This window comes from Pistacia vera, unplaced genomic scaffold (genome assembly GCF_008641045.1).
Source record: "Pistacia vera cultivar Batoury unplaced genomic scaffold, PisVer_v2 Contig866, whole genome shotgun sequence".
Classification (NCBI taxonomy): Eukaryota; Viridiplantae; Streptophyta; class Magnoliopsida; order Sapindales; family Anacardiaceae; genus Pistacia; species Pistacia vera.
The window spans coordinates 70,338-192,233 of NW_022196741.1; the positions used below are offsets into that span (position 1 = coordinate 70,338).

At 36.3% G+C, this 121,896-nt stretch overlaps 12 protein-coding genes, 1 long non-coding RNA gene, 3 other non-coding genes and 1 pseudogene across 19 annotated transcripts; 7 read left to right on the forward strand and 10 right to left on the reverse strand.

Moving 5' to 3' along the window:
- Window positions 1-5,895: 5,895 nt before the first annotated feature.
- LOC116118971 (abscisic acid 8'-hydroxylase 3-like) lies at window positions 5,896-9,371 on the reverse strand. Of its 2 annotated transcripts, none has more exons than XM_031404932.1 (9): window positions 9,105-9,371; window positions 7,873-8,197; window positions 7,570-7,719; window positions 7,242-7,493; window positions 6,920-7,009; window positions 6,702-6,780; window positions 6,470-6,576; window positions 6,276-6,385; window positions 5,896-6,195 (listed from the first exon to the last, which is right to left on the reverse strand). In XM_031404932.1, exons 1-9 carry the CDS (start codon window positions 9,350-9,352, stop codon window positions 6,096-6,098), a joined length of 1,461 nt encoding a protein of 486 aa, XP_031260792.1. In that variant the 5' UTR covers window positions 9,353-9,371; the 3' UTR covers window positions 5,896-6,095. The 2 variants fall into 2 exon arrangements, with proteins under 2 accessions (XP_031260792.1, XP_031260791.1); XM_031404931.1 differs by having other exon boundaries at window positions 6,276-6,394.
- A 4,232-nt stretch (window positions 9,372-13,603) lies between these two features.
- Window positions 13,604-14,260, forward strand: LOC116118919 (AAA-ATPase At3g50940-like). Its single transcript, XM_031404872.1, has one exon. The coding sequence runs from the start codon at window positions 13,604-13,606 to the stop codon at window positions 14,258-14,260; it is 657 nt and encodes a 218-aa protein (XP_031260732.1).
- Window positions 14,261-22,901: 8,641 nt separating this feature from the next.
- On the forward strand, window positions 22,902-24,492 carry LOC116118967 (salicylate carboxymethyltransferase-like). Its single transcript, XM_031404925.1, has 4 exons — window positions 22,902-23,011; window positions 23,243-23,647; window positions 23,730-23,984; window positions 24,071-24,492. Exons 1-4 carry the CDS (start codon window positions 22,937-22,939, stop codon window positions 24,440-24,442), a joined length of 1,107 nt encoding a protein of 368 aa, XP_031260785.1. The 5' UTR covers window positions 22,902-22,936; the 3' UTR covers window positions 24,443-24,492.
- Window positions 24,493-25,442: 950 nt separating this feature from the next.
- On the forward strand, window positions 25,443-28,235 carry LOC116118960 (AAA-ATPase At3g50940-like). The gene is made up of 2 exons (XM_031404917.1): window positions 25,443-26,543; window positions 27,766-28,235. Exons 1-2 carry the CDS (start codon window positions 25,509-25,511, stop codon window positions 28,141-28,143), a joined length of 1,413 nt encoding a protein of 470 aa, XP_031260777.1. The 5' UTR covers window positions 25,443-25,508; the 3' UTR covers window positions 28,144-28,235.
- A 3,461-nt stretch (window positions 28,236-31,696) lies between these two features.
- TRNAG-GCC lies at window positions 31,697-31,767 on the reverse strand. Its single transcript has one exon. It is a non-coding gene; the product is annotated as a tRNA-Gly (tRNA).
- A 1,098-nt stretch (window positions 31,768-32,865) lies between these two features.
- On the reverse strand, window positions 32,866-34,776 carry LOC116118920 (probable leucine-rich repeat receptor-like protein kinase At1g35710). Its single transcript, XM_031404873.1, has one exon. The coding sequence runs from the start codon at window positions 34,774-34,776 to the stop codon at window positions 32,869-32,871; it is 1,908 nt and encodes a 635-aa protein (XP_031260733.1). The 3' UTR covers window positions 32,866-32,868.
- Window positions 34,777-51,273: 16,497 nt separating this feature from the next.
- LOC116118966 lies at window positions 51,274-52,834 on the reverse strand (annotated as a pseudogene).
- A 3,504-nt stretch (window positions 52,835-56,338) lies between these two features.
- LOC116118962 lies at window positions 56,339-59,766 on the reverse strand. 2 transcript variants are annotated; one of them, XM_031404921.1, is made up of 4 exons: window positions 59,375-59,766; window positions 56,903-58,666; window positions 56,740-56,794; window positions 56,339-56,474 (listed from the first exon to the last, which is right to left on the reverse strand). In XM_031404921.1, exons 1-4 carry the CDS (start codon window positions 59,444-59,446, stop codon window positions 56,362-56,364), a joined length of 2,004 nt encoding a protein of 667 aa, XP_031260781.1. In that variant the 5' UTR covers window positions 59,447-59,766; the 3' UTR covers window positions 56,339-56,361. The 2 variants fall into 2 exon arrangements, with proteins under 2 accessions (XP_031260781.1, XP_031260782.1); XM_031404922.1 differs by having other exon boundaries at window positions 56,903-58,662; window positions 59,375-59,417.
- A 3,844-nt stretch (window positions 59,767-63,610) lies between these two features.
- Window positions 63,611-64,975, reverse strand: LOC116118921 (agamous-like MADS-box protein TM6). Its single transcript, XM_031404874.1, has 7 exons — window positions 64,718-64,975; window positions 64,568-64,634; window positions 64,397-64,458; window positions 64,187-64,286; window positions 64,031-64,072; window positions 63,897-63,941; window positions 63,611-63,793 (listed from the first exon to the last, which is right to left on the reverse strand). Exons 1-7 carry the CDS (start codon window positions 64,903-64,905, stop codon window positions 63,611-63,613), a joined length of 687 nt encoding a protein of 228 aa, XP_031260734.1. The 5' UTR covers window positions 64,906-64,975.
- Window positions 64,976-75,266: 10,291 nt separating this feature from the next.
- LOC116118973 lies at window positions 75,267-75,372 on the reverse strand. Its single transcript, XR_004126253.1, has one exon. It is a non-coding gene; the product is annotated as a small nucleolar RNA R71 (small nucleolar RNA).
- An 8,774-nt stretch (window positions 75,373-84,146) lies between these two features.
- LOC116118975 lies at window positions 84,147-84,252 on the reverse strand. Its single transcript, XR_004126254.1, has one exon. It is a non-coding gene; the product is annotated as a small nucleolar RNA R71 (small nucleolar RNA).
- Window positions 84,253-84,741: 489 nt separating this feature from the next.
- Window positions 84,742-85,341, forward strand: LOC116118922. The gene has a single exon (XM_031404875.1). The coding sequence runs from the start codon at window positions 84,742-84,744 to the stop codon at window positions 85,339-85,341; it is 600 nt and encodes a 199-aa protein (XP_031260735.1).
- A 14,357-nt stretch (window positions 85,342-99,698) lies between these two features.
- LOC116118956 (aldehyde dehydrogenase family 3 member F1-like) lies at window positions 99,699-102,622 on the forward strand. Its single transcript, XM_031404913.1, has 10 exons — window positions 99,699-99,896; window positions 100,000-100,068; window positions 100,148-100,244; window positions 100,695-100,901; window positions 101,110-101,234; window positions 101,370-101,474; window positions 101,561-101,733; window positions 101,949-102,039; window positions 102,125-102,274; window positions 102,386-102,622. The coding sequence occupies exons 1-10, from the start codon at window positions 99,699-99,701 to the stop codon at window positions 102,620-102,622; spliced, it is 1,452 nt and encodes a 483-aa protein (XP_031260773.1).
- A 2,933-nt stretch (window positions 102,623-105,555) lies between these two features.
- Window positions 105,556-108,680, forward strand: LOC116118935 (glutaredoxin-C3). Of its 2 annotated transcripts, none has more exons than XM_031404885.1 (4): window positions 105,556-106,016; window positions 107,893-107,966; window positions 108,066-108,148; window positions 108,288-108,680. In XM_031404885.1, exons 1-4 carry the CDS (start codon window positions 105,844-105,846, stop codon window positions 108,306-108,308), a joined length of 351 nt encoding a protein of 116 aa, XP_031260745.1. In that variant the 5' UTR covers window positions 105,556-105,843; the 3' UTR covers window positions 108,309-108,680. The 2 variants fall into 2 exon arrangements, with proteins under 2 accessions (XP_031260745.1, XP_031260744.1); XM_031404884.1 differs by having other exon boundaries at window positions 105,561-106,016; window positions 108,066-108,164.
- Window positions 106,777-107,531, forward strand: LOC116118936. The gene is made up of 3 exons (XR_004126248.1): window positions 106,777-106,818; window positions 106,918-107,000; window positions 107,139-107,531. It is a non-coding gene; the product is annotated as an uncharacterized LOC116118936 (long non-coding RNA).
- Window positions 108,681-110,199: 1,519 nt separating the features above from the next.
- LOC116118923 (probable methyltransferase PMT27) lies at window positions 110,200-113,375 on the reverse strand. The gene is made up of 8 exons (XM_031404876.1): window positions 112,245-113,375; window positions 112,026-112,175; window positions 111,622-111,892; window positions 111,418-111,528; window positions 111,162-111,336; window positions 110,800-111,072; window positions 110,532-110,726; window positions 110,200-110,422 (listed from the first exon to the last, which is right to left on the reverse strand). Exons 1-8 carry the CDS (start codon window positions 113,373-113,375, stop codon window positions 110,200-110,202), a joined length of 2,529 nt encoding a protein of 842 aa, XP_031260736.1.
- Window positions 113,376-119,350: 5,975 nt separating this feature from the next.
- Window positions 119,351-121,395, reverse strand: LOC116118950 (protein SHI RELATED SEQUENCE 1). The gene is made up of 3 exons (XM_031404905.1): window positions 121,005-121,395; window positions 120,282-120,901; window positions 119,351-119,829 (listed from the first exon to the last, which is right to left on the reverse strand). Exons 2-3 carry the CDS (start codon window positions 120,883-120,885, stop codon window positions 119,414-119,416), a joined length of 1,020 nt encoding a protein of 339 aa, XP_031260765.1. The 5' UTR covers window positions 120,886-120,901; window positions 121,005-121,395; the 3' UTR covers window positions 119,351-119,413.
- Between the last annotated feature and the right edge of the window lie 501 nt (window positions 121,396-121,896).

A 121,896-nucleotide genomic window follows, 5' to 3' on the forward strand; every position in this document is an offset into this window, starting at 1 on the left:
TTCACTTGCAAAAGGTCACAAAAGGTGGAGTTAGACTGTTGCGTTAAACCTAGTTTAACTTAATTTGTAGAGAGTCTAACTCATAAAGAAGACAATTCACACAATAAATTTAAGTGTAGATCCAATCGAAATTTGGTTAAAGTCTTGGACTGTAATCAATTTATCTTATCGCTCAACTTGATTTTTGATCTATACAGAGGTTAGTTCTATGAACTTAGCCGCATAATGGTGTGTAATTAAAAGTATGCATGTGTTCCTCAAGGGATTGAAAGAATGGGAACCGAGTGAACTGACCACGGGTATTTAATGGTTAATAATTTGTATACGTAATGAAACTGATTTGTGTACAGAAAACAAAAGTTTTGGTTAATCATGTGTGATATATATTAGCACATGAAAAGATAAAGAGCAATTGAGGCTGACAGGATTAGTACTAGTGGAATAATGTAGGTGTGGAGTTATGTCATATCATGTACTGAGCGTCAGTTGTGTAAATGGGCAAAAATGTACATTTTCGGCTGCTCAATATGAATTATTGAATTATACCCTAAAGCTGAAAATTGTGGTCATATTTCCCGCTTCTCGTATCCTAGACATACGTACAGTGCTCTATCTCTATCAATAGACAATAATTTACCAACATGAGGACATGGAGCTCAATTTTACAACAATTGGACTGTTAAGCTATATTCATCATCAGTAAGAATAATCTAGTAATAATGAGAGAGAATAATTAGAAATAACCCCATCGGTGGGCTTGGCTGTTAACAAATTTGCTCCATCATTGACTTCTTGGGATTAAATCACTTTGAGATACCTATCACATTGTGTGAATTATTTTAAAATATTGAATTAGAACATTAGGTTTATAAAGTATTTAATGGCCACGAAGATTAGTCGAAAGATGTGAGGAAGCTGATGGACACTTTGAAGAAATAATTAGAAATTTAATTGGATAATTCTATTTAAGGACTTTCAAATGTAAACGTACATGGATTTAATGACGTAACGGGGGGTTATGTAACATAGGTGCCCACACCAGTGTGATGATAGCATACTCATCACTTTCGCTATTCGGTTTTCTATATTTTGTAGACAACACGACATATTATTTCTTTACTTTACTAAGTATGTGAGCTTGGGTCCCTATCTTTCCTCTCATTTCTCACTTGACTCATTTCTCGCTTTCTTCGTATGTGTTTTTCGTTTTGGTTGTTGCGATATAATTTATTATTAGATCATCGTACAATGCTAACCCCAAAATTCAGATAAATAATTAAACCCTTCTAACATTACAATCTTTTTTTTAAGGTAATTGAGGTATTCAAGCTCGTATAAAAGTTTGTCTACTCCTCAGAGTCACGAGATACCTTACAAGTCAATGAACTAAGTAATTACACAAATGTAATAGGTACCTCTCCTACGACTCGAACTAGACCCTCTGGATATAACTAACCTTAGTAACTAAAGGTTTGCCATCCGACTAAAAGGGGAGAGGTTTCAAACATTACATTTTGACCCCTATCTTTTGTGAAATAAATTTGTTACCCTTTGTTGATGCAGAATTACACCCATTAGAGTGATCGATTAATCTTGGTGGAATAGGAACGGATGTACGCGTGATTAAAGATAATCAGCAAAGTAATGAATGTAAATGCATAAAAGTAAAGAACGCAATCGATTTTAAAGTGGTTCGGCAAGTTTAATCTTAAGCCTACATCCACTGTATCTCGTATTGCTTAGAGAGCTTACAAGAAACGATAATAATGAAGAGGTGGAGGAAATGAAGATTGAAAGCATGAAAGGTTGGATGCATAGGACTCAAAAAAATTTCAAACAAAGTGTGAGAAACTTATACCTACTCCTTTTAAGGTTGATGAAGCCAAGACTCAAGAGATGAGTCCTCACACTTTAACACCACCTTGAGAGAGTAAGAGAGTGGCCGAGCCCTTGAGAGAGAGATTTTGATTTCCTTTTTAGTGAACAAAGTGAATGAATGACCTAAAATGCAACCATTTGCATTTATATATACATGGGCTATTTGCGATTAGTTGTTTTTCACTTCCAAGCCCCAATAAAATCTTATTTAAAAGGAGCCCAAGTATTTATCATTTTACCCTTTGAATAATCAATATTATTTAAGGGCCCAGTAAACTAAACTGTTTACATTAACAAACTATAAGTTTCCCTTTTGCCCTTTAACTATTAAAAGGTTATTTTAGTCATCTCATTTATCTTAACGCTTTAAGATATAATAATTAATACATTAATTATTACTTGACCATTTAACCCCTAAAATGTTAAACAATTTTTCTATAAACTATACCATAGAAATCCAGTCACTACCTCGGAAAGTGCTAACCCTCTTCAGATAATCATTTCTCTCCTTATCCTTCTCTAATTTCTCAAGGCTATTGGTGTGACCATGTAGGTCCACCATGGATTAGCCGTGAGCTTATTCTTGATGAATTTGGAAACCTGTCCGGAGGCCCAACGACTATGGAACATCTAACAATGTGCCATAGTCCCTAAACCACGATGAAGAATACTTCATCGAACCCATTTTAGATCATATGTACCATGCGTAAAATCATTCCATTGATATATCCTGATTGAGTACGGATTCATGGAACTCAAAAACCTAAACTCGATTTTCTACCGAATCGTCGATCATATGTCCGAACTCGTCATCACGAACTTGGTTTCGTATGACTAATAAAGACTCTGGCTAGAGATTCTGATTCTGACATTATCGACGTTCGTCCAGGAACTCGAATCCGGATGGAGTCAGCGGTACTCCTGATCCTATATTTCCAGTCAGGATCTCTTCTTGACCATCGCTCTTTCAACGTAATCAACAATAAGATGACATGCTTCGTGGTTGGAGAAGACGATGAAAGCACCCAGAAGATGAAGGGGCACATCTTGCCAGAAACGTTAGTGTTTAGCGGTGGTTCCGCGAGAGTGGTGGCAGAATGGAGATCCAGGGTATGGGAGAAAGCTCTGAGCTGCGAGTGAGGATTGGTAACTGGGAGGTGCAACGTCGTTGGAAAGGATGAAAAAGCATGGGAAGTTGAAGAGGCTGGTGGAGGCACTGATTCCTACGAGTTTAGCGGCAACTGAAGCTTGGAAAGATAGATCAGACCTTGTGAAGGTGGATCGCTCTTGGGTAGATGAACGTCATCGGAAAAGCGTGGAAACTGGAGGAGATGATGAGGAAGGTGAAGCACCACTCTTGGGAGGTGAACCGTAGTTGGAACTCATTGGAAAATGGTGGAGAGTGGCCAGAATAGGTGGAGGGTTGGCTGGTTCGTTGTGGAAATACTCATGGGCTGTTTGCCAAGCCGCCTCTCGGGGTTAATTTGCTAGCAAGAATCACGCTCTTGAGCGAGGGCAACCTGTGATGTTGAGGTTTTGGTCGTTCCTCGATGCTGATGAGCCTGACTAGTCTCGGCAGAGTCATTCCCTCCGGGGGAGTAACTTCCATGAAATGTGGCTGATCGAGTTTACGGTGGGCTGGCTGCTCGTTTTTTATCTTAGCCATGTTTTGTTGCACGCATGTGCAACCATCGCCCTTATTTCCATTCAGCTAGCCATTCTCGGATTAGATATTCCTACCCCTAGCTGATTTGCAACCTACTACGCCGGTGATATTTATGGCCGACGTGCAGTAGCGTCTTGATGCACCTCCTAGTGGGTGGCCTCCACATTATCGTGGTTTCCGATGGTGGTTTTGGATCTGGTACGAACCATTGTAAATTTTGGGAGATCAGTTCACTGAGGTTGTTTGCTAGAAATTTTGAAGTAAGGGGGGCCATCATTCTAGCGCAAATATTGATGCAAGATTACACTAGCTAGAGTGATCATTGACCTTGGTGGAATCGGAACGGATGTACGTGTGATTAGAGATAATCAGCAAAGTAATGAATGTAAATGTAGAAAAGTAAAGAACACAATTGATTTTAAAGTGGTTCGGCAAGTTTATCTTAAGCCACGTCCACTATATCTTGTATTGCTTAGAGAGCTTACAAGAAATTTAATAATGCCTAGAAACATTTGCTAACCCTTCTTCCATCACGGGAAAAGGGTTTATGTACAGGTTTTTTCCAAAGGTAAGAGCAAATTAAAGGAATTACAATCAAGATGAAAGTGCAACTCCGATATTCTCACGATTGAGCACTAAGATCGCGCTATCATTGCTATTGATTTGATCTCTTCTGAAATATCTAGGATATGAGCTTATCTGTAAGCTGTCAAATAACTATTAGGATTTGTCGTGACTAGCTTATGCTGGGTCGGACAAGTCTTGAGTCAATTGATCTCACTGCTCGAGCTATAACCGAGAAATCTAACTTCTCCGAGCTTATGGAAAAATCACACACAACACCCCTTGATTTCCAAAATTAAACATAACCACTCAATTTTAAAAAATCAAACAGTGAACTTAGTTGCAACAAGATTTAATGTTATGATTTTACCTTCAATATAGATTATTAACCTAACCAAAATAAAACCTAATATATAAGTAGTTAAGCACCAAAACTACAAAAAGTTCTAAAAAAAGGCCTAGTTTGATTTTTTTAAGTTGGGAATGAATTTGGTTTTTGATTAATTTGAGAGTTGAGATTAGATTTATGTATTTTTATTAATTGAGATGTTGAGATATAGATTTTTGTATTTTTATAATTTGAGATGATGGATGGCACACTGTTAGTATGGACAAAGACTAAACATCGTGGCACAATGTAGTGTTTCAATTTTCAAATCAAGGATTGCAATTTGCAAATGTTGTTTGACGAAACATAGGGGGTCAATTTTATCTGGCCTAAAGCTCATTTAGTGGGAAAAGTCCGTCGAGCTGGTCGTCACGGCTGCAAAATTAATCCTAATTATCGTAGTTGCAGTAAGCAGGGTCGAATCCATAGAGAAAAAGACTAACAACACTAATGCATATTTGGAAACTAAATGAGAGGGCAAATGAATGATTAAACTAGGAAAACTTATTGCTAATATTGAAGAACTTAATTAAAACTAAACAAACTAAATAAAAATATAAAAAGCTTGAAATTAAAATGATTAAGACTTTATAATAAAAACGTTGCCGCTACGGTTTTGGTTCGACACAAGACCAACTCACACAATTCCCTCATACTCTACGATCCCCTAAACCTATGAAGCAAGGTAAACCAATGAAATAGGTTCCCATACTCTAGGTATAATTTTCATGTCTACCTGATTACTCAAGTTTGATTGGTTAAAGACTATCATTGATACCGACAAACATTACAAGACAATACCACTAGTTGGTACATCACTAACACATACAACATGGTAATGTGCAACATCCAATCAACCGACTTCACAATAAACGTAACAACAGTAGAAATGACATTAATCCGAACACAACTCAATTAAAATCGTTGCGAAGTAATGAAAAGCAATATTCATCATTTAATTATCTTAAACCAATGTTTATCATTCAGTAAATTCTATGAAAACATTTAATCACAATGGACAACTATATTCATCACAAATTATGCTCAAACTACATTAAAGTATCGAAATCAAACATGAAACAAAAACAAATATAGTTTGACACAATACTATCAAATGTCCTATGATGAGCTCATCCAACTAGTCGAGAGCTGATGGGATAGTAGTGGACTCAATCTCGATCTCGTCTACACCGTAATAGCCAACCAAAAGCTCAGCGCTACATGGTGGTTCGACAAAGGCTAAAAAGTCAGAAATGGGGCGGTCGTGGGTAAGAGGACGTTCACCAAAAGATGACATGCTTCGGTTGTGCTTAATTTATTTTTCTTGAAATTGTAGAAAGTAATAAGCAAACATTGCTACTCACAAGAGTAACACCTTGTACTTTCAACAATTTACACCAAATCTCTTCATTGTCATTCCAAAATTAAGTACTCTCAAGCATACATCTGAACCCATGATAGAATTACTACAGTGGGGACCTGATTGTATCTTCATTTCGATTTTCTTTTCTTCAGTTGTTAAAAAAGCCATTACAAATGTCCCCGGCCAACAGCAGCACTACACAGAGATCTTAACCATCCCTTCTTATTTTATATTGTTTAACTGTTCCAGGGCTTTAAGGTAATGGGACAGCCGCTCCTGAGTCGAGGTATATGTGCCTTCTTCTCTAGACGAAGATCTGGATCATCAACGGTCCACCTACAGATACAGGGGATTGAAGCAATTGAGATACCATCATAGATTTAGGATGAATTTTGGTTTAGTAGGAAGTTACTCACGTATATCCACTAGTCAGCCGATGTAAAAACACCAACATTGTTACTTTGGCCATATTCATTCCCAAGCACGTCCTAGCTCCTGACCCAAATGGTATAAAGCTGTAGGGCTTCTGAATTTCCTGGAAACAATAATCGTGAATGGATAATATGAATACCACAGAGAAACAAACAGAGTGAGTTAGTAAGCTAGTTACTTCAAATCTTGAGGGGTTGAATTGCATAGGGTCCTTGTACAAAGTTGGGTCATAATGTATACAAGTTGCGTCAATGTTAACATGCCATCCCTTCCTTATGTTGAAACCTGTAATTACCACATAAGCAGAACAGAACAAACAATAGGCCTTTGCGTTAGAAGAAAATTACACAGTGCTTTATCATGTTTAGGTTATCTTGAAGAGAGGAAGAATTTCAATTAGAGAGACTTGCCTTCAATAGTGCAGTCATTAAGTGCAACACGAGGAAACCACAACAAGACATTTGACATTCTTAGAGTTTCTTTGACAACCTGGACATTGCAGAAGGTGAGAATATATTATAATCTCATTCAAAATAAGCATACATTTATATATTAATTTGTCTTTGAGCAAGTAAAATTGAAAGATTATTCTTACATAAAAACTAGTCAGTTTAGACTTTAGATTTACCTTCAAGCCGTATGACATGCTGCTATTAACATCTTCAATGGTGAGGGAGGCTCCATCTGACTTGCTTTTGCTTATTGACAGTTGTTCTTCCTGTAAGTTCATATTATTCAAATGAATAATTGACTAAGCAGTACTTTCTTCTACTAAGATATTTACCAAATAAGCAACTAATTTGGTTTTATCATTTTACTGTGTTAAAATTAAGAATTTACGTTAACTATTATTTCCTCTATATTAATAATCGAAAAGCTTTTGTCGAGTTTCCTATAAGATGGAAGAAGCAACGTCCCTTAACTGTGAACTATTGTGGGAGAAATCTCACCCTTAGCCTGTCCTGGACTTCTCTGTTATCGTCGAGATATTTGACACTCCACATCATAGCAGCTGCAGTGGTGGTCTGCCCAGCAATTATCAATGTTAATAAGTTATCCAGGATTTCTTGGTCGCTCAACTTTTCATCTGATGGATAAGATTCTCTCTCCAACATTTTCTGTAGAAAATCCTGAGGACACTCCACTCCTTTCCGTCTTCTGCCAATCATCTCTGTAAAGGTTTTCATGAGCCTTTTTCGTGCCTGTTTTAACCATTATTCACTTAAGTATATGAAAGACACACAAAAGTAAAATAAAAATAAAACTATTCAGCCTTACCTTTAGGCCCCTGTAGTACCGGGTGCCAGGGATCATGATGGGAAATGATAGCATGGCATCGGAAACTGCAGTGCAATCTTTTTCAATTTGTTGAAGCAAAGACTCATCGGTCACGCTCATCAACATGTTGCACATTGCATCAAAGGTTATCTGCATGTCACCACATTTTCAAAGAGATTAGTCATTGTTATGTGCATCTTATTTCCTGGACTGTGCTCGTACATTGTGGCAAATATATGGTATTATCATCGATCCTAAACCAAAAAAAAAAACGACAAATTCTCAAGTGAGAATTGTGTTAACCTTCATGCCAAATTTAAGTACGGAAAAGCTTTTCCCGGATTTTTCTAATGTCTTTAATCTCTCAGAGAGCATTTTGTCGAAATTCTTAACAAATTTGGATAAAGAATTCATGGAGAAAGGATCAGATAGTAGACGCCTCATTCTCTTGTGGCTTTCATGCGTTACACATAGCAAACTCTTCTCTCCAACAGCATCCGCCATTGACTTCACGTATCCCTTGTTGAATTTCACAAAATCATTTGCAAAAATGGTTCTTGCCCCCTCTGTACTAGGAGCAAACACATGAATCTTGCCCAACAATCTTGTCTTGAACCAGTTACCATGCCTGATTTCATCACAATCATCAATTTGTAATCTTCTTATATTAGATGAATACCAAACGAATTTATATTATCCATAAATACTATAAGAAAAATATATGATCGTATCCAAATTCATGCGATGAGATGAACATCAGTCATATAGTCTAATGATTGCTGTGCCATACGGTTAGAACTTAAGTCCAAGGGAGAGCTCAACCCAAAAAACCTGTTTGATAGGTGAGAGAGCCCCCAAGCTTAAGTACCATACTTGGAAGTTGTGACATCCCGATGTGAGATTCTAACATTGCATCCCAACAAGCTTTTATTCTATCGACACTGGCCCAACAGTAGCCCTTTCCCCATTTGGTCAGTTTCACTTACCTATCAGTTATTCGATACAACACTCCCTCACAAGGAGAGGACACTGCACCTTAATCTAACCTATAAGTTGACATTTCCACAATCTAACTTTCAACGAGAGCACCAATGTTAGAATTCAAGTCTAAGAGAGAGTCCAACCCAAAAGACCATCATAATAAGTGGGAGAGCCCCTAAGCTTAAGTATCAAACTCGAAGGGTGTGAGATCCCCATGTGAGATCCTAACACACACATCATGTTTCAGTCAAAATAATAGAAGTCAAATAATGGAATTAAGTTGAATATGATAAAAAAGAACAGGGGATTTTAGTTGAGTTATTGTTTCGATAGTGAATTAATAAACTACAAATCAATCATTCTCATGGTGCACAGGTGCATGCCTTGCTAACCCATGGAAGAAACAGGCACAAATTTGACAGTTTTTTATGAACTCCGATATGCTTTTTCAAGAAGGAAGGTATTGAAACATAAATCATCAAGGAAGCATAGTTGAATTTTTTTTATGATAGATACTGTAAGTTAATGTGATACAAGTAAAGAGAATCACTAACCGTAGTCGTCTAAGTCTGACAAAGTCGTAACATCCTTTTGAGCTGTTAGTAGCTGAGAAAAAAGAAAACGTTTCGCCAATAAAAGGCAAACCCAGGCGTCCAGGGATGTAACTGTTCTCAGTCCTTGTGACCCTTCTCCAAGCTATTGACAAACAAAGTGTTATAGTTATAGAAAACACTGCAACTATGATAACATCATAATAGTTATGTACGAGGAAGAGCAGTTCTTCCATTGATAGATTCATCATCTTTAAGTTTCTTCAAACTATCCACTACCTGAAGGGTGAGATTATGGTTAAGTTGGTACATCTTTATAATATAGGTAGAAGACGAGGTTTGAATGAGACAAAATTCTTCTTATGGAACATTGATAATTAAATAGGGAGCATCTTTTTGGCGAATGCCTAGGCTTATATAAACAAAGATCCCTTGTAGTAACAGACAGCCTATTAAGTTAATGTTTAATGTGGTGCATTGTTTCAAAATTTGATAGAGTAATGATAGGTATACTATCTAATCACATAATTTTCTCTCACAATTTCTAATATGATCAGGCATGTAGCCACGTAGTAGCTTGTGGGTTCAATTAAACCTATTGAATTTGTCAAAAATTTCAAAAAAGTATTAATAATTTATAGATTTTACAATTTTAACCCCACTTAACTTTACATTGACCCTACAAAATAAATTATTAATTAATATTTTTTTAAATTTTCTCTTTTCTTTATTTCCTCTCTTTTGCTCTCATATTATATTTTTTCTTTGGTTAGATAATCAAGAAAGGTTACTCCTTTGAATTACAAGATAAGACGATACTAATTTTATTTTTATTTTTTTACTTAAAATTAATTCTTTTCTTTTAGCTTTCTTAATTGATGAAAGATCATGAGTTATAAGTTTAATAAATGAGTTTGAAATAATTCATAGATTTTGATGTGAGTTTTGATTTAATCTTGTTTATGTTGAGGTATGAGTTAATTAATTGCTGTTTTAAGTTGAGTTTGATAAATTATGGTTAGTTATTGAGTTAATTTTGAATATGATTTAAAGAATTGATGAAATCCTAAGTTGTAAAGATTTGAAAATTTGGTTTAATTTCGATATATTGGTTATTTGCTTGATATTTACAGTTAGATTTGATGAGTTTTCATATGTTTATAAGTTGAATTTTATTGGGGTAGTAGAAATTATTTGAAAAACCTAAGTTCTGAGTTGAATTTTGATAAATTTGTGTTGTTTTTTAATTTTAATTGCAAATAAATTATATTTCTCATAATAAAAATTATTTTATTTTTTTTAGTTATGGATAAGTTTTTGATCAAAAGAAAGTTTTCTAATGAGGAACCATCAATTGAACAAAACATAAGGCGTCACGATAGTGTTCACAATGAGCTTATGAAATCTAATTCAAAACAAACATATGTTAAGCTTAACTTGAGTAGTCTTCCTGCAGATCTTGGATTGAGGATTAAAATTTTAAAATATCATCCTAATGATAGAGACAAAGTGAGAAAGACATATTTGCAAAAAGGACCTTGCCAACCACACAATCATAATTTTAAAAAGCGAGCAATTGAGAATTTAATGCGTCGTTTTAATCCCATTTGGTTTAGAGAATATACAAATTGGTTGGAGTATAGTATAGAAAAGGAGGGTGTTTTTGTTTGTGTTGTTATCTTTTTATACATGAAATTAACATTGATATTACATGTCGCAATGACAAGTGTTAAAAGAGCATTTTTTGCGATGAAGATTGTGAAAAATCGACTACGGAATCGAATGGGAGATCAATTGTTAAATAATTGTCTTATTACATATATTGAGAGAGAGATATTTGATGGAATTATCAATGAAGCAATTATGCAACGTTTTTAGAATATGAAAAATCATCAAGGACAATTGTAGAATTGATAATTTGGTATATATAACTTTTAAAAGTATATTTTTTATGTTTATTACTTCAGTATATATTTTATTGTAAATTTATCAACTTTGATATTTTGAACCCACTGACTCAGAATCCTGGTTACGTCCTTGGATGTAGTAGTTCGTCATTAGTCAATTCATAAAATGGGTCCCGTCTATTTGTATGGGTTCCGTTTACCTATTTACGAACTGACTAATGACGAACTGTCATGTCGGAATTATGAAATTGGGTCATGGACTAGCATTATTGAAATAGTGAGATATAATCTGATATGATGTTTCAATCTTAATAACAATAATGGTGATGCAGGTCGACTAGATATTCAAAAATATATTGGCCAAGCTGGATGCCTCGATTTGTGAATTTAAGAACAAGTTGTCTAAATGCTTTGTTTCTAAACGCATGCATGTGGAAGGAAGAACCCACTTTAAAAGTAAAAGGTAATTGAGATAATGTGGTCTATGTTGTATTTCCATCATTGGAAAAGAATGAGTGATCAATTAAGATATACACTAACTGTTGAAATAGTATTTAGTTACAGGAGAGCTCACTGAACTCAAGATGATTCATTTTAGTGTAAATGAAGGCTAAAAAGGCATATATGTTGGGGTGGTCTGGCCAGTCATGATTATTGCAGATGCATGCTGTGCTCAAACTGTGCATTATTGCGAAAAGGAGGCCCGTTTCTTATGCAATGCATGTGTTTTGTTGCAGAATGAGATATTTAGGTGATTCATAGTGAGGTCAAACAGTTACGGCTCATTATGTTTCATGCTTGGGTCATTGTGTGATATTTTCACATGCCTAGTTGCAAATTAAAGCGATGGGAAAGGACACAAACTGAGGGCTTTCCATGAGAGGAAATCGATGAAATATGAAGTTTGTCCATGAGAGTACTAATTAATCACCATTGAGATTGTTAGTGGGCAGTCATGCAGTGTTACTAACATCACAGTTAAAGTTCACAACATTTGGCTGCAGTGAACCCAAAAAGTTTCAACCAAACTTTTCTGGCTTAATGCGACATAACGCCTCCGTTGTCAACCTACTAACATCACAGATTTTACATGATATTGCATTGCTTTCAACCGAGGAAATGTGAAAGGGTTTCTGAGATTATAACAGTTTCATCTTTAAGGGCCTATGAAGTTACAAGTTTTTGTTTGAGCTGGGTGTTTTGCGGGCCTGATGAGTTGTCCATAAAGAGGTGTGGATCCAGTCCCGTCTGAGGCCATGGCACACAGGTACATGAGTTTACTGAACGACTTCTGCCAAGTGCTTGATTAATAGATGATTAGGAGTTATGTCTTTGGATAAAAATATTCAAAACTGTAATAATCTAGAAATATTCTGGAGAAGCTACCATATTTCACAATCCAGAGCCTAACTTAAAGAAGCCAAATTTGACGTTAACGGTTGCCCCTGCACCTTTCTATTACTCCACTTGGTCCTGTTTATTTTTCTACAGATCAATAAAAGAAGGGCTTAAGGGATAACAGACCATGGACTTACTGTTCATTGTAATGTATTTTATTATTATTTTTCCTTTTAGACTTTACTCTTTCAGATGTTTGGGACCATATGCTATGGTCCCAAAGGGAGGCTCTTTTAATAGGAAATTTACAAGACAAACACATATTCGTGAACAAATGTTCAAGGTCTATGCAATCTCTTTATTTTTTAAGAACCAAATAGGGAAAAAAATGGATCCAATTGCAATGAACTTGTGTGGTGAGAAGTAGATGAATATACCCTTTTGCTTTTGGTCCACTTCATGCCTAAACCCTAAAATTAAGGTTGATCTGAGCATCCACGTCTCCCTCGTTTTTTTTTGCCTTTTTATTTTTTTATTTTTTATTCGTTTGGTTTCGTTTTGTAATTGGTGATGCTCTGTGGACTCGGATGCTAATGGTAGATGACGCTGACTCGAATTTGACCTAGGTTGCTTTTGTTCGGACTAGGATTCCTTTATAATCTACAGAATGACCAAAAAAACCTTTACAGAGTTTAATTGCTACTAACAGCAGTTCATTTTTGTGGAAACCCATAATGGGTTTTTAGTAATTCTTCTTGTCCAATTTATGTTAAATATCACGAGTTCCCTTTTGCGAAAAAACATTCATAATTTACATCTTCTTCCACAAAGAGTGAAAAACAAAAAGCATTCTTGAAACACTATCAATTATCAAATTATCTCAAGTTCTCAAACACAAAACCCAACACCACAAATGGCGACACCTTCATTTGAGAATAAACTGGCCAAAGCAAAGACAATCTTAACTACTGCAGCTTCTGTTGCTGGTACAGTCATGCTAGCTCGATCACTGTTCCAAGATTTCTTGCCCAATGATATCCAACACTACTTCTTTTCTCGCTTTTGCAAAATGTTCAACACTCGCTTCTCCCATATCACCATAATCATTGACGAACTGGATGGGTTAGCTAAAAACCAAATCTACGAGGCTGCCAGTATATACTTGGGCTCCAAACTCGCTCCTTCAGCTAGCAGACTAAACTGAGCAAGCCTGAGAAAGAACACAATATTAAACTGACCACGGAAAGCCATGAAGAAATGGTCGATATGTTTAATGGAGTTAAACTGAAGTGGGTTTTAGTTTGTAGAGAATTTGATCCCTGGAGGTTGAATAACTCTCGTGATATGACCCCCGGTACTCGATCAGAGGCAAGGACTTTGGAGCTTACTTTCCGTAAGAAAGAGAAAGACGTCGTCTTTGACTCATACTTGCCTTATATTGAGAGAGAAGCAGAGAGAATACTACAAGAGACAAAGAAAATAAAAATCTTTACTGTTGATCACAAAAATCTTTATGGGTACTGGGCTGATGCATGGGTGTCAGTGAACCTCGACCATCCTGCAACATTTGATACAATTGCCATGGACCCAGTGGAGAAGGACAACATGTTGAAGGATCTTCAAAGGTTTGTGGAGAGGAAAGATTACTATAGAAAAGTAGGCAAAGTTTGGAAAAGAGGGTATTTGTTACATGGACCACCGGGTACAGGCAAATCCAGCTTGATCGCAGCAATGACCAAGTTTCTTAACTTTGATGTTTATGATTTAGAGTTGGGTACGTTGAGGTGCAACGCGGAGCTTAAAACATTGCTTCTTTCAACTGGGAATCGATCCATGATCGTGGTGGAGGACATAGATTGTACAATTCACTTGCAAAATCGGTCACAAATAGGTGGAGTTAGACTGTTGCGTTAAACCTAGTTTAACTTAATTTGTAGGATAGTCTAACTCATAAAGAAGACAATTCACACAATAAATTTAAGTGTAGATCCAATCGAAATTTGGTTAAAGTCTTGGACTGTAATCAATTTATCTTATCGCTCAACTTGATTTTTGATCTATACAGAGGTTAAGTTCTATGAACTTAGCCGCATAATGGTGTGTAATTAAAAGTATGCATGTGTTCCTCAAAGGGATTGAAAGAATGGGAACCGAGTGAACTGACCACGGGTATTTAATGGTTAATAATTTGTATACGTAATGAAACTGATTTGTGTACAGAAAAACAAAAGTTTTGGTTAATCATGTGTGATAATATATTAGCACATGAAAAAGATAAAGAGCAATTGAGGCTGACAGGATTCAGTACTAGTGGAATAATGTAGGTGTGGAGTTATGTCATATCATGTACTGAGCGTCAGTTGTGTAAATGGGCAAAAAATGTACATTTTCCGGCTGCTCAATATGAATTATTGAATTATACCCTAAAGCTGAAAATTGTGGTCAATATTTCCCGCTTCTCGTATCCTAGACATACGTACAGTGCTCTATCTCTATCAATAGACAATAATTTACCAACATGAGGACATGGAGCTCAATTTTACAACAATTGGACTGTTAAGCTATATTCATCATCATGTAAGAATAATCTAGTAATAATGGAGAGAGAAATAATTAGAAATAACCCCATCGGGTGGGCTTGGCTGTTAACAAAATTTGCTCCATCATTGACTTCTTGGGATTAAATCACTTTGAGATTACCTATCACATTTGTGAATTATTTTAAAATATTGAATTAGAACATTAGGTTTATAAAGTATTTAATGGGCCACGAAGATTAGTCGAAAGATGTGAGGAAGCTGACTGGACACTTTGGAAGAAATAATTAGAAATTTAATTGGATAATTCTATTTAAGGACTTTCAAATGTAAACGTACATGGATTTAATGACGTAACGGGGGTTATGTAACATAGTGTGCCCACACCAGTGTGATGATAGCATACTCATCACTTTCGCTATTCGGTTTTCTATATTTTGTAGACAACACGTACATATTATTTCTTTACTTTACTAAGTATGTGAGCTTGGGTCCCTATCTTTCCTCTCATTTCTCACTTGACTCATTTCTCGCTTTCTTCGTATGTGTTTTTCGTTTTGGTTGTTGCGATTATAATTTATTATTAGATCATCGTACAATGCTAACCCCAAAATTCAGATAAATAATTAAACCCTTCTAACATTACAATCTTTTTTTTAAGGTAATTGAGGTATTCAAGCTCGTATAAAAGTTTGTCTACTCCTCAGAGTCACGAGATACCTTACAAGTCTAATGAACTAAGATAATTACACAAATGTAATAGGTACCTCTCCTACGACTCGAACACTAGACCCTCTGGATATAACTAACCTTAGTAACTAAAGGGTTTGCCATCCGACTAAAAGGGGAGAGGTTTCAAACATTACATTTTGACCCCTATCTTTTGTGAAATAAATTTGTTACCCTTTGTTGATGCAAGAATTACACCCATTAGAGTGATCCGATTAATCTTGGTGGAATAGGAACGGATGTACGCGTGATTAAAGATAATCAGCAAAGTAATGAATGTAAATGCATAAAAAGTAAAGAACGCAATCGATTTTAAAGTGGTTCGGCAAGTTTAATCTTAAGCCTACATCCACTGTATCTCGTATTGCTTAGAGAGCTTACAAGAAACGATAATAATGAAGAGGTGGAGGAAATGAAGATTGAAAGCATGAAAGGTTGGATGCATAGGACTCAAAAAAATTTCAAACAAAGTGTGAGAAACTTATACCTACTCCTTTGCTTAAGGTTGATGAAGCCAAGACTCAAAGAGATGAGTCCTCCACACTTTAACACCACCTTGAGAGAGTAAGAGAGTGGCCGAGCCCTTGAGAGAGAGATTTTGATTTCCTTTTTAGTGAACAAAGTGAATGAATGACCTAAAATGCAACCATTTGCATTTATATATACATGGGCTATTTTGCGATTAGTTGTTTTTCACTTCCAAGCCCCAATAAAATCTTATTTTAAAAAGGAGCCCAAGTATTTATCATTTTACCCTTTGAATAATCAATATTATTTAAGGGCCCATGTAAACTAAACTAGTTTACATTAACAAACTATAAGTTTACCCTTTTGCCCTTTAACTATTAAAAGGTTATTTTAGTTCATCTCATTTATCTTAACGCTTTAAGATATAATAATTAAATACAATTAATTATTACTTGACCATTTTAACCCCTAAAATGTTACAAACAATTTTCTATATAACTATTACCATAGAAATCCAGTCACTACCCTCGGAAAGTGCTAACCCTCTTCAGATAATCATTTCTCTCCCTTATCCTTCTCTAATTTCTCAAGGCTATTGGTGTGACCATGTAGGTCCACCATGGATTAGCCGTGAGCTTATTCTTGATGAATTTGGAAACCTGTCCGGAGGCCCAACGACTATGGTAAACATCTAACAATGTGCCATAGTCCCTAAACCACGATGAAGAAATACTTCATCGAACCCATTTTAGATCATATGTACCATGCAGGTAAAATCATTCCATTGATATATCCTGATTGAGTACGGATTCATGGAACGTCAAAAACCTAAACTCGATTTTCTACCGAATCGTCGATCAATATGTCCAGAACTCGTCATCACGAACTTGGTTTCGTATGACTAATAATAGACTCTGGCTAGAGATTCTGATTTCTGACATTTATCGACGTTCGTCCAGGAACTCGAATCCGGATGGAGTCAGCGGTACTCCTGATCCTATATTTCCGAGTCAATGGATCTCTTCTTGACCATCGCTCATTTCAACGTAATCAACAATAAGATGACATGCTTCGTGGTTGGAGAAGACGATGAAAGCACCCAGAAGATGAAGGGGCACATCTTGCCAGAAAACGTTAGTGTTTAGCGGTGGTTCCTGGCGAGTGGTGGCAGAATGGAGATCCAAGGGTATCGGGAGAAAGCTCTTGAGCTGCGGAGTGAGGATTGGTAACTGGGGAGGTGCAACGTCGTTGGAAAGGGAGTGAAAACGCATTGGGAAGTTGAAGAGGCATGGTGGAGGCAACATGATTCCTACGAGTTTAGCGGCAACGAAGCTTGGAAAGGATAGATCAGACCTTGGTGAAGGTGGATCGGCTCTTGGGTAGATGAACAGTCATCGGAAAAGCGTGGAAACATGGAGGAGATGATGAGGGAAGGTGAAGCACCACTCTTGGGAGGTGAACCGTAGTTGGAACTCATTGGAAAATGGTGGAGAGTGGCCAGAATGAGGGTGGAGGGTTGGCTGGTTCGTTGTGGAACTACTCATGGGCTGTTTGCCAAGCCGCCTCTCGGGGTTAATTTGCTAGCAAGAATCACGCTCTTGAGCGGAGGGCAACCTGTGATGTTGAGGGTTTTGGTCGTTCCTCGATGCTGATGAGCCTGACTAGTCATCGGCAGAGTCATTCCCTCCCGGGGGAGTAACTTCCATGAAATGTGGCTGATCGAGTTTACGGTTGGCTGGCTGCTCGTTTTTTATCTTAGCCATGTTTTGTTGCACGCATGTGCAACCATCGCCCTTATCTTCTCCATCAGCTAGCCATTCTCGGGATTAGATATTCCTACCCCTAGCTGATTTGCAACCTACTACGCCGGTGATATTTATGGCCGACGTGCAGTAGCGTCTTGATGCACCTCCTAGTGGGTGGCCTCCACATTATCGTGGTTTCCGATGGTGGTTTTGGATCTGGTACGAACCATTGTAAATTTTGGGAGATCAGTTCACTGAGGTTGTTTGCTAGAAATTTTGAAAGTAAGCGGGGGCCATCATTCTAGCGCCAAAATATTGATGCAAGAATTACACTAGCTAGAGTGATCCGATTGACCTTGGTGGAATCGGAACGGATGTACGTGTGATTAGAGATAATCAGCAAAGTAATGAATGTAAATGTAGAAAAAGTAAAGAACACAATTGATTTTAAAGTGGTTCGGCAAGTTTAATCTTAAGCCTACGTCCACTATATCTTGTATTGCTTAGAGAGCTTACAAGAAATTATAATAATGCCTAGAACAATTTGCTAACCCTTCTTCCATCACGGGAAAAGGGTTTATGTACAGGTTTTTTTCCAAAGGTAAGAGCAAAATTAAAGGAATTACAATCAAGATGAAAGTGCAACTCCGATATTCTCACGATTGAGCACTAAGATCGCGCTATCATTGCTATTGATTTGATCTCTTCTGAAATATCTAGGATATGAGCTTATCTGTAAGCTGTCAAATAACTATTAGGATTTGTCGTGACTAGCTTATGCTGGGTCGGACAAGTCTTGAGTCGAATTGATCCTAGCTCGAGCTATAACCTCGCAGAAATCTAACTTCTCCGAGCTTAATGGAAAAATCACACACAACACCCTTGATTTCCAAAATTAACAACATACCACTCAATTTTAAAAAATCAAACAGTGAACTTAGTTGCAACAAGATATTAATGTTATATGATTTTACCTTCAATATAGATTATTAACCTAACCAAAATAAAACCTAATATATAAGTAGTTAAGCACCAAAAACTACAAAAAAGTTCTAAAAAAAAGGCCTAGTTTGATTTTTTTTAAGTTGGGAATGAATTTGGTTTTTGATTAATTTGAGATGTTGAGATATAGATTTATGTATTTTTATTAATTTGAGATGTTGAGATATAGATTTTTGTATTTTTATTAATTTGAGATGATGGATGGCAAGTATGGACAAAGACTAAACATTGGTGGCACAATGTTAGTGTTTCAATTTTCAAATCAATTTTTATTAATTTGAGATGATGGATGGCACACTGTTAGTATGGACAAAGACTAAACATCGGTGGCACAATGTTAGTGTTTCAATTTTCAAATCAAGGATTGCAATTTGCAAATGTTGTTTGACGAAACATAGGGGGTCAATTTTATCTGGCCTAAAGCTCATTTAGTGGGAAAAGTCCGTCGAGCTGGTCGTCACGGCTGCAAAATTAATCCTAATTATCGTAGTTAGCAGTAAGCAGGGTCGAATCCATAGAGAACAAAGACTAACAACCTAATGCATATTTGAGTAAACTAAATGAAGAGGGCAAATGAATGATTAAACTAGGAAAACTTATTGCTAATATTGAAGAACTTAATTAAAACTAAACAAACTAAATACAAATAATAAAAGCTTGAAATTAAAATGAATTAAGACTTTATAATAAAAACGTTGCCGCTACGGTTTTGGTTCGACACAAGACCAACTCACACAATTCCCCTCTATACTCTACGATCCCCTAAACCTATGAAGCAAGGTAAACCAATGAAATAGGTTTCCCATACTCTAGGTATAATTTATCATGTCTCACCTGATTACTCAAGTTTGATTGGTTAAAGACTATCATTGAATACCGACAAACATTACAAGACAATACCACTAGTTGGTACATCACTAACACATACAACATGGTAATGTGCAACATCCAATCAACCGACTTCACAATAAACGTAACAACAGTAGAAATGACATTAAATCCGAACACAACTCAATTAAAATCGTTGCGAAGTAATGAAAAGCAATATTCATCATTTAATTATCTTAAACCAATGTTTATCATTCAGTAAATTCTATGAAAACATTTAATCACAATGGACAACTATATTCATCACAAATTATGCTCAAACTACATTAAAGTATCGAAATCAAACATGAAACAAAAACAAATATAGTTTGGAACACAATACTATCAAATGTCCTATGATGGAGCTCATCCAACTAGTCGAGAGCTGATGAGGATAGTAGTGGACTCAATCTCGATCTCGTCTACACCGTAATAGACAACCAAAAGCTCAGCCGCTCATGGTGGTGTCGACAAAGGCTAAAAAGTCAGAAATGGGGCTGGTCGTGGTGAAGAGGACGTAATCAACAATAAGATGACATGCTTCGTGGTTGGAGAAGACGATGAAAGCACCCAGAAGATGAAGGGGCACAACTCGCTAGAAAACGTTAGTGTTTAGCGGTGGTTCCTGGTGAGTGGTGGCGGAATGGAGATCCAAGGGTATAGGGAGAAAGCTCTTGAGCTGCGGAGTGAGGATTGGTAATTGGGGAGGTGCAACGTCTTTGGAAAGGGAGTGAAAACGCATTGGGAAGTTGAAGAGGCATGGTGGAGGCAACGTGATTCCTACTAGTTTAGCGACAACCAAAGCTTGGAAAGGATAGATCAGACCTTGGTGAAGGTGGATCGGCTCTTGGGTAGATGAACAGTCATCGGAAAAGCGTGGAAACATGGAGGAGATGATGAGGGAAGGTGAAGCACCACTCTTGGGAGGTGAACTGTAGTTGAAACTCACTGGAAAATGGTGGAGAGTGGCCAGAATGAGGGTGGAGGGTTGGCTAGTTCGTTGTGGAACTATTCATCTTCTTTTATACAAAATCTGGCAAATTTAGTGCAGTCCCTACATGAATGAAAACTTACAAAATCAACCCCAAAAAATATGACAATTTACCACCTGAACAGAGTAAATGAGACAAATTCAAACCTAATAAATAAATCACACCCTAACATCGACTCAAAAATCATTCCAAACATGCACAAATTGTAAGGAAAAATTAAAATGTGATTTTCCATTAATAATTCCAAAATTTCTTCAATTGTCTCAGTAGAAATTTGATTTAATCACAACAAAGGTATTTTAATCATCTTACTAGAGTCATTTTCATGTCTCTAACAAAGTCCCTCAATGGTTGTGAATCACATGGAGTTGTTGGCTTGAAGGATCCTAGTGGGCTCAATCTATAGTTGCATTATAATTTATCAATTTAATAATGTATATGGTAAAATATTCCACCGACATGTTTTCATATGGCCGGGTAGTGGTAGATTTCGTAACGATATTTTTAAGGGGGAACGACTTACACTTACCCAGAGTTTGCTGTAAAGACAAATTGATACCCAAAAAGTTTTGAAATGACAAATATCCACTTTCCGTCCAATTCTGTTAGTAAATCTGTTAACTAAAATGGTATTATCGATATTCTATCATTTTGTAAGGTAATTTTGACTTTTTATGTTTTAGGATTTGTGCATAAAAAAATAAAAAAAAAGTTAAAAGAAAATTGCATTAAAAAAATCCATCCAAATCTCTTATCTTTCTTCTTCTTCTCCCCCTTCTGTTTCTCTTATTCTGTCCCTTCTCTTTCTTTCCTTTCTTCTCCCTCTTTTTCCTCCGGTCACTAGGCAAAGAACCCGGCATCGGAATATGGACTAGAAGTTGGCCAGATTGAAAGCCTCTCTCCTCTCTCTCTTCCTGTCTTCATCTTTTTCATCTCTCTTATAAAAGGGAAAAATAAAAAAGGGGGGTCTTTTGCAAAGCTGTCGTACTTCCGCACCCATTTTTTGGAAGCTCAGTCATCGAAAACCTTACCTCTCCCTGCCAATCGTTTTTTCGGTGTGCACTCTCCAAAAACCCCACTTTTACCATCACTGTTTGCTGACATTTCACCGCCGATTGAATTCTTAGGGTTTTTGTTGTTTGTTGAATTGGGATTGATTGGTGTTTTTTAGAGTTTTTGATAGAAAATTGATGGTTGGAGATTAATTGGGAGTGTTTTTTTGTGTGTTTTTGTTTTATTTTTGGGGATTTCTGATCAGTTTTGGCATTGATGATTGATTTTCCAAGTTTTGGCACACCACTTGTTTGAGGTTTTGCCCCAACCCTTCTGTGCCTTGCGTGTTTTGGCTCTTTTGAGTTTTTGAGAGTGGTTCTTTGGGATTTTTTACATTGAATCTTTTGGTGATTTGAGTGAGGTTTTTTTGGGGCTCTGGTCGTTTTTGCTGGTTGTTGTCTTGGTTCTAGCGATTGTGATTCTAGCGAGAGATGAAGATGGAATTTTAATTAAAATTAGTTATAAAAATAAAATAATTAAAATTGAGAAGGAAGATTTTTATAAAATTAATATTAAAGAGAGAAAATGGACACGTAACCAATGCAGAATGTTATTTTTTTTGTTCGATAAAAATTACCATATTGTCCTTCTTTAAACGAACTTTACTAACATATTTGGACAGAAGGTAGGTAATTGACGTTTTCATACTTTTTGGGTATCAAATTGTCTTTATAGCAATCTATGGGTGGGTGCATGTTGTTTGGCCTATTTTTAACTTTCAAAATCTTCCCATAGAGAAAGTTATCGGTGGGTGTCAATTGCGCACATCAACATGAAGATGGAAAGGACAAAAGTAATTAGCTTTTATTTTTCAAAATGCAATTTAATTCAGTACGTGACGGCAGCATGATATATGAGTTCAATGAATCTTTGACAATGTTCAAGAATTATAGGAGTTCGCTGATATTTTAGTTTGAGATATTTTTAGCTCGGATAAAAGTAAAACCGAAGAAATGTAGGGGTAACTGTACTTTGATTAGATGATTTCCCAAAAAAAAAAAAGAATAGGCACAGTAATACTAATACAATAATAGCATTTGGAGAGAGCAGCAACTGCCTATAAATACGGTAACTGGTATTGAATTTATACAAGCGAAAGTAGAAGAAACAAAGAGAGAGAGAGAGAGAGAGAGAGAGAGAGAGAGAGAGAGAGAGAGAGAGAGGAGAGAGTGAAAGTGGAAGAGATATACAGAAATCATGGAAGTGGTTCAAGTGCTTCACATGAACGGAGGAGTGGGAGAAGCAAGTTACGCCAACAATTCTTTAGTTCAGGTATATTTATAATATAATACTTTACATTTTTATTATTTGATCAGAAGATGTATAACTGAAGAACAGGTCTCTAACTTCATGCATATTTACCACAAAATTAAGTCAATCAGTTTTATTATGCAAATCCTAGAGGCTGAACAAAAGAGTGCTCATTCACTCAAAATATATGTCACATGCATCGATATAACTAGTTTTTCACAAAATATAACGTTGATCTTCTTCTTGGAACAGAAAAAAGTAATATCTATGACAAAACCCATCAGAGAGGAAGCCATAACAAAACTCTACTCCACAAGTTTCCCAACCAAACTAGTTATTGCAGACTTGGGTTGTTCTTCAGGACCAAACACTATGCTCGTGGTATCTGAGTTTATCGAAATAGTGAGCAATATCTGCAAAAAGCAGGGCAATCAATCACCGGAATTTCAAGTGTTCTTCAATGACCTTCCGGGAAATGATTTTAACACCATCTTCAGGTCTTTGCCAAGAGTTCAAGAAAAACTCAGAAAACAGATGGGCGGTGGTGGTGGTCCCTGTTTCTTCACAGGGGTTCCTGGTTCTTTCTATGGCAGGCTTTTCCCTAGCAAGAGTGTCAATATTTTCCACTCTTCATATAGTCTTCAATGGCTGTCTCAGGTGATATTGTGGTTTTCAGTAACATTATGTTCATAATTATTAATTAATAGTGATGAATTTACTGATGAAATTATGTTAACAGGTCCCAGAAGGGATAGAGAGTAACAAAGGAAACATTTACATGGCTAGTACAAGTCCACCATGTGTGCTTAAAGCTTATTATCAGCAGTTCCAAACAGATTTTTCAGTGTTTTTAAAGTGTCGTTCAGAAGAATTGGTAGCAGGAGGGCGTATGGTTTTAACATTTCTGGGAAGAAGGAGCGACGATCCCTCAAGCAAAGAATGTTGTTACATATGGGAACTTTTGGCTATGGCTCTCAATGAAATGGCATCAGAGGTAAGTACAGAAACAGAAACACGTACCCTTCTTCAAAATCACAAGTTTTTCAAGCAATAATATAGGAGATTTAACTATATATGCAGGGAATTATAGAAGAAAAGAAAGTGGATTCCTTCAACATTCCGCAATATACACCATCACCAAGTGAAATAAAATGTGAAGTTATGAAAGAAGGATCATTCGGGATTGATCGGATTGAGGTTACGGAAGTAAACTGGAATGCATACAGCGACGAGTTTAACGGAGGTGATGCATTACAGTTACAGTTACAGGATGGAGGATACAATGTGGCACAATGTATGAGAGCTGTGGCTGAACCTTTGCTTGTTAGTCACTTTGGTGAAGCAATAATTGATGAAGTTTTCAACAAGTACAGTAAAATAGTTGCGGATCGCATGGCTAAAGAGAAGACTGAATTTGTCAATGTCACAATTTCCCTCGCAAAAACTGGATGATTTATGACAAAATCCTTTACTATGTTTTAATTAATTGAAAGTAAGCATCATGAAGGATGCTATCAGTGTGTCCAGTCCCATGTGTCTCGGTGTGCAACTACATTTACATGTGTTGTTACGTTGTTGGTTCCCATTTATGTGTTGTACCGTTTAAGGTTCGTAATTAATTAAGAGTCAGTTAATCTACCATATTTCACAATCCAGAGCCTAACTTAAAGTTGCACCTGCACCTTTCTATTACTCCACTTGATCCTGTTTATTTTATACATATCAATAAAAGAAGGGCTTAAGTCTTAACCCAAGAATAATGGATAAAAGACCATGGACATACTCTTCATTATAGTGTATTTTATTATTATTTTTCCTTTTAGACTTTACTTTTTCACATGTTTGGAACCATATCCTATGGTCCGAAGTCGAAAAACTGACAAAGGAGGCTCTTTTAACAGGAAACTTACAAGACAAACACATATTCGTGAACAAATTTTCAAGGTCTATGCAATCTCTTTATTTTTTAAGAACCAAATAGGGGAAAAAATAGATCCAGTTGCAATGAACTTGTGTGGTGAGAAGTAGATGAATATACCCTTATGCAGTTTTGCTTTTGGTCCACTTCATGCCCAAACCCTAAAATTAAGGTTGATCTGGCCATCCACGTCTCCACCCATTTTTTTTTTAAAATTTTTTATTCGTTTGGTTTCGTTTTGTAATTGGTGATGCTCTGTGGACTCTGATGCTAATCAGCTAATGGTAGATGATGCTGACTCGAATTTTACCTGGGTTTCTTTTGTTCGGACTAGGATTCCTTTATTATTTATAAAATGACCAAAAAGCCCTTTACACAGTTTAATTGCTACTAACAGCAATTCATTTTTTTGGAAGTCCATTATGGGTTTTTAGCAATTCTCCCTGTCAAATTTGAGTTAAAAATCACGAGTATCCTTTTGCAAAAAAACATTCATGATTTTCATCTATCTTCACAAAGAGAGATAAACAAAAGCATTCTTGAAACACTATCAATTATCAAAATATCTCAAGTTCTCAAACACAAAACCCAACACCACTAATGGCGACGCCTTCATTTGAAAATAAACTGGCCACAGCAAAGACAATCTTAACCACTGCAGCTTCTGTTGCTGGTACGGTCATGCTAGCTCGATCAGTGTTCCAAGATTTCTTGCCCAGTGATATCCAACACTACTTCCTTTCTCGCTTTTGCAAAATCTTCAACACTCGCTCCTCCCATGTCACCATAGTCATTGACGAACTGGATGGGCTAGCTAAAAACCAAATCTACGAGGCTGCCAATAGATACGTGGGCTCCAAACTCGCTTCTTCAGCTAGCAGACTCAAACTGAGCAAGCCTGAGAAAGAATACAATATTAAACTGACCATGGAAAGCCATGAAGAAATGGTCGATATGTTTAATGGAGTTAAACTGAAGTGGGTTTTAATTTGTAGAGAATTTGAACCCTGGAGGTTGAATAACTCTCGTGATATGACCCCCGGTACTCGATCAGAGGCAAGGGCTTTGGAGCTTAGTTTCCGTAAGAAAGACAAAGACGTCGTCTTTGACTCATACTTGCCTTATATTGAGAGAGAAGCGGTGAGAATACTACAAGAGACAAAGAAACTAAAGATCTTTACTGTTGATCACAAAAATCTTTATGGGAACTGGGCTGATGCATTGGTGTCAGCGAACCTCGACCATCCTGCAACATTTGATACAATTGCCATGGACCCAGTGGAGAAGGAAAACATGTTGAATGATCTTCAAAGGTTTGTGGAGAGGAAAGATTACTATAGAAAAGTAGGTAAAGTTTGGAAAAGAGGGTATTTGTTACATGGACCACCGGGTACAGGCAAATCCAGCTTGATCGCAGCAATGGCCAATTTTCTCAACTGTGATGTTTATGATTTAGAGTTGGGTACGTTGAGGTGCAATGCGGAGCTTAAAACATTGCTTCTTTCAACTGGGAATCGATCCATAATCGTGGTGGAGGACATAGATTGTACAATTCACTTGCAAAATCGGTCACAAAGAGGTGGAGTTGGAGCTGAACTTGCAGGCTATGGAGATGATTATCTTCAACAAAGACAGGTTAGTTTCTATTTTTTGCGTATTAATTGCTCAATATTGCTTGTAAGTAACGTCTATACTAATTAAGAAGGATGCATACATTCTTAAAGTGTTATTAATTAATCCAATAATATTCTCTGCATGTAGGTTTTATTTTTGTTTGATTCAAACATTAATATGCTGATATATACTTATTGCATAAGATCTAGTTTCTGAACTACCCATTGTGTAAAGTGATTAAGAATCTAATTGTTAATGGATATAAACGTGGAAAGCATGTTACTGATGTTTTTATATTTAATATTAAGTTTACTTTGAAAATAAATGTACTTGTATCATTCTTTTTACTCTTGTCTAGAATAATATCTCTTTAGATTCCAAATGTAAATCTGAATAGTACCCGAAGAAAGAAAAACATGAAAGTAACATTGTGTAAATGTATATTCAAAATGCTTATAACCATTAAAAATAAGAATCCAGCGAAAACATTTCCCAAATTATGTGTATAGTCTTCCTTGACTCGTATTATTTTTTTGTATAATATGATAAAAAAAGTAGGTTAGAGTAGCATGAAATACAGGAAGCAACAATTGCTGAGATAGAGTTAGCCTGAATAAAATAAAATAAAGTGGGAGTCTAATAAATTTGAGATAATTTTGTCGTATAGATTATGAAAGAAGAAGAGTTGTTGTCAGGGAAGGAAACAGTAGCAAAGAGTAAACGACAATTGACAATGGAGGAAAAGAACAGTGAAGAGGACCACTTAATGGAGACTGAAGTAAGTCTAGATGTTGACACGTTTCAGTAAAGTTGATGGGATAGGTGGAACCAGGGATGGGAAAATCATTTCTTTGTGGACTGTTAGATTGCTTTTTTCTCAAACCTTGCGTGTAATGGAATCCACCTTTGAAGTATAACCACACAGCTTTGTTCAGGAATCAGAATAGTAAGGACTGAGGACACTGCAATCACATGGCAATGGTCTTATCTTGTTGAATTTTACCATCCTTTATAATATTTTCATATCCATGCCTCCATCATCTTCCTGACAAAATATATTCTCTGTTTTGATTACGACGCATGCTTTCTTGTTTGATATGACTCCATTAACTCTATGCTCCATCTCCACTCCTACTTTGTAATGATACATATTTTGTGTTTATATACTATTTTCTTTCATAGAATCATTAATGTTTGTTACTTTTATTTGTTGTGGTGGATCATGCTTATTATCTTTGTATAGGTAACCCTATCTGGGTTTCTCAATTTCATTGATGGAATTTGGTCGAGTTGTGGAGATGCAAGGATAATTGTCTTCACTACAAATCAACCGGAGAAGCTGGACGCAGCGTTGTTGCGTCCTGGACGTATGGACGTTCATGTTAACATGACGTATATCAAACCATATGGGTTTAAGGTTCTTGCTGGTAACTATCTTGGAATTCAAGATCACGTAATGTTTGATGAGATTAACGAATTAATTGAAACAACACAAGTAACCCCAGCTGAAGTGGCGGAGCAACTGATGAGACATGGTGACAATGATATTGTACTCAATGGCCTCGTTGAATTTATCAAGCTTAAGAAGAAAGAACTCATTAGAAAACAAAATTCAGATTAATTCAACAAGGATCATCTTCAGGAGTGAAAGATGTTAACACTGATCGTCAGTATTGAAAGATGATCAAGTTGAAATATAACTAATTTATTATATCGGAGACTTTAATTATTGATGTATTTGGGATGGTATATTTGCTTTAAGTCGAATGTATGAACTTATTTAAATAGGCGTTAATTTTCTTCTTTATTTCTAAATTTAGAGAGGCACGCAGGTGATAATATGATCTTTTTTCATTGCATAGACAAATTCAGGGCTAACCAGTATAAACCCATTTAAAATAAAATAAAAAAGAGTAAAGAAGAATCTAATATAATCTTTTAAGTGCGAATCTCTTGAATGGTCAAAGAGTAGGAAAAAGATTTATCAAGTTTTCTAGAGTTCGAGTTTCTTTATGATAAAAGATTAGAGCTCTTAGTCGGACTACCCAAGTTGAAAGCAGAATGGTCGTGTAGGCGCGTATTGAAGGAATTATAGCTAATTTGGGTTGAGTATTGTTGCGAGCCTACTTAAATCTTACATGAACCCAAGTAAAACCTTTTGGACACACCTAGTGTTTTTTTTATGGGTATTGTTATTTAGCCGTCACATAATTTAGATTGGTGTTATTTGAGCCCTACTAAAACTATTTCTAATTCCTTTTTTTAAATTAAGCTTTATTAAATAAGATTTTATTCCATACACACCAATATCGTTTTCCACTATTATTCTTCTCCTCTCTTGTTCTTCTAAGAGATTCTAAATAAACAAAATATTGTCCCAAATTAATATATATAATGGAGAAGACACTACAATATCATTAATTACTTAATTAATTGAATTGCTATTTAATCAAATTGTATTATATGAGTTGCCAATATAATTATTGTTTGTGCAAGAAATAAACATAAAGACACGTTCACAAGTTTTCTGAAAAGAGAGAGAGAGAGAGAGAGAGAGAGAGAGAGAGAGAAAACTACTACTTTTAAAATGATTATGAGTTATATGAACAAAAAAATTGATTGTTCTTTAAAATTAATTAAAAAGAAAATACACGAGATTGATTGATTGATTTTTTTTTTTTTTTTTTTTTGTATTTTGAAAATTACTGTATAAAAAACTGAAAAGAGTCTCAACAAAATAACGTGATCATACTATTAACAAGTTTATACTTTTTGGGTTAAACATTTATTTATTATTGCATTCGATTTTATTTAGGATTTCATAGACTTGTATAACCTTATTGGTTGTTGGCACTCCAGCAGAGCTCAATTGGGTGTGTTCTTTGTTACAAGTTCTTGGTGTCCAACTCTCTACTAGTCATGTGATCTATTGTGATAAAATTGGGACTATTCAACTCTGTTTCAATCCCCTTTTTCATTTACAAATGAAACATGTTGCAATTGATTTTCTTTTCGTTCGTGATCAAGTTCATAATGGATCTCTTTGGGTTGCTCGCATGTTTCCTTTACCGATCAAGTCGGTTATGCTCTCAAGGACAAGATTGATCTCTCTTCCCGAGCTCCATCTTGAAAGGGCATAACAGATCAAGGAACTCCATCTTTGTTGCTGCTTGTGCAATTAATTACATCAATGAAATAAGAATTGTGGAATAATATTCTCTCGACTCTCAACTTCTACTCTTATAAACTATTCTAAGTTTAAATTTTTATAACTTAAAAACATGAGGAAGCCCTTCCAGTTCCAGGTGTTAACTGTAATCAATTTCAATGGTGGAAAGTCAAACAATTAAATATTATAGCTGCTTTAGGCTGAACTAGGAGATCTACTAACCAAATCTAATTTTATACCTTCAACTCATACTAGAAGCAACATCCATATATATTAATTCCAAATTAGCAGAAGAAGATTTTCTTGTTTAGTTTGATTGACGTTAAGTTACAGTCAAGATTAAAAATATACAAACATTTTCACTGAAGAATGACTTATGCACATCACACTGCACTGGCCCGTCGCATGTGTTTATTCTTTTTCACCAAAGACAAAAACCCAAATTTATGGGATATTCAAGTACAAAAAGCTTATAATATAGCTAAAGATAAAGCCTGAGCCATGGCCATGGTTCCACTTTAGTGAAACTATACATCAATTATTAATGTTACTGTACAAGAATTTCCTAAATAAGAAAAAAAAGGCAAAAGTAAGTATAGTATTATTGATGTAAATAAATTCATTATATCTTGTCGTCTTTTACAGGGAGTTTGACATAAAGTAATCAATTAATTACTACCTATAGTACATAACATAATACAGTAGCTTCACACCTCCACAGCTCCACTTGCTATCAATCTCCATTGCAAACATGTTTAAACTCAAGGATTTTCCTTCTCTTTCAGAGTAAGTTTAATTTTTATTAACTTGAAAGATGCAATCGATTTTGAAATTTTAATCATGAAACTCAGAATATATGTAGTTGTTTTTTTTACCATACTGTCAAGCTGTTCTGCTTTTACATGATCATATGCCACAACCTTTCGTACAAAAAGTTTTGCTTTTACAGTTGAAGGGCTCTTGCATGTGAATATGATATATCAAAGGGACAATCGCAGTTAAATATGTGAATAAGTAATACAAATCTTGGTTGGTTTTGTTTGTTTTTACTATAAATATATGAATTTAGTGGCATCCATGTGTGCTTAATCCATATATTTTGAAGGAATGAAATTATGGAGGTAAACCAACAATGGATTGGTCGAGTGATAAAGGTTTGGGGTTAAGGGGTTTGCTCCCTCTGTGATCTCAGGTTCGAATTACAAGAACGGTTGCTAATATTATTGGCCATGAACTATAAGACTTCCCCTGTTTTGGAAGTCTTGTTCAGCGTCGGAGGACTAATCGAGATGAGCTTAACTACATAAACTAGCCCGAACACCTCTGGTAACAAAAAAAAAAAAAAAATTCTGGAGGTACAACACGTGTTCAAAACAATTTGTATCTTCTTGTTTTTGTACAGTTATTGAATGGTTAGATGATGGAGGCAAGCCCAGACAAACCTGGTAACAAAAAAAAAAAAAAAAAAGTCTGAAGGTACAACATGTGTTCAAATCAATTTTTATCTTCTGTTTTTATATAGTTATTGAATGGTTAGATGGTGGCGGCTGGGCATAAAATTATATTTACTCTTACTTTTCTTTTCTGAAAATGTATTTGTCAAAGGTTCTTTTTTTTTTTTTTTTTTTTTTTTTTATCTGTATAAGATCAATTCAATGAAGTTTTGTACGTTATGTTTTAATTTTTTTTTCTTGAAATTTGTTTTCATTTTTTTCCTTGAAATTGGTTCATTGGGACACTTTTAAAGATCATAATATTGACTGGGGTAGAAGACGATGACTTGGTTTAATTATAGAGAAATATTAGAATAAAAATATAATATATTTATAAGTTAATTTTTTAAATAAATTTAATGAGACTTAAATAACCCACTCTGAAAAGAAAACTGTGATTATGGTAATTAGGACTGGATGAAAGCCCTTAACAAGAGCAGAGAGCCTACTTTCAAAAAAGTTGGATGAAAGCCCTAACAAAAAGCCCAGTTTCCAAAAGAGTTGAAAAACCATGCACCAGCCGGGAATCGAACCCGGGTCTGTACCGTGGCAGGGTACTATTCTACCACTAGACCACTAGTGCTTTACTGTCAAGGGAAACTTTAATTAGTTTATAAATTACTAAACACTTTTAATTATTGTTAGTAAATCGATAGTTTAGAAATTGCTTAATTGGCATTAAAAATAACTAATTCTAACTTCTCATTCAAGTCCATTGGATTACGTTGAAACAAGGCCTGAAATTTATGTAAAACTTAATTTCATAATTTAAGTATTTTATATTTGCATCAAATACGGTAGATTTTGTGTTATGCATTGAAATATTCAATAATAATGATTTGTATTGGTTGAAATATTATTTATGATAGAAAAATGCTTGAAAATAAGAATTTCTTCATGTGGATTTGGTTTGATGAGTTGTGTTGATAATTGTTGAAATTTTCTAGAATTTCATAGTATAAAAACCAAAGTTTTCCTTCCAATTCAACAACTTTTGGGTCTTAAAACATGTAATCTATCATAGAAATAAGCATTCCTCTGATTCGGATGCAACTGTAGTTATCCTCACATAAGCATATTCCAAGGTGCCTTTGTCAGATTTTTTTAAGTGTTATAGCCGTTAAAAAGGCAACTCTCTTAAATTCTTAGTATGAGAAACAAGCAGAAAATACAAATTAACCGAAATTCAATGATATAAAAATTCAGAACCCATGTCTATAAACAACAGGATTGTAAGTATGAACAGAAAACAATGGCATGTGGTAGCTAGGTGGAAATGAGGAGAAAAAAGAACTAATCCCATAACCATAATGGGTGTTCATGTATGAAATGGGGGCTTTTTCGAGGCTTAATCCAAGTTTTATATAATTTGTGTGATCTTATGTTACAAGCTACCTCACATGTTGCTGTGATCTTATGTTACAAGCTACCTCACATGTTGCTGCAAGTCAATAGGTGCTTGCTTACGCTCCAGTATTGGAACTGAGGTGCGGGGTGTACAAATTTTCAACCATAAATCTTCGCAATTATTGAGCATTTTCTAACGTAAATGAGGAACTTGAGACTTTCATGAAAGTTGAGAAAAATCGAACAATTGAAACATTAAAATATTTATGAAAACCATAAAGTTTCTTTTAATTTTCAAGATCGAAAACCATAAAGGTTTGAACAAACAATGGACATGCTATTTACAAGGGGGAAGCGGAGATCCACAGAGACCGGGATTATTTTTGAATGCAGATACAGGAATATTAGCTTTATGAGGAGGAATCCTGCCACTCAGTCTATTGCTAGACATGTCAAAATTTTGAAGTTTTTTCAGATTCATCATATTCTCCGGGTTAGTTCCACTTAGCTTGTTCTTTGAAAGCAAAATAGTTGTCAATTCCTTAGCATCACCAAGCTCAATTGGTATCTTCCCGGAAAGACTATTGCCTTCTAGCTCCAATACTTGCAATGAACTCAGTTTTCCAAATGACTTTGGTATTGGTCCCCCAAGTGGATTGTGGGATAAAACCAAAGATTTGATATCAGTCATTGTAGGGATCTCACCAACATTATCATCAATTGGACCAATGAACATATTGTTAGAAAGATCAATGGAATTAAAATGGCCTAGTGGGTCCTGGGTTTTTTTTGAGAAAATTGTCTTCATGTGACCAGTAAACTTGTTGGAATGAAGATCGAGGTCCATTAGAAGTGAAAGGTTTTTGAATTCAATGGGGATTGATGAGTAAAAGCCATTGTTTGAAATATTCAAAAATGAAAGGTTGGTCATGTTCCCAATCCAATGAGGCAATTTACCTATCAAACCATTGCTTGATAAGTCCAGCATGGATATGGATGATGAAGATAGCCAACTTGGAAGCTTCCCTTCAATCCCAGTCTTTGCCAACATTAGCCGAAATAATTTCATTTTTGCAAACCACTTTGGTATGCTAACAAGTCCTAGAGGATTGAATGACAAATCCAAATACTGTAACCTTTGCACTTTAGCTAGCTGAGGAGGAATTGGCCCGGAGAGTTGGTTTCTTGACAAATCCAATGTTTGAAGGTTTTGTAAATTGCCAAAACTTGAAGGAATCTTGCCTGAGAAATGGTTGTTTGAAAAGAATATATCAGTGAGTGTAGCTAGACGGCCAATGGTTGCTGGTAACTCTCCAGTGAGCCTATTGTTCTCAAGAATTAGTCTTTGGATATTCGAGAGCATGCCGATTGATGCAGGTAAACTTCCCGTTAGCTTGTTTTCTGATAACCGGCAGAACTGAAGTGAAATAAGCCCAGAAATTGAAGAAGGAATGCTTCCGGAAATCTGGTTTTGATTCAAATATAAAAGTACTAATGAAGAAAGTTTACCAATGGAATGTGGAATGCTTCCTGTTAATTTATTCGCAGACAAATCAAGATAATTCAGGTTACTGAGTTCACCAATTCCAGCTGGAATACTTCCAGAGAATTTGTTCCCATGAACATCAAGTTTAGTCAACATTTCCAGCTTGCCAATAGTATTTGGAATGGAGGCAGATAATTGATTCCCAGATAGACCCAACTCAGAGAGTGATGTCAGAGTTCCAATAAGAGAAGCAGGAACACCGCCGGATAAATAATTATCATCAAGATAGAGCTTCTCCAGTCGAAGAAGGTACTTGAAGGTCATTGGTATTGAACCTTTAAGTTTGTTGGAATTAAGAAAGAGATGCGTAAGATGAGATAACTTGCCAAATTCTGGTGGTATTAGACCCTTCAACTCCTTGAGATCGCTCAAGTCTAGCAATTGAAGATTGGATAAATTTCCCAGAAAAGGAGATAGAGTTCCCGTCATGTAAGTGTCCACAATGAAGTCGCTCTCAGAAAGAAGGCCTGGACGCGAGACATTAACGACTCTTTTTGAGGAATCACAGGATACACCTTCCCAATCAGTGCAACAATCGGAGGAAATATTCCATGACAGCAATAGATTAGACGGATCAGAAATGATTTGATGTTTGAAATGGAGTAATGCTTCTTTCTCAACTGCATTACAGGCTTCAGATGAAAGTAACAAGAAGAAGGGCGAGAAGAAAAGGATAACGACTGTTAAAGATAAATCCATTGATGTTTTGAGAGTTGAGACCATAAAAATGGGTGTTGAAGAAAGATAAGTTTGTCTGTAAGTGAGGTTTCTGTTTATAAGTGGAGTCGGAGCGCCAGCGGGCTAACACATGTAATGTAAATAAGTAGACGTTACGGTCAAAAGGCAAACGTTGATGACAGCAATGTATTGGGCAATTCCACCTGTTCAAGGGCATGGCAACTGAGGCAATTGCCTTCGGCCTCCCCTTAAGGCTTTTAAAATATATATTTAGTAATTTTTAAATTTAATTTAATCTTCTTCATGAATTAAGGCAAATAAGTCCATATTGTATCATTGAAATTAAATTAAATTAATATTATTCATTAAAACGGTCACCTTGAATTTCATATAATATGTTAGACATGTTTGTGGCAATTAAGCAACCTCATGTAACGTGGGAACCATCGACCAACTTGTTCATTCATTATGTATGGGATTTTACTAATACTTCAATTTATATTTTAAGATATTATTATGTAATATTTGTCGTAAAAGTAGTTGTAGTATCTCAAAGTCAAGATTTGGATAGTAATATACAAGAGTTTACTTGTGTTGTGTGTGATTTTTCCATCAAGCTCGGAGAAGTTAGAGATCAGCGAGGTTGTAGCCCGATTCAGAATTAGCTCGACTCAATCGATTGTCCAATCCAACATAAGATCGTCGAGATGTAGCTCGACCCCAACATAAGTTAATCGCGACCAATCTTGACAGTTGTTCAACTAGTTCACAGATAACCTCAGATCTCGGATATCTTGGAAGGGATCAAATCGACATTAATTTTGGCATAATCTCAACGCTCAACCGCAAGAATATCAGAGTTGTATTTCAATCTTAATTGTAATCCCTTTATTTTTCGCTCTTTTCTTTGTACAAAATCTGTGTATAAACCGCTTCCAATGATGAGAAAAGGGTTAGCAAATTGTTCTAAGATTATTATTCTAAGCTTCACAGCAAATACAAAAACAGTGGACGTAGGCTCAAGAGTATTAACTTGCCAAACCACTTTAAAAACTCTTTGTGTCATTTACTTTACTACTTTTGATTCATTACATTGCTGGTTACCTGTAATCACGCACACATCGGTTCCGATTCCTTCAAGGTCAATCAGATCGCTCTAGTTGGTGCAAAATCTTGTATCAACATTTTGGCACTAGAAGGAGGGCCTCTGCCAAATTTCAGAACTTCCGACAAAAAATCTCAGTGACCCGATTACTCAAGGCCTACAATGGTTCGTACAAGATCAAAAATCACTATCGAAAACCACGATAACATGGAAACCACCCACTAGAAGGTGCATCAAGATGTCGTTGGGTGTTGACCACCAGTGTCACTGATGTAGCAGGTTGCAAACCAGCAAGGGGCAGGGATGTCGAATCCCAAGAATGGTCAACTGGTGGAGATGATCAGAACAATGGTTGCACAGGCAGTGTAACAAAACGTGGTTGCGTTGAGAAACTAGCAACCGGCCCCCCAAGACCTTGACCGACCGTACTTCACCGATGTCGCCCCAACAAGTCAGAATTCAGTTAGTGACCAATTTGGTTCATCGACACTGAGGAACGATCGACGATCCTGGCACCGCCAGGCACATTCCATCCATGAACGAGAGTCCCGCGGGCAAACTAACCTTAGGCGATGACCGGGCAAACAACCCATAAGGGAGGATGAAGATAATGGTCGCTAGAGGGATACTCGACCTGCTCGACGAGATCCCTAACCTCAGTGTGCCAGTTTTAACCCATGCTAAAGGCAGACTAAGACCTCGCAAGCTCGCGAGATGAGTCATGTGCGTCAATCTGGCAATGATCGACGTTTCGATTTTAACTAACATATCGAGCAATACACTAATGAGTATGATAACACCTACTAGCCCAGCCATCATGACTCAACCTCGCGCATCAATGCGTTCAATGGAGGGGGCTCTCAAGCAACAGATCTGCAAACTTACCTACTCAAGGTAAGGTTGAATAGGGCCAACCAGGGCAATCCCCATAATGAAGACTTAGATCGGGTGCAATGAATGCTCGACGATCTAAGAGCCCGCCAGAACAATGCGGTGGAAGAAATAGTGAGCTCTCCATTCATGGACGAAGTTCGTCAGGCCTTGCATCCCAGGGGTTCAGGGCGACAGAAAGCAAGTTCGACGGGAAATGAGATCATAGAGACCACTTTGACTCTTTCAACGACTTGATGGAGCTACACCAGGTCTGTGACCTAGCAAAATGCTGCTGTTTTATAGTCACATTGGTAGGAGATGCCAAGAAGTGGTACAAGAGGCTCAAGGCGAACTCAATTAGTTATTGGCAATAGTTCTCCTTGCTGTACCTACAGTAATTCCAAGCAAGGAGACAATTCGCAATGCCGCTCAGCTATCTGAGCAATATTCGTTAGGAAAGGACAAAACACTGACCTCGTATTTGACAAGATTCCAAAATGAGCAAGCAAAGGTCGCAGATGCACCTGAAGAGTCAATCCGGACTTTGCTAATTGCAGGTATCAGGCCATAAACAAACCTATGGAAAGAGCTCCAAAGTGAAGACCATGTGAGCTTGACGAAACTCTATCAAATGGTTGTTAAACATCAGCAAGTAGAAAGGTTGCTAGCGGCCCTAGCTAGAATCTTGCCACGAAGAGCCCTAGACAGGCAACAAGATTACCTAGCAGATAAACGGAGGGACCAAGACCATAACGACAAGGACTAGAACCAGTTCCAAAAGAGGTAGAAAACAGAGAATCGCTGGGAAATGCAACCTTTTCCATGATATACAGAGTACACCCTCTTCACTCAAGACATAGCTCATATATATGAAGTTTCCAGTGAAGCTAAGAGACTGCCCGCTCCAAAAAGGATGAGGGGGCTTTGGGCATAAGAGATCATCAGAAATATTGTCGATATCACTAGGACATTGGGCACAACACCAATAAGTACCGAGCTTTAAAGGATGTCACGAAGATCTGATCTGAAGGGGCCACCTAAAAGAATTTGTCAAGGAGGCACCAGCTCGCAAAAGTACAGGCGAGCAGAATAATCAAATTCAGCAAGCCTTGGCCAACAACGAAGCCCTAGTAGGCATGATCTATAGGGGTCTCGACATTGCAAAGAGCTCAAGGCACTCTCGTGAGCAATATGCAAGCGAGGCCAGGATAGACTCGATCCCTCGAGTAATGAGTTATGAATAGAAGTTGCCAAAACGGCCCAGGCAAGAGAGCAAGGTGATAAGATTCATCGTGGAACAGTATGAAGAATCTCTTCACCACAATCATGATGCGATCGTAATCGCAACTAGGATCGACAATGTCCGAGTACTCAGGGTGATGGTCAATTATGGCAGTACAACAAACATCATTTTTTTAGGAGTTTTTCGAGAAATAAGGTTCACAGAGCGACACCTAAAGGCGTGTCCATCGCCGCTCCATGGATTTACCAGGGGTAGCCTAGTCCCCAAGGGAACAATCGACCTGCTCGTGACCGTAGAGGCAGAACCCAAGATCAGGATGGTGATGGTAGAATTCTTAGTGAGAGATTGCCTGACTACTTACAATGTCATTCTTGGAAGACCAATCCTGGATGATCTGAGTGCAATCTCCTCAATACATTGCCAAGCAATGAGATTCCTAACTCCAGATAGGGTCGCAACAATCAGGAGCTATAGGAAAGAATCTCGAGAATGTTACAACCGTGCCATTCATGTTGCATTAAAGTGGTTGCTCCCAAGAACTGGTCATCGCTGAGTCCAAACCAAACCCTGGGCCTCTAAAAGACACTGTAGATCCTTGCATCCACAAAGAAGAGCCCACAGCGAGGCCAACAGAAGAGCTATGAGAAGTATCTGTCAGCGGGTGCTGAAAATTGGCAGCTGTTTGAGCGACGAACTAGCAAACAATTTGGTAGGGTTTCTAAAGAAAAACCTTGACGTGTTCGCTTGGGTACATGCGGATATGGAGGGGTCAACCTCAAGGTAATGTGTCATAAATTAAATGTTGACCTGACAGCTCAACCAATTAGATAGAAAAGAAGATCTATGGATGCAGAGCGGTCCAAAGCACTCAAAGATGAAGTTGACAAGCTTCTTGTTAGACCGTTCGTCACGGTTACAAAATTAAACCTAAGTACCGTAGCTAGCGGTAAGCAGGGTCAAATCCACAGAGAGCAAGACTAACGACCTAATGTATATTTGAGTTAATGAAAGAGAAATTGGTAGAATGATTGATTAAAACTAAGGAAACTAATTACTTGCAGGAAATTAAAAAGCATCAAATAAATTGCTAACTAAAACACAATATTAAAAGCGTTGTCGCTACGGGTTCGGTTTGACTCAAGACCAACTCTAACAATTCCTCTCCTCGCTCTTCAATTTCCTAATCTTACAAGGCTAGGCAAATCAATAGAAATATCTCCCGGCAATCTAGGCATAATCTATCCTGTCTCCCCATCGTCTTAGTTACAGATTGATTGGTTAAAGACTATCATTGACAAACCGAAAAATGCTAAACCCTTAAACACCACTAGTTGGTACAACGTTAACAAGTACAGCCTATCAACCTGTATCATCCAATCAACTAATTACACAATAAATGCATTCCTAGTAGAAATGATATTAAACGTTATTACAACTTGATTGCAATTAGTACCGAAGCAATTTAAAGTCATAATCAACATTCAATAATCTCAAACCGACATTCAATTATGCGAAAAGTTATATATCAATAAACGTTCTCAATGGACATTATCAATTCAACACGTCGAGCATCAGAATAATATTAAAGCATCGCAAACAAACTGAAACAAAAACAAATATAATCTGAATAAAAGAAACTTAACCAAATATCCAACATTCGGGCTCATCCAACTAGTCGAGAGCTGATGAAGAGATTAATTGAGTCAATCTCGATCTCGCCTACACCGTAACAGACAACCGGGAACTCAGCTGCTCATGGTGGTGATGACGGAGGCTGAAACAATGGAAACGGAGCTGATCATGGTGGAGAGGAGGTAACTGAGAGCGATATGATGCGAAGAAGGGGCGAAAATGACCAACGGACAGCCCGAAATACGAACAGCTGCACTCGTCAGAAAACGTTAATTTTTCAATAGGTCTTTCGAAAAACGGTGGTGAAAATGGGATCCGAAGGTACCGATAGAAAGCTCTGGTGATGGGGAGTTTAGATCAGGTCCTGGGGAGGTGAGAAGTCGCCGGAAATGAGCAAGATCTGGGCTGGAAGATGAAGAGGCGCGGTGGCAAAGTAGCGGATTCCGGCGGTTTTCGCGGCGGCTGAAGCTTGGAAATGCTAGATCCAACCGTGGGGAATGAAGATCAAGTCTTGGGGAGCTAAAACATCGCTGGAAAACGGCAAAATCTGGCCTGGAAGGCGAAAGGTCGCGGTGGTGGAAGACGAAACGTCGCGACATTTCCGTGATTTTCGGTGGCAATTTGCGGTGGCTGATGAAAATCGGTGCATGGGGAGATGGATCGTCGCCGAAGGGAGACGAAGGGTCACTGGAGCTCGTCGAAAAACTGGGTGAACAGCCTCCACATTAACGCGACTTTTCATCTTCTTTTATAGAATAAAATGCAAAATATCACTTTGGTCCCTGCATGATTGAAACGTGACAAAATCAGCCCTTATAAATGTGACAATTTACCCCCTAAACAGCATAAATGAGACAAAATCACCCCTAATCCATAAACCACAACCTAATATCAACTCATATCCTTTCCAAAATCATTCCAAACACGTTAAATTCATAAGAAAAATATTAGGAAGCGATTTTCGTGAATAAATTCATAAATTCTTTAATTATCTCAATATACTTCAATTAATCACACATGGGGTATTTTTATCAACAAAATAGAGTCACTTTCTTGACTCTAACACTTCTGAACATCAACTTCATTAGGGAAGTGAAATACTTAGATTGGCTCGTCAACCTGGTCTTGGTGAAAAAGTCAAATAACAAGTGGCGAACTTGTATCAACTTCACAGATCTGAACAAAGCATGTCCTAAAGACAGCTTTCCGCTACCCCGGATCGACCAATCAGTAGATGCAATAGTCAGGAACACAGCACTAAGCTTCATGGATGTATACTTGGGATACAACCAAATCCTGATGTATCAGCCCAATGAAGAACACACCTTATTTATTACTGACCGGGGTATTTACTGTTATAAGGTAATGTCATTTAGCTTGAAGAACACTAGAGCAACCTATCAGCATTTGGTGAACAAAATATTCCCCGAGGAAATTGGGACAATAAAGGTGTACATCGATGACATGCTCGTCAAATCAAAGATCGTCGAAAGTCACATTAAGCACCTAGGGGAAATGTTAGACATCCTTAGAAAATACAGAATGAGACTCAACCATCTGAAGTGTGCTTTCAGAGTAGCTCGAGAGAAAATTTATGGGTTTCTTTGCTAATTAACAAGGTGTTGAAGCCAACACATACAAGATTCAAGCTTTCTTGAACATGAAGAGCTCGACCAGCATAAAGCAAGTTCAAAGCTTGATAAGGCGTGTGGCCACACTTAGTAGGTTCATCTCCCAAGCTACAAACAGGTGTCTACACTTATTCAAAACCCTGAAGGGAAATAAATGATTCAAATAGACAGAAGAGTGCGAGAAAGCATTCCAAGAACTAAAGAAGTACTTGGGGCAACTCCCTCTACTGTCAAAGCCCATCTAGGGTGAGCCTTTGCTTATGTGTTCATCGGTATCTAAGTTCGTGATTAGTGCGACTTTGATATACGAAGAGGGAGGAGTACAATGGCCGGTGTATTATGTGAGCAAGAGGTTGCTCAACGCTGAGACAAGATACCCCGAGATGGAGAAGCTCACATATGTACTGGTCATCGCTGCTCGGAAGCTGCAGCCCAATTTTTAAGCGCACTCCATACATATGTTGACGAATTTTTCACTGAGAAAGATAATGTAGAAACACGAGTGTTAGACCAGTCGTCACGGTCATAAAATTAAACCTAAATACCATAGTTGCGATAAGCAGGGTCGAATCCACAGAGAGCAAGACTAACAACCTAATATATATTTGAGTTAACGAAAGAGAAATTGGCAAAATGATTGATTAAAACTAAGGAAACTAATTACTTGTAGGAAATTAAAAGCATTAAATAAATTGCTAACTAAAACACAATATTAAAAGCGTTGTTGCTACGGGTTTGGTTTGACTCAAGACCAACTCTCACAATTCCTCTCCTCGCTCTTCAATTTCCTAATCTTAAGGGGATAGGCAAATCAACAGAATGGCTTCCGGCAAGCTAGGTATAATCTATCATGTCTCCCCGTCGTCTTAGTTACAAATTGATTGGTTAAAGACTATCATCGACTAACCGAAAAACGCTAAATCCTTAAACACCATTAGTTGGTACAACGTTAACAAGTACAACCTATCAACCTGTATCATCCAATCAACTAATTACACGACAAATGCATTCCTAGTAGAAATGATATTAAACGCTACTACAACTTGATTGCAATCAGTACCGAAGTAATTTAAAGTCATAATCAACATTCAATAATCTCAAACCGACATTCAATTATGCGAAAAGTTATATATCAACAAACGTTCTCAATGGACATTATCAATTCAACACGTCGAGCATCAGAATAATATCAAAGCATCGCAAACAAACTGAAACGAAAACAAATATAATCTGAATACAAGAAACTTAACCAAATATCCAACATTCGGGCTCATCCAACTAGTCGAGAGCTGATGAAGAGATCAATGAAGTCAATCTCGATCTCGCCTACACTGTAACAGACAACCGGGAACTCAGCCGCTCATGGTGGTGATGACGGAGGCTGAAACGGTGGAAACGGAGTTGATCATGGCGGAGATGAGGTAACCGACAGCGATATGATGTGAAGAAGGGGCGAAAACGACCAACGGACAGCCCGAAATACGAATAGCTGCACTCGCCAAAAAACATTAATTTTTCGACGGGTCTTCCGAAAAACGGTGGCAGAAATGGGATCCGAAGTTACCGATGGAAAGCTCTGGTGATGGGGAGTTTAGATCAGGTCCTAGGAAGGTGAGAAGTCGTCAGAAATAAGCAGGATCTGGGCTGGAAGATGAAGAGTCGAGGCAGCAAAGTAGCGGATTCAGGCGGTTTTCGCGGCGGCTGAAGCTTGGGAAGTGTAGATCCGACCGTGGGAAGGGAGATCAGGTCCTAGGGAGCCAAATCATCGCCAGAAAATGGCGAAATCTCGCCTGGAAGACGAAAAGTCGCGACGGCGGGAAGATGAAATGTCACGGCATTTTCGTGATTCGCGGTGGTGGCTTGCGGTGGCTGATGAAGATCGATGCATGGGGAGATAAATCATCATCGGAGGGAGACGAATGGTCATCGAAGCTCACTGAAAAACTGGGTGAACAACCTCCCCTGTACACGACTTTTCATCTTCTTTTTATAGACAAACTAAAACAATATCACTTTGGTCCCTACACAATTGAAAAGTGACAAAATCAACCCTTATAAATATGACAGTTTACCCCCTAAACAGCATAAATGAGACAAAATCACTCCTAATCCATAAACCACAACCTAATATCAACTCACACCATTTCCAAATTCATCCCAAATATGCTAAATTAGTAAGAAAATCTCAAAATATGGTTTTTGTACATAAATTCATAATTTCTCTTAATTGTCTCAATATAACTTCAATTCAATTACATATGGGATCTTTTTATCAACGAAATAGAGTCACTTTCATGACTCTAACACCGAGGCATCAGGTAGATTGATTCAGTGGACCATGCAGATAAGTCAGCATAATATCAAGTACATCTCGAGAACAACAAGAAAGGGGCAAGCTTTGGAAAACTTTATTTCGAAGTTCTCCTATTAGCCCGAAGGTGAACTAAGCTCGCCAGAAGCAGACACTTCAGAAGCAAGCGAACTAGAGAAACCAAAGCTTGACAATCTATAGCAGTGGACTTTGTATGTAGATAGGTCATCAAATGAGAAGAGAGCAGGAGTTGGGCTCTTGCTCGAAAGTCTTGAAGGAAACCTTATCCGAGCTGCAGTCATATTCGGGTTCGTTGCCTCGAACAACGAGGCAGAGTATGAAGCAATGCTCACGGAGATCCGCCTTACCAGAGAAATGGGGATAGAGTTGATAAAATCTACAATGACTCTCAGCTCGTGATCCGCTAGATTTTTGGGGAATATCAAGCTAAGGAGGACAGAATAGTATCCTATCTCCGGCAGGTAAAATCTAAGCTCAAGCAGTTCAAATCTTTCACTGTTCTTCAGATCTCGAGAGAGAAGAATTCAGTAGCCGACACTCTAGCCTGCCTAGCTTCGGCAATGAGTCAAGAAAAGACTGATACAATACCTATCAAATTTCTCCCAAGTCCCAACATCCTCGCTTCACAAGAATCAATCTTAGTAACAGGGCAGAGATACAACTGGATGGATGCGATAATTGCTTACCTAAAAGATGGAACAGTGCCCGAAGGTAGAATACACTCCGAGCAAAGTCAGCTCGATACACGTTCATCAATGAGAAACTATATAAGCATGGGTATAATTCGCTGCTCTTGCGGTGTGTTGATCACAGGGATGCAGAATATGTCTTGAGAAAGATCCATGAAGGCATTTGTGGAAACCATGCGAGGGTAGATCTCTAGACTACAAGGTGCTTCGCCAGGGTTATTACTAGTCAATAGTCTTTGAAGAGGCAGCAAACTATGTGCGCAGGTGCAACAAATGCCCGAGATTTGCAAATGTTCTGCGAGTTCCACTCTAGGAGTTAACAACTCTGACAAGCCCATGGTCATTTGCAATTTGGGGAATCGATTTGATAGACCCTTTGCCTCAAGAAAAAAAGGGTGTTAAGTTCGCAATAGATGCAGTAGACTACTTCACCAAGTGGGTAGAAGCTGAGCCTTTGGCTACCATCATATCAAACAAACTGAAGGATTTTGTCTACAAAAATATAATTTATAGATTCGAAATTCCTCATACTATAATGACTGATAATGGGAAGCGGTTCAATTGTAAGGACTTCAAATCTTTCTACGAAAGGCTTGATATCAAGAAAAGCTTTGCCGCTATTTACCGGCCTCAAGTCAACAACCAAGTAAAGGCTGTAAACAAAGTAATCAAGCAAACCACAAAAAAGAAGTCTGATGCCCTTAAAGGCAGATGGGCTAAGGAATTGCCTGAGGCCTTATGATCTTATAGAACAACAGCCAGAAGTTAGACAGGATAAACCCCATTTTCACTTTCAAAATGGTGTGAAGTAATGGCCCTAGTTGAAGTGGTGATCAGTTCGTTTAAGAGAGAAGTCCTTAATGAAGAAACAAACGAAGATCTTCTCCGCTTGAGGGCAGATCTAATCGAAAAACATCAAGCCAAGTATCAGCTAAGGCTCCTATCATCAGCGAGCCAGGTGATACTTCAACTCCAAGGTCAAAAACAGGGACTTTGGAGTGGGCGACCAAGTCCTCAGAAAGGTCATTCAAGGTATACAAAACCCGAACTTGGACACACTTGGCTCAAATGGGAAGGTCCTTTCAGGATCTTTGAAAAGCTCGCATTAGAAACTTTTCACCTGGAACACTTCAATGGTGAAGTTATACTGTGAGCATGGAACATCGAGCATTTGTGAAGGTATTAACAATAAGTAGCTCAAGTTTCAATCATATTTTGTTTCTTATTATTCGATGTAAGGTCTTTTATAGACAAATTTCTTTCAATAAAAGAGAGGTATTATTCATGAACTCTATTTTGTTCGTCACTTTTTATCTATTGTTATTTTGTTCATCATTTATCATCCGTTGATTCAAAATCGCGACCTATGCGATCACATCCAAAACTCAAAGTCAAGAGTTCGAAAAAGACAGCTTAGCTTTATAAGCCACGCCAAAATTCAACTCGTGATGGGAGAAATCCCTCGAATCGACAAAGTTAAACCAAAAAAAACTCGAGTAAAACACGTCAAAAGAAAATCGGTCATAAACCGGCGACCAAAACTCGAAACGGATAACAAGTCTAAACTCAGAGTTGTCGCACATAAGATTTTCTTATATGTTTGAAAAGTTCCTCAAGAAGTGAGCTACGCATAACTTGGAGCAAATTCGAATTTTCTATGATTAAGTTTGATTAAGACGATTGAAACGACTCTGCAGAAATAAAAACATTGCTCGACAGAAATAGGCAAAACAATTTTTTTCATCAATTGTATTTAGTTTAGTTACAAGCTAAACTCAAAAAAAAAAAAAAAAAAAAAAAAAAAAAAAAAAAAAAAAAAAAAAAAAAAGAGAGAAAAAATCTAAACAGTAAGAGCAGGGGCATCATTGCCAGCAAGACCAGGGAGATCATCACCGATAGGGCAGGAGGATAGTCCGCAGCGGGAGTCTTGGTAGCCTCTTTAGGGGTAGGAGTCGACATATCTTTTAGAGGCTCAACCGGAGGAAGGTCAACATCAATAGGCAGGAGTGTAGCTAGAGGAGGCAGATCTTCATCCTCTTGCTTAACATCAGCATTCTCCTCTCTCTCCTCTCTCTCCTCCTCACCTTCGCCTTCAGAATCGAAGTCGTTTGAATAAACGTACTTCATGCCCTAGGCCTCAATCTTCATCTTGTCGACTTCCTTCTAATAAGCCCTTGGAAGGAAGGAAAAGTCGAGCGAGGGATGAGCTTCCCACAGCTTCTGCACAAGGAAGATTGAAGTTTCCTACGCACAACTCGTCATGGCCGAGTTCAGCTCCTGGACATCGAGCTTAAGTTGTCCAACCTTAGCCTCGACCCTTTTGCGACCTTCCACCTTCTTGGTAAGCTTAAGAGAGACCTTCTTATACTTGACCTCCCAGTCCGAGATAGCCTTTTGAGCCGAGGTAAGCTTAGAATTAAGCTTGTTGTTGGCACCCCGCTGTTGTGCTAAGCTCTTCTCAGCCTCGACTATTTTGGTCTCAACCTTTGCTCAAGCGGTCTTGCTCACCTTGATTTTGTCAAGGAACTTTATTTCCTTGACCTTTTCCTTGAGCCACTCAAGCTTGGCCTACTTTAAGTCTTTCTCTCTCTGCCACCTTGACCCTAGCCAAGGCATCCTCCTTCAGCTTCTTCGCCTCTTGTCACCCCAAGTGAATACCCTCCAATGTGAGGTAACTCTCATCGAAGAGAAGCTTGGTCACCACGCAAGCTTGAAAAGAAAGGAAAGTCGGCAGAAAAGAAGGAGAAGCATATAAAAAAGCAAAGAAGGCAAACTGTTAATACCTTAGTCACATAGCTACATGCTAGAGCAAGCTGCTAGTGAGGAGACGGGTCTCTAAGACCCGCAAAATTCTGCGGGATGACAGCATCCCTAACCGCTGAGGCCCCAAAGCCGATTGGCTCGGGGAGCTCATTGATTATTGTACTGAGTGTAGCCCGAGCTGCCTCGTCCACCTTTTTGTCTCCTTGTTGAGATCAGCTTGAATTACTTCCTACGGGAATGACAGCTTCACCCATAGGAACATACTTCTTGCCAAGTCCTTGGTCATAACTCTCTTCGGTCCACCATCTTGCCCTATAACCTCTTTGCCTTAGCCACCTTGTTGCTCAGCATCTTTCTGCTTTCTTGAGCCCCCTTTCGGCTTGATCGTTTTCTTCTTTCCAGAGTCATCATGTTTTTTTGGCATCTTTTGCTTCCCTAAGCCTTCAGCAGACTTAGGGGTTTTCTTCGTCAGGCTTTCTTGGAGCTCAAGGGTAAACTTTTCCCCAATTGCCTTAAAGGCAGTCGAAGGCTTCTTGACACTTGGGTCTTCCCCAAGCTCGCCACCGTTGCACTTGAAGACCGGGTGCAAGGCACCCTACCCAAGCTTCCTGACAATATCAACGAGCTACTTCTTCGTCAGAGCGACTAGAAGTTTCTTGGCAGTCCTAGGTGCTATCGTCTTCTTCTTTGGGTCCTTGGGTTTTTCGACCCACATATCTGTGAAAGGAGAAGCAAATAGTCGACGACCTAATAGAGCCAAAAAAACAAAAAAAAATGAGCAAGTGACTACTTACCTTTCTCAAAAATGGTGTTGAATTTGGCGTCGCCAGCACAAAAGTCATACTCTCTCAACTGAGGAGGCGTGATAAGCTAGACAACGTTGCGCCTGTCATAAGAGAGATTGCTAAAACGCTGAAACCGCTCTAAACTCGCTTCAAGAAGAAAGTTTTGCTTGACGTTAACTGCAAAGCAAAAGGACTTGGTTAATTCGACGGTCGAGCTTCGAAACATTCTTTGCACACCTAAGGGTCAGAACCTTATTAGCTTCTAGAGCAAAGATGTCGATGTCCCCGACCTCGTAAAAAAATTATTGAGAGTCCTAGTATGAAACTTCCTTTGGGACGTCGACCAAATCGTTAAAATGTACTTTTCTTGCCTTTGAGAGATAGTATTTTTGGTCTTGACTCTTTTTCAATCTATACAAATGGATGAGCTCCTCTATAGATAGGTCGCCCAAGTTAGCTACTTGGTACGTTATATACATGCCTACTATAATTATGTACGAGCTCGTCGACAGTTGAAGGGCAACGATACCAAACTGTTCCAAAACATTGGCGATGAATTAATAAGGGGGAATGGACATCCCACACCTCAAGATAGTATCAGGGACCGCCACACGACCGACAGGAGGATTTTTCTGAGAGAAGTCTCCTGGAGCCCTTAGGGAAAGTTGAGGCACATAAACTTTAGTTACGCGCTCAATATCCTTCGCCCCAATCGAGGAATGTGGTTCCTTCTAGGGCCTATGGGCTGGAGATTTCTTCAACTGAGAAATCTCCATGGAAGCATGATTAGAAAAGCATGTCGTATCGGAGTCCAATCTCTGCACAACGACATCCTTGGAAACCTTAGGGATTACATCCCCGAGAACTATTGAGCTTGCCAGAGAGTCAAACATGCGGTCAATGTTGTGGTAACTCAATGAAGACATGGTGAAAGCTCGCCTCTGGGTACCTGAAATAGAAGCGAACAAGTGTCAAAGCTAAAAAATTTGGTGACTTATCCACACTTTTCTTTTAGTTCAGGCACCCAGGGTAGCTCGTGTCGAACAACAGACACAAGCGAACTACCAAGAATCCAATAGCTACCTCCTTAAACCCTCCTTAAACCCAGAACCGACGGAAGCACACTAAAAAAAGCCCTAAAAAGCTTAATGTAACCACGGCAATGACTACCCTCAACCGCCAAAGGTGTAAAAATAAGTAAATGAGGGAAAATAAGCCTTATCAAAGTGTAAAGATGGAAGAAACTTACCGAAAAAGCACCGTAAAATCGAAAGAGTAGCGACAAAGTAAGCAAAGAAATCTGGAAACTTTGCAAAGTGTGTAGGATTTCTAACGAAGTTGCCCGCTTTTATAGTGGTTTTCATGGGAGATGAAGGGACAAGATTTGGACCATAGGCCTCGATCTATAGCGAATCTCAACCCTCCATTCGTCGAGCAATCCTGACTATTGGACGTGGCCATGTGTCAATCATCCGCGAGGGTCGATCAACCGACAGACTGCCACAATCATAACCGTCATCGGACATCGCCTCGACTTCGCGCATGGGCAGCTATAGTCACCCATGCACGACGAAAAGTAACTGCCAAAGGCTGCTGTATTTAATGCGACATGACCGCATGGAAGTTACACATATGCCTTTCATTTCAAATTTCGAGTTTGTCAAGAATATCACAGTAGAGGAAAAGCCAAGTGTTGAGTATGTTGATCGGAGATGAGTCCGACTCATGAAAGTTGATCAGATCTGCATTCAGCGCACAACCAATGAAGCTTGAGCTTGATATCAAATCGAGCAACAGTCTTCGAAGCTCGAAACGAACACCGAACACTAAGGGCAGATGTTGTGTGTGATTTTTCCATCAAACTTAGAAAAGTCAAAGGTTAGAGAGGTTATAGCCCGATTCAGAATCAGCTTGACTCAATCGATTGTCTGACCCAGCATAAGCTCGTCGAGATGTAGCTCGACTCCAGCATAAGCTAGTCATGACCAATCTCGACAATTATTCAACCAGCTCATAGATAACCTTATATCCCCGATATCTTGGAATGGATCATATCGACAACAATCTTGACGCAATCTCAACACTCAACCGCGAGAATATTAGAGTTACATTTCAATCTTAATTGTAATCCCTTTATTTTCGCTCTTTCCTTTATACAAAATCTGTATATAAACCCCTTCCAACGATGAGAAAATGGTTAGCAAATTGTTCTAAGATTATTATTGTAAGCTCTCACAGCAAATATAAAAACAGTGGACATAGGCTCAAGAGTATAACTCGCCGAACCACTTTAAAAACTCTTTGTGTCATTTACTTTATTACTTTTAATTCATTACATTGTTGGTTACCCGTAATCACACACACATCGGTTCCGATTCCGTCAAGGTCAATCAGATCGCTCTAGTTGGTGCAAAATCTTGTATCAAGAATTTCGATTGTGTTTCTTTTTATTTATTTTCTACTTTTTAATATCCAATAATATGAATATTCTTTTTAAAATCCTTTTGGAAAACACTTGAAAAATATTTCAATAATGGCCTGAACTGAATCTTTATCTGAACAAGGCCCAGCCCAATTACTGATGGACCCAGTAGGGACCTCTTCATATTTATTGGAAGCTTTGTGACCTGGAATCCAGAAAAATTGTGAGCCATGATGCTGGATATTTGCAGGGAACAACTACTCAAACCGCATAATCGCCTCACAATGTCACAAACATATACTGCCAACCTCAAGGGCAAGGCTGCCAAAATTTTCCTGGAAATAAGAAAACATAGCTCATTACCATTATCATATTTAAATTGTCTTTTTCCCTAGAAATAGAGTAGTGTATAAAATTTTGGCTTCATTTTACGGCAAATTAAAAGCGAAAGCGGAAATAAAATCAGCCTGCGGATAAATATCATCTTAACAAGTAATCATAATGGATTAATTTTTTTATACAATTTTTATTATGTTATGGTGTGATATATGTCATAATTAAATAAATTTTTAATTATTTTTAATTTTTAATATTATAATAAAATTTATATAATTATAACATATATTATATCATGATATTATAAAATAGTGTAAATATAATATTATACATTCTATTTAATTTATTAAACGTATAAATATATTTTTCTAAAAGATGCGTCGAAGGTGGAGGGAAATGCGTATAATTACGTGTCAGCATCACGTTCGTCATCATAACCCAAAATGGGAAAATGAAGGGTCCTAGATTTGGGCATGTTGAAGCGCGTTTACCACACGTTCCATTAACTCACGTCATCTACATCTAGTAGTAGTATCCTCGATGGCCTTTGGTCAGGTCCTTTTCATCATTGCTTACAATACCAGTTCTCAATGCCATTCTTATTTAATTCCAAAGATTTTCATTTTTCAATAATAAACGCCATTTCTATTTTAGAACAACACAAAAATACAACATAATATAACATAATTAATTAATTACATTTTCTTTTAAGGAATTCCAGGGATAAATCGTTTACACTCCGACTAGGACTTCTGATCACCACCTTGACAAAAGAAGAAAGAAAATGAACACCGGTACAAGCAATTATCGGCCAACCTGATATTAGCAGAACCCGGTTGGAGCCCCATTAACAGACCGGGTATGGGTCCAAACAAGTAGTTTCCTCCAAGCAATAGCCTCTCAAATGGAGCCACTCCAGATCCGGGTATAACTACCTTTATCGCGTACTGGCTTGGTATCATACCGGTGAACTGGTTGTTTTCTAGAGATAATGCAGAAAGAGTTGGCATTAAACCCAAGAACAAAGGAAGTAAACCTTGAAGCTCGTTGTTGCTTAAGTCGACGGCTATGAGCTGGCTTTGAACGGTGGTTAAGATACTGGGTGATTGTAGGGAGGTGAAATGGTTAAATGAGAGAGTGAGTTGTTGAAGAGAAGGATGGTTAAAAATAAATAAAGGCACTGAGCCACTGAGTTTGTTGTTACTTAGATCCATCACCTGCAAAGAAGTCAAATATTTGAAACTTTCTGGTATTGTTCCTTCTAACTTGTTGTTTCTCATTGAGATTTGAACCAGAGAACTTGGTAGTGTTGCTGGTACTTGTCCAGATATTGCATTGTCGCTCGCGTCTAAAAAATAAAGGTTTTTGAGAGAACCCAGCTCAGGAAACTCACCGGTGAACTTGTTTGATTGTATTTCGAGCCTTTTCAAGCTAGACAAACCATTGAAACTCGCAGGAATTCTGCCTTCAATGTTGTTGTTATCAAGGTAAAGCTCTTCTAAGCTAGAGAGTGACCCAATCGAGGCGGGTATTGCACCAGAAAACACGTTTCTTGACAGGCCGAGTCGAATCAGCCGAGTCAGATTGGATAACGAGTCAGGAATAAACCCTGAGAAATAGTTGTTTGAGAGGTCGAGTGTTTCTAAACAAGGAAGGTTCCAAGAAACCGAAGACAATGAACCAGAGTAACCCGCTTGGTCAAGACTGAGCTCAGTGACCCGGCTCAACTTGGAAACTACAAGGTCGCACCTGAACCCACAAGTGAATTTCTCACTGAAAAGGTTGTCGCATGGATCAACAGAGAAGTCCCACGAGCTCAAGCATGAACCAGGAGTCACTGATTTGGGGTCGAGCGAGTTCTTTAGCTCTTTCAGAACCTCAACGTCTGCCCAGTAGGTCTTTGACTCAACAATGACCAACGGCCATGCAACTGAGGCTATTAACAGAAGTAGAGAAGACACAGAGAAACTTAGAGAAGCCATTAGATTATTTCCACACGGAAAATAAAATTGAATGGAATTTTGTCAGTGACTGTGAGAGTGTTTGAGATAAGGAAACTAGTTGCAGAAAAAGAGAGAATCAGGACCATCCGTTTATGGGGGTGAGAGGATCTAGTACAAGTGGGGAAGACAAAGAGAAATGGGTTGTGTTGCCACTTCAACTCAGTTTGGGTCAGAGATCTTTTTGTGAGTGGTTTCACGGGCAAGTGTCAGAACCTTATATAATGCTCCGAATTTAAATTTGAACGTACGTATATGCTTCAAGAGTGAGAGAGAGAGAGATGAAGTTGCATATATTAGCGACACCTTGAATTATTGAGCTAGTACGTCTGTTGTATTGGCTCAGGTGTCAGGTCAATTGCTTTCTGTTGAGGTGTCATCGTTGTTTATCATCCACCATAGACCCATAAAACAGAGTGAAAATGGAGCTAATTAATCGCTCCAAGCACTTGGGAAACAAGAGCTTTATTTTATTACTTTGAAATTGGAATATCGACTCTAGGGCTCAACATTTCAATCATCATATATAGCAGGCTATTTGAGATCCATCAATGAAGAAAAAGAGAAGTGTTGAGTATTTACTGAAACAATATCTAGCTTATTAAAAAGTAGAGCAATAATATCAGTCGTCTTATTGGTCAAAAAATTGTAGCTTTACATTAATTTCACATGGGAATTAGTTGGGGTCTATGTACGATGTCGCAGAGCGTAGGGAAATATGTGATAAAAACTTCAAAACACTTGTCCCAATGGATGGAGCAAACTGTATATGAAAGTTTTGGCCTTTAATTTTGATATGCAAATCCTGAAATAGTAATTAACAGCAGACCCAATTAAAAGTTTCATGAGGCGGCAAAGGGAAATGAAGGTGGCCATTAGAATCAAATGCCAGCATATATTACACCTTCTACAGATACAGTCGTTACAACATCTTCAAAGTTGATGAATAATGGCATCTGGTTCTTATGTAAAAGTTGGTGGTTGTATTATATTTTTTTACATATATTATTGCTAATTGCTAACAAAACTTTCGAAAGTCTCATCATTTCCAGCATGTAGATTCTCATAATTAGGTACACCCAAAAAAAATCGATTAAGTTGTTCATTTTTGGGCTCAGTTTTTCTTTGTTTTGGGTCCCCTGGTGGTTTGTTGGGTTGTTTAATGGTTAGAGCCATTATTCTATTAATCTAAAAACATAAGAAAGTTTAACAACAATATTCTATATGCATTAACATTAAATTACTATAAATTATTCATCTTTCTTACAACAAAAGGCAACTGTAAAGGCGTAGAAATGGAAACATTTTTTATAGGAACTAGATGCAGAGGTTGGGTGAATTAGTATCAAATCCATACTTTAACAAATTTCCTCCTTTTCATCCTTTAAACTTAAGAGTTTAGAATGCACTTGATATACACCACTTATATGATGTGGCCATACACAAATACATTACCCACTAATTGGACAAGTGGAGCAAAGAAAATGAGAATTGAACTAGTAAGGTAGTATAATTGTAAAGAGTAATGTTAGGTCCACAACTCAATCTCACAATTCTCTTTCATAACTCTCGATAACAATTTGCAATTGGTCAATTAGCAAAATGGGTCTTGTCTGCTTGTTATGAGTCCTACTTGACCAATTGCAAGCTTAATCGAGGGTTGTGAGAGATGATTGTGAGATTGAGTGATGGTCGCAACAAACTAGCATTATTGTTGTGTAAGACTTGACCACCTTCTAGAAGTAGTATAGTATAATTGAGATCCAGTAGCAACGGCTATTAACAGCAGAAACAGTTTGAAACGTTAGGTATCTGACGAGCCAGCTCTACAAAAATCTGACACATTAAAGTTTCTAAATTTGTTTATGCCCAAGCGGCAACAAAACTGAATATCCTAGCAAGAACAAGATTAAAATTAAACCTCTTTCTCATGGGTAGGCCACAATTACAAACATCTGAATTAGTAAATTAAAATAGTGGATATATATTATAAAAAAATAAATATAAAAGAAAAAACGATTCATAATAAGCTATAAGCTATATATTATCTCCCTCACTATTCTTTTCTATATTTTTTAAGGGGAGCCATAAACCTGCACAATAGATACAAACATCTTTACATTCCTTCTTTAATATTATAGCATCAAGTGCCTTCTACAATTCTATACACCAATTGACCTACACACAGATGCCATGTCCCTACCATATCTGTTAATTCTACCAAGAGTCCAATTAGTATTTTAGAGAAACTACTACTAAGAAATGCAACCCACTAATTCTGCCTTTCACAAATCATGGAACCCTATCTTTAGACCATTCAAAATTGGCATTCTTTTCTTGGTTTCTTCTCGTGACGGCAGCCAGATATCGCCTTACATTTTCTTGATTTATTTCAAACATGAATGACAATTCTGTGATCTGCAAATACACCCTTTGCCATTTATATATTGCATTGTCAAGGCATTAAAAGATGTACACTTATAGTAATCATAAACTGGAATAAACAGCATATATATAATCTGTGAGATACATGGGCAGCATAATGACACAATCTATGAAGATGGAATCAACATACCTGAATCAAAGTACTTGGACTTAGACCGAAACCCTGGCCAGTAGTAATTTCTTTGCCATTCAAAAATATAGAACTCCGACCAAGATTTCTCAAAATGAAGGAGCCATCTTCTTCCATCTTTATCAGTGCCTAGCAGAAACCGATTCAACAGTATAGAGTGAACATAGGATATCCAAGAAGCTAAAGCAAGTATTTAGTAACCATCTAAGCAGCATTTTGTCCCCAAAATCTATTGAAATATGTTGATCAGATAATATAGTGGTCTCTTACAAATAGAACCATATCCATGTGCATCATGTCCATTAAATTAATTAAAAATTGCTATGCTTCTCTAAGTACCAATCAACAATATCGCTCAAGTCTTTGCAACCAATAAAAATTGAAATTTGGCATATAATCAAATTAAAAGAACTACAACCTGTCGTCTAGATATTTTGTTGGCACGTCCTTCTCTTCCCAAGTCAATATCTACATCAACATCATCTGTTGCCCTGCCAAGTATGACCTACAGAGTTGAAAAGAGGTTGCACTTTAAGAAGGAAAATTTTGCTTTAATATTGCTATTAAATGCAGGAATAGAAAAATACAGAAGTGTATGTAACAGATAACATGCCAATGTTGCCAATGTCATGGTGTTAAATTTTGACTAGTCAACTTTTTTTATTTACAACTTGAATTTAAAGACTCCTACATTACTAAAAATGTTAATCGATTGGCAAACTAAGCAGAATTCAATTTTAAAATGCAAAATAACAAATAGAAAAGAGTAAACAGGCTTAAACTTTACTCTAGTCAGTAGGAAGTAAAAACATGAAATTGTATAGGCAGATCATTCAGTAAATATAACCTAGACTGCTTCCATCTTGCTCCTTGCAAGACTAGTATTGAAGTTCCTATCTTCTTGTGGTTCTAGTACAGTCACTGCTGGAACTGTTGAGGCATATTCAAAAACACATCATAATCAAATCAATTAAATGTTCAATCTAGATCATCATGTCACTAACCTCCTAACTAATGAATTTCCACTTGCAATCTCAAGAATCATTTATTGCCAAATGATTAAACTACAAAGAGATATAAAGAACAAGATATAACTATATCTAAAACAAATGTTTTATTCCTAAGTTAGACCATCCTTGAATTATACAATTGAGCAAGAAAAGGTGAAAATTAGAAGAATTTACCTCAGTTTCCTTAATATACTGCTTCAAATGGCGTCCTTACAGGAGGGCAAGTGCCCCTTGGTATCCAATTGCTCTTTGCACACAAGATTGAGCACATTGCTCCAATCTAATGATTGTCCTCTTAGTATCGTCATGTTGATACCTTGACACTGGAAATTTGAAGGAAAGAAAATCAACTCAAAATTACTATGTTTGCAGCCACAATGTCACATGTATTACACTGTCATTCTCTGCATTGAAGAACATGACCATTTGGAAATAAAAACCACAATAAGGCCATATATTATAATCAAGTGTGTGAGTGTTAAAACTGTGGAGTTCATAACAATATATTACTGCATATTGAAAAAGGTTAGGCAGAAGCAGAATAATATATCATAAATTGATAATAGAACTGAACTCTAGATGAGTCACCTTCTGTACTAAAACATGTATCAAGATTTTCTGGACACAAATCCAAATCCAGTATCTGAGAGGAAACATAAAACATTACAAAATGTCAAAACTGACAAAAATAAATAAATAAATAAATAAAGGAGGAAAAAATATTAATCCCCCCAATAATTGTAAGATTTACCATTGATTCAATATCGGAAAAGTCTGGAATGTGATCATCACTCTCATATTCTTCTTCATCCAGCCTGGCTTCTGGATCTAAGGTTGAGGGGTTTGCTTCTGGTTCAGGAATTTTGTTTCTACTGGAACTAGATTTTGCATGTAACAATACATCTGAAGCAGAACTTGCATGTTGCGACTTTTCCTTCAGTCTTGCACGGGTAAGAGATGTTTGGGCTGAAAGTGCTGATCTGTAGTGGATAATATCTTCATGAGCATTGTTAGCCTGTTTGGAGATACTATTAAGACTGTCAACATCAGTAGACTTGGATTTGACTCCTGTACTACAAAGTCGAGGGTTGTGCTTGGGTCCTGGAAACATGTCTGATACTCTTGTGCGGGAAGCAGTAAAATATTGTGTAGAACTGTTGTGTTTCTTCATTCTTCCTAGCTTTTGTTCACGATCCTTATGAGCATCAAAGGAAGAAGCCAGTTCAATTGCCCCTTTATAACTTGTTTGCGAAGCCAAAGAAGCAACTACTTTACTTGGGATAAAATCATCATTGCAAGGAATTTCTGTGTCCTCACTGTTCAATGTGCAGAATATCTCCCCATCCAGCAGGTCATGAGATGGAGGATTGGGTATTGACATAGATGATGGTACATTAACTTCTGAACAAAAAATATTATGTTGATTGCCATGACTCATACTTGATTGTTCAGCAATAACCCCCAGTTCTGCAAGATTTGAACCATCAGGCATCGCAAGGCATGTATGAGGTTCTTTAACATCAGGTACATCATCTCTATGGATGTCATGAGGAGAACTCAATACTATTGGATTAAAGTTATCATGGCAAGACTTGTCAATTGAGTTTTTCTCGTCTGCATCAATGAAATGAAGCTCCTCTTCATTCCCAAAGTTTAAAAGAGAGTCTGAAAGATCCACTAAATCAAATTCTGGGTTGGTAGGTAAAACTATTCTCCTCTCATTCATGTCATCTGGAAGTATATATGTCTCTACTGAACTCTGACCTTCACCTCCATGGCTCATATTGATAGGCATTGCAGGTGGTGGAATAAACTCCATTGTTTTCCAGAGAGGTGTCCTAGTCTGTGGAGATGAATATCCCAATACATGAAAAGGAGCATCATTTTCTATCAATGCCTCTGAGGGTTTCATTCCCTCAACAACTGGGCAATTTTCAAAGCCAATCAATCTCTCTCCCAGATTATGTGCTGAATCTTCATGCACATTTTCCTGCTCATAAATGGGATGCCCTACTGAATCTTTAATGAAATTATTATCTTGTGGTCTGTGATGCAAGTAATCTATATCCATTTCCTGTAACTCAAAACAGTTCTGGACAGAATCTCCAAGCATGGAACTTTCAACTGGAGTATCATATTGAAAGCTTGCATGCTCTTGATAAGCAGTACCATCTCCAATACCATCACTCATCTTTGGTGAAGCCAAAAAACCAAGTTTAGGAGAGTTCAAATACTGGATACAAGTTCTTTTCCGCAAGGCATAATACAGTCTTCGAACACTCTCGGCTTTCCTTTTTGGAGGAGCTCCTGAATGGTCCCCAGCAGCACCCGACCTAAGTGACTTTGCTTGATTATTAGCAGCAGAAAATTCAAACTCTGCCATATGAGCAGCAGCTTCTGCTGCAATAACAGGGTCATAGAGGAGAGAATGCCACCGATGTTGCAATTCTGCTATGGAAAACTTGCGGGAAAATCTCACTGCGCCTTTAGCAAGTGCTTCCAGAGAAGCACCTGCCTGAAGTAGCAAAAGAAATGTATCAGTGAATTAAAGATTTATCCTAACATTAAGTATATGCTTTATGCAGAAATAGCAACAGAAAATGTCCCGAGGTGCAAAGCCATCCACAAGGTGTTTGATTATTGGTTACACTATACTATACTAGCTCCGGTAACCAAGTGTTTAGTGGAAGCTTAGGAATTGAGGGTTTTGCTACATCACTGGGAGGTGTACATTAATGGAACAGCTATTTAGCAATATAGGCACCACAGTACTAACATTAAACATAAAATAGTGTGACGCTGTTTATTACAAGAAACCTGTTCTGGTAACTTAAATAGGAGCAAAATTCTGAAACAGAATGAAATTGGGACGCCACCTAAGTGTTTCTGAAGAACACCACTTCCAATTTCATCCTAACACATTTCAGTTACAGAAATCCATGCCGGCAAACGCAGTCTTCGAACCATAATCGCTTTAAAGAAACTTAATTGTATTCACACAGTATAAACATTATGACTAAGGTGAAAACAGGTGACAGTAACATAACCAAAATTTCAGTTGCAACGGTAATATCAACACAAAATTACACGGAAAATTCAAAATTATATCAACCGTAGATTCGATTTCCTAATAGCTAATCAATGTGTTTGTCAAGAATAAACCTAGGGTTTTTTCTACTAAAATATGCAGAGTAATTTAGAAGTTAAACAAAAAATGAAGTACCTCTACAGCGTTCTTTAACAGGATGTCATCTTCAGGGATCCATGAAGACACTGAAGCGGCATAAGCTGCCATGTGTCAGATAGATTTTACAGCAAAAACTGAAGTGGACCAAAAATGATTCAATCTATAGGAGTGGAATTGGGGGTTTCCATGAAAATAAACTTAGAATTGAAGAAGAGAGGTGGAAGAAAGTGAATTATGAGAGGTAGTACAACTAGAAGAGAGGCACTGAGGCAGTGATTTGCAGAGTTCTTAAAAACGCGGGTAATAATTTTGAGTGGACCTCGTGAATGTGAAGCAGGAAATTAATATTATTTTAGTTTGAAAAAGGAGATGATATTTTACAGAATCGGTAGCTAAAGCAAAAGATGCTCCTCAGAGGGAATCCTCATTTCAATTCACGGATTTGGAAGCGTATTTGCTATATCGTATTCAAAATATACTACTTACTTGATATACGTATAATACCGTTAATTATTTTAATTTGGAAACTTTTATTTTTGATAAATTGAGTTGCCTGGTAGTACAATTTTGTTCAAATATTGAGTTGATTTATCNACTGCGCCTTTAGCAAGTGCTTCCAGAGAAGCACCTGCCTGAAGTAGCAAAAGAAATGTATCAGTGAATTAAAGATTTATCCTAACATTAAGTATATGCTTTATGCAGAAATAGCAACAGAAAATGTCCCGAGGTGCAAAGCCATCCACAAGGTGTTTGATTATTGGTTACACTATACTATACTAGCTCCGGTAACCAAGTGTTTAGTGGAAGCTTAGGAATTGAGGGTTTTGCTACATCACTGGGAGGTGTACATTAATGGAACAGCTATTTAGCAATATAGGCACCACAGTACTAACATTAAACATAAAATAGTGTGACGCTGTTTATTACAAGAAACCTGTTCTGGTAACTTAAATAGGAGCAAAATTCTGAAACAGAATGAAATTGGGACGCCACCTAAGTGTTTCTGAAGAACACCACTTCCAATTTCATCTCAACACATTTCAGTTACAGAAATCCATGCCGGCAAACGCAGTCTTCGAACCATAATCGCTTTAAAGAAACTTAATGGTATTCACACAGTATAAACATTATGACTAAGGTGAAAACAGGTGACAGTAACATAACCAAAATTTCAGTTGCAACGGTAATATCAACACAAAATTACACGGAAAATTCAAAATTATATCAACCGTAGATTCGATTTCCTAATAGCTAATCAATGTGTTTGTCAAGAATAAACCTAGGGTTTTTTTCTACTAAAATATGCAGAGTAATTTAGAAGTTAAACAAAAAATGAAGTACCTCTACAGCGTTCTTTAACAGGATGTCATCTTCAGGGATCCATGAAGACACTGAAGCGGCATAAGCTGCCATGTGTCAGATAGATTTTACAGCAAAAACTGAAGTGGACCAAAAATGATTCAATCTATAGGAGTGGAATTGGGGGTTTCCATGAAAATAAACTTAGAATTGAAGAAGAGAGGTGGAAGAAAGTGAATTATGAGAGGTAGTACAACTAGAAGAGAGGCACTGAGGCAGTGATTTGCAGAGTTTTTAAAAACGCGGGTAATAATTTTGAGTGGACCTCGTGAATGTGAAGCAGGAAATATTATTTTAGTTTGAAAAAGGAGATGATATTTTACAGAATCGGTAGCTAAAGCAAAAGATGCTCCTCAGAGGGAATCCTCATTTCAATTCACGGATTTGGAAGCGTATTTGCTATATCGTATTCAAAATATACTACTTACTTGATATACGTATAATACCGTTAATTATTTTAATTTGGAAACTTTTATTTTTGATAAATTGAGTTGCCTGGTAGTACAATTTTGTTCAAATATTGAGTTGATTTATCTCTTCATTATCAGTGTCTAATTCAGCAATTATTTTTGGTTTTCTTGTTATTTATTACAATATTAATAAATTTGATTGATAAAATTAAATTAATTAATTAATTATATATATATATATTTTTTTTTTAAATCCGATAATTGTCTCTCCCGTGAAAGAAAATAACTAATTCTGATTACTAGAGGATTTGTTATCACATTAAAAAGGGAGAGATTGGTATATAGATTTTCTTATGTCACATCGATGATATTAATAAATTATTGTTAAAATGTAAATTATTGTACAAAATAAAGTGTGTATATATATATATTAGGTAAACCCAATAATCAGTTTTCCTTGAGAAAAAACAAATAATCCCAATCACTAAAGGTTTGTCATCCCACCATAAAAGAAGTAGTTGGTATGTAGGTTTTCTTATGACCATTTTGGTGATATTAATAAAGTTATTATTAAAGCATTTAGACGACGGAGATGTGTATGAGTATCATCATAACAAAATTGGAAAGGATTCCTTCTTCTTTGTCATTTGAGATGGAGTAAAAAACCATTTTTATGAAATTTGATGAATGCCTTGAAAATATGGCAATCTGCTCAGGATCCGACTTTTTTACAATTGATTCAACACTGATTAGACCTCGCAGGATATGATAATATTCCTTCAGATTTATATATTTTGTACTGAAATAAAATCCAATTTACATCCTAATTTTTAAATATAATACATTTTGGACAGATGAATTGTTATGCGGATTTTTGCGTGAGTTGGGTTATTTGATATGCAGATGCTGTTTTGCAGGCTTCTTCTGCTTGTCCGAGAACCTACTACCAGCAAAAAGCAACGACAGGGAACGTGAGGAAAGTTTTTTAAACTAAAATTGGATATACTACAGGCCGTCATCAAAAGTTATATGCCTTCAACCTCCAACCAAGCTNACTTTTTTACAATTGATTCAACACTGATTAGACCTCGCAGGATATGATAATATTCCTTCAGATTTATATATTTTGTACTGAAATAAAATCCAATTTACATCCTAATTTTTAAATATAATACATTTTGGACAGATGAATTGTTATGCGGATTTTTGCGTGAGTTGGGTTATTTGATATGCAGATGCTGTTTTGCAGGCTTCTTCTGCTTGTCCGAGAACCTACTACCAGCAAAAAGCAACGACAGGAAATGTGAGGAAAGTTTTTTAAACCAAAATTGGGCTGTCATCAAAAGTTATATGGCTACAACCTCCAACCAAGCTAAATTTTTTGCCACAATGTGTCAACTCAAGGAGTAGTGTAGTAGAACAAAGCAAGATTTTTTTTTTTTTTTCTAATTATTGGGTTTTCTAACCAATTTGTACGCATTTTAATTAATCTCTGGAATCTTAAAACTGTTGATCAGATCAGAGCTCCAATGACCATCTTTATTAGGGTCTAGGAGACTCAACTTATGAAATTTTTTTTATTCTTTTACTATCAAGTCATTCCATGGTAGTTAGAATAAACCAATATACACAATTCATGGACTTGAAGAGTTATCTGCGAAGGAACCAAGATTTGTAGACTATTAACATCCTAAATGGTTTTCAAATGTCATTAAGGAGATTGTTTAAGCTTAGTAAATGTGAGTTTTATTAGAGTAGGAGATTGAATAAGGTAAAAATTCTTAGAATATTTAGACAAAGGATGGATGTCTTTTTCTAGTCAATTCCCATTTAGCATGTCTTCTATTCAATAAATCCATGTGATTTGACAAAGCTAATACTATATATTTTATACTAAATTTGAGCACTACGTAAAGCAAAGAACTTCGCCTCATATCCCTTAAATAGTTAGTTTCAGAATTATGCAACAAAAAGTTATAAAACACTATGTGCGAGTAGAGTTTATAGTAATTATATCTTGCCTCCTCTCAAGTTTAAGAAAATACTATGAACAAAACCTCCAAAGTATGAGAACCATCAATAACCTCCTTCCAAAAAGTTGGAAAATTCACCACTTACCTCCCTTTAAACATGAATTCTAATGAGTATAATTAACATGATGATTTTGATATTTCCTTAGGTAATAAGCCTTGAATCATATAGTGTACTGTACTGTGATATTATATGAACGTAAATCATTTCATTCTTTTTATACAAGTTAATTGAGTTCATCAATCAAACAGAATATTTCTTCATAAATGGTAAACGTGATAAAATAAATAAGGCAATAAAAGCTTGAGTGTTCTGTCATAATTATTAGCACACTAGGATATTACATAAAAAGGGCTGAGATTAGAAATCCAGTTCTTGATTATTTCATAACCCAATCTAATTAAAACAAACCTGGAGATTATTATAATCGCCTGAAGAAGAGATTATAAATACAACTTCTTATGATATATAATCAACCAAGGCTGAGATTGTTGGGGCCAAATCCTCCTCCTCCTCCTCCTCCTTGAGGGAAGTTAGCATTGTACAGGCGAAAAGCGTACAGGTTAGGTGCTCCATTTGATAGTGCCGTTGCTGATTGATAATCTCCATCATCAACTAATCCGTAATTTAGATTTGGATCCTCATATTTTGCTTCCTTTATTTCCAAAATGTAATTAAAATTTAACAAAAATGATAATCAAGTTGCCCTATATACACTATCAAGAAAGGAAATAAAACAATAAAGTGAAGAGTCTTACAAAGTTGAGCAGGATGTTTCCATGTCTTTCCTCCAAGCTTTTTAGCTGCCAATTTGATCACAAGAAAAAAAAAATAGTGAAATAACTGAATGTGGGTAACTTAAAGAAACAAAAATAATCTGTTTAGTTTTGACCTTCTTCTTGTATGTGTCAGTCTGAGTTTTGATCACATGGTACTGTAAACAACAATGAAATTACAAATGTTAGCACAGATTAAACATCTAACACCCAAACCGAGACAGAAGCTTACAAAAAAAAGAGGTCCATTAACAGGTCTAAAAAGATCCAACCTTTCTTTCACGGACGGCATCAGCTGCAGCGGTCACCTTTTGCTCAAGACTGCTCAGTTCATCTATGCTTAGATCGTCTAAATCTTCACCAATCCTTTGCCTTTAAATACGTACATATACCCTTATCAACTTTACTCTAATTTATTAACTCAAAAATCATAATTAAATACCATGACAAAAGACATAACTAAGAAAGAATTTAGGAGTTACCTGATCTGCTTCCTTAGCTTATCATTGACATCTTTCAGTTTCTTGTAGGTCTCTTGCATTCTCTGCAAAAAAACATAACACATAAAACTTAATTGCAACGAAAAAATCTTCTAAACCTCACATATATATGTATAAATCAAATACAATATCTTGTAAGATGGTAGTACTGACCTCGTAGTGCGTTCTCCATAGGTCAATTCCAAGAGTGTTCTGGTATTGATCAAAGATATTTTTGGTCCTAATCAACAAGAAAATTAAAGATTTTCGTTAGGGTTTGACATGCACATAAAAATAGAAAGAGTGATGGATCTGTTAGCATACGTTGTGGTAGAGCTAACGAACTCATGAAATTTGCCAGTGTTAGAAAACATGATTAGAGAAACCTTAGCATCACAGAGAACTGTAATTTCTTGTGCTTTCTTAAAAATACCATTTCTTCGTTTAGAGTAAGTAACCTGTCTGTTGGTAGGGTTCTCAATCCTCTTAATCTCGATCTTTCCGCGACCCATTTGTTTCCTTCTTCTTGTATGAAACCACAACTAGTACTGCTAGTTATTTTACAATAGAATTACTAAACAAAATGATGAGAGCTAAGGGGTGTGGCCTTGCATAGGCTTTTCAAGGGAAAGAGAATAAGAAAAGAAGGAGACGCAATAGAATTACTAAACAAAATGATGAGAGCTAAGGGGTGTGGCCTTGCATAGGCTTTTCAAGGGAAAGAGAATAAGAAAAGAAGGAGACGGAAGTGGGAGTTTCCATATCTGGAAGTGGAGATAGAAAGTAGGAGTGTTGTTTAACTAGGAATATTTGCTCAATTGATGAATCAGCATTATTATTGTTAGGCAAGCGTCATGCATATACTTATAACATGTGATGTGGGGAAGTGCTTGGACCGTGACTAGAGGATCAGAATCAATTCGATAAGCCCTTTCCACCCACCCAACCTCTTTACTGACGTTGTTAATATAACAATTATGTTGAATCAAGTGAAGAAGAGGATCAAATTATATAACAAATTGGAAAGGCTTTAGTACTCCAAGTGTGTGCAATCGCATTAATATCTTATACGTACTATTGATTCAATATAACTTTGAAACACATTCGGTGTTTTTTAACCCTCTATTTCAATAATGGAGAATTGACACTGAAAGATCCGACGAATCAGAAACAGTTTGCAAGTCATTGTAAGTCTAAATCTTGGAGAAACAGGTTAACGTTATTAGGAGAGCCTAGCTGGGAAACAGGTTCTGTCCTGGTCTAACTACATATTTCTAGGCTTGGTGCCAGCTTTGAGATCTCTTCACAATGATCAATTCTTCATCGTCATCAAAAGCTGCACTTCCTTGGCTTCTAGTCCTTGTCTTAAGCTCTATCTATTTGTAACTGAATAGTACTCTTACTATATTAAGTGAATACACCATAAAGTTTGTATTAACTATTACTATATATATAGTTAAACGGTAGACTCAAACCCTTTCTAATACTTGCATATATTACTTCAAACTTCAAAATTCATCAATTTAATGTTTCTAAAAGGGTAGTTTCCTTTTGCAGAACTTCACGTGAACGCCTGCAGTGCGTTTATGTTGGTTTTGTGTTTATGATTTATACTGCGATAAACTGATTTAATTAATAAAAAGGTGCATACGCATGCAAAATACATAGATTAGAATTATTTTCTTCCCAGATAAAAGAAAGTTATACAAAGCATTTTGAACTTCTCAGCCTGCCCATGATTCCACTATAGCAGTAGATCTGCTGGATTTGATGCTCAGTTAAGATAATTATTTGTATGATTCCCAGATTAGTTACTGAGAAATTGAATGATTAATAGATCAGAAAAAAGTATAATGAATATATGTTATATTAAGTTAATACAGATGCTTTTAGTTTATAAAGGTTCGATTGCAGCAGTGGGGGTAAGAATACCCCATAGGGGACGTTTAGTTCAGGAAATATTAGATTACCTTGAAGATTACTGGAAATATTATATTACCTTGAAGATTATTGGAAATATTTAGAAAAATGTATTTGGTTAGTTGGAATAAATTGGTGGGTATGTTTTATTAATATATTTGGTTGGAATGAATAAATCGGTGGGTATGTTGTTTAAATTATTGAATTGTCCTTTAATTAAATATTATTATTATATTATTATTTAGATTGTTTATAACCCCCTATATTTAAAAGCTTAGCAAAAACAACCCCATAATGAAAGTTTGAAAAATCAATAATGCACCCCTACCAACCCAGCCACTGCCGGCAACCACCACCGGCCGCCAGAAGTCGGCAACGTAATGGCGCACGAAATGGCCTCCATGCGCCGTATGGCCATTTCCAGCTAGAGATTTGGCAGGAAACGGCCAGATCGATGATCGTTAACAGCCATAAACAACCCTGATGGTTGTGCTTCTTCAAATATTTTGAAGAGTGGTGGTTTTGAGAGCACTAGATTATTGAGGTTAAAAGGGGATATAGCTAATGACAAGATTAAGATTTCCTGGCAGATATGGTTTTGACGGTAGGTTGCCTCTTGTTCTTCATTGGCTTTTCTTGCAGGTCTGATCTGTCTTGGCAAGCTTGTGTTTTGTTTTTTTCTCCTCTGCTAGTCTTTTTTTTAGTTCTCCCTTGGAGTTGGTGACTCAAGCAAAGGTGTTTTGATGCTTGTCTTCTTTTGATGTGGGGATTTGTTAAATGTTGTCCTTGGTGTTCTACTAGTGAGGTGCTGCAGTTTTTTTTTTTAGCCGGCAACTACTGTTTTTGGGCAGCAACTATTTTGCTTATTGGTTTTTTTTTATGTTCTTGTATAAGGCTTGGCTGTCTTTTTTTTTTGCAGCAGCAGCAACAGCCTGGGTGGTTTTTCTTGGTGCATGTTAGGCTGCTTTTGAGCAGTAGGATTGGATTCTTTCCTTTTGCTTTTTGGTTTGTACACATCGTTTCTTAGCCTTGTCGCCGATATGTGGTATTCAATAAGAAAGCCAAGGGAGGCAAGCAAGGGAATTTGGGCTATAACAAGGAAGATTCCCATGGATGAGGTGTTAGGGTAAGGTGTTACAATGGATGAGGTGTTAGGGTGAGGTGTTAAAAAATCAGTTTTGGGATGGACAGATGGCCGCAAGATATGGGATGAAGGAATAATTCTCTTGAGTGAGAAATAGTATAATTAGAAACAGGAATATATACCTTCTAGATCCCATCTTAGACCATAGCTAGACCACAAGATAGCCGATAGGAAAGATATGGATTCCTTTATGGCAGTTTATGGTTTATACCCTGTCCTTACTATCCAAGGCTTTCGTATCAGGGAAGTTTACTTGTCTTCTGTATAGGGTTAGGTAAGTCCCCACCACTCTTTGACTTTGAATCGAAGGCGCCACGACGAAACAAGGGAATGAAAGGCCGTTTTGCGTTGGATGCTCTTTACCCTCCCCACAATGATGGCTCCGCTGTCTTGAGGAGCGTTGAAGCTTGCTTCTTCGTAAGACTTTTCTTGGTCATCAATACGACATGTCTTTAATAGAACCGATCTTATTCTCTGAACAATCAGAATTTCGTACTTCTGTCGGATCCTCCCTATCTCCTGATCGAGCTTGTGTAGGTAGATGTTGCCTAGTAGGGCCGATAGTAGTACACTGTGTGGGACGAAGTAAAGGCCCTTCTCACCTCCTACGAGTCAACCGGCGGAAAAGACTTTCTGAGTGGGGTAAAAGAACTTGGGATCGTCGATCTCTTCCTTAAAGATTGGGATGAAGATGGGAAAAGTTCATAATATGGTTATTGGGGAGGAAAGCTGGCCCTCTTAAGGTCAGCTAGGATGGGTTTCTTTTATGTTTTATTTGACTAACATAATTACTCAGTTTATCATTTGTTTTTCATTCCATTTCATCTTCGCCATTTCCTTTTGTTTATCATCTGTTTCCTTTAAGTAATCAGTTTATGACTTGCTTATCTGTTCCATTTCATTACTGCCATTTCCATTTGTTCATCCTCTATTTTAATTTTCTTTAAGTAATCAGTTTATCACTTGATTATCTGTTCCATTTCATTACCGCCATCACACTTTGTCATGCATTCAACTGAAGCAATGTAACAACATAAACCAACAAACTTTCATATTTAGAACAAGATTTTAGCATCCAACACAACCAACATATCTGACACACCCAACCGAAAGCAACATAGAAGCAATAACTCATAAACATTATACTTAGTACATATTTTTACAAGAACACATCAACGGAAGAGCAGAGTGCTTGAAGTTTCGATTTCAATTTAGCTGGAGCTCAACAGTGAGTGGATCAAACTGTGATCAATCATGCCTTCATTCTTTCCTTTTGCCTGCCAATAAAGATAATCCAATAAGTAGTTGCAACAACAAAAATCATGCCTTCAAGAATTACTTACCGTGACGAAAGATGTCTTCACACTTCGGTTGTCTTCAATAGACATTTCAAATGCTTCGGCAATTGACTTTGGACTTCTTCCCTTTATGTTTGATTACAAATGCCCTCCTTGACGTTGCTTTCCTTCTAACGGCGGGCAATCAACAAAATATACATCTATTGCCCATGTGGGAACCTAAACCCAGCACCATTTCAGTAACAAACACATCAAAAACATCTAAGGATTTATATGTCCTTAGACAGCACAACATAAACTTAATTACGAGTCAAAAATATTTACAACCCCGTTAACTTTATTGTTTTAGGTGCTGAAAGGTGGGTGATAGACATTACTTTCGTCCAGTATGCGCAAGACATATGTCCTCTTAAGTGACTCCAGCAACCCCATGGAAACATCTATCTTGTGCTGATCCTTGCACATTACCTCCAAAACATATATCGTCTGTATTGGGGTTAAAAGTCTCAATTCTTCAATTTCCGCAAACAAACGCTGACTTATATCCTCCGATTTGTCAAAAGATGCAGCAAACTTTTCCATCCCTCAGGAAGCAACCTCATACGTATCCCTCCACTTCTTCATTTGGTCCACCATTTCAGAGATGCCATCGTCATTTCTTTTTCTTTTGTTACTACTGGAAGTCCTACGAGTTCCACTAGCTCCAGAGGCAACCACATCATCCTTGTCTGGAATGTTACTTCCTTCATCAGCATCAGCATCAACATCCATTGATTCATTGTTGTTTTCGGGAATTTTTGAATTAAGATCTTCAACCGCATCAACTGGGGTCTCCGCTCCAGCTCCACTTGTCAGGTCCCTATCGAAAACAATGGCTAATGTGTCGTAGTGGGGGAAAGGTTTGTTCCTTAATCCTTGTGCAGTTGGATGGCTCTATCAAAGAAAAAAAAGATAGATGAAATTTAGAATTAATATACTAATAAATTTACTGATGCATTAAAGATAGAAAAAACCCTTACCTTCACCCACTCCTCAAACACATCATTGGTTGCAGTTATGCATTTATCTTCATCATTCCACCCAAAGCCACTGCCCTGATTTAACATATCTGAAATGGAAACATATTGCCTTTTCCATAGTTGGTAGCGCGATTCAATATGTGGTGTTGCCTTCAACCCAGAAGATGGAAGTCTTTCTGCCATCATCTTTTCTAGTTGGACAAGAAACCCAGTTTTGAAAGTACCATTGTCAACACCCCAATGACGGCTTTCCTTCAAAGTAAATAGACAATTAGCTAAAATGACATCCTCCTCTTTTGTCCATTGTCTTTTCTTTCCACTTCCACCTGCTTTTTTCTTCCCTTTCTTACTGATGCTCGAGTCATAAAATGTCAAAGGCATATCCTAACTTCCACTAGCTTTTGCCGACTTATCCATTGTTGAATGAACTGTTAAGAAAAAGAAATGAAACATTTAATAGGCAAATAATTAAATCTTGAATGATACTACCCCTTACTAAATAATAAAAGTCAGGAATATATTTATACAATAGAAGGTCCATAAACGAAAAACATGTAATCCAAGACAAATAAAAGTCAATAATAGATTGTCAAAATTATTATTAGCAAGAAAGAATGGAAGATGTAATAATTATAAAAGCCATAGTATGTGATCATTGTAGTGCAAGTCTTCTTGTTTTCTCAAACTATACAAAATTAGTCCACTATACAACATAGATCATAAATTAAACAAAACTAACCCAGAAACGCTTCTGACTTGAAATGAATAAGGAAAAAGAAGAATTTGCAAACTCATCATCATTTTATCCTTTTTTCCTTGTCTCCAAGTATAAAAGATAACGAATGATATATTTGCTCTCTTCATCCATTGTTTGACCTTAAATCCTAGCAAACCACATCTATTCAGTAACATTCATCTGATACCAATATTCATATATCCTATGGGTTTCTACTTGTTTCAAAACCAATATTTCTGGCATCCACAAAACATGCTTTATGGTCACCAAATTGCACAACTGTCAACATTGAAACATTTAGGGTCCCAAATAATTAGATATTAAATGATACAACCCCTCACTAAATAATAAAAGTCAAGAATATATTTATACAATAGAAGATTCAAAAACGAAAAACATATAATCCAAGACAAATAATTTACATTCAAACGTCAAATGTCATTATATATATAAACAAAGTACAAAACAACATAACTATTGTCACCCAAAGAAAAAACACCCTAAACTAATTACAACTGCCTAGATCGTTGCCAACTTTCAAACATTTATTGTGCTAGATTATCCCTCCATGTAGTCCATGCATCACTGGCTTCCACGTGGCTTATAAATTCAGGTTCAGGATCGGCTTCCTGTGGGGTATTGTTCATCTCACCAACCTTACTTTCCATAAGGTCAATGGCCATCTCAGACCTAATGTAGTTATGTAACAGGCAACAAGCAGATATTATTCTGCACTGCGTTTTGATAGGGTTGAAAGATTTCTCGTTAAGAATCTTCCAACAGGCTTTCAAGATGTCGAAACATTTCTCAATGCAATTTCTTGCTCGGGAGTGTTTCATGTTGAAAAAATCTTGAGGTGCCGTTGGTTGGTGACCATCCCTCCACTCATTCAAATGATATCTTTGGCCTCTATAAGGTGCCAAAAATCCTTCCCCATTGGTGTAACCTGCATCACATAAATTGTAAAAACCTAGCATGACAATAAAAATGTCAATTACGAATACTCATCTAATCGTTCACTATTACTCGTAATGAACTTGGAAAATTGTATAGAAACTATACCTTGAGGGACTTTAATCCATTTCTCCTACTAATTGCATCTCTAAGGACTCTACCATCAGCAGTTGAACCTTCCCACCCGAGAATAATATAAATGAATTGCATTTTTAGTGTGCAAACGGCAAGAACATTCGTCGCAATTTCATTTTTCCAAGTGCAATACCTAGGTTTATCACGGGTGTCAACTTGAACCCTTATATGTGTTCCATCTAATGCGCCCAAACAATTCTACCAATAGGATAACACAAATTTAATAAATTAGTGTTGTACTAAAAAGGAACCTACATAAAAACAGCCATAATATACTGTTTAGGTTCTTCATTATGTACCTTGAACCATTTCCAGCGTTCATTTGTTAAGTCCTCTGTGATAGGCTCAAGTTCTTTCAGTAAAATTGTATGTATTCTTAAAATAGCGTTCAACACTGCATGAAAATTTCTGCTAACTATCTCATCGAAGCTAGCTATCTAACGGCTAAAGATTCTGTTCTTGATATGGTGCGCACAAATGTGAAGAAAACTACACACCATTTCCTCTACATATGTATTTCTACTTGATTTTAAACCCCCTTCACGTTGAAGTAACACACATAATTTTTCGAAAGTTGTTATATTCATTCTATAGTTCACTACACATTGGTTATCATCTTCGAAAATCATTTTCTATAAATTGAGGGTCCTAATGGTATGGTTACTGCTAAAGTTCCCCATATATGATATGTCATGTCTATGTCTATTCCTATTCTTCAGCAACAAGGCAATCGTTGTAAAAACTAGCATGGCGTTTATGGTGTCCATCAAATGAAAATACATCATCATAAGTGACACCAAATGCTTCTGCCTTTTAGTTCAACAAGCCATTGCTGTTAAACATAAGCCACAGAGGAACACTGGATTATTGTCATATTTGAGGGAAGAGGACATAACATACATAAAATTTAAACAACTCTAACATCCTGAAAAACTTTTCTATATCCAATTTCCCATGAAAAAAATGTATACTATATGATTTATAGATGTATTTATTTCAAACTAACTCAAACCAAGGAACCTTTATGCATAGCTAACAAGAAGTCAAATAAATTATGAAACTAGATTTCAATTCAACACCAAAACATCAGGCTTAAAATTGAAAGAATGCTAGAGCAACATATGATGTAACGATTACTTGTTATCAAGCCAACTTTGTAAAAAATAAGAGAAACAAATATGCGCTTTTACCATGTTCAAACTAGTAAAGACATGTATTTAATTTGAGAAGCAAAAGGCAGGTACAACAGTGGGTTCAAAAACAAAAATTATACCTATTTAAAATGATGGGTAGGAATCCAAATATTCACAGCAGGAACAAATGAAAGCCTGATGTTCTCTTTCTTCGAACAAGAGTGTTGGAAAACAACTACAACAAACCAAAACCTTATTAATTACAATGGGTTGGTACAAAGAAAGAGACAGGGAACTTAAATTTCTGCTAGAATATTTACCAAGTTCAGACAAAATGTAAATAGTTGTATGATTTATGGAGAGCTGAACAGGTTTGTCATAATGCTACCAAAAAAGTAATAAAGATTCAATACCAATTGCCCAATTTTATATAAATAATGAATATAAAGAAATTTAGGATAACCCTTTAATAAAATGTGTGAATATAATCTAGAAATTATATATTATTCCACATGTAAATGTATACAAGAATACATCCAGACCAGCACAACCAGCTAGGATGCCTATACAAATCATCAAAGAAAAAATTGATAAGTTGCATAATTTGAGTGTTTTTAGGGTTGTTTTAATGTTAGTTTAGTTAACTTCTCATTTGTTTCCTTTGTTTTGATGTTTGTTTTTGTTAAGTTTGAGATATGAATGGTTACCTATTGACTTGGATAACTTTTGTGTTTTTTAGGCTTTGATTGAGTAGATTGGAGTATTGGAATGAAATTGGGACTTAAAGCTTGAAGAAGTTGAGATTACCCTTCAATCTTGAAGGCCACGGCCATGCCTTGGTAGTTCACCATGGCCATGGTGATGGAACAAAGAGAAAACAAAGAGACCAGGAAGCACCACAGCCTAGGCTGTGGTGACTTAAATTTGGCCACGGCCAAGTTTGTGGCGGAAACTATTAGCGTGTTTTTATCAGTTTTTCTTTCTTTTTTCACTTAAGACTCTTTTGGGTATTTAAGTATAATTGAGATCAGTTGTCAAGGGACGAATTTTGCATATTTTTGAGAGGAGAAGACGCATTCTTGAGGCTTGAAGACTGAAGATCAGATTTAAGAGTTTGATTTTTATTTCTTTTCAAATCTGAATATGCTTTCCTTCTTCTCTATTTATTTCTTTGTTCTTAGGATGGAGTAAATCTCTTTTGTTAGGGGAGGATGAAACCCTAATTATGTTTTGAACAATTTTTATTCTTAATACTAGATTTATGTTTATGAATTTGTGCAAGAGTTTAGGTTTAATGCTTTATGAATGTTGGATTGATTCAATTACCTTGATGATGTTTCGAATAGAGAAGTTAGGGTTTATTGCTTAATTCATATTCATAATTGTTCTATGGGAATAACATTGCACAACATATTAAAACTAGAAGTAATCGAATAGAGATTCTAGGATTAATTTGTGGTCCATCTAATTCATAACCGAATAGGGCGAATTAGTCGTAAGGGATTGATGAATTTATGCTTCTTAATTTCAGAGTAACCGAATAGGGATCTGTATTAAGTTGAATATTATTCCTGAATAAGGATAATTGGCCTTAGAAGTCCTACCAATTCATAGCACAAACGGGTATTAAGAGTGGTTGTCAAGCATAATTAGGGGGAAATCTGTACCCTAACTTCATTAATATTGCAAAGTTCATCACATTATTTATTTGTTTAATTTAGTTATTTTTAATCTGTTACTTTTACACTCTAAGATTTCGTTTTCTCAAATAACGTGTAGGTAGTTTTAGGTAATTACAAATATTCGCTTTGATCTCTGTGGGACGATACTCAATCTCATCACTTTATTACTTGAACAGGACTAGTGCACTTGCTAAGGTTGATTTAGTCGCATCAAGTTTTTGGTGTCGTTGCCGGGGATCATTAGATTGTTTGTGATTATTTTAAGATTACTTGTTACTTTGAGATTTTTTTTTTATTTTGTTTGTTTTTTTTTTTTTTTGGAAACAAGAAGGTGTTTCTACTAGTGTATGACCAGAGCTTCTGGAAAGATTTTACTAGCATTTGATCCTGAGATAGAGTGCACTTTTCACTCAAGAAAGAGAGCAATCAAAAGGGAGATCATGGGTGATCACGATAATCAAAATGATGGAACACCACCAGTAACTCGTACATTGAATGAGTACTCTACCCCATCTCTAAATGGAGCAACATCGAGCATTCGATGACCAGTGATCAATGCCAACACCTTTTAGATAAAGCCAACAATCATCCAGATGATTCAATAGTCAGTGCAGTTTGGTGGTTTGGCAGATGAAGATCCCAACTTACATATTGCAAATTTCCTAGAGATTTGTGATACTTTTAAGCACAATGGAGTTTCTGACGAAGCTATAAGACTAAGATTGTTCCCATTTTCATTAAGAGGCAAAGCTAAGAGCTGGTGGACCTCATTACCAACAGGCTCAATTACAACTTGGGAGCAAATGACACAAAAACTCCTGAGTAGGTATTTTCCTCCTGCAAAGACTGCACAATTGCGTAATGATATTACTATGTGTGTGCAGGTGGATACAGAGTCACTATACGAAGCATGGGAAAGGTTCAAGGACATCCTCTGGAGATGTCCTCACCATGAATTACTGGTTTGGCTGCAAGTCCAGACGTTCTATAATGGTCTTAATAGTGAAGTTCGAAATATGATCAATGCTGCTGTGGGTGGTACTTTAGGTAAGAAAACACCAGAACAGGCTTATGAATTGCTAGAGGAAATGGCTTCAAACTCTTATCAATGGCCAATAGAGAGGTTGCCTGTGAGAATAACGTCTGCTGTTTATAACATAGATGTTATCACAACTTTGGCAGCACAAATGCAGGCATTAAATAAGAAGATTGATGGACTTCAAATGCAAAAACCTGCAATAGTTGCTTCTATGTGTGATTTTTGTGGCGAAGATCACCCTAACCATGAGTGTCAATTAGGTAACATGTTTGCTATTAATTCTATGCCTGATCAAGCTAAGTATGTTTCAAATTTTCGCAGGCCTGATAATAATTCATACAATGAAACATATAATCTGGGATGGAGGAATCACCCAAATTTCTCTTGGAGTAAAAACAATCAAGTGAAACCTCCACCGCCATGTTTTCAATCTCAAGAGAAGAAATCAAATTTAGAGGAGATGATGGCGAAGTTCTTGAGTACTACAGAGACAAGAATTCAGAATCAAGAGGCTTCCATCAAGAATTTAGAAGCTCAAATTGGCCAGTTGGCCAATATCATTTCAGGTAGACAATAAGGGCATTTACCGAGTGACACGGAAAGGAACCCAAATGAGTAATGTAAGGCCATAACCTTGAGGGATGGAAAGGTGATTGGTAAAGAAGAATCACAAAAGAAGGCGAAAAGTGAAGTTGAGTTACTGATCTCTATTGAGGAAAAGAAGGCGAATTCAGAAAAAGAGACAGAGACTAAGGTAAAGAAAATTCCAAGAGGTAAAGGAAAAGGTACGTCAAATTATGATTCTATTGTTGTTGAAAAAGATGTATCTAAATTTCCTTATCCCGATAGAATTAGAAAGGACAAATTGGATCAACAATTTTCAAAGTTTTTAGAGGTCTTTAAGAAATTGCAAATAAATATTCCATTTGCTGAAGCTTTAGCACAGATGCCTAGTTATGCAAAGTTCTTAAAAGACATCCTTTCTAACAAGCAAAAGATCGAGGAGCATGGAACAATTATGCTCACTGAAGAATGCAGTGCCATACTGCAAAATAAATTACCTCCTAAACTGAGAGATCCAAGGAGTTTTACTATACCTTGTGCATTAGGAGATTCATTCTTTTATAAAGCATTGTGTGATTTAGGTGCTAGTATTAATTTAATGCCTTTATCAATTTTCAGGAAGCTAGGACTTGGAGAAGTGAAAGAGACGAACATGTCGCTCCAACTTGCTGATAGATTAATCAAACGACCTAAAGGCATTGTTGAAGACATTTTGTTAAAGGTCGACGAATTTATTTTTCCAGTGGACTTCATAGTTCTTGATATGGAGGAAGACCGAGAGGTGCCTCTAAAACACCTATAGGTATGTCACCTTATAGGTTAGTACTTGGAAAAGCATGCCACCTGTCGGTGGAATTAGAGCACAAAGCTTATTGGGCTACTAAATTGTTGAATTTTGATGTGCAAAGTGTAGGTGCTAAACGTCTTTTGCAGGTGAGTGAGCTAGATGAATTTCTTCATTGGTCATACGAGAGTGCTAGTTTGTACAAGGAGAAGACAAAGAGATGGCATGATAGGCATATTGTGAAAAAGGAGTTTGAGCCGGGACAACAAGTTCTTCTTTACAATAGTCGTCTTCGTCTTTTCCCAGGAAAGCTGAAATCAAGATGGATGGGTCCATATGAGGTAATTCAGGTAACACCTTTTGGAGCAATTGAGATCTACCATGGAAAGACAGGTGAAACGTTTAAAGTTAATGGACATCGTTTGAAGCACTATGTTAGAGGACGTTTCGATCCAAACATCGCGTCCGTCCAGTTTCTTGAATGAAGAAAGTGGAGAAAGTCAAGCTAACAACTCTAAATTAGAACTATCAATTTCTTTTCTTTTCTCTCTTCTACAATTATTTTATTTTTGTTTGATTTTGTTTTTATTTTTGTTTTGTTATCGTTGGAACAAGGGACAAGTTTGGGGAAAGCTTAAGTGATAGAAGAAGAAGATAATTTTGAGCAGAATAAAACATGGGCTACCCTGTGTTATTTTACACAACCGTGGCCATGTTAAAAGATAAAAAGCTTGCAAATTCCAGCCTGTACCATGGGGTACCCCGTGTCATTTTACACAGTCGTGGTCATGTTAAAAAAAAAAAAAAAAAAAAAAATCTCGTCTTTTTCAGGGAAGTTTCTATCTTTTATTTTCCATATTTTCTATTTTGGTTTTTGTTTTTCATGCATTGAGGAAATTGCATTCTTTAAGTTTGGGGGAGTGAGCAGTTTGATTTGTGTTGCATTGTTGTTTGGTTTGTGTTGCATTGTTGATAGTCCGTTTCTTTTGTTTGGTGGGTTTGTTTTCAGGAAGTGTTTATTTTATTTGTGTGTTTTTGGTTTGTATTTTTTATTTGTTGCGTGGTGGTTATTATGCTTGTGCTTTTGATACAATCCCGAATAAAACTTTGTGATATCCCCAAAGAAAAAAAAATTTGCTTTTTGTAATGAACTTTGTAATCATTTGGAGTAGTGGTAGTATCAAGTCATTGAAAGGATTCAAACATGCTCATATCTTTAAGAATGTTGAAGAGTATGCAATTCTAGATGGTTGTGCAAATTTGGTTTATTACTTGACTTTGTTGTGTACTAGCTGAGCCTTGTCTTCACTCCCTACAAAAAAAAAAAAAAATAAAAAAATTGTATATACATTCTTGAAATAAATTAACTATGCTTATTTGTTTGTTTCTGAATGAACTACTTCGCTGTTTTGAGCTGCTTAGTAACCAGGAGTATTCATGAGCCCCATTTTACTTTTGCGTCAAACCGTGGCTTGAAGTATGAGTATGCAAAGCACTTTATGTGTTGTGACATTGTTGAGTAACCCGGGGCACTCATCACAAATGTGTGCATTCACATAAAAAGGTGATGTGACAATCTAAGGAAGCAATTGAAAAAAAAAAAAAAAAAGGAAAAACAAAATAAGTAGGGGGTTGAGTATAAAGTCTTGGTGAGGCATGATCAGGTTGAGGAAAGATTAGAGTTGTACAATTAGCTGGGTTGTATGTTTGGTAGCACGAATATTATTTAAAGCATGTTTGCTTTCTTGTCCTTGATTTTGGGAATGCTGCGAATCCTTGATGATTGTTGAGTTTATTTTTCTAATATTTTCTTTACTCGGGGACGAGCAAAGGATTAAGTTTGGGGGAGTTCATAAGTTGCATAATTTTAGTGTTTTTAGGGTTGTTTTGATGTTAGTTTAGATAACTTCTCATTTGTTTCCTTTGTTTTGATGTTTGTTTTGTTAAGTTTGAGATATGAATGGTTTACCTATTGATTTGGATAACTTTTGTGTTTTTTTTAGGCTTTGATTGAGTAGATTGGAGTATTGGAATGAAATTGGGACTTAAAGCTTGAAGAAGTTGAGATTACCCTTCAGTCTTGAAGGCCATGGCCATGCCTTGGTAGTTCACCATGGCCATGGTGATGGAACAAAGAGAAAACAAAGAGACCAGGAAGCACCGTGGCCTATGCTGTGGTGACTTAAATTTGGCCACGACCGGGGTTGTGGCGGAAACTATTAGGGCGTTTTTATCAGTTTTTCTTTCCTTTTTCACTTAAGACTCTTTTGGGTATTTTAGTATAATTGAGATTAGTTGTTAGAGGAAGAATTTTGCATATTTTTGAGAGGAGAAGACGCATTCTTGAGGCTTGAAGACTGAAGATCAGATTTAAGAGTTTGGTTTTTATTTCTTTTCAAATCTGAATATGTTTTCCTTCTTCTCTATTTATTTCTTTGTTCTTAGGATGGAGTAAATCTCTTTTGGTAAGGGAGGATGAAACCCTAATTATGTTTTGAACAATTTTTATTCTTAATACCAAATTTATGTTTATGAATTTGTGCAAGAGTTTAGGTTTAATGCTTTGTGAATGTTGGATTGATTCAATTACCTTGATGATGTTTCGAAAAGAGAAGTTAGGGTTTATTGCTTAATCATATTCATAATTGTTCTATGGGAATAACATTGCACAATATATTAAAACTAGAAGTAATCGAATAGAGATTCTAGGATTAATTTGTGGTCCATCTAATTCATAACCGAATAGGGCGAATTAGTCGTAAAGGATTGATGAATTTATGCTTCTTAATTTCAGAGTAACCGAATAGGGATCTGTATTAAGTTGAATATTATGCCCGAATAAGGATAATTGGCCTTAGAAGAATCCTACCAATTCATAGCACAAATGGGTATTAAGAGTGGTTGTCAAGCATAATTAGGGGGAAATCTGTACCCTAACTTCATTAATATTGCAAAGTTCATCACATTATTTATTTGTTTAATTTAGTTATTTTTAATCCGTTACTTTTACACTCTAAGATTTCGTTTTCTCAAATAACGTGTAAGTAGTTTTAGGTAATTACAAATATTCGCGTTGATCTCTGTGGGACGATACTCAATCTCATCACTTTATTACTTGAACACGACTAGTGCACTTGCTAAGGTTGATTTAGTCGCATCAAAAAATGGCTGGACAAAAACCATAAACAGTCAGGCCAAACAGAAACCAGCAGGAAACAAAACCTCCCCCAGCACAAAACAACCAACAGAACACCAAGATCCAGCCTACACCCTGCAAACATCACACCAGGCAACCCAAACGCAGTGGACATTTGGGAAAACTCCCTAATCAAGAATGCAACCACCTGACCTTCGACAAAGACATCACAAGAGCAGCCAATTAAAAGACAACTACTTGATAAGAGCTTGAAAATACACATTTAGTTAGTGGGTTATGGGGATTAATTATGGGAAATTAGGCTTAATTGGGTAAAGTTGCTTAATATTTTCATAATTATCTTTTATGAGATCACATATGTTTTTGAGTGTTTTTCAGGCTATTAGTGCTTAAATGTTATGCTCGGATGAAGAATCATGTCAAAAATAGAATGAACGATGAGTGAAAACAAACAGATCAAGAATCGGAGTTAAATTGAAGAAGTTATGGAAGTTGAAGTCAAGAGAAGATTCTAGATTACGTTCCAGCTTGAGTAGGCCTCGGTCCTTTGAGAATATCTTGAGCTGTAGAACTCTGATTAAGAAGATTCTTTGACTTTTGGAAAATCTGATTCAAAGGACTACATTTCATATGTTGTCCACTTCTCCAAATTTCATCGTTATCGTGTTCAAAAATCACCATCTCTGAAGAATAGTGGAATGATGCAGGAAGAAGAAGAGATTACTGTGCCGCAGCACACTCTAGCCAGTAGCTACTGTGCCATAGCACAGTGCCGTAGCACACTTTTTCTAGTAGCTACCATGTCACAGCACAATGCCGGGGCACGGTCACGGAAGTTAAGTGTTAGAATCATGAAAGTGACTCTATTTTGGTGACAAAAAGACCCTATGTGTAATTGAATTGAAGTTATATTGAGACAATTAAGAGAAATTATGAATTTATGTTTAAAAATCATATTTTGAGTTTTTCTTACTAATTTGGCATGTTTGGATTGAAATTTGAGATTGTGTAAGTTGATATTAGGATGTGATTTATTTTCTAGGGTTGATGTTGTCTCATTTATGCCATTCAGGGGTCAAATTATCATAATCTTGGGGTTGATTTTGTCACTTTCAAACATGCAGGGACCAAATGGTATTTTACATTTTGTTCTATAAAAAGAAAATGAAAAGTCGCGTACTAGGGGGCTGTTCACCTAGTTTTCTGGCGAGCTCCGGCGACCCTTCGTCTCCCTCCGACGACGATTCATCTCCCCATGCACCGATCCGTCATCAGCCACCGCAAGCCGCCACCGTGAAACATCACACAGCCGCGACGATTCGTCTCCCACCACCGCGTCGTTTCATCTTCTCGGCCAGTTTTGGCCATTTTTCGATGACGTTCCAGCTCCCCAAGGGTCGATCTCCCTTCCCCACGGCCGGATCTACACTTCCCTAGCTTCAGCCGCCGCGAAAACCTCCGGAATTCGTGATTTTGCCGTCGCGCCTCTTCATCTTCCAAGCCAGATCCTGCTCATTTTCGACGAATTCTCATCTCCCCAGGACCTGATCTGAACTCCCCATCACCAGAGCTTTTCATCGGTACCTTTGGATTCCATTTCCGCCACCGTTTTTCGGAAGACCCGCCGGAAAATTAACGTTTTCTGGCGAAGTGCGGCTGTTCGTATTCCGGGCTGTCCGTTGGTCGTTTTCGGCCATTCTTCGCATCATATCGCTGTTGATTACCTCCTATTCGCCATGATCAGCTTCTTTTCCACCGTTTCAGCCTCCGTCATCACCATCATGAGCGGCTAAGTTCCCGGTTGTCCGTTACGATGTAGACGAGATCGAGATTGACTCCACTGATCTCCTCATCAGCTCTCGACTAGTTGGATGAGCCCGAATGTTGGATATTTGGTTAAGTTTCTTGTATTCAGATTATATTTGTTTTCGTTTCAATTTGTTTGCGATACTTTAATATTATTTTGATGCTCAACGTGTTGAATTGATAATGTCCATTGAGAACGTTTATTGATATATAACTTTTCGCATAATTGAATGTCGGTTTGAGATTATTGAATGTTGATTATGACTTTAAATTGCTTCGGTACTGATTGCAATCAAGTTGTAGTAGCGTTTAATATCATTTCTACTAGGAATGCATTTATTGTGTAATTAGTTGATTGGATGATACAGGTTGATAGGTTGTACTTGTTAACGTTGTACCAACTAGTGGTGTTTAAGGGTTTAGCATTTTTCGGTTAGTCAATGATAGTCTTTAACCAATCGATCTGTAACTAAGACGACGGGGAGACAGGATAGATTATGCCTAGATTGCCGGGAGATATTTCTATGGATTTGCCTAGCCTTGTAGGATTAGGAAATTGAAGAGCGAGGAGAGGAATTGTGAGAGTTGGTCTTGAGTCAAACCGAACCCGTAGCGACAACGCTTTTAATATTGTGTTTTAGTTAGCAATTTATTTAATGCTTTTAATTTCCTGCAAGTAATTAGATTCCTTAGTTTTAATCAATCATTTTGCCAATTTCTCTTTCATTAACTCAAATATACATTAGGTCGTTAGTCTTGCTCTCTGTGGATTTGACCCTGCTTACCGCTAACTACGGTACTTAGGTTTAACTTTGTGACCGTGACGACAGGTCTAACATTAAGAAATTGTCATCCGTTTTTAGGTAGGAAAATAGGGTTAAGAGTCCAAAACCAAATAGAATTAAGGAAAATTAAACCCTAACCCTTGTGGGATATAAATAGAAGTCTTTTAGCATTATTTTTGGGATCCCTGGGGGAGAAGAAGGGAAGAAAAATCTGTAGAGAAGAGAAGTAACAGAAGTTATGGAGCTTTGATTCACAATTTAGAGAAGTTTTTTTCTTGTTCTTTTCTTATAAACTCATGATGATTGTTTTAATAAAGATGATTGTTTCTTTTATGTTTATTATGAACTAAATTTATTCTCTAGGGCTAAAATGTAGCCCAATCTCTTGATTATGTATTGATTTATGTTTGTTAATTTTTATTAAGAATTCTTCCTAAGTTTTACTATTATACCTAATGCTTTTGATTCTTAAGGGCCCTTGAATTGAATGAACTAATGGACCAGGTTGAGATCAAGAGATGATACTTGGTTGGTCTATGGTAGTGAAACCATAGGTTGAGCGAACGCTAGAGATAGGTTACCGCGACTTATGAGGGTTTGGTAGACTCTATAGAGCGTAATGATCTTCAATTGCTTAAATCTTATTGGAGATCATTCGGGTTAGTAATTAGGAGTTAATTCGATAATTGTTCAAGAGAAATTTATTGGAAATTTAGGGTGTTTAACCTACATGAAGAGCTTAATAAAATTAGTATAAGTGATTGATACATATGAGTAAGAGTTGGTATGAAGTCTATGCCCTAGGTCTAGTCATCTTGTTTTAACCCAAAGGTTTATTTTAATTGTCCTCTATTCAGTTCGCTTTTTAATTTCAATTGTTAATTTAGTTTAGATTTTCCTTAATACAATTTGGATTGATCAATTAGTAATATGATAGTTTAATTGGTAATTGATAGTAGTAATTCCCTTGGGTTCTATATCTGTAATTTTATACTTTATTACTTGCACGATTTCATACACTTGCAAAAATCCACAACAAGTTTTTGGAGCCGTTGCTAGGGAATTATTATATTATCAGTATCAATACAAGCTATTTAGTTGCTAATTTGGTTTGTAATTTATTTTTATTTATTTATTTATTTATTTATTTTTTGTTTTTAGTGCTTTAATTTTTATTTCTGTATTTTTAGTGTTGGACCTTATTATACAGGAGGAGGGGAAGTTCAAAGGGCACTCAAGGATTACTCAAGACCTACAATTGATGGATGTGTTTCTAGTATTAGGAGACCACCGATTCAAGCAAATACCTTCGAGATAAAGCCATACATTATTCAGATGATACAAAATTCGATTCAATTCACAAGGTTGTCTAGCAATGATCCTAATTTGCATATCACAAATTTTCTAGAGCTATGCGATACATTCCGACATAATGGGGTATCTGATGATGCAATTAGGTTAAGGCTTTTCCTATTCTCTCTTCGGGATAAAGCTAAGGCTTGGTTAATTTCTTTACCGCCTAGCTAGAAGCATCACTACTTGGAATGAGTTAGTTCAAGTGTTCCTTGCAAAGTATTTTCCGCCGATCAAGTCAGCCAAGATGAGGAGTGACATCACAAGGTTTTCCAGCAAGATATGGAGTTGCTTTATGAAGCTTGGGAGAGATATAAGGATCTCTTACGGAGGTGTCCTCACCATGGGTTACCAATATGGTCGCAAGTGCAAACATTTTACAATGGGTTGATGTCAAATATACAAGCCATGGTAGATGCCGCAAGTGGGGGAGCCTTGAATAACAAAACACCAGAGGAAATTCAACAAGGAAAGCAGCGGGAGTGCACGAAGTTGATGGTTATACCGCGTTGGCTGCTTAACTTTCAACGATCTAAAAGCAATTAGGAGTTGCCCTAAAGGTAAATGCTATTGAAACTCGTTCTCTAACTTGTGAATTTTGTGCAGGGAATCATTTGTCAAGAGATTGTCAAGTAGGGAATCCATTTGCTCCACCTCAACAAGCAAATTATGTCAACAATTTTCAAGGAGAGCAATAGAATCCATACTCTAATACATATACTCCAGCATGGCGAAACCATACAAATTTTTCTTGGAGTAACAACAATTTTCCTAAGCCACCTCCTAGTGTTCAAGTTCAAGTGGCGAAATCATATTTGGAGGACGTGCTTACAAAGTTTATGGAGGAATCGGGTAAAAGATTTGACAAGAATGAAGCTCAACTTCAGAAATATGAAGTCTTGTTACAAAATCAATCCGCTTCCATAAGGAACCTTGAAACTCAAATGGGACAAATTCATAATATCTTAAAGGGAAGAGTTCAAGGAATGTTTTTGAGTGATATCGAGAAGAATCCAAAGGAGCAACTCAGTGCCATCATGTTGACAAGTGGTAAGGAGTTGAAAGAATCAAGAAAAGTTGAAGAAACTAAGGAAAAAGCTGAAGACATGAAGTTGGACAGAACCAACAATGCCTCAACACAATGCCTAGGCACAAAACCAGAACTTGAGAACAAAGACCAAGATATGAAGAAAGATGAAGCATCTCTCCTGTATCCTCACAGAATGCAGAAACAGAGATTAGACAAGCAATTTGGTAAGTTCATGGACATATTTAGAACTTTACACATTAACATTCCTTTTGTAGATATGTTAGAGCAAATGCCAAAGTATGCCAAGTTCTTAAAGGAGATCCTTACACAAAAAAAGAGGTTTAAGACCATGAGATGGTCATGCTCACCGAGGAATGTTGCGTGTTGCTTCAAAAGAAACTACCACTGAAATAAAGAGATCCAAGGAATTTTAATATTCCTTGCACAATTGGTAGTTTTTATTTTGATAAAGCTTTATGTGATTTAGGAGCTAGCATTAACTTAATGTCATTTTCTATTTTCAGGAAACTTGGTTTAAGAGAGGTGAAGCCAACCACGATTCATCTTTAATTGGCGGATAGATCCATAACATATCCTATGGGAATGGTGGAGGATGTACTAATAAAGGTAGACAAATTTATTTTTCCGATAGATTTTGTAGTTCTTGATATGGAAGAAGACCAGGACACACCTTTAATATTAGGAAGGCCTTTTCTAGCTTCGAGCATGACTTTAATAGATGTACACCAAGGTAAACTAATCTTAAGGGTGGAAGACGAACAAGTGGAGTTCAATGTTTTTAACACAATGAGATGTCCATCCGAGTTAGATACTTTCTTTGAGATTAGCATCTTTGATGACAAAGTAACGAAAACCTTAGAAGAAAACTACCCTAGCTCACCTCTAGAAAATTGTTTAGTCAACTCTAGGATTATGGAGGCTGAATTTGAGAGGGTAGATGAACAACAATTGAAGCCTTTTGTGTATGGTGGATTGAGGGATATAAGGGTTTGGTTTTTCCTAGATGATCCAAATTAAAGGAATCAAAAAATCGAGCTTACGACTCTAAAAAAGCGCTTCTTAGGAGGCAACCCAAGCTCTCTACTATAATTTTGAGTTTTGTTTTGAATTTATTTTAGATTTTTGTTTAATGTTTAAGTTTTGATAACTTTGGTTTGATTTGATATGTTAGTTGTTTATGTTTCACCCATAATTTCTGTTATGCACACTATATTGGCCAAGAAATGCGCATAGTTTGTTTTTTTTTACTAGATTTCCAATGACTATTGGACACGGCAAACGTTATGCATGCCTTCACACTATTATCTCCACATTCATCTTGAACATGAAGGGTATTGTAGTTGTTCTCTTTGTACATTGAGGACAATGTTCATCTCTAACGTTGGGGGTAAGGAATAATTTTTTTTTTGTGGCCAAATTTAGTTTCATTCGATGGACATCTTTGAATATCTTTTGCTTTGAATTATCTCTTTAAAAGCTTTTGGGTGGTATTGTTTAGGTGTGTTGTAGGGTCATAGAGTTAATGTATTTTGCTTTGTTTTGGAACTCATACATAAGTCAATGATAAGATCATGATTGCGAATTTGTGACATTGAGATTTTACTAACTTTCGTGTAGTGTAAGGATGATAGTGGATGACAATTGCATTTAGTTATGACTCTCTTGGGAATGAGTTTGATTGGTTTAATCATTCAGAAACTTGGAGGCGTTTTATGTGTGGTTTTATGGGCAATAATTCTTTTGTGAAAATTGTGCATAAACTCTAGAACTCATTTGATAACCACTTGAGGCGAAATCCTAGAATCCGCATTACTTAGGCTATGATTTAGGCAATTTTCTTTGGAATGATTGAGCCTTTCAAGCCAACCTATATTACTTTATCCCTAGTTAACCCTTTGAGCCTATTATTATACACTTGGTAAGCCTTATTTTTTTTTTTGTAAACCTATTATATCTCACCTTGACGATGAAGCCTAAAACACTTTCCGACCCATCTTATTGTGAGAGACTTAACTTAGGGTGACCTTATAAGAAAAACTCATGAAAAGAAGTGTGATAGAAAAAAATAAATATATCTTTTGGACCACAACTTGAGTATGTGCAATAAGATAGGTTGGGGGTTGTAAAAAAAAAAAAAAATGATGGTAGAAGTAAGGTGGGGTAAACGAATTTTTTTTATGAGTTACTATCTTCCTAAAAAAAAAAAAAAAAAAAAAAATTGAAAAAAAAAATTTGAAAAAAAAAATTGTAGAAAAATAGGAATAAGTAGCTAGGGAGAAGAACTTGAAATGAGGTATATTACATGAGGGTTTGTGCTAATGTTGGAAGGAAGAGTTCAATCAATGTGAAAGGGTAGAGGGTGAATGAGAAGGGAAGCAAGGAGGAGATTGTTCATGCTCATTTACTGTAGAATATTAAGTCTTACATTTTGTTAAACATTATTTCCATTCTTTCATAAACCATTACCCTAGCCTAACATTACAACCATGAAAAAGACCTAATAATCCGAGGTAGTGATTGGATTCTACATTAGTGGAGAATGGTTTGAAAAGTGAGCCTATAGAGTTTGATTGCACATTTGTTTTATTTTCGTACTTTGCCTATGAAAGCTATGCATAAAATCATCTGGGTTTTTGGATGAATGGTTTATGAATGATTATGAGAGAGTCAATTACAAAAGTGTAGTTGAAATTCACTTATTCTTTGCATTTGCGTGTTGTTAATTATTCAATTTGTTCACATTAACACAATTTTTGAGACGATTATATGTATGGACCCTAAAATGTTTGTTTGAGTCTTTAGTTTTGAGTCTAGGTGAGATTAGGTTTGGATGTTTGTGGGTATCATCGTTAGAAACCCTCACGAGACTACAACTGGTCCAACTAGGGTCGCTTAGGGGTTTAAAGGTTTGTTGCATATGCTAAATGCAACCGTGACAATCTACGGAAGTGATTTAGGATAATTTAGATATAGATTTTATTTTGTCTGTGTTTCAAGCTTAAAGGAATTGTTTTATCGCTTAGCTTGTCTGTGATAAGAGCTTGAAAATACACATTTAGTTAGTGGATAGGGATTAATTATGGGAAATTAGGCTTAATTGGGTAAAGTTGCTTAATATTTTCATAATTGTCTTTTACGGGATCACTGGTGTTTTTGAGTGTTTTTCAGGCTACTAGTGCTTAAATGTTATGCTCGGATGAAGAATCATGTCGGCAACGGAATGAGCAATGAGTGGAAACAAATGGATCAAGAATCAAAGTTGAATTGAAGAAGTTATGGAAGTTGTAGTAAAGAGAATATTCTAGATTACATTCTAGCTTGAGTAGGCCTTGGTCTTTTGAGAATATCTTAAGCTGTAGAACTCGGATTAAGACGATTCCTTAACTGTTGGAAATCTGATTCAAAGGGCTACATTTCATATGTTTACCACTTCTCCAAATTTCATTGTTATCGAGTTCAAAAATCACCATCTCTGAAGAATAATGGAATGATGCGGGAAGAAGAAGAGATTACTGTGCCGCAGCACAATGCCGCGGCACACTTTTTCCAGTAGCTACCATGCCGCAACACAATGCCGAGGCATAGTCACGGAAGTTAAGAAATTGTCATCCGTTTTTAGGTAGGAAAATAAGGTTAAGAGTCCAAAATCAAATAAAATTAAGGAAAATAAAACCCTAACCCTTGTGGGATATAAATAGAAGTCTTTTAGCATTATTTTGGGGATCCCTAGGGGAAAAGAAGAGGAGAAAAATCTGTAGAGAAGAGAAGTAACATAAGTCCTGGAGCTTTGATCCACAATTTAAAGAAGTTTTTTTCTTGTTCTTTTCTTATAAACTCATGATGATTGTTTCTGTTATGTTTATTATGAACTAAATTTATTCTCTAGGGCTAAGATGTAGCCCAATCTCTTGATTATGTATTGATTTATGCTTGTTAATTTTTATTAAGAATTCTTCCTAAGTTTTACTATTATACCTAATGCTTTTGATTCTTAAGGGCCCTTGAATTGAATGAACTAATAGACTAGGTTGAGATCAAGAGATGATACTTGGTTGGTCTACGGTAGTGAAACCATAGGTTGAGCGAACGCTAGAGATGGGTTACCGTGACTTGTGAGGTTCTGGTAGAGTCCATATAGCGTAATGATCTTCAATTGCTTAAATCTGATTAGAGATCATTCGGGTTAGTAATTAGGAGTTAATTCCAGAATTGTTCGAGAGAAATTTATTGGAAATTTAGGGAGTTTGACCTACATGAAAAGCTTAATAAAATTAGCATAAGTGATCGATACATATGAGTAAGAGTTGGTGTGAAGTCTATGCCCTAGGTCTAGTCATCTTGTTTTAACCCAAAGGTTTATTTTAATTGTCCTCTGTTCAGTTCGCTTTTTAATTTCAATTGTTAATTTAGTTTAGATTTTCCTTGATACAATTTGGATTGATCAAATAGTAATAGGATAGTTTAATTGGTAATTGATAGTAGTAATTCCCTTGCGTTTGATATCCATAATTTTACACTTTATTACTTGCACGATTCCGTACACTTGCGAAAATCCATAACACTACTCACAAAAGATAAAGAAAAAAAAACTAAACAAAACTATATTGAATATTAACCTTAAGAAAACCAATCATAACTATACTTTATCTATATATTTTAAATTAAAGTATCAATATAGAGTTGATGCTTAAAAAAGAAACTAGTTAATGTTAAGAAAATATATATGACTTTAAAGTAATTTCAATTAAAGATATATGAAATATTTTATAATTAGGGTTTTATTAGATAGAAAACGAGGTAGAATGACATCATAGTTCCAAAACACGTGTCATTTTGATATTTTTCCGAACCACTGGTTTTCTGTTTATGGAAAGGTCCAGTGGTGTACGCCATGAAAATTCTCATCAATTTGCTTTGTCCTACGTACTCACCCGTAGCCACTCCCCTTCTAACTACCACAAACTCAAAGGGTACCAAAAAGTAAAGAAAGAAGATTAAAAAAAGCATAGACAATATGATACGAATGATTCATCAAATCAATTAAACACTTTGTGCCACCTCCATCAATTAATTTCAATTGTTGGGCCTGAACTCTCTAATTCATGTGCTCAGATGCCATTATTTCCTAAAATGGAAAGCCTTGACCTTCCTACCATTGCCTTTGCTTACCTAAAATCCTAAATCAAATCTACCAATTGGAATCCCTGTTGTCTCCTCATCTTCTCCAATTATACCAATTCTTTGGTCCCCTCCAAAACTTCTGTTCTTAATTAGGTTATAACTTGAGCCTGGTTTTGCTTTAATAGTTGTAGCAGAATTAGAGGTGGAAAATTTGGGCCGGGTTAGGCGGGTCAACCCTAACCCGGCCCGGGAAAATGAGGGTTAAGCCCGGACCGCCAAGATGGCGATCCGGGTTGACCCTAACCCGGCAGCAACCCCCATGCGGGCCAGGTTGCACAATGGCAACCCGCAACCCGGCGGGTTGCTATTTTGTCTCTTTTGCAAGAGACCCGGCAACCCGTCGGGTTGGTTGTGTGCAACCCAGCCAACCCGGCGGGTTGGCCCAAAAAAATAAAAATTTTTATTTTATTTTTCAAATTACCCTTTTACCCTTGAAATATAGCCGTTGGAAGGGTCTTTTTCATCATTTCTCTTTCCCATTTTTTCCCTATAAATTGGCCCTAAGTTCTCACATTTTTCTCACAACTCAAATTCTCTCATTCTCTTGTATTCTCTAATCTCTAATCTCTCAATTATTCATTTATTAGTTTTTGCAATTTGCTCATATTTTAATTTTTATTAGTTTTTGCAATTTTTAATTCATATTTCCAATTTTCCAAATTCCAATTTCCATACTCCAATAAGTCTAATTTTTCTTATATTATAATTTTATTGTATCAAAATTGAATTAATATTTGAAATGTTAACAAACAAAAAAATTGAATTGAATTATTGATATTTGAAAAGTTAATTAAAAACAATTATATTTATAATTATTTATTTGAAAAGTTAAATAAAAAAATAAAAAACAAAAAAAATAGGAAAATCCGGCTAACCCGACCCAGCCCGCCACCTAACCCGACGGGTTAGGGCTGGCGGGCCGGGCTGGGCCAGCCATTTTGGAGAAAATGGCGGGCCTAACCCGGCCTGCCTTTGTTGGCGGGCGGGTTAGGCCCGGTCCACCAAACAAAGTAACCCACCGCGGGCTGGGCCGGGCTGGCCGGACGGGTTACTTTTCCACCTTTAAGCAGAAATTAGAAAAAGAGAGAGAAGAGAAGATGTACCATGCCATTGTATCAGATTCCGAAGTGATGACTTTTCTAAATCCCATTTAAGTGGTGATGGGGATTCTTAAAGAAACATTCACTCACATCACAAGTCACATCCTTACAGAAAGAGTAAACGATTTTTTCCCACCCAAGGTTTGGCTTAACGATTTTTTTCCACATAAAAAGTTTTAAAATATTACTTTTCCACTCAAAATTTATATGTCGTTAATATCTAAAATACACTTTACTTTTTCAACCCACATTCGATGAGTTACCAAAAGCCAGAGTGAGAGGAATTTTGTAGAGTTAAGGCCGGTGAATCGAATAGTGGTGACTGATTGAATATTCGTTATCAGAATCAATCAGAAATCAGCTAAGAACAGAAAACTCTAGCTTTACGATGGCCGACAATTGATGATAAATCAAATGTCAGAGTGAGAGAGGTTTTGTAGAGAGGAGAGCAGAGATTCAAATGATGGCAACAAAGAGAATTTTTTCCGTCCGAATCAGCTTTGAGTAGTAACAGAATATTAACTTTAGGTGGAAAAGTGATATTTTAAAACTTTTTGGATGGAAAAGTGTCATTAAGGCAAACCTTGGGTGGGAAAAAGTCTTTTACTCTTTCAGAAGCTCGTATGAATAAAGCTAATGATATATACGGTTGCTTATGTCGAACCTTATCCCACTTGAGTTTAATTTCTGCCTTGCATTCTCCACCGTGTCATCTTTTATAAATTCACTAAAGTAATTTCATTTAATTGGGGCAAAAAATTAAAACCAATCATAACTATACTTTTTTTTTTTTTTAATTACGATGAGTTTCAACAAAAAGATACAAAATACAAATAAATATCTTAAAAAGACACAATTTTTGTAAAAATAAAATAATTTTTCTACAATTGTCCTCGACGAGTTTTCATATGCTGAAAACGTTAAATAATCATCTCATCGTCAATTGTATCAAATACATCTTTCTCAATATAAGTGACCGAGCAATTATTCATCCATTGATCTCCCATTTGATTGCGTAACTGACTTTACACAAGATTTATTGTAGAAAAAGTCATTTCAATGATCGCAGTCGCAATTAGTAAAATCAATGCAAGTTTAACAAGCTTACATGCACACCAACGGATACAAAATGTCTTTTTTAAACCGAACTAAATTCTTAGCCAAATCATCAATTCCTTGTAACTCAACAAATTTATCACAAAAACTACATGTCAATAACTAGGAATCTTTAGAAAAATGTGTTTGGTTAATTGGTGGGTATGTTATATTAATATGTTTGGTTGGGAGGAATAAATTGGTGGATATGTTATTTAAATTACTGAATTGTCCTCTAATTAAATATTATTTTTTAATATTATTATTATTTGGATTATTATAACCCCCCAATATTTAAAAACTTAGCAAAAGCAACCTCATAATAAAAGTTTAGAAAATCAACAAAGCACCCCCACCAACCCAGCCATTGCTGGTCGCTGGCAACCTAACAGCGCACGGAAGGCAGGAAATGGCCTCCGTGCACCGTATGGCCATTTTCGGCTAGAGATCTGGCCGAAAATGGCCAGACTTGACAGATCTGGTCATTAACGACCATCGATCTTGCCGTTGACGACTAGATCTGGCCATATCGGCGCACGACGGCCATTTTTGACCTTCCATGCGCCGTTCCAACAGTGGCAGCAGCAATGGTTACCGACGGCAAGTGGCTGGGGGTGGTGGCTTGGGTGACCTGTAATTGGTTTTGAATTCAAGGGTAATTTTATCCAAAAAGTTAATTAATTAAGGGTGAAATAGTAAAAGTCATATTCATGTAAATAAATTTAAAAATAACGACATTATTGTCCTAAAATTTTATTAATAATGGATAGAATTGTAACAAAAAAAAGATAACCTTGATAATCTTAGAATACCTAAGAAAATGGAGGTAATCAGATTACCTCAAATATTACTAATAGTAACCAATATTGATATTTGAAGATTATCGGTATTTTATATTATTTGACAATCAAACATGATAATCAAATAATATAAGATGACTTAACCCCAGTAATCTTTAATACCCCCAATCAAATATCCCCTTAAAATAATATAACTTTTTAATAATTTAACATTCTTAATAATCTAACATTCTCTTAACCAAACCAACGTACCCTAAGAGTTATATATATTAGGAAAAAGTTATTTTTACAAATTGATGTCGCATGTCACAACAGTGTCACATGCTATAGAACCCTCTTTTAATATTATGTCATTGTTATATAGACCCACATGTCACATGTTATTGATGTGACATGCCGCATCAGTTCGTATGTATTCTCTTTCTCCGTGTAATCTTACTCTTAAGCCTTGCAAATGGGTTTGTACTTTGTAACATTAGTTAATAAATGATAAAGGACGTATTCCAAGTCAGGTTTATCTCATGTTAAGGGCGGTTAAGAAAATACAGTACTATAGATGCCCCTTTCTTTGTAATAAGTTAAAAAGAGTTTGATGACCTAGGTTTTAATTACTTGATAATGATAAATTTTGGATTTTTTTTTTTAATTTATTATAAAGTTACTTAAGATAATTCAAACCTAAAGTTTTATGCTGAACCTTGCAACTTATTCTCTATTGTATTTGTTTAGTAACCTGTTATTTTCTATTAGATTATCTTCTTTTATGACATGATTGTCAGGAAAAATTTTATTAGGGTTCAACAATTTACAATTTGATTCAGTCATTTTATCAAATTACTTTTTTATATGATATGATTATTAGACGTGACATGATATGTTAGTTTTATTTAGGAAAAATTTACTTGGTTAACATTTTATTAAAAAGGTCTACGGAAAATATAGTCAATTTTTAAATGACTTTATAAAGGATGACTTCTCATCAGATTTTTTTAAATTTTTATCCTTCTCTTTTATACTTAATCATATTAATACCATTGCTTCTATGAAAATGACAAAAAGCTTTTAATTTAAGATTGATATGTAGAATATTACGATTTTTTGAAAGAATATAACATTAAAAGATATATAAAATGTCGAAAACATGTACTTACTGTATGTAGAAAGCAAATACACACACACATTTATATATATATATATATATATATATATAGAGAGAGAGAGAGAGAGAGAGAGAGAGAGAGAGTTAAAAAATGGTTTTTTTCATAAAACTGATAAATAACTTTGAACAACTAGACTCTTGCAATGCATGAGGGGGGCATAATGATGTTAGTCTCAATTGAGTGTACTTTTTATATTTATAATTTATATGGGGTAAATTGATACTTTACATATAATTTATTACGTAAACTATCATTATAGCCCTTCTAAATTATAAAAAGACCCATTAGAGCGAGATTAATATCATATACCTTACTTGACTATAGGGCTGAAAAAAAAAAACCAAAAACCGAACCGAATTGAAAAACTGGACCGAAATCGGTCTCAAAAACCGGTTAACCGGTTTCGGTTTTAAAAAATTGCTAAACTGGTTTTTCGGTTCAGTTTTTGGTTTATATTATTTATATAACCGGTTAACCGAAACCGGTTTAATAAACTGGTTTTTCTAATATAATAATATTATTTTAATTTTTAAAAATCTTTTATTATTTTTATTCTTTATTAGTTTGAAACTTTGAATCCCTAACTTCACAGTTTACGCATTACACTCATACTCATCTTCTTCTTCATTAGCCGCCGCTGCCCTCTCATCTCAAAGACTCAAACTCATCTTCTTCTTCATTACATTTACAGATTTACTCGTGTCTCCTCCAGTCCTCCTCCCGTCCTTTCTGTTAGAATTTGAATTGGGCCTAACTCCTCACCCAAAAGGCCTTATTGAGTGGGAGGATTGTCCACTCTTATAAACCCATTAGCTTGAGTGTGCCTAGTCGATATGGGATCTCCAACACTCCCCCTCACGGTCAAGCCCATATGGTCCACTTGCCTATGAATGGAGGTAGTTTGGCAGCCCACCGCTGGTCAATCACTCAGCTCAAATGGGGCTGGCTCTGATACCATGTTAGAATTTGAATTGGGCCTAACTCCTCACCCAAAAGGCCTTATTGAGTGGGAGGATTGTCCACTCTTATAAACCCATTAGCTTGAGTGTGCCTAAGCGATATGGGATCTCCAACACTCTCTCTCAAAATCGCTTGTTTTCTCTATCTTCTTCTTTATGCACGCGCCATGGTGGAACCTTAGCAGCCGGGGAAGTTGTTTTGGCTTACAGCAACCTTATGCTCTTTCCACAGGTTGGTACTCATTCCTCCTCTTGAACCTTATTTTAGCTGAATGGAAATGCATTTGGAGCATATATTCTATTTAGATAATAAATTATACATACCCAATTGGAGAGGCTTTGATTTGGGGCCCAAGGTTGAAAGATTGGTGCGTGTAATGCACTAGTTGAAGTAGCATGTGGAAAGGAAATGAGTTGCATTTAAGCTACTGGCTTTTGTAATAAACAGAGAAGAGTAATAGTTTGTCAGGGGTTAGGAGCAAGAGAACGTGCAGTAATGAAGGGCACATATATCTGGATCCACTCAAAATACACGTGTGGTAGCTGCAGCAATTGATGGTTCTTCAGCTGTAGTTCTGCTACCATCTGCACTGGTAGCCTCGAGAGGAGGCGGTGGTTTCGCTATTATAGTAAATTAGATATGTATAATTTATATTTTGCTTGCAGTTTATGGTAGTAGGATCAATATTTGCATTAAGTTAGCATTAAGAATATTTATAAGAAATCTTATGAAACTGCGTAAAAAGAGAAGTCTGAATTCTTTGCTTATTTGTTTTATTCATGTTATGGACCTCATGCAAGAAGACAAATTGAACTCAACTGAACTGCAACATATATTATCATTGAGTTTTTCTAAACTTTGAATCAATTGTGCAGCCAAAATTTGGTGGGAAATAATAGACATTGTCTCTGGAGATATTGGAAGTTTGGAACACCTGAACAGCAAGCGCATCTAACGCAGTCAGGGACACCATCCTTGGGATTTCTTATTGTTGTTGTTGGATATGATAATTTCTTGCTCATCTTGATAATGAAATATCAGTAAAAGATTTACTTATTTATTTGCTTCCTAATCTGCTATTTGTTGAAACAATTCTTAATAATTTTAGTCCCCGTACAAATACTTTTAGGTGTCAAATATCATGTCTCCAACAATAAAAATTCATATTACCTTAAGGAAATTCATACTAAATGAGTTTGAATTAGCAGCTTAATACTGTTACTAAAATGAGACTCAGTTGGCTTGAAGCTTGTATGCAATGTGATTAAAACATATTAGATATGAGACTAGAAAAATGCAAAGAGAGAGCACGAAAGATAAAACAAGAGACAGTATCTTTTCCTCTTCATTCTTTCTCAAAAGGAGTTTGTGATGTACATGCTGGTTAATTAGGCCAATTATTTTTTCAGAGAGTGAAGGTTTCTTTATTTGGCAATTAATGTCCAATTATTTTTTTATGTCCTCAACTTTTAATAATTTATTTGGAAATCTTATTTCCAAAATAAAATTAAAATATTATCGGGTTTTAATGACAATTAAGGCGGAGCTAGATAGAATTTCTTTTTTGAAAAATGCAATATTAGCACTTTGATTTTATTACATTTCTTCCGATGAGTATCATTTGTAATAGAGTAATCCACCATGTATAATTCAATATAATATTAATATGGATTACAACTATTGACTAGACTGTTGAGGGTGAGAACTCAAGAAATAACAATGGCTTCTGTGAATGTGTTGATTATCAGAGGTATGTTGTTTATGTCTTTCATTAGCTGGTGGCCTATCATCTTTTGTGACTCTAGTTCAACTCGACATCAACAATTTTAAATTTTGTTGATGAGCATTTATCAAGTTTAGTAGGCGATGGTCAAGCTTGTGTGTTTGCTCTTAATTTTTAGTGCAGCGTGGGTTGGATGAGAGCGGCAGTGCCCAGATGCATAGGAGGATGTTAGCACTTGCATATCCTGTATTTGAATGAAATTGTCTTTGTTTTGCTCTCTTTTTTTAAAGGGAATATTATAAGTTAATAAGGAATAAAATTAGTTTGGTGAAATTAAGTCACCTCGCTGACTACCTATAGGGCTATAACAATAAAAGTTAAATGGATTGAGTACAAATTAGTTAATAACTTTAAGATACCATAAACAAGAATCCTATGGAATCATTCTCTTTATTTAGAAAATATTAAAGCTGATATCATATTATTTATGTGTTTATTTTATTTTTCTGCAGTGACATTTGCTGAAAAAAATGCATTCTCTTTATTTAGAAAATATTAAAGCTGATATCATATTATTTATGTGTTTATTTTATTTTTCTGCAGTGACATTTGCTGAAAAAAAATGCATTCTTTTTATTTAGAAAATATTAAAGCTGATTTTATTCCTTTTGTAGGTGATTCCGTGATTGCACTTCACTTGATCAATTGAAGAATGCTTGAGCCTTAAAGTTGAGGGGAGATGCCTGTTTACAACTTTCACTTGTTATTTCTTAATCACTTTTGTACTTGATCATTAAAATTTAAAGGAACAATTTGTATTTTATGATAATGTAATTGGTGATTATTAGTTATTATGCTTAGATGAAAAGAATTCAGTAGCATTAATTAGTGATTAATTGGTTAAATTGTTGTGGATCTTTTGGTTTTTTGGTTTCTTGAAATTTTCATTCAAAAATAGAAATTTTTTTATCATAACATATAAAAAAAAGACAAAAAAAAATTTATTAATAAAACCGGATTGCAAACATAAAATTCAGTTCGGTTTGCAAACCGGTTAATGCAAAAAACCGGATCGGTTTCTATATATCATATGGTTTGAACTGAAAAATTGATTCGATTACAAAATACATGAATCCGATTCGGTTAATCGCCCTACTTGACTACTCGTGCAAGACAGGACTTGTGGGAGATAGGACATAAATGAGAAGAGAGAAGAGAAAAGAAGAAAAAGTATAAAAACATATATAAATTTGTAAGAAAGATGTCAATGGTATTTACTATTTATGGTTGAATTTTGATGACAAGACATAAATGCATATCGGCCTCCATAATCTTTATGGGCTTCTCTGGTAATTTGGACCACATTTAGAATTAAATGCGTCATTCGGATTCAATCTCCGTCAATTTAATGCGTACCCCTTTCCTGACCTACCTAATTGAATTTTATGATAAATAATTTTAAAAATAATATGTTGGAAATTATCATTCATAAAAATTAGAAAAGTCCAACTAAATTATATTTCTTGTGAGAGTAAAAATTGTTTTCCCTCAGTTCTTCCCAATTTCTCCTCGAGAGGTATGCGTCAATAAACAATACAAATTAAAACATATTTTTGTGACTTCCGTCTCTATTCAGTAATTTAATGTCCTTCCTATTAGGAGTAAACGACTTTTTCCAACCAAAATAATTGTTTAAACGTATTTTTTCATCCATAGACTTTTAAAATAATATTTTATTATCTAAATTTATATTTCAACGATGAACAGAGAGCAAACTCGATCCAAGTTATTGGATTTTTTAAGAAGAAAGACCGATGAGTCTTTTGAAAGTGAAAGATTAGATTTTGATAGTTACGATTGGTCAGAATTTGACTTGGGAGGAGCGGTTTTGTAAACCCTAATCGTTTGATTGTCGACGATTGGTAGGGTCAACGGGATTTGGATTTGAGGGGTTTTGGTGAGTGATGATCGGGAAAGAAAATGATGGTGGTATAAGATCGGATTGATATCAGAATCGGAATCATAATATAAATTTGAGTAATAAAATGATATTTTAAAAGTTTGTGGATGAGAAAGTGTCATTAATGATTAAACCAATATTTGGGTGGGAAAAAAAATCTTTTACTCTTCCTATTAGTAGCCAATATGCAGCCTAATCGATTGATTGGTCTGTTCCTTCATATTTTAGTTTACTAAAGATAAGGTTATGAACCACCACTCTGAATGGTAAAAGAGTAAAAAAATGTTTTATGAGTTCTTGAGTTCAAGTCTTCACATGTATTAACAGGATTGGTTACTAAGGGGTTTACCTAATCGTCAATTTTAGAATTCTGAATGATTAGTTGAGGTGCGTGTAAACTGATACAGACACTTGATAAAAAAAAATAAATAATAATAATAATAATTGCATGGTTGCATTGCATAGGCGTGGCTGGAAGTGAGAAACTTTCATACTGAGCCAAACTTTCATGGTGTTGTTGGTTAGTATTTGTTAAAGAGAAATAAATGAATTCAAAGTAGATTAATGACAACCCAGTTCACTTTTAATAGTATTAGAAAAGATAGAAGTTATCAGGAAATGGATGCTTCGTTGGGTAAGTACATTAATATCTATCCCATCCAACGCTATCTAGCTATGACATGGCATTTAATATCAACCCACGTGTCTGTTGAATTGAGTTTAAAGCTGCATATGTTATCAGTGTTTTTGTCAGTTGAAACTGGAAATGGAAAAAATGGAAGAGATTGAAGGCAGCATAGCTGATCTTAGAACAACATTTAGAAGTCGAAAAACCACAAGTGTTGCATGGAGGAAAAATCAGCTTCGAGGTCTAATAGAGCTAGTTCAAGATAACGAACAGAAAATTGCTAAAGCCCTTTATCAAGATCTAGGAAAGCATCCTGCTGAAGTTTATCGTGACGAGGTAAACATATGTATATTCATCTCTTATTCTAGATCCATAATTTATAATTTGTGGAGTCAGGTCACGTGATTTATATAACTTGTGTTTGATTATTGTGAAATAGATTGGAATAGTTAAAAAATCAGCAAACCATGCTTTGAGTTGCGTGGAGAAATGGATGGCCCCGAAGAAGGTTCGAGTTTCTGTAATTTCGTTATCACTTGGGCATTTCTTTTCATGTATATAGTAATAAGTTTGTGTTTTGGTGGCAGAATCGTTTGCCGTTGCTGTACTTCCCGGCAAGTGCACAAGTACTGTCCGAACCACTTGGAGTAGTTCTCATATTCGCGTCTTGGAACTTTCCTATATGTGAGTTTAATCAAATATATATATGCATGGAATTCAGTAATTGGATTAGGTTATACTAGCATTTTTGTATACTTCTTGTTTCAGTTCTATCTGATATACGCCAACATATATCTTTTAAGGATAATCTTGTTAAGAGCTTAAATATTATCGTCAAACACTTTCACTGATTTCAGTTCTTTAATAATTGATAGTTGTTCAACATGATGCCACAACCTATTTGACCAATGGAAGCTTCAGCTTTAGTTGACAGAAACTTTTGCATATAATTCACTGATCAATATTGTTACTTATACTGTTTTTAAGGTGGGGGTTCTATTTTCTATAACTAATGCGTTTTGATGGAGATTATCAACCTCATTACTTCACATGAATTTTATCCTGTTTCGTAACTCTATTATATCATACTAAAGTTTTCTGGTAGCCATGAATGAATGGTATTCTTGGGTGCAGCTCTGGCATTGGACCCATTGATAGGAGCAATAGCTGCTGGAAACACAGTGTTGCTAAAACCTTCAGATTTAGCCCCAGAATGTGCTGCTTTTCTACAAGAGACCATCCCTCTTTATTTGGATTGCAATGCCATTAAGGTCATCAATGGTGGAGCAGATGTCGGCGAGAAACTACTGCAACAGAAATGGGACAAAATTTTCTTCACAGGTATATATATATAACTTCCCAAATTTGCAATTCATGAATCTAAAATATTCTGTCAGGCTTTCACAGATGAAATACGTGATGTGCACTAACCACTATTTCATCAAATTAATAATCAAATGCACATTAGTAGTTTGTTACTCAGCATGCAATACTGGGGCGGGGATGATAAGAATTATAAAATTTTGCATTTTTATGAATATATCTTCAGGAAGTACAAGAGTGGGTCGCATTGTTATGACCGCAGCTGCTAAACATTTAACTCCCGTCACTCTAGAGCTGGGTGGAAAATGCCCTGCTGTCGTCGATACTCTGTCCAGCCTCTCAGATATAAAGGTACTTTTGACTTACTGTTTACTTCATCTACAATGCTTTAAAGTCTTTTAGAACAGAAAGGTAACATTATATTGAATTAGTTTCTAGCTAGTCAATTTGATTTTAGTTTGCTCTTGTTATTGTTGTGATCTTAAGGTGATGGCCAAAAGAATCGTTGGTGGGAAGTGGGCGGCTTGCAATGGGCAAATATGTATTGGAGTTGATTATGTACTTGTGGAAAAGAAATTTGCTTCTACTCTGGTATGTATTACATTCACTCGACTAAAATTTCCTTGTATTGTGCTTAAAATAAAAATCTTAAATTGACTTGCATAATTCTTTGGTAGATTGATTCACTAAAGAGAACAATCAAGAAATTTTTTGGTGAAAACCCCAAAGATTCAAACAGCATAAGCAGAATTGTCAATAAAAACCACTTTGACAGACTGAGCAAACTTCTTAAAGATCCTCGTGTCGCGGCTTCCATTGTTCATGGCGGTTCATCAAATGAAGAAAATTTGTAAGTTACTCTGATGGGTATAGCAAGCATGTAAACATTGTTAAACCTAAGTTTTCATGCCGGATTAGCTGGAGCCAGCTAATTTTTGGTCTGCCAAAGCCACAGGAAAACTAGGATTATATGATCTCTTTATTTGCAATCTCCAAACTCAATTGGAAGACTTCCAAATGGTCTTATTCCAATAAATAGCCTGATTTCAGTGCAAACTCGAACAGGTTCATTGAGCCTACCATCTTGTTAGATCCTCCACTTGATTCCGAGATCATGACTGAAGAAATCTTTGGTCCACTGCTTCCCATAATCACAGTAAGAATATTCTGATCTTTCTGTGCTTACCAAGTTTTTGACATCATGTTTGCTTTGTAAATGAAGCGAATTTCTTTTCTAACAGTTAAATAACATTCAAGAAAGCATTGAATTTGTCAACTCTAGGCCCAAGCCTCTGGTCATTTATGCCTTCACCAAAGATGAGACATTCAAGAGACAAATTTTATCAGAAACATCTTCAGGAAGTGTAGTATTTAATGACACCGTGGTTCAAGTACTGCTCTGCTTCCGTTTTTTAGTTTACTATGATAGTAATTTTGATATTTAACACAAAATTTGAAGAAAACTAACGCAAATCTTGCTCAAATTTTTACTTTGTTTACAGTATGCGGCTGACGTTCTACCATTTGGAGGTGTTGGGCAGAGCGGGTTTGGAAGGTACCACGGGAAGTACTCGTTTGATAATTTCAGCCATGAAAAACCAGTGATGCAAAGAAGCTTCTTCCTTGAGATGGAACCAAGGTATCCTCCGTGGAATGATTTCAAGATAAATTTCTTCAGATTCGCATACCGTTTTGACTACTTCAACTTATTGCTTCTACTGCTTGGGTTGAAAAAGTAGCATAATCCTGTTTACATATAAAAATAACCCGTCAACTCTCCTATCAGATGAGATGTACAATATAGGTTTTCACAGTATGTGGAAGCTAGAATTGATGTCATTGGATAGCATTCAATATGCATTACACCTAATATTGTCATTGTATTATCTGGATTAGGAAACTACTGAGAACATCACAGTAAGGGTGCGTTTGGTTCAGTATTATGAGAGAATATTGTATTACTGAAAAGATAGGTTACGAGAGAATCTTTAGAGAAATATATTTGATTGGTTGGAATAAATTAGCATAATATATTTGGTTAGAATGATAAATGAATGAGTATGTTATATAGATTACTGTATCGCCCTCATTTTTAAATAATAATATAATATTATTTTTATTATTATTTTTTTAACTCCCTATATTTGAAATTTTGCTAAAACACTCTAGCCATATAAAACTTTAATTTGTAGTAAAATCATCCACACCCACCCCAAGCCACTGTCGGTAGCTAGCCACCATCGTCGGCAGTTGTCGTAATGATGCATGATCGGCTGGATCTGGCTAGTAATGTGCTGATAAGGCTTAATCCGGTCATGGATCCGTGAAAAGGTCAGATCTTTGGCTGTGAAATGACAGCCATTTCATAGCTAGATCTATGGCGTTTCACGGCTTGCCGTGAAACGGCCAGATCTGGTCATTTCCTAGAAACGTCTTTACCGGCACACGACCGGCAAGATCCTGCCAATCTTGCCTCGATATGATGACTTTCGCAAGCGACCAACGGTAGTGGCTAGTGGCTAGCAATGGTCTTGGGTGATTGGAGATATTTTGTTAACTTTTAAACTTTTTTGTGATTGGGGTGTTTTAGCTATATTTTTAAATGTAGGGGTTCTGGGTAATTGTTATTTGGTAGACATATGATGGTAAATGTGTCCGAAATAATAAAAAATTAAGGGTAAAATAGAGTCAAATTTAAGATTACTTTGATAATTTTATATTAACACCCCTTAGGAAGATAATCTGATTATCTCCAATATTATCAATAGTAAACACTATTTATAATAAAAGATTACGTAATATTTTATTACTTGACAACCAAATGAGTGAATCTTAAAAATTAAACAAAGATTATAGGATTAATCTTATATCACCCTGAACCAAACATAACCTAAACATTAGTGTAAGAAATCTAGTTTAATGGTGATTTCCAACCAATAAAAAACTAGTATCTATATATAATGCTAGATATATAAATAAATTTTACAAAAATTTGTGAACATGATAGAAAATGAGTAAAAAACTGAATACGATGATGAATTTCTTTTTTTGTACTCAATCTTCTTATATAGGGTAGGGATGGAATATTATGTGAAGCATTAAACAATGAAAATGTTTAATAATACACGCGCTCTGGTGATGAAGAAAAGTCAACAAATGGGCGTGAATTGTAAAATCCAGGCGCTCTGGTGACCTGTTATAGAAGATTAGTTACAAGTTGAGCAGTTGCGTAATTGCGTTGCGTTTTGTGTATGGGAACAGCCGTCCCTTACCACAATGCGTCTGCGCCACCGTTAGCCAATCAAATTCATCATCTACACAACAAATTCGGTATCCCGATACCAACCCATGTTCCCTTTGTCATGAGATTACGGCCAGATCTAACATTAAAACGCGTCGCTAAGAATATAAGCTTCAACGAGAGATTTCAAGATTCACGAGTCTTTTGCTTAAAACATATGGAAACCAACGCCAATCAAGTTTCAATCAAGCAGGAGAAAGAAGAACCAAATCAAGAATCAAAGGAATTGCCACAGCAGCCGCCGCCGCCGCCGCCTGAAAAGCCGGAGCCAGGGGATTGTTGTGGCAGCGGATGTGTTAGATGCGTGTGGGATGTTTATTATGAGGAGCTCGAGGCTTATGATAAGCTTTATAAAACCGATTCCACCAATACCAAATCCAATTAACCCTTATTTTTTTTCTTTGTTCTTTAGTTGGCTTTAAGATCTGTAATGTCTTGTTGATACGATTTTTATCAATTTGTCGATGATTCGTTGAATTCCCATTTGAGGAATTTCGTTCTTCATTGATTGGATAATGAGAAGGGATTTGATAATTTGATTTGATGCTTTTCTGTGATATTACAACCTTCAATTTCACTTGGCAGAGAATGAGTAATGACCGTGTAGAAAACATTATAATTGTCGCAAACCATAAGTAAATGGGTAATACTAGTTTTACAAAGGATATATAAAAAGTTATGCAAAGAGTATACAAATAGTTAAATTTAGCTCTCGAAAAAAAAAAAGAAAAAAAAAAGAGAAAAAGAGGTAATCATAAATTTTAAGGGTTGAATTTGACTCTTTGTATGCTTATTTGTAAAGCTAGTATTACTCTGAATAAATTTTATAAAATTTCAGCTTAGATCTTTTTCCAACTCACGTACCATTCCTCCACAATTTATTTCTGCACCGATAAGACGCAGAAAAACAACAAACCCATCCCAACAAAATTATTATTATAAGATATATACTTTTTTTTTTTTTTTTTTTTTTGGTATCGAAGACGATCAGGCCAATTTATGATAACCACCCTTATTAATAGCTGAATTAATCTCTCGAGACCTCAAAAACTATCAGCCTGTTAAGAGTTCTAATAGCTAGCCTTATTAGCAATCGAACTAATCTTTCGGAATCTTGAAATTACCAACTGAGAAGAAACTCAAACTCAGAATCTTTTAAGTAATACTTCTAAAAGTCTATATCGAACCATTCAGTCACTTAAGGGTTAGTTTATTAGATATAAACTGGACACGAAATTATAGAATGTATTAATTAGTATGCTGAATTGAACAAATAGCGTATCGTTATTCTTTCATGTTTAGACAAGTAAATTGGACAGAGTGGGCCACACCCATTCTCATTCTTTCAGCCCAACCCTTACTGGACCCATCACAACAACACGAGTACTATACCAGAAGCCGTGCCCTATGGCAACGAGGTAAGGTCCAGGATCCAATCAGTTTAACACGTTTAGTCATGTTAGTTGCCGCCACGTTCAATGAAATTTTCCGTGCATATGCGGAAACCGCATAGTGACCCATATTTATGATCGTGGGACACCATCTCGGGTTCACGGCTACCGTAATCAATCTTATAAGCGCGCTACGTCCGTGCCCACACTAAAAAGAAGAGGGATACACTTCACAGAGAGAGATCGTTATTTGTTTTTCTGTCGTGAGATGAAGAAGTGCAGTTTGCTGTTGCAGTTTCTTCTTAACGTCGTTGCTGTATTGCTCTTGTTGCTGGTTGGAGATGTGCCGACGAGAACAGAAGCCGACAGTTCAGCTGCCGCTTTTGTCCAAAACTCCATCTTCTCCAACAGAATTGTCATTTTCTCCAAATCTTACTGCCCGTACGTTTTACTTCTCTGTGTATTATACTTTTGATGTTCATCTGCTAATGAAGTTACACATAAGAATTATGATCGTGAAGTGGACGCTTTATCATATACGAATTTCATTGAGAATTAATAATTTGCTATTGAGAAGGAAAAAAAAAGAAGAACAAAAACAAAAAAAATCACTAAAAAGGCAAGATTTTGTTTTGTTGCATAGCCTAATTTGACGCCTAACAGTGATAATGATACGACTAAAATCTTTGGATATTGAAATTAATAAATTGTGGTTTAGTTAGGGCTTTGATTGAACTGATCAATTGTTTATGAGTAGTGCTTGTTATTGAGTTATATAACATAGAAGAAAAACTGTGTTTGGCAGGCTGGGTGAATAATTTCTGTTGTACAACACAAATTGGTTACTGTTACTCTTAGAATTATGATTTGATTTGTTTAAAACTCAAAATAGTAAACCTCGAGAGATGTCTGTTTTATATAATTTTAGTGTATGTGATGTTCCTTGAGTATGAAACTAGATCGTGTTGTTTATGTTTTAATTTCGTCAAAATTGTCAGAGATGAAAAGCAAAGTTTTGTTTGAATTCATTGACTGTTGTGTTAAATGATCAAACCATCAATTGGAGCCAGAAATGCATGTGGTGTGATCATTGCTCTATGTTTTTTTCTCTCTCACATCATATGTCAATTTTCATACAAATTGTGCTTTCTTTTGTTTTTTATCCTTAGATACTGCTTGCGTGCCAAGCGCATATTTGCCGAGCTACATGAGCAGCCTCTTGTTGTGGAGCTTGATCTTCGAGGTGACTATTTGCTGTTATTGTTTTCGCTAGCTTTTACCTTTTGATAAATACTGAAAAGGGTTAACTATAAAGCTGCACTGTGCTTGTGAAAATTTGCAGATGACGGAGCTCAAATTCAGTATGTACTTCTAGATCTGGTTGGTCGACGCACTGTTCCACAAGTATTTGTGAATGGCAAACACGTTGGTGGTTCTGATGGTTTACTCAGCTCTCTCATTTAAAATTCTCTGTCCTCCTTAACCTTGGAATGCTAGATGCTTTTATATGTTACCGTCTTCTTTATTCTCATCGTTCTGTTTTACTTTGACTTTTGGATTCAGATCTTAAAGCTGCTGTTGTGAGCGGTCAGTTGCAGAAACTACTTGGTACCAGTTAATGAGATATTAGGATGGTATGATGTGAAACAAAAACATCTGATCTGGAGGTACATATGAGGATTAACAAATCATTCCTGGAGTCTGAGATACATAAAACATATGGTGAGGTTTTTTTATAGCTTAGTGATGTTAGCCAAAAGAGTTAATGTAGCAGCCCTCAGCCAATGAAAACTTGATGTTTGGGGAAAAAAGGATTTGTTATATGGTAAGTTTGGGGTGTGGAAAATCATTTGCTGTATTGATTAGAAAATTTTGATGCTTCTTAAATAGCTCTAGTGTGTATGTAGAGTGAAACTGAATAGTGGGACTCTTGAAAATTTCATCATTTCATTTTAATTGCCCAAGTATAATCNTGTACAACACAAATTGGTGACTGTTACTCTAAGAATTATGATTTGATTTGTTTAAAACTCAAAATAGTAAACCTAGAGAGATGTCTGTTTTATATAATTTTAGTGTATGTGATGTTCCTTGAGTATGAAACTAGATCGTGTTGTTTATGTTTTAATTTCGTCAAAATTGTCGGAGATGAAAGGCAAAGTTTTGTTTGAATTCATTGACTGTTGTGTTAAATGATCAAACCATCAATTGGAGCCAGAAATGCATATGGTGTGATCATTGCTCTATGTTTTTTTCTCTCTCACATCATTTGTGAATTTTCATACAAATTGTGCTTTCTTTTGTTTTTTTTCCTTAGATATTGCTTGCGTGCCAAGCGCATATTTGCTGAGCTACATGAGCAGCCTCTTGTTGTGGAGCTTGATCTTCGAGGTGACTATTTGCTGTTATTGTTTTCGCTAGCTATTACCTTTTTATAAATACTGAAAAGGGTTAACTATAAAGCTGCTCTGTGCTTGTGAACATTTGCAGATGACGGAGCTCAAATTCAGTATGTACTTCTAGATCTGGTTGGTCGACGCACTGTTCCACAAGTATTTGTGAATGGCAAACACGTTGGTGGTTCTGATGGTTTACTCAGCTCTCTAATTTAAAATTCTCTGTCTTCCTTAACCTTGGAATGCTAGATGCTTTTATATGTTACCGTCTTCTTTATTCTCATTGTTCTGTTTTACTTTGACATTTGGGATTCAGATCTTAAAGCTGCTGTTGTGAGCGGTCAGTTGCAGAAACTACTTGGTACCAGTTAATGAGATATTAGGATGGTATGATGTGAAACAAAAACATCTGATCTGGAGGTACATATGAGGATTAACAAATCATTCCTGGAGTCTGAGATACATAAAACATATGGTGAGGTTTTTTTATAGCTTAGTGATGTTAGCCAAAAGAGTTAATGTAGCAGCCCTCAGCCAATGAAAACTTGATGTTTGGGGAAAAAAGGATTTGTTATATGGTAAGTTTGGGGTGTGGAAAATCATTTGCTGTATTGATTAGAAAATTTTGATGCTTCTTAAATAGCTCTAGTGTGTATGTAGAGTGAAACTGAATAGTGGGACTCTTGAAAATTTCATCATTTCATTTTAATTGCCTAAGTATAATCACTATTCTGACTTCTGATACAAAATTAAAATGATATATTTATCATGTACTGAAATCCTAAGATGTCCTTATTGTGAAATCTCAGTTAAAAGGAATTTGGAGTACATGTTATTTCAAGTCTGAGGTAAAATAGAATGTTTCACTCTATTTCAAGGGATATCTGACCAAAACTAGTATTAGCAGATAATTTTCTATTGTTTACCTGGATTCTGCAATTAGAACTAATTGAGAGTACATGTTCTCTGCATTTTAGTTCTTAAAAATCAGATCACCCAGCCCTTTTGTGTTGCTGGCTTTGATATATTTGACCTTAAGGTCAATTATGAAATGACTGATAGCTACAATTATTTGGTTCCACCAAGATACATGTGCATTTTAGTAGGAGAATTAATATGCATTTACAGATTTTTTTTTTTTTTTTTTTTTTTAACCTTGTTGAATGCCTGTGAATATTTTTGAAGTTATGAAAATCCTTTTAAGGTGGTTCCAGTTATCATGTTTTAAACATTCTGTAATATCCATTTTTCTTGGTGGTATAGATTCACTGAAATCCTATTTATATTATACCCATTCAGGGAAGGTTAGAAGTGCTAGGCTCTTAGCTTTTGCGGGGTTGTCTATAATGAACAAAGTAGGCTAGTTTTGGGGTTTAGAATTGTATTATTAATAGGACCTAGGCTATCCATTTACTTAGTGCACTCTTGTATTCGAAATCCCTGTAGATAACATCAAATTGAACCACCATTTATCTGTAGAGTTTTCTTGCCCTATTGACATGAAAAGCCACTGGATGAATAGTCAATCAAAAGAAATCATTCTCTCTTGTTTTTGTGATCCTAGAGTTTCACTTATATATGATTTTTTTTATTATTATTTTAAATAACAGTGCTAATCTTGACAATCCAGAGTGATTCCATGGTTTTGTAAGCCTACTTAAGATAAGGCTAGAATCCTGGAGGAACTAATAGCAGAGACTCCCTAAAGTTTGGTTTTTATTGACGGTTAATATCATACATAAGATTAAGCAGAATATTTTTTTGTTGTCATTTATAAGACTAATTATTCTTTGCGGCCATACTTAAGCTTTACTAAATAGCCGTTCTATTGTGATTGTGATTTGAATTTTTCTGGGTGCTGGATACGGGGCATCTTTTCTTGCGAAGCCCTGTAATTCAAATATTTCAAGTAATGAACTCGGCAGCACTAACTGACACTTGCTTAGTTGCTTATAACCCCAATAAATACTTTCGGCTCTACAACTAAAATAAAAATTCATACTAGAACGTTATAAATCCAAAGTACAATACAGGATCTTGTAGCAGTGTATGTATTGCTTACAGTTTTACATCAAATGACAAAAATAGACACATCTATCTTGCTGATTCTCAGCAGTAAGATATTGCATTCTATTATAGTTTATATGACACTACTACAAAGGGCGAAATGTCGCCGTTGCTGCCTAAAAGACTCTGCACAATGTATTTTAAAATATATGTTCTCACCATCATGAGGAAGCAGCCTGCAGATATGTCTGAGGCCGCCAATCGCCTTTCTGAGCACTGAGTACCCCTTCCTGGTCTTTGGAGTTGATGAAACGAATTTCCCAATGTAGGGATTTCAACAAGTTCTCAACTTCAGCAATTACCATTGTTAAATCACGGACAATCAATTTACCTCCTGGTCTGACTATTCTATCAACCTCTACCATCACCGGAATAATACTACACCTGTTAAAAACCAAGCAAATATAGTTACTCATCAAGCTTTAGAAAAGAAATCAAACTCAAAAAGCTTGAGGAAATGAAGGGGAACTATTTATAATCAATAAGTTTGTACCTCTGTTTGAGCTTTGAGAAAAGATGATCAGCATGGAGGAGATCATAGGAACGTGGATATGTGCTGAAGGACTCACACCAGTCATGATAAATTCCAAAGAGACCACGCTCATAGATTATGGGAAGTGTATCAGGAGCATTTGTGTTCTCAACATTCATGACCCACAATGGAAGATTCTTCAAAGCTGCTGCAAACCTGCACGACGCATTGATAAGTAATTTAATTAGGAATATCTTTGGTGTATCACTGACATTAACGCATAACATACCCCCCATAAACAGCTCTCATGTCCATAACACTTCTCACATCGGACCAACTGAAACCCAATCCTTTCAAATATAACGAGTTCACCACATGTTTCCAATGTTTTTGATCTTTAATGAAATCTTGAGGAAATGGTATTCCATAAATCCCCATCTGGGAGCTGTTTAACCAGTAAGGGGATGTGTACAGTCTATTAGGCCATTCCACAGGCCACTGGGATCCTCTCACTGCTTTATCAGTATTCACCCGGTGTAAGCATGACTGCAGAGGTACATACCTGAAAATCGAACACGGTTAGGTAAGCATTACCTGCTCTCAACTTCTGGCAAACGGTCAAGTTTGTTTGTCCATGTTAAAAACACCTACCAGGCAGCGTTTGGATCGTCCTCATTTGTACACATTGGAGGATTGTTATGGTTTCTTTTATCGTAGCATTCGTTTGTGGTGGGTTTTCGGTAGATGGCAAAGCCAACGGAATTTAATCTGTCCATCTTGATGGTTACAAGTTCCCAGCACATGGCTACAGTCAATGAAGACATTGCTGCAAAAAAAGATTGAATGTCAAGCTTATTGATGAAATTAAGACTAGTGCAAATGAAGCATATTTTGTTAAATTCTTTACCCTTCCAAATTTCCACATCTTCTTCAAGCCTCTGGTACACGGGAGTTGCTGACCAGACAAAGTAACCCCCGGGTCTCAGAACTCGGTTCAATTCTAATAGAAGCTTACCACCTGGACAAAAAAGTAGATTGTAATATTATTAAAAGCAACTAGTGGTGAAAAGAGAATGAAAATATATGAAGGTTAATAAGGTTAGGTTAGGACCTTCTATGTGCCAAGGCACCCGACAACGTGCACAATGAATAAGATCAAAGACATTGCTTGGAAATGGAAGCCTCTGAGAACCCATGACAGCAGATATTGCAGGAATTCCTCTTTCAAGTGCAAACTGAACTTGAGCTTCATGCTCATCTTTTGGGGCAAAAGACATTGTTAGAACATCTCTTTCGAATAGGTATCCTCCGAAGCTGGCTACTCCACAACCAACATCCAATACCACTCGACTGTGCTTCCCCCAAGCTATATTTGGTAACGCCTGTAACATCACAAGTTCAATTGAAAACAAGTTATGTATCGAATATCGAATTAATAAAATGACTGTCACAATTTTGATGTAAAAAATAGTATGATGATATCTGTATTTGCTTGAGATCTGAAAACATATTTACCTTTTGAATGAAATCAATGTAGTGGAGAGCGCCATGTATGAACTGGGTCCCGCCTCCAGGAAAAGTCAAAAACTCACCCCTCACCTTAACCCAATTTTGGTGTCCCTTCATCTCCGCCAGCGTTGTGTACGGTACATTTCGATACCATATCTGCAACACCACAAGAACAATCCCTCACAAATCCTTTCAATCAAACCGTTAATTGTTATTCACTCGTACCTTATCTCTGCTTTTTGGCCATTCGATTGATCTTTTATAACCCTCTGGAATTGGGACCAAACAACTGGGCCCTTTCTCAGGGCAATGCCTCTCACGATGCTCGTAGTGCATAGTTGAAGGCAACTTACTGATGGCCTTTTGATTATCCAAACAAGGTATAAAATCAGGACCCGCAGTTTCGTTACAAAGCTGCCACCTATGATTACTGTTGGGCTCCTCTATACGTCTTTCTTTTTGGGTTTCTGACTGAATCGCCTGAGTTGACCAGGACTTCTTTGATTCAGATGATTCTTGTGGAATGCTGTGACCGGTATCGCCCGAGTTGGAGTTGGTGCGCTTATGTTCCGTTGTTCTCTGAGGCATCTGTGATGTTTGTTGAGGTGTCTTTAATTTATCATCTGGTTGTTGTTTTTCCGGGAGTGTTGTGTCGCTGAAGGTGGTGAAATTCTTAGGAGTATCTTGTTTCTGTTGCACATGTTGGTCTTGATGTTGTTTCATTCTCTTTTTATTATCTTCATCCGATAACTGATTTTCCTGTTCTTGTGAATTTACTGTCTGGTTTCCAGCATCTTCTTGCAGCTGTTGTTTTATCATTTCTTCAGTTGATTTAGTTTCTTTCTTGTTACCATTGTTTCCGATTAATTTTTGTTGGGTCAATGCACTTTCTACAGATATCTGAGTCTCACCTTGTTTCTGTTTATTGCGCATATCTTCTCTACGTTTTACATTCTCTTTAATAATCTGTTTCCTCTCGTCTTCATCAGGCTTGGTAACACCACCTATATTTAGACGTTCATGATGTCGTTGATTTGTAAAGGGACGACCCGTAGAATTATCTTCACGACCATTTTGATCATCTGATTGAATAGCGTCGTTGGGTAGAAGACCAGGATTATCCTCGAAAACAGTTTGGTCTTTTCTGTCATCGTATTTGTTAGTGTCAGGATCTTCAGAGAAAGTTTTGGAAGTGGTGGCTGTGGCAGTACGGGTGGTTGTTTGTGGTGGTGTAAAGGAGTTGGTGGTTAGCAGCCATACGCCTATAACGCATAATGCTATAAACAAAAGTGTTGTTATGGTTGATGCTGTTGATGAAGATGAACGCTTAGGACCACGCTTATTACCTAGAGCCATTTTTGCATTTCACAGAGACAGACAGGAGGAAATAATATGAGAATGAAAAGAGTTTTTTCTTTTTGAGTTTTGTTTTTGTGGATGAAATTCAAAGTAAAATTTACCACATTCAGAGGAGTGGTTTAAGCTTGGTGCAAAGAGAAACATTCTAAGTTGGAATGTCAGAGGATCCGAACGTCTCGGAGACGGGAATTTTACGACAAACTTGTCTCCATGCTTGGGGACTGGGCCATAAATGGTAAACTATTATGGGCCTATCCCCATAGGCCTAAAGTTAGCCAAATGGCCAAGATTGAAACAGGCTTTTTCAAGTCCTAATAGGATTAATAGTAATTTATTGAAAATAATGAAGTTAAGGCTTTATATCCTTTCTAGTATAAAGAGATGAAAAAAGGTGGACGCATGACATGGCAAGAGTCCTGTAATTTCAAAGTTATTGATTTGGACAAGAAATTAAAAGGGGAATATGTAGTAGCATGCGCAGAAGCAGGTCCTACCATGTACATGGACTTAATTAACGACTGTATTTTTGAGTTTATGAAGCACTTGGAAGACTATAGACATGGATGGGACATAAAAGTTAATCCCTCTTTCTTTTTGGATTCATCAAGGCATACATTCCCATCTTTAATTTTTTTACTTTTTAAAATACTCATCCCTTACCACACACAACCCTTTTATTTATTCTGTCGCCATGCAAGAGGAGCTGTTTCATCCAATTAATCCATAACCTGCTGCTGATTCAAAGGGAAAATTTCAAATAGTTTCATCAATAAAAATTACAACTATTTAAGCAGCTTTTTTTTTTTTTCCTAGGAGTCAAAAAAGACACTGCTTGGAAATTTAGTTGGGGTGAAGCCTGCGGAGACAGAATTAACGGAAGCGACAATACCAATAAATTTGCGCTTCATATTACAATTAATGCAAAAAACTTCAATCCAAAATGCATATATTTTATTGAAAGGATGCGACTAATTAAATATTAATTGCTGTTGGATCCCAAGTTAAATTATTATAATAAATGTGCCAATAAATTCTCTTAGTAATTTGGGTTATATATAATTTAAAAAACTCATTAACTTCCACTGCTATGATTTCCCAGTTCCCCATTATGTCGAAAAAGCAAAAATGGAGAATTTATTTGAAGGGAATATGAATTATACAAGAAAGAGGTATCGCTCCACTGGAAAAAAGTTAAATAATATTTTAACAAGTGGTCGGTAGAGCTAAAAAACGAGCAACTTAATTTCAGTAAAGGCATAGTACAGTTCCATCCATCTAAGCAGAAAGAGAAAGTAACAGATGATCCAAGTTCTCTGAAACAGGTCTTGATTCATATATATATATATATTGGATTTTCTCTCCACTGTCAGGTAGCTTGTCACTGTTAGACTTGGACTTTTCCTCTCGGAATTCTTCATCAATCATGTATTTTCTTTGTTCATAATTTCGCAGACAGAATTGTTATAACCTATTACCAATAGGTCAAACAGAAGAGTTCCCTTAACAAAAACAAATCTATTGCACAGAAGCGTAAAGTTAGAGCAAGCTTTTTGTTTCAAAACCTACCTAAAAGCACAATACATGCAGCCTTCTTTCTTCTCACACAGACACAGGCTACCATTTTGTAAAGAAGAGTTAAAACCTATATAATTATAGTGTTTCTTCTTGGATTTTCCTTCTCTTTTTTAAGCTAGGAATACACAGTTTTACACACAGACCGTCTCCAGCTTTTTGACAAGCAAAATAGGGCTTTATCTTAAAACCAAGTTGATGAGCAACAAACCCATTAGGAGCACAGCCGAGACTAATTGATAAAAAGGTTTGTTGGGACCAAGCAATTATTTATGGCTTTAACAAGAAACTAAATTATGTTCCAGTACTTTTACTACTACTACTTCTACGTCTCTGGCCTAACTTTACTATAGCTCTGAATGCCACTCACCCTATACTGCTCTAATTCCATTACAATCACAAACCCTACCCATTATTTTGAAATTGCCTTTGGTTTTTCCATGGCAAGCCAGCAAGGTATTTTGTTTGAGATTGATGCTTAATCATTGCAATGAATCTATTAAGATTTCTCTCTCTCTCTCTCTCGCTAGGGGTGCATTATGGAATTCCATTAACCATTATATTCATCTAGCGCTTTAAAAATGCATAATTCCAAGTAGGAACTGCCAAGGCTACCTCTATCCAATCTTTGTTTCCAGCTTCTATTTTACTTCTCAAGTCAAGGGACATGGAAAGCATAATTTTGATGCATATATTGAGCTGAACAAATGTTTATCGAGGTGGGTTACTTTCTTCTCCTATTAGTTCCTTTTAAAAGAACAATAAGCATATTTTCTCTTTAACTTTGTTTTTTCCTTTTCTTTTTCTTTTTGCCTGTTAAATGTTTAACACTACTTGCAGGATATAAAGTCTAGCTAGTTAGAACAAATTGTGTAATGAGTCCAGAGGTAATTACATTGATATCTTGGAGTATAAAGGGCCAGAGAAGAAAAGAAACAAAAAATAAGAGGGTGGGTGGAATCTGAAACCAAAGTGTGTTTCTTGTTCCTTTGGTTTCAGGAAATTATACCTCTTTGTGTCGATACATGAGAATCCGTAAAAGGTGAAAGTTTCTGAACAAGGAAATATGGGGACAATCCATCTCAAAATCATCTGTAGTGAAGCCTTGTTAATACTTTTTTCTATTGGGAGAATTATATGGCCCTCCATCCTTTTCTGGCAAACATTACATCAAACTATACTGCTAATTAGCATGCGTTAATTTAAATTACTGAAAACCCTTAATCAATTAAGTAGAGCTCAAAAAAATTGCGGGCTTTAGAAAGACAGACAGACATAGATTAAGTGTAACCCTTGCTTATTTGCAAATTATCTTTACATAAAAGGTGGTGAGTTCATTAGTGAATGGAGTAATATTAAATTTTGTGCTTAGATTTTAAGGGTTCGATTAATATGTAGTGCAATATCCATGTTTTAATTAAGGAATGAGAGAGGTTCAGTTGCCTAAAAGGTTGAGGCATTACCGAATCAGTCCAACTAAAAATAACAGTCTTAATTTAAACATGGCAGATTAATCAGGAGCTGCCTTCTTTGCGAAGAAATTAAATCAACACATAAACTACTTCATATCCTTACTGGAACCACTAAGATAAAGTCCATTCTACAAAGGGATAGGTGATTCCGAAACCAAAAACTTATGTTTGTACATTTTTAGGACTATCATTTTCTCTTTAACAACTCCACTGAGAAGTAATGATCAACAATTTCTGTAAAGCAAATTCTAACATCAGACCATTCTTTGAAATTCTACAAGTAGTTGAACCATTCACATGCCAAATGTTTGTGCGCTAAAAGCTCTTTGCAAATGGAAAAAAATGCTAGAGGGACAACACAACGGTTGTTGATGCAAGACAATGAAGAAGTACTTCTAATTTAGATTAAGATGACAAATTAAGACACAGCCATGAAACGTAATTGCTTCTATAGTGATCGATTACACTATTCTTTTGCCTTTGAATTCTGGTTTTGGACTATATGCTCTCTTGGGAAACAAAAGAAAGCACACATGTACATCAGAAATAACTCCTCATAGTCATTGGTCTTTTATATGCTCTATTTACTTCAATTGTCCATTCTTTCTCAATTATAAAGAATATAATAATCGTGATGGGTTGTCCTTTCTATAGTAAATAGAAATTTAAAACCATAGTTCTTTTTCCTTTGCGAATTGCCATTTGATATTTTGTTATCTATCAAAATCTTCAGAATTGTTATCAGAAGAATTGGAGATATGTTTGACCAAACTTTTTCAAAAACAGTGTAGTGTAGTGGGAGAAAAACAAGCATACTTTAGGCTCCTAATATTAAGGGTCACTGAAATAACAAGCAGTATCGTTTTTTCTTGCAACAGCACATTATTATTTGCATTTAAAGTTGTTATTTTGAGCCATTACAACACAACTTTACTTTCTTCTTTTCTTGTGTTCAGTGTAGAATACTTGTAATTTATTATCTAAATAGGTACCTTAGTTTGAATATGTAATCTTCACATATATTTTTCTTAAAAGATTAAAAAAACTGCATAGACATTAATCCAGGCCTGAATCCTCACATCATAGCTGAATTGAAACAGACATATAATAAAGCTTAATTGATTTATTTTTATCACAATGACATTGCATGATTACTAAACACTAATACTTCGAAACCATGCAATGGAATAATATTGTTATTTATATTCTCAATAAGTCTTTGATAAAAAATATTCATTCATTTTCTGGAAAGATGTACAATTATATAAAAAGTCTACCACTAGCTATAGTGTCTCTAAGGCATATATGATTTCTTCTTCACTCTGGCTTGCTTAAAAATAGCCTTTTTAAGTCTATTGTTGTAATTAGATTTATTTAAGTCAAAGTCAAATAAAGGGTAAATAAATTGGAACTAACAGTACTACTTCGCTGTCCAATCTTTTCAGGAAGGATTTATTTCAAAAATTAACTAGTGAACAAGCCAACACTGAAAAACCCAAACTATACATCAGTGAACCTTGGTTAAACGTATATTTAGACCTGTTAATTCATATTGGTTAATAAGTATATAGGCTCTCAAGTCTCAACATGTACAATAATAAATCTTGAATATTCATAGACCTCAAGACACCCTCCACTCCCCTTCCCAAAAAATGAACCTGGTTTTATTTAATTTTAGTAATAATAATTATAATAATAAAGCACATCCTTCCATGCCTTCTATGAAATCTTATATTAATTTGCATGTAGAAATTACAAAGAGAAAAAATGTAGCAGGTCTGAGAATGAATCTCAGGAATGATTAAGGATCATATCATTGTATATGAGCATGCAGAAAGTATTTTTAAAAAATAAATAAATAAAGAATCAAATCATTTCATTATATTCTGTGAAAATCAAAATCCTTTTCTCGATAAGTGAGAAGAAATATATATGTGAGGATACAGATTCTCTGTTGTGGCAAAGAGAACAGAAAAAAATGGCATGGGCAGAAGTTAGTAGTTAAGGAAACGGTTTGGTTAGCACATTCTAAAATCTTCACTTAACAGGAAACACCATTCTTGTAATAATGGAAATACTGTAACGTATGCAACTATCTTTGCATCCATGTAATTATACGTACAACAGCTTTTTTTTAAAAACAAAAAAAGAAAATTTGCAGGCAGTGCATTAAACTAAGAGCTGCAGATGATAGGTAATGTTTCCCATTTTATCATCAAGGTCACGTCAATGCAAGTCTATTCTCAATATCAAAATCAGAATAATGATCACACCAGAATTTATACATCTAGAGAGAGAGAGAGAGAGAGAGAGAGAATTATTGTTGTTACTGTTGTTATTATTTTATTTATTTTGTTCAGCTTTCTAAGTTGAACGCTGTTAGCTCTTGCATGGCTAGTTGGAAACGTTTCCATACCCCGATATGTAAAAGATGAAGTCTTTGTAGATTAGTGTGTCCAAACAAAGACGAAACAAAATTATTCGTCCCATTTGGAACCGGCAAACATACGGGTTAACAGGAAAAGGCAACCATCCAAGTTCAAAACTAACCAGAATGAGCAAAGAAAATGCAACCCAGATAGACATATATTCAAAATATTAAAAGCCAAATTTAAAAAAAAAAAAAAAAAAAAAAGAGAAACAAACACACCATACTCTACGCTACATGTTCATGCCTGCCAATTTCACCCAAAAGTAGAATAGATTTGACTGAGAAGATTAATGTTAGGGAGAATATATAAATTATATATAACAAGATAATGGTAACTAAAACCTTGAGATTTGGACGGGAGAATTAAACATCATCAGTGTTATCTCTCATCCTTCCAAAGTTTTTGCCCTTAATTGAGAGCTAATGCTAAAATAAAGGTTATATCATGCCATATCTACTTAAACATTAACATTAGCATAAAATAAAAAAACATAAACACATATTACTCTAAAGGTGACAAGCGTGGGAGACAGTAGTAACCAAAAGATGAGCACGGAGCTTTAAGGAGACCTTGGGCTTGGAAAGAATTGCGTACCAGCCATGAAAGTGTGGAGTGGGGTTGGGTATAAAGTAGAAGGATCAAGATATGCGGAGGAAGAAGGGGCAGTAACAAGACCACCAGTTACAGTGGTAGAGACGGTGGCTGAAGTGGTGGGAATGGGGTCAGCAGGAATGAAATTCAACGCTGCTGGGGCCTGAAATCCTCCACCACCATCACCACCGGTAGAGCTCTCACCAGTGGTGTAGTTATTATCAGGGCCTTGATCGTAGAGAATACCCTTGAAGATATGACCTCCTATGGTCACAGCCGTTTTATAAGCATACTGGTCATCGTCGTCATCGAGGCTTGACACTCGGACGCACCTGAATCCCACTTGAAAGCTCACTTCTTCAGGAAAATCTCCATCTTCTAACCCTAAAAAACCCCAAACCAGAGGAATATATTATTAAAAAATCTAAGCTTCGAGTTAAAAATTAAAGGTCTTTCTACACACAAATGCAAGCGGACACGTTTTTGCCACACATATATGAACAAGGGACCGAGACACACAGCAAAAATAGTTCCTTCCCTGTCAATTCACTCGTAAGGACTAGTAAAAAACAGTATTTGTAAGGAAAAGAGAAAGAAAAGCTGATGATATTCATTATGGGAGTCGATTTCTTTCCACTGAATAGCTACACATGGGCTCCCTTTTTATTTTATTTTCTGTCTTTTTAGAATTTTCTGTAGATGCGTCTCTAAATTCCTACATAGAGTCAATCTTTGAAACTGTGAGCATTTCAACAAAACCGAAAAAAAAAAAAAATATATATGTACATATATATTTATATATATATATATCTTATAGAAACCAAACAAAACAATACCTGAGGCAAGAGAAGAAGAGCTCGGATTCTCTCTCTGCCTCTTTGAATTCCCTCCACGAGCTTGGTCTTCTTGTTGTAAACGTTCTTCTAGCCTTTGTTTTTGCATTTCAGCAACTTGTTGCTGCCTCTCTCGGCGTTTAGAAGCAGGAACCCAAGTGCTTTTAACATGGGTCGAACAGTCGAAACCACGGGCCTTACAACAAGTTCTGCATCGCATGTGAGGACAATCTTTCTTCGCTTGGTTGCCACAGTCTTGACAACTAGAGCTCCCCACTCTACCACCTCTCATCGGCGTCGATCTTGATGGTGAACCGTTAACCAGGTTGATTGCGTTCCTGCTTGGTCCGACGCCTAAACCAACTGCTGTTGAGTAAAGATCTTGCTGTTGTTGAAGCTGCTGTCGTTGCTGAAGGAGTTGAGCTTGATGTTGAAATAGGTCTAAGCCCTGGTAAGGATTGTCATTGTTTCTGTACCAGTACCAAGCATCAAGTGGAATTGCGTTTGGTGGGTTAATATTTTGGTGAAGGTCTTGATAAATGTTGTTGTTTCCTACTCTTCCTCCAGCTCCTCCTCCACCACCACCTAATGAGAAAAACCCAGCCATTGTTTTTGCTTTATATCTGAAATACACCCCAATTGTGACATTTAATCCATATCAGAAACTTCTCACTAGTTTAATTATAAAAAGTAGCAGATTATATGAAAATTATGAGTAGTGAAAACCTCGATAGTTGAAATTTTGTCGGTAGAGAAGTCGAAAGTTGTTTGTCTTGTATCCGTGAGTTGAATTAGAGAGAGAGCGTCGTAGAGTATATTTGAGGGACAGTCTTCAACTCCTTTCTTCAGCTTGGATCTTCTTTCTCATCCAAGTGTTGGTTTTGGTGTATGTGTTGGCGTTTGTAGCTACTATTTACTTAGGAATTAGGATTACTGCTCTCTATCTGCAATAGCCGCCATGCTCTTTCTCTCTCTCTCTTCAATCACCCCCATCTCTCTCCCTCTGTAACTTTGTTGCAGGTTTTGAGTTTTTGTTTCTCAGGTTCTGAACACTTCTTCTTTTGTATCTAGAAATAAACACCTCCCTCTTTTTGTCATCTAAATCTTAAAAAAACTGTAAACTCTTTCACTCATCTATTTAACTGTCTCTCTTCCTTCTCTATATGTGGATGTCACCCTCTCATCTCAAAGAGTATGCCATGATCTTCACCATCTCTTCCTAATCTAACGCTCAATCTTTTGCCACGTCTGCAACATATACTTTTTCCTATTATGTCCCTTTGGACCGGAAAAACCGCTCCTTTTTTTGTTGGGGAGGGAGTGACCTTTCCCTTTTATTTTACTAATAATTTTATCTCACTTATTATCCACCAATGGCCCAATGCTTTCACTTGATCTTCCTCACCTTTGGATTATATTATTTCTATACTTCACCAAACAAGACTTATTTACTACTCCAACTTCTAGCTGTAAAGCAAACTCTATCACTTATTCTCCTTACCACCTATATATAAAACCCTTTTTTTTTATCTATATTACCATCCCATATATAAAATAAAATCTATAGATATTAACAAATTAATAATAATAACACATATTCACAGTGATAAAAAAAGTT

Bases quoted from the DNA above. Each gene is read 5' to 3' on its own strand.
- LOC116118971 (XM_031404931.1), bottom strand. From the start codon at position 9,352: ATGATGAATCTATCAATGGAAGAACTGCTCTTCCTCGTACATAACTAT. The intron at 6,577-6,701 runs GCAAGTCTCTCT...TGGTAATTACAG, and splicing joins TAATGACTGCACTATTGAAG to GTTTCAACATAAGGAAGGGA. The intron at 6,196-6,275 runs GTGAGTAACTTC...CTGTATCTGTAG, and splicing joins CGGCTGACTAGTGGATATAC to GTGGACCGTTGATGATCCAG.
- LOC116118919 (XM_031404872.1), top strand. From the start codon at position 13,604: ATGGTCGATATGTTTAATGGAGTTAAACTGAAGTGGGTTTTAGTTTGT.
- LOC116118967 (XM_031404925.1), top strand. From the start codon at position 22,937: ATGGAAGTGGTTCAAGTGCTTCACATGAACGGAGGAGTGGGAGAAGCA. The intron at 23,012-23,242 runs GTATATTTATAA...TTCTTGGAACAG, and splicing joins CCAACAATTCTTTAGTTCAG to AAAAAAGTAATATCTATGAC. The intron at 23,648-23,729 runs GTGATATTGTGG...TTATGTTAACAG, and splicing joins GTCTTCAATGGCTGTCTCAG to GTCCCAGAAGGGATAGAGAG.
- LOC116118960 (XM_031404917.1), top strand. From the start codon at position 25,509: ATGGCGACGCCTTCATTTGAAAATAAACTGGCCACAGCAAAGACAATC. The intron at 26,544-27,765 runs GTTAGTTTCTAT...ATCTTTGTATAG, and splicing joins ATTATCTTCAACAAAGACAG to GTAACCCTATCTGGGTTTCT.
- LOC116118920 (XM_031404873.1), bottom strand. From the start codon at position 34,776: ATGGATTTATCTTTAACAGTCGTTATCCTTTTCTTCTCGCCCTTCTTC.
- LOC116118962 (XM_031404921.1), bottom strand. From the start codon at position 59,446: ATGGCAGCTTATGCCGCTTCAGTGTCTTCATGGATCCCTGAAGATGAC. The intron at 58,667-59,374 runs GTACTTCATTTT...TTGCTACTTCAG, and splicing joins TGTTAAAGAACGCTGTAGAG to GCAGGTGCTTCTCTGGAAGC. The intron at 56,795-56,902 runs GTAAATCTTACA...GTTTCCTCTCAG, and splicing joins TTTCCGATATTGAATCAATG to ATACTGGATTTGGATTTGTG.
- LOC116118921 (XM_031404874.1), bottom strand. From the start codon at position 64,905: ATGGGTCGCGGAAAGATCGAGATTAAGAGGATTGAGAACCCTACCAAC. The intron at 64,459-64,567 runs GTCAGTACTACC...GTTTTTTTGCAG, and splicing joins TATGGAGAACGCACTACGAG to AGAATGCAAGAGACCTACAA. The intron at 63,942-64,030 runs GTCAAAACTAAA...TCAAATTGGCAG, and splicing joins CTGACACATACAAGAAGAAG to CTAAAAAGCTTGGAGGAAAG.
- LOC116118922 (XM_031404875.1), top strand. From the start codon at position 84,742: ATGGAGGAATCGGGTAAAAGATTTGACAAGAATGAAGCTCAACTTCAG.
- LOC116118956 (XM_031404913.1), top strand. From the start codon at position 99,699: ATGGAAAAAATGGAAGAGATTGAAGGCAGCATAGCTGATCTTAGAACA. The intron at 99,897-99,999 runs GTAAACATATGT...ATTGTGAAATAG, and splicing joins CTGAAGTTTATCGTGACGAG to ATTGGAATAGTTAAAAAATC. The intron at 101,235-101,369 runs GTACTTTTGACT...TGTGATCTTAAG, and splicing joins CCAGCCTCTCAGATATAAAG to GTGATGGCCAAAAGAATCGT.
- LOC116118935 (XM_031404884.1), top strand. From the start codon at position 105,844: ATGAAGAAGTGCAGTTTGCTGTTGCAGTTTCTTCTTAACGTCGTTGCT. The intron at 107,967-108,065 runs GTGACTATTTGC...GAACATTTGCAG, and splicing joins TGTGGAGCTTGATCTTCGAG to ATGACGGAGCTCAAATTCAG. The intron at 108,165-108,287 runs GTTTACTCAGCT...TTTGGGATTCAG, and splicing joins ACACGTTGGTGGTTCTGATG to ATCTTAAAGCTGCTGTTGTG.
- LOC116118923 (XM_031404876.1), bottom strand. From the start codon at position 113,375: ATGGCTCTAGGTAATAAGCGTGGTCCTAAGCGTTCATCTTCATCAACA. The intron at 111,337-111,417 runs GTAAAGAATTTA...CTTTTTTTGCAG, and splicing joins AGATGTGGAAATTTGGAAGG to CAATGTCTTCATTGACTGTA. The intron at 111,073-111,161 runs GTAGGTGTTTTT...TTCGATTTTCAG, and splicing joins GACGATCCAAACGCTGCCTG to GTATGTACCTCTGCAGTCAT.
- LOC116118950 (XM_031404905.1), bottom strand. From the start codon at position 120,885: ATGGCTGGGTTTTTCTCATTAGGTGGTGGTGGAGGAGGAGCTGGAGGA. The intron at 119,830-120,281 runs GTATTGTTTTGT...GGGGTTTTTTAG, and splicing joins CTCTTCTTCTCTTGCCTCAG to GGTTAGAAGATGGAGATTTT.